The sequence below is a fragment of the Molossus molossus genome, unplaced genomic scaffold, assembly GCF_014108415.1.
Source record: "Molossus molossus isolate mMolMol1 unplaced genomic scaffold, mMolMol1.p scaffold_m16_p_18, whole genome shotgun sequence".
Taxonomy (NCBI): domain Eukaryota; kingdom Metazoa; phylum Chordata; class Mammalia; order Chiroptera; family Molossidae; genus Molossus; species Molossus molossus.
Window position 1 is genome coordinate 64,253,776 of NW_023425353.1, and position 121,884 is coordinate 64,375,659.

At 52.7% G+C, this 121,884-nt stretch overlaps 9 protein-coding genes and 1 pseudogene across 23 annotated transcripts; 3 read left to right on the forward strand and 7 right to left on the reverse strand.

Moving 5' to 3' along the window:
- Positions 1 to 1,507: 1,507 nt before the first annotated feature.
- Positions 1,508 to 10,199, forward strand: APEH (acylaminoacyl-peptide hydrolase). Its single transcript, XM_036266777.1, has 22 exons — positions 1,508 to 1,563; positions 1,639 to 1,771; positions 2,270 to 2,396; positions 2,793 to 2,886; positions 2,984 to 3,059; positions 3,148 to 3,311; positions 3,478 to 3,615; positions 3,702 to 3,793; positions 3,871 to 3,911; positions 3,996 to 4,117; positions 4,620 to 4,680; positions 5,728 to 5,825; positions 6,478 to 6,529; positions 7,313 to 7,401; positions 7,845 to 7,983; positions 8,462 to 8,545; positions 8,624 to 8,704; positions 9,070 to 9,158; positions 9,268 to 9,458; positions 9,559 to 9,661; positions 9,746 to 9,852; positions 9,939 to 10,199. Exons 1-22 carry the CDS (start codon positions 1,552 to 1,554, stop codon positions 10,042 to 10,044), a joined length of 2,199 nt encoding a protein of 732 aa, XP_036122670.1. The 5' UTR covers positions 1,508 to 1,551; the 3' UTR covers positions 10,045 to 10,199.
- A 420-nt stretch (positions 10,200 to 10,619) lies between these two features.
- Positions 10,620 to 15,226, reverse strand: MST1 (macrophage stimulating 1). The gene is made up of 18 exons (XM_036266318.1): positions 15,175 to 15,226; positions 14,372 to 14,519; positions 14,180 to 14,292; positions 13,984 to 14,098; positions 13,766 to 13,902; positions 13,566 to 13,686; positions 13,299 to 13,417; positions 12,966 to 13,134; positions 12,705 to 12,835; positions 12,516 to 12,618; positions 12,261 to 12,397; positions 12,136 to 12,171; positions 11,929 to 12,049; positions 11,684 to 11,761; positions 11,393 to 11,539; positions 11,206 to 11,312; positions 10,968 to 11,107; positions 10,620 to 10,844 (listed from the first exon to the last, which is right to left on the reverse strand). The coding sequence occupies exons 1-18, from the start codon at positions 15,224 to 15,226 to the stop codon at positions 10,683 to 10,685; spliced, it is 2,136 nt and encodes a 711-aa protein (XP_036122211.1). The 3' UTR covers positions 10,620 to 10,682.
- A 472-nt stretch (positions 15,227 to 15,698) lies between these two features.
- On the forward strand, positions 15,699 to 44,583 carry RNF123 (ring finger protein 123). Of its 9 annotated transcripts, none has more exons than XM_036266771.1 (39): positions 15,699 to 15,761; positions 18,146 to 18,263; positions 18,539 to 18,623; positions 21,966 to 22,045; positions 22,185 to 22,279; positions 22,667 to 22,721; positions 22,832 to 22,917; positions 23,113 to 23,199; positions 23,403 to 23,470; positions 23,619 to 23,744; positions 24,107 to 24,221; positions 24,304 to 24,408; positions 24,802 to 24,927; positions 25,055 to 25,147; positions 25,217 to 25,290; positions 26,046 to 26,163; positions 26,309 to 26,439; positions 26,559 to 26,652; positions 26,812 to 26,883; positions 27,080 to 27,200; positions 27,795 to 27,896; positions 29,065 to 29,171; positions 29,426 to 29,624; positions 29,945 to 30,090; positions 30,371 to 30,454; positions 31,128 to 31,235; positions 36,483 to 36,660; positions 37,270 to 37,344; positions 37,471 to 37,558; positions 37,642 to 37,729; positions 37,816 to 37,900; positions 39,143 to 39,282; positions 39,387 to 39,575; positions 39,668 to 39,743; positions 39,960 to 40,044; positions 43,547 to 43,689; positions 43,840 to 43,934; positions 44,064 to 44,149; positions 44,243 to 44,581. In XM_036266771.1, the coding sequence occupies exons 2-39, from the start codon at positions 18,182 to 18,184 to the stop codon at positions 44,361 to 44,363; spliced, it is 4,008 nt and encodes a 1,335-aa protein (XP_036122664.1). In that variant the 5' UTR covers positions 15,699 to 15,761; positions 18,146 to 18,181; the 3' UTR covers positions 44,364 to 44,581. The 9 variants fall into 9 exon arrangements, with proteins under 9 accessions (XP_036122664.1, XP_036122665.1, XP_036122666.1 ...); XM_036266772.1 differs by having other exon boundaries at positions 15,710 to 15,743; XM_036266773.1 differs by having other exon boundaries at positions 15,750 to 15,879; positions 26,309 to 26,408; positions 26,591 to 26,652; positions 44,243 to 44,583.
- Positions 41,323 to 42,840, reverse strand: AMIGO3 (adhesion molecule with Ig like domain 3). The gene has a single exon (XM_036267432.1). It carries the CDS (start codon positions 42,838 to 42,840, stop codon positions 41,323 to 41,325), a length of 1,518 nt encoding a protein of 505 aa, XP_036123325.1.
- GMPPB (GDP-mannose pyrophosphorylase B) lies at positions 44,553 to 46,958 on the reverse strand. The gene is made up of 9 exons (XM_036266779.1): positions 46,614 to 46,958; positions 46,415 to 46,495; positions 46,273 to 46,321; positions 45,995 to 46,137; positions 45,632 to 45,790; positions 45,472 to 45,550; positions 45,270 to 45,397; positions 45,004 to 45,186; positions 44,553 to 44,918 (listed from the first exon to the last, which is right to left on the reverse strand). The coding sequence occupies exons 1-9, from the start codon at positions 46,740 to 46,742 to the stop codon at positions 44,787 to 44,789; spliced, it is 1,083 nt and encodes a 360-aa protein (XP_036122672.1). The 5' UTR covers positions 46,743 to 46,958; the 3' UTR covers positions 44,553 to 44,786.
- A 1,728-nt stretch (positions 46,959 to 48,686) lies between these two features.
- Positions 48,687 to 97,407, reverse strand: IP6K1 (inositol hexakisphosphate kinase 1). Of its 5 annotated transcripts, none has more exons than XM_036266345.1 (6): positions 71,252 to 71,368; positions 70,855 to 71,074; positions 59,927 to 60,137; positions 54,879 to 55,060; positions 51,472 to 51,647; positions 48,687 to 50,954 (listed from the first exon to the last, which is right to left on the reverse strand). In XM_036266345.1, exons 4-6 carry the CDS (start codon positions 54,997 to 54,999, stop codon positions 50,421 to 50,423), a joined length of 831 nt encoding a protein of 276 aa, XP_036122238.1. In that variant the 5' UTR covers positions 55,000 to 55,060; positions 59,927 to 60,137; positions 70,855 to 71,074; positions 71,252 to 71,368; the 3' UTR covers positions 48,687 to 50,420. The 5 variants fall into 5 exon arrangements, with proteins under 5 accessions (XP_036122238.1, XP_036122234.1, XP_036122235.1 ...); XM_036266341.1 differs by lacking the exon at positions 70,855 to 71,074 and adding an exon at positions 97,322 to 97,407 and having other exon boundaries at positions 50,215 to 50,954; positions 71,252 to 71,602; XM_036266342.1 differs by lacking the exon at positions 70,855 to 71,074 and adding an exon at positions 93,653 to 93,699 and having other exon boundaries at positions 50,215 to 50,954; positions 71,252 to 71,602.
- Positions 66,951 to 67,837, reverse strand: LOC118632998 (annotated as a pseudogene).
- A 2,732-nt stretch (positions 97,408 to 100,139) lies between the features above and the next one.
- CDHR4 (cadherin related family member 4) lies at positions 100,140 to 108,224 on the reverse strand. Its single transcript, XM_036266319.1, is given in 23 exon segments — positions 100,140 to 100,238; positions 100,241 to 100,276; positions 100,474 to 100,561; positions 100,661 to 100,717; positions 101,207 to 101,349; positions 101,579 to 101,796; positions 101,882 to 102,032; positions 102,267 to 102,406; positions 102,487 to 102,690; positions 102,972 to 103,065; positions 103,314 to 103,467; positions 103,545 to 103,680; positions 103,683 to 103,727; positions 104,003 to 104,058; positions 104,060 to 104,125; positions 104,289 to 104,416; positions 105,058 to 105,168; positions 105,635 to 105,699; positions 105,702 to 105,722; positions 105,799 to 105,961; positions 106,086 to 106,270; positions 106,625 to 106,701; positions 108,220 to 108,224. Coding segments are annotated over 23 exon segments (2,442 nt in total).
- Positions 108,225 to 109,771: 1,547 nt separating this feature from the next.
- Positions 109,772 to 111,467, forward strand: INKA1 (inka box actin regulator 1). The gene is made up of 2 exons (XM_036267343.1): positions 109,772 to 109,867; positions 110,637 to 111,467. Exons 1-2 carry the CDS (start codon positions 109,817 to 109,819, stop codon positions 111,429 to 111,431), a joined length of 846 nt encoding a protein of 281 aa, XP_036123236.1. The 5' UTR covers positions 109,772 to 109,816; the 3' UTR covers positions 111,432 to 111,467.
- Positions 111,468 to 111,657: 190 nt separating this feature from the next.
- Positions 111,658 to 120,285, reverse strand: UBA7 (ubiquitin like modifier activating enzyme 7). Of its 3 annotated transcripts, none has more exons than XM_036267341.1 (24): positions 120,079 to 120,285; positions 119,825 to 119,993; positions 119,597 to 119,731; positions 119,393 to 119,499; positions 118,989 to 119,079; positions 118,772 to 118,907; positions 118,475 to 118,572; positions 118,237 to 118,383; positions 117,695 to 117,865; positions 117,412 to 117,519; positions 117,179 to 117,259; positions 116,944 to 117,099; positions 116,688 to 116,850; positions 116,410 to 116,609; positions 116,252 to 116,316; positions 115,977 to 116,160; positions 115,829 to 115,903; positions 115,421 to 115,592; positions 114,817 to 114,899; positions 114,463 to 114,555; positions 114,183 to 114,374; positions 112,492 to 112,584; positions 112,319 to 112,419; positions 111,658 to 111,865 (listed from the first exon to the last, which is right to left on the reverse strand). In XM_036267341.1, exons 1-24 carry the CDS (start codon positions 120,132 to 120,134, stop codon positions 111,733 to 111,735), a joined length of 3,009 nt encoding a protein of 1,002 aa, XP_036123234.1. In that variant the 5' UTR covers positions 120,135 to 120,285; the 3' UTR covers positions 111,658 to 111,732. The 3 variants fall into 3 exon arrangements, with proteins under 3 accessions (XP_036123234.1, XP_036123233.1, XP_036123235.1); XM_036267340.1 differs by having other exon boundaries at positions 116,688 to 116,853; XM_036267342.1 differs by having other exon boundaries at positions 116,688 to 116,853; positions 119,597 to 119,713; positions 119,953 to 119,993; positions 120,079 to 120,112.
- Positions 120,286 to 121,884: the final 1,599 nt, after the last annotated feature.

The window sequence follows — 121,884 nt, forward strand, 5'->3', positions numbered from 1 at the left end:
AAGGAAGTTAGAAGGTGCAGTACCTCCCATTTATTTCCACACGTTCACTTCAGGTACTTAGATGGCCATCCTCCAATGCCCAGCCTCAAGAGAGCTGCACCATGGGTTTATAGCCAGTCCACACTGCACATGCCCTGAAGGACAGGCACCATGTTCCCAGCTTACCCATTATCAACAACACACCCTAGTTTCCAACCCAGGCCACTCTTCCTGCTCCCAGTTCTGGCCTTCACATCTTGCACACACTGGTTACTCACAAATGCAAGTGGCCTCAGAAAGTGAAGACTATTTTTACTTAATTAGTCCACAATGTGGTTGATGGGGAAGGAGAAGCTCCTGGCCAGACAGGTGGGATCTCAGTCAAAGGCCAGGTGGGGCACAGGGAGCCAGGGCCCTGAGGTGTGGAAGACCAGCCAGGCTCAGGTATAAGAAGAGGACATCCCTACTGGCCCAACTGCTGCTCAGCCTCTCCTGTCCTCCTTTACCATCATAGCCCACTCAGTCCTGTGCTGAAGGAGCCTTCCTGCCCAGGTTCTTCTTTCCGCAGGAAGCTCTCTGGTTCTGGGTGGAGCTGGACACCACCAGGCCCTCTGCACCCAAGAGCTTGAGGTGAGGCCTGGGAAGGCAGGAAGAGGCCAAGCTGCTCAGGATCCCTAGCAAGGTGCCACTGAGCAGGGTGGATGAGGGCTGAAGGTACAGATAGCTCTTGGGATTGGCCTGGTAGCTGATAACCCCAGGCGACACCCCGCCCCACCCCCCACCCCGCTCAGCAACCCGCCCTTTGCCCCACACCCCGGCGCTTTCCGCGCTCACCGGCTGCAGATCTTGGTCTGTCTGCCTGCGAGCCCCGCCCCACCTAGGTCAGGGCCTGGCACCGTCTGGTGAAGGTTTGCCCGTACCGTACCTAGAGGCACCCGACAGTCAGCCCCAGAGCAGCGGGAGATTCCTGCTGGGGCAGGCTTCGCGGCCGCCCGGGCTCCCCAGGCCGCGCCCCTCACCCGCGCCCTTCCAGTGACCTGACGCTCACGCTCAGCCCTGCCCCTCGCGCAGCTTAGGGCCCATGCCGCCCCGCTTAGCTTCTTTCGCCTCACAGCCTGGTCCGCATTCAGGCCTCATCCCCTTCTCACTTGGGCGCTGTCGTCCCCACCGGCCTCGTCCCAGCCTGGAGACCCTCTCCTGTATCGTTCCCACCGTGCCACCCCCTCTGCTCGGAGATCCTATTCCTTCTCCTCCAGTAACAGCCCCGCGGCTTGGCCCCCGACCCCACCTCTCACCAGCCCAGCGCGCCCCTAAAATGCCTGCTCCTCTCCTCGAGGTCCCCGCCCCCCACCTAGGACATCCCCGGAGTCCGAAGCACCGGCGACTTTTCCTGGGGCCCGTTGAGGCCACGCCCCTCCACCAACGGTCCCCGCCCACTCACCGGAGGCCCCGCCCCTCCTACCAGGAAGCCAGGCTGCGTGGATTTCGGAGGGTCGCTCCGGGCTCCGCCCTCCGAAGCCTCACTTCCGGGCGCCAGCCCGCCCCGCCTCGCCCCGGCGGCCGACAGCGACCATGGAGCGTCAGGTGAGGGCTCGGCCCGCGGTTCCCGTGGTCCTTGCAGCCCGGGCCGTGCCTGACCCTGGTGTGTCCCCCGCGCAGGTGCTGCTCAGCGAGCCCGAGGAGGCGGCGGCGCTGTACCGGGCCCTTAGCCGTCAGCCCGCGCTGAGCGCCGCCTGCCTGGGCCCGGAGGTCACCACGCAGTACGGGGGCCAGTACCGGACGGTGCACACTGGTGTGTGTATGGAGGGGAATCGCTGGGGGCCTACCCAGGTGGAGAGGTGGGGGGTGTGCAGGACTCGCTACTTGACAGTGCACACGAGTGTGTGGGGGTGAAAGGGTGCACCCCTCCAGAGGTCCCTGCGCAGGGTGTATGATGGGGCTGTTCGTGCATTATGGGACAGTGCCCGTGGGTGCATGAGTTGAGGGTGTGGGAGTAGAATTCAGACCTGGGTGCAGGGTGTGGGCCTTGTGGGGCACGTTCCCATCTCCCTATCTCAGATGTGCCAGGATGCCCTCATGGTTCTGGGGGGTGCTGGGAGCAGTAGCAGTTTCTCTGTGAGACGCCATTATCAGCCCTGGCTCTGGAGGCCTAGACTTGAATTGTGACTTAGTGTTTTCCGTCCTGCACCCAGAAGTCTGGAGACAGATTGAGGGAGGTGGGCCGGGCCTTCCTGGGGGTAGAGGGCAGGGGGATCCTGTGCAAGTTGACCAATTTCATGCCTGTTCTCAGAGTGGACCCAGAGGGACCTGGAACGCATGGAGAACATCCGATTCTGCCGCCAGTACCTGGTGTTCCATGATGGGGACTCAGTGGTGTTTGCGGGGCCTGCAGGCAACAGTGTGGAGACCCGGGGGGAGTAAGTTTGAGGGAGGAGGCTTGTGGGCAAGGCCACAGCCATCTGCAAGGCTTTTATGAGTGCCCACCATGTGCCTGTGTGTGGGTAGGGCCCAGAAGCGAGGCCGGGGGAGCTCATATGGTCTCGAGTGGCACCGCCGGATAAGCACTGGAGGTTTGTCCCAGACTTGGGCCTGGAGTAGAGTTCATGGAGGCTCGGGCTGGGGAGAGTAGATCCTGTGCCCCAGGGAGGAGAGGCAAGGCCAGCTGCCATGGTGGGGCTAGAAGGGCTGCAGGGGTGGATGTGGGGCCAGAGCCTCAAGAATCCTGTCTAAGAGGCTGTGGCCAGTAAGGGGACAAGATGGGGCTATCGTTGGGTGAGAGATGATTCTCACCTGCTACTTCATGTTTTCCTCAGACTGCTGAGCAGAGAGTCTCCTTCAGGTGCCATGAAGGCTGTGCTGCGCAAGACTGGGAGTGCAGGCCTGGGGGAGGAGAAGCAGTTCCTGGAGGTGTGTCTGCATGGGACTAGGCGGTGGGCAGCGGGGACTCAACCTACACATAAGGCTCTGTTGGGCTGCAGGCAGCCTAATGCCCAGATGTTCTCAGGTCTGGGAGAAGAACTGGAAGCTCAAGAGCTTCAACCTGTCAGCGCTGGAGAGACATGGGCCTGTATACGAGGATGGTGAGGCAGCTTGCTGGTGAGCAGGCAGGGTGGACAGAAGGGGCAGCCATAGCCCAGGGCTCCCTCTGATTGGCCCTCCCTCACCCAGACTGCTTTGGCTGCCTGTCCTGGTCGCACTCGGAGACACACTTGTTGTATGTGGCAGAGAAGAAGCGCCCCAAGGCTGAGTCCTTCTTTCAGACCAAAGCCTTGGACATCAGTGGCAGTGATGATGAGATGGCTAGGCCGAAGAAGCCAGACCAGGCCATCAAGGTGCTCAGGGCCATGGCCAATCCATGAAGGCCCTGCAGGGCAGCCCTGGGGCTCAGCGTGCTCCCTGCCCACACTGCGCCTTTCAGAACTGGGGAGACGCTAACTTCTAGGGGGCCGGGAAGGCTCTCGCCAGACAGACTGGGTATTGAGTATCTTGTGTTCTCAGGGGGATCAGTTTGTGTTTTATGAAGATTGGGGAGAAAACATGGTTTCCAAAAGCACTCCGGTGCTGTGCGTGCTGGATATCGAGAGTGGCAACATTTCTGTGCTCGAGGGAGTTCCTGAGAGTGTGTCCCCTGGACAGGTTAGTGCTGACTCTGCCTACATACATCTGGAATCTGGGGGCCCTGCTTGAGCTACTCCCCTTGTTCACACCTGCCTTGTTCACAGGCATTCTGGGCCCCTGGAGACACAGGCGTGGTGTTCGTAGGCTGGCAGCATGAGCCCTTTCGGCTGGGCGTCCGCTTCTGCACCAATCGCAGGTGAGGAAGTTGGGCAAGGCAGGGAGCCTTGAAGCTCAGGCGGGCCTTGAAGCTGAGTGTCTCTCTTGTGGTTTCAGATCAGCCCTGTACTATGTGGATCTCACAGGAGGGAATTGTGGTAAGTGCTGGTGCCCACCTGTGCTTTACTGACACCCACTGGCCCTGCCAGCCTGCATGATGCTCACATTTCTGTCTGGTCCAGAGCTTTTGTCGTGTGATTCTATGGCTGTCTCTTCTCCCCGGCTGAGTCCAGACCAGTGTCGCATCGTCTACCTGCAGTACCCATCTCTGGTTCCCCATCATCAGTGTAGCCAACTGTGCCTGGTGAGCTGGAGGTGGGCAGGGGGAAGTATGCAAGAGGATGGGATGGTGGGTGAGAGCTGAGCCCCTCAGTGGACCTCCTGTTCTGGGTGTAGTGATGGTGTGAGTTCCGCCTGTCCTGTCAAGGCAGGGCCTGGAGGCCAAGAATGCTGGGGGCTTTGCCCTGTTGAGACTCACTATCTTGAGAACATCCTCTGTCTATAAGAATGCTCCTCCCTTTGCTTCTCAGTTGTACATGGCAGGCTCTGTAAGGGGCTGGGATATAGTGGGCAATTAGTTACAGAGTCTTGGTTACAGGGTTCTTGCCCAGAAGAGCACTGGGCCCCTAGTGAAAGTCAGAGGCCTTTCCAGACATCTGGCCCAGGTCACCAGAAAGGAGATACATTAGGCTCATATCAGATCTCCCCCTTCCCAGGGTTATCCGAGAAGAGGACTGGTACCGAACTCTGTGCCCTGAGGGCACTGCCAGCCCCCTGGTGGGCCTAACCACTGTGTTCCCTTGCAGTATGACTGGTACACCAAGGTCACCTCAGTGGTGGTGGATGTAGTGGCTCGGCAGCTGGGAGGTAAGGGGCGCATGGCTGGGTGGGTCAGTGGAGTGTGCAGCTGTTTCCCTGCCATCTGTAATCCCTGTGCAGGGCCAGCCATCTCAGCTTTTCTTTCCTGGGTTCCTCTGAAGTCTCCCTCCCTGCTGGCCAGCCTCATGTCCGGCCTCCATGGGAGCAGGGCCATCACCACAGGAAGGGTTCTGGTAGAGGTAGTCAGCTGGCCCAAAGCAGAGATCAGAGCAGCCCAAGCTGGCCGAGGGTTTGGAGAATTTCATTCCCATGCTGCAGCTCCTCGTTAGATTTCTTGGAGGTTTCCAGTGGCTGTCTAAAGCCACTGCTCCTTTAGGGGGTCTCAGACCCTGTACTAGGTTGAAATGTCCTAGCAGAGAGGCTCTGAGCCCAGGCATGCTGCTTTATCCCATTCCCAACCCCACCTAGCATCAGTCCAGTGCAAGCTCTGGAGTTCGCAGGGTGTCTGGGAGGGTGGCTCTGGGCCAACAGGTTCTGGTCACAGTCTCATGCTCACAGCTCTGCTTGGGATCCTGGAGCATCTCAAAAATTTGAGAGGTGAGAGTGTCTTTTCTCAGGCTGCCTGGTCAATTCCAGGAATCCAGTGGACAGGGGGCGGCCTTTCTCTTCCCTTTGGGCTACAGGGACGTGGCAGTGGGGACCCGGTCTGAAGCCCAGCTCTGCCCCATAAATGTCCTGACCTCTCTGAGCTTCTGTTTCTCTATGTGTGGAGAGGGTGGCATCTCCACCTTCTTTGTGGAATGGCAGCGAGGGATAAATGAGTGATGATAACAAAGAGCAGGATTTGTTCAGGCCCCTGTGCCATACACGTGTTCACCTGGTGCATTTCCTCTGAGCACCTGCAGTTTCTCTAGAAGCCTTCGAGCTCAGCCTCTCTTAGGCCTTCAGAGACTTCGGCCCCCTCTTCAGGCTGCTCCTCATTGTCTGTGGTGCCTTCATGTGTCGTGGGTGAATTCCCCAGGAGCCCAACCCGTCTTGCCCACCCTCCACACCTCCACTCCTGGATGCGGCCCCACAGCCCTCCTATCTTTGCAGAGAACTTCTCTGGGATCTACTGCAGCCTTCTGCCTCTGGGATGCTGGTCAGCTGACAGCCAGAGAGTGGTTTTTGACTCTGCTCAGCGCAGCCGGCAGGTAAGGGACCCTGACTGTTGAGAGGGCCCTGGGCCTAGGGCATAGCATATGCACCCTGCTGGGTGGAACATCCAGCTACGAGGTCTCACCGGTCCCTTAAGGCCCTGCCTGCCCTTGTCCTGGATTCACTTTCCCTTGAGGGCTATGGCTGCCCTGGTGGACTCAGATGCCATCCTTGGCCACGGTATCCTGTAGTGTCCACAAGAGATCCCTTGGCCTTCTTTCTTGACGGATAGCTGCAGCCGCCTCCTCCAGGCACTTCCAGCTCGGGACAAGGGGGCTGGCACTGGAGTGGGGCCCTAAACACTACACTGGCCATGACAGAACTGGGGCAGAGGCCTTCTTCCAGGGATTGGGTGGGGACACCCACAGTGTGCCAGGCTCCTTTTGGGTGTGATATGTGGTCCTCATTCTGGCTCATAGGGGCTTGAAGACATTCCTTAAACTGCCCAGGATCACTCAGCAAGTTGTGAATGGAGCTAGGATTTGAACCCAGTCCCTCAGGCCACTCCCTACTGTACTGAGAAGCCATCACCATAGTTGCTCACAGCCCTGGCCTGGCCCAGGGGTCCCTAAAAGGGTAGAGAGGAAGTGGGGACAGGACCCACAGGGCTCCTGGATATGATGCTACACGTGGCCTCCTTTGTTTCAGGACCTGTTTGCTGTGGACACCCAGATGGGCACTGTGGCCTCCCTGACAGCTGGTGAGTGGGGCTGCTGAGCAGGCCAGCCAGGCCAGGGGTGGGACTGGGGCTTGAGCTTGTGGGGCAGGGTTGGCACTCTCAGTCAGTGTACCACTGAGTGTCCTAAAGCCTTTACTGACAGTGTCATGAGGACACTGCCTGTGCAGACCCCTTACCCAGCCAAAAGCCTGCCTCCCTGCTCCCTTCCGCTCTGTATCTCCTGGCCCTGCCTCAGCTTGGCCCCCACCACTGCTCCTTACACCTGCAAAGCTCCCTCCTGCTCAGGTGTGCCAGGGTCATCCTTCCCCTTCCCTTTACCTTAGGCACAGGCAACTCTGCCACCCAGGGTCCTCATCTTCCTCTTAAACCAGGCCTGGTTATCTGCCCCTAAAATGTCTTTTGAGTCCTTCTCCTGCCCTGACTATACTCACACCTCAAAGCTACCAAAGCATCGTTCCCAAACTGCATCTCACCATACAGGCCCTGTTTAAGAATCTCCTTGGACACCACTGCCCAGAACCAGTACTGCCACCCCCCACTGGCTTCCGGCGCCTGGCTGCCACCGCTGCAGGCTGCAGTCAAGTGGTGATAGATGTGGCCTGGTGGTCTGGTGTGTCCCCAGCTCTAGCAGTCCCCAGGCACAGCTAGTGTCTGCTGGATTCACAACAGACAGCAGAAGGCTCACTCAGGACTGTGTGCACTTGGGTGTCTGTCCCATTGTGGGCATCCCTTTGCTTCTCAGGGCAGAAGGGGTACCTTGCTGTAGCGCCTCCTGCCTGGTGCTTAGTGGCATCTGTCTTCCAGGGGGGTTAGGTGGGAGCTGGAAACTGCTCACAATGGACCGGGACCTCATGGTGGCACAGTTCTCCACGCCGAACCTACCCCCAAGCCTGGTGAGTGTTGGTGGTCCCCAGGTCAGGAGCAGGGCTTCTGTGCAGGCAGAGCTCCCCAGGTTGGAGAACTGGCACCAGAGTCTGTCTGTGGCTGGTCAGCATGAGAGGCCAAGATGTGGGCCCAACCCAGCATGGTCTGTGAGGGTATGGCACCCATGGGAAGGAACTACCAGGCTAGGTGTGCTCTGAAAGAATAGGGTGTCTGGGAACGTGCCCAGTCCTCTGGCTTAACAGAGCATAAGAGAGCAGAGCCTAGAAGCTGAGGAGGGGGTGTGTGTATGAGTACCTCTGTGTACACCAGCACACAGTGGGAGTTCATGCCATACCCTGTGGAGGGGTAGAAGGCCCAGTGTTGTGAAAGCTGCCCACCTCCCAGCCTGGGCAGAGGAGGAAGGGCAGGGAGGCAACCAGGCCCCCTGTGATACATTCTTTCCCCTTGGCAGAAAGTTGGGTTCCTGCCTCCTAAGGGGAAGGAACAGTCAGTGGTATGGGTGTCCCTGGAGGAGGCTGAACTCATTCCCGACATCTCCTGGAGCATCCGGGTGCTACAGCCACCCCCAGAGCAAGAGAATATGCAGTATGGTGAGCCAGGGGTGAGGGACGCCTTCTCCAAGTTCCCCAGCACTCCTGCGTCCCCTTTCTTGCCTCCTGCGTCACATTGTGGGGTTTCTTGGGATTATCTCCAAGAGGGTTTTTTCTTCCTCTTGTGGACAGTCATGGGGAGTATAGTGTCCGGGCATCTGGGTACCTGCTCTGGGTATCAGAGCATAGAGTCACCAGGCCAAGTCATCTGTGGTGGGGAGACCAAGGCACAAAGAAAATAGGCCCTATATGCAGCCTGTGACTGCATCTCACCCAGAATGCTGTCCTTGCAGCGGGGGTTCCCCGACCAGGGCAGGAGCGGGAGCATCCTGGGGTCTGTGTGTTGCTGTGTGTGCTGCCTTGGCCAGATCCCTGTTCTAGAGGTCAGCTCCAGACCTGCAGCTATAGCTGAGGCCTTGGCTAGGGCAGCCCCTGGGCAGTAGCACTGGCTCTGCTGACTGCTGCTCTCTCCCTGCAGCTGGCCTTGACTTTGAAGCGATTCTTCTGCAGCCCAGTGACCCTCCAGATAAGACCCAGGTGCCCATGGTGGTCATGCCCCACGGTAGGCATCTGGCCTGAGAACCCCTGCCCTCTCACCAACCCTCCTAGCTGGCTCTCACCCTCTGCTCCCTGTCTGCAGGGGGCCCCCATTCATCCTTTGTCACAGCCTGGATGCTGTTCCCAGCTATGCTTTGCAAGATGGGCTTTGCAGTATTACTAGGTGAGTAAACAGGGCCCCGCAGCTCTGGTAGGGCTGTGGGAGTAGTGGGGTGGGCCTGGTTTGTACAAACACCTCAGGTGCCACCCTAGTCTCCAAGCATCTGTAGCCTGGACCTGGTAACCACTACCAGGAGCTGCCTGGCCCAGCCATGGCTCCATGGCGTGGTGGTAAGAAAGACTAACTTGTGACTCCCATGGAAAGGAGGCTGTGGTTACTGGGGCAGCAGCCTCAAATCTCTTAGCCCCTCCCCCTTGACAGTCTTTGTGCAGCTGGCCCCGAGGCCTACTTCACAAATGGGTATAAAGGTGTCCAGGAGGTTGGGAATGTTACTTGACCATCCTGTCTGGTCCCTTCCTGGCCTCCAGTGAACTATCGTGGCTCCACGGGCTTTGGCCAGGACAGCATCCTCTCCCTCCCTGGCAATGTGGGCCACCAAGATGTGAAGGACGTCCAGGTAGCAGGGCTGGGGATTTGACTTCTGGACAGGCTGGAGGGTGGGGTTGGGTGTGGCTCCATCAGCTGGGCAGGTGGCTGGTTGCAGTGCTCTCTGCCCCACCCTGTAGTTTGCAGTAGAGCAGGTGCTCCAAGAGGAACACTTTGACAAAGGCCGAGTGGCCCTTATGGGTGGTTCCCACGGTGGCTTCCTCTCCTGCCACCTGATTGGTCAGTACCCGGAGACATACGGTGCCTGTGTGGCGCGGAACCCTGTGATCAACATTGCCTCCATGTTGGGCTCCACTGACATCCCTGACTGGTAGGTGTGCCCTTCTCCCTGCCCTCCCCCCATGCAGCCCCCACCCCCATGGAGCCGCCCAGGCCCCAGAGCTCCAGGGACTGAGCTCAGTCTCTTGCAGGTGCGTGGTGGAGGCTGGCTTCCCCTACAGCAATGATTGCCTGCCAGATTTCAGCATGTGGGCTGAGATGCTAAACAAGTCACCCATCAAATACACCCCTCAGGTACACAGTCTTCCCCCTGCCCCGTGTGCCGCCAATCCTTCCAGTGCCTGGGGCCCTGCTCACCATCACTCCTCACGTACCCAGGTGAAGACGCCACTATTACTGATGCTGGGCCAGAAGGACCGGCGTGTGCCCTTCAAGCAGGGCATAGAGTATTACCGTGCCCTCAAGACTCGGAATGTGCCTGTTCGGTAAGTGCAGGACAGCCCTGTCAGCTGGTGGGCAGGTGAGCAGGGAGGACCCTCCAACTTCAAACATTACTGCTCAACCCTTACAGGCTCCTGCTGTATCCCAAAAGCACCCATGCATTATCAGAGGTGGAGGTGGAGTCAGACAGCTTCATGAATGCTGTGCTCTGGCTGCGCACACACTTAGGCAGCTGAAGCCCTGCCTCTGCGCAAGCTGGTTGGCAGATGCGACATGTGGCTCTTGGAGAGCCCCAGGGTCTGGCAGAGCAGCCAGAGGCTCTCTGGGCTCTGGACTCCATGGATGGGTGAGCCGAGAAATGTGGGCTAGATGGTTATAATAAATGAAGACAGAGTCTGGTTCCTGCTGGTACTTTGTGCCCAGCTATGCCTAATCCCAGCCCCACCCTTAGGGTTCAGAGACAGTAGGCCCTGGGTGTAGTAGCCATAGGACCTTATCTACCTCCAGTGTGAGCAGAGAGGACAGTGAGGGATTCAGTCGTTGCTTGTCCTGACCAACTGGGACTCCACCAGGCTGGCTCCCTCTGCTGCACCCTTGTCTGTTAGAAACTGCCCTACACCACCCTTCTCCCAGCAGTCTATGTATAGGACTAGTGAGGTCCTGCTGTTCCACAGCACCCACAGGCCAAGGCAGCCTAAGGTTGCTCAGCCCAGGGTGCGCAGGACTCGAACCCCCCAGGCCCTAGCGAGGAGTTGCCAGTTCATTCCCTAGAAGCAGAGATTGAGAAGCACCCTGCACAGGTGTAGAAGAAAGATGACTTTATGTCTGACTGGAAGCTTCATTCTTCCCAAGGTACATGGGATTGAGGCCGGGCCTAGCCCAACTGTATGACCTTGTTAATCCAGTTCACAAACACAGAGATACGCATGAAGATGGCTGGCCAGCGGGGCCGTGCACACACTCGGTTGGGAATTATAATTCCCTCCAGGACCCAGCAGTCATGGGTAAAGCAGGCAAGTGGGCCCCCGTAGTCACCCTAGTAGGTAGGAAAACTGGTGAGGGGCCTGGGCCATGGCAGAGACCAGTCCCCTGGGGATGAAGTAGTACACGCTCAGCTTCCCACACATTGCCCTGGCTGGCCAGGAGCCCTGCAACTGACCTCACAGGCACCCACAGGGACCAACAGTCCCTTAGTGCACATCTCACTCTCGAGTACACGTCCTTGGTACTTAATGTTGCATTCCTTGTGGGAGATGACACTCAGCGAAGCCACATTGAGGACCGTGTTGTTCCCTGTGCCTATAGTGAAGGGAACGGGAAGAAGGGAGGGCCCTTGGGTAGGATCCAGGGCTGGCTTCCTGATCTGGGGCAGTCCCTGATCTGCACTATGCTCTTACCTTGGGTCTCACCCCAGCCTGCAATCTCACACTTGGTCTCTGGAGGCACCACATACTGCTCAGGGGGCAAGCAGATCACCGCCACACGCTGGTTCAGGGTTACTGGTCTTCAGCAGAAATGAGGGCACTCAGGGCCTGAGGCCACAGGGCCCAGCCCCACCGTATACCTTCTAGACTTGTTACACACCTTTCCAGCTTGAGCAGAATAAGCTGGGAGTCTGAGGGCCCACACATCATTTTGGCCACTGGGACCTGCTGCAGGCCTGGCTCCGTAGGCTGCGGGTTCTGGAACATGGTGCCCAACCATACTTCGTAGCCCATGAGAGGCTCGTGGCTGGTAGAGAAGTTCTGCTCAGTCATGACTTATAGTCTGCTGCCCCAAGGCTCACCGGTTGGCTTGCCTGGGGAAGGTGGCTAAGGGGAAGATAAAGGCAGTGTGGTGGCATGGGGTGGGTCCCCAAACCCAAGGGAGGCTCACCAGGAGAAGAAGCACTGCCGGGCAGTCAGTACCCATTGCTCGTTCACTAGGGACCCCCCACAGAAGTGCTGGCCCTGCCTGGAGGAGTGGGGATTACAGGGAACAGTGAGTCCCTGGCACACAGGATGGACCTGCCATCTCTTGGCTAGGACCTCTGAGGCCAGGGACAGGTTCCCACCCTCTGCTGGCATGAACAGAGAACAGCTTCAGCCTCTCTTTTGGGGAGACAGGCTGTTGTGCCTCACCTGTTGCGCAAGCTGACTGTCCAGGGTGAGTTCCCAGGCTGGCCCCCCACCACACGCAGCTTAGAGGTATGCTGGTCCTCACGAGTCACCCTCTTGCCACACTTCTCAAACAGCACCTGGTCTAGGAGACAGAATGTACCTGATGAAACCCCCATGGTATGCAGATGGAGGCAAAGTGCCCCCTACCCACACCTGGCCTGTCTGTACCTGGGGGCTCCAGGATGGATGGTGGCTGGTCATCATCTGAAAGGGGACGTTCACCCAGTTTAGAAAGCCAACCTTAGACTGTGGAGATTGGGGGCGGGCCCCGGGGTAGTGTCACCAGCGCTCACCACAGCGCCGCAGGGCACAGTAGTCGAATGGAGTTCCTGGGTCCATCGTGTAGCACCAGGGCCCGTGAATATCCCCATCTGGGTTCCGGCAGAAGTTGTTCTCCAGATGCGCATGGGGGGCAGAGGTAGGCGTGAATCTAGGCAAGATGGGGAACAAATTCATGGCAGGGTAATCCCAAATCCCCGCCGGGCTCCAGTTTGAAAGGCCGAGGCATGTGGTTTTAGGATTGGGGCCTGATGTGCCGACCAACTCACTGTGATTTATGGGGCGTCTCTGCAGACCAGAGCTGGCATGGGATGCCCTTGCGGGTCTTGCTGACGGAGCCGCGGTAGTGCTCCCCGGTGCCGTAGTAGCAGCCTGCAGCAGGTGGGCGGGTGCTGCTGTCAGCCGGTTCTTGCCCCAGCCCTGCGGCTAGGAGCCTCCAGCCCCAGCTCGGGCCTTACCCTCCGGTCGCACGTCGTCGGTGCAACGCCGGATCTGGTAGCAAAAGGCCATCCGCATGCCAGGCCGTGATGTGAAGCACCAGGGTGCCTCCGAGCCGTCGGGGTTTCGGCAGAAGTTCTCTCGAAGGTCCCTGGACAGGTGCATCACTCAGTGCAGGTGGGTCCCAGACCCTAACTCCACCCCAGACCCCGCCCTCCTCCAAGCCCCGCCCTGGATCTCGGGCAGAAGTACGTCCCAGCGACCGTGGCCTGCCACCTCACTTGCACGGGTATTTCTCGGGCACAAAGCGATGCTGATGCGGGCTCTGCGTGTCCCAACGCTGGCAGGGCACGCCCGCGGCGGTGGTGTTGGCCATGCCCCGGTAGCCCTCGCCCTTCCCGCGGAAGCAATTGAGCGTCTTGGCTTCTTGGCGCGGCTGTGCCTCGGGCCCTTGGATGGACGGAGGTCGGAACCGAGCCAGAGCTGAGATCGGGACTGGGACTGAGGCCGAGCCCCATTTCCACGGGTTCCTTACCAGGTCATACCGGGCCCCTCCCCTTTCCCAACTAGGCCACGCCCCCACGTTTCCCAAGTGCCTCAGATCGGGGTCCTACCACAGCTGGGGATGTCGCAGAACTCTCGCTCCACCTGCCGGTCGGTGGTATAGCACCAGGGCCGCTCCGAGCCGTCAGGATTCCGGCAGTAGTTGTCGTCCAGGTGTTTGTCAAGGAACCTGATGGCCGTAACTGGGCGTGAACGAGACCCTGGAACTCAGGCCGTGTCTGGCCCTGTCCTACTGCCTTGTTATCAGGCCGCGCCCCTGGAGTCTCGGGCCCTCCATTAACCTTGGCCCTCGAGGAGCCGAGCCCGCCCGCACGTACTTGCCCGGTTCAAAGCGGTGCGGGTGCGGGTGCTGCAGGTCCCAGCGCTGACACTCACGTCCAGACTCGGTGCGGTCCACTGACCCGCGGTAATCCTCGCCATTGCACCAAATGCAAGAGGCTGGAGACACGGGGCAGTAGGTTTATGGATGGGTGTGGGCATGCTTCTTCCGCCCCAGACTCAACCTGGAGCTGCTTACCTTCCCGGCAGGACTTGATGCCACAGCTCTGAAAGCGCACATTAGGATCTGTCGTGTAGCACCACGGACCTCTGGAGTCCCCGTCGGGGTTGCGGCAGAAGTTCTCCTCCAACCCATTCTGGTGTGTGGGTGTGTACCTGGGTGCAGAGAGCTGCAATATGGTGCATGCTGGGGACAGGTGTCCAGCGGCAGAGACAGAGAGGAGGTGCCCATCTCACTTGTGGTCATTGGGCAGCCTGTGGCTCCAGCGCTGGCAGGTTAAGCCATCCATGGTGAGGGCCTTGGTGCCCCGGTACTTGACCCCATTGTCCATGATGCAGGTCCGCACGTAGTCTGGGAGCAATAGACCCATGTCAACAAGGTCTGAGGCCCCAGCTCTGCTATCCCAGGCCACCCTTCTCCGAAGCCATTCACCTTTCTTTTGGAAGAGATGGCAGCGCCCTGAACGCTGCAGCCATGTGTGGGGTGAGTACTGGGTCCATGGCAGCAGCTGGCAACCATGGCTGCTCACATTGTAGTGGAAGGCCCTGGGAGGAGAAGGCTCAGGGTCACCCAGTACCCAGGTTCTTCTGCCCCCAGTCTTATCCACATCCTGTGGCCACTCACCTGCAGTCCAGGAGGGGTCCACAATGTCCTGCACACTCCTCCGCATCTGCCACATCCTCTTGCCAAGGCCCGGGCCCCACTGCATGTAGCTGGTGTTGCAGCTCCGTACCCCAGAGAACTTGGAAGTCATTTAAAGGTGAGCGCTGCCCTGCAGGGTGAGCATGCATGTCAGTTCACGTGTATCAGCACATCCACACTTTGTTCATTCAGGAGATCAAAGCTACAAGGCTCTGGAATGGACTCTGTGGACACATTCAATGTCAGACCCCTATACAGGGTGGGAGAAACAGGCCCAGACATGGTAGTTATCACCTGTACCATTGTTTCGTGGGCAAGGCACCAGGCTCAGATGTAAAACATACATTCTATGAGAGCAGTTGGAAGTGGTGCTTGCCCGATGGAACTTGTTTCATCTCATCTCTCAGCTAAGAATGCCAGGCCCAGAGCTGTCATACTACCCAGGCATTCGGACTCCAAATCTGGTCTCTCACCAGCACGAGGGCATATGCTAGGTTAGAGGGATAGATCAGGCTGGTGAGGAATAACTACCTGCATGGGTGCATCTCTTCTGTCCCAACACTGCCTCAGTGCTAAAGCAGACATTCTAATGCAGGCTTGAATAGGCAGTGTGTATCTGTATTCCGGGGGCCACCCAGCTCTGTGCAAGGAGCCAAGGTCACTCAGTGCTCCTTGCCCAGTAGGAAAGTGAGCTCCTGGCTTGAAGAGCAGGTTGGGCCTGGGGCTGACCTCTTCCTGAAGGCAGATGGGGATCAGTGGGGGGAAGGTGTTCAGAGCACACTCACCAGGGGCCCACGAGCACTGCATCAGAAGGAGCAGGAGTGGAAGCCACTCCATCCTCCTAGCTGGAGGCTGTACTGTGACCCTGCACAGCCCCATCCAGGAAATTGTGAAACCTGTCCCTTCGGGATTGGGTGGCTCTGGCTCCACACCCCCACTCCAGGCCTGCTGGGGCCTGACCTGAGACCCAGTTACAGGCATGGGGGTGGGGCCAGGCCTCAAGCCCCCTGGGTGAGGGGCAAGGGCCCTCATTCTGGCACAGCTAGATCCTGAGAGGCCTCCCTATGTAGTGGGCAGGTGTTGGAAAGGCTCAGTGGGGACCCTCTGCAGCCTAGGCTGCTCTTAAGGGAAGGGCAGTAGAGACACTGGTTTGTGCCAGGGGCCTGGGTTGCAGCCCCTAGGCAATGATATTAAACCTTTCTGAGCCTGTTTTCCCCTGGAAAGTGGGGAATGTTCCCTGCCCCAGCCACAAAGCCGCCCGCCCCTTTTGCTAACTTATCGGCCCCAGCTGTAGGCAAATGGGTCCACACCCCTGACAGCAGAGCCCAGAGAGGACACCCTTGCCCCACCAGAGGTGCCATCCCAGGGAAAAGTGAGCGAGGCCACCAGTCTGGCCTGAAGGGAGGTGGGGGTAACAGGTAGCAAGGACCTAGCAGGAGCAGCCTTTCAGAAGTCCTCAGGAGACATCTGGGCCGGGCCTTCAAGTAAGGGTAGGATTGGGATAGGTGGCCTGGGGCTCCGGGTTAGGACATTAATGTCGTGTTCCTACATGACTCGGCTAGCAGCGCCTCCTGCGCGGGCAGGGGTCGGAGGCAGTTGGGCAATCATCGGTGGTCGAGCAAAGGAGAAGCCGGGAATAACCCGGCTGGAGGTGGCAGAAGGGGCCCTCTGGCGGAGGCCAGTCGCTGGCCGATGCGCGTGCGCGGCGGGCGCTTAGTTTGACCCCGGACGGGCGCCGTAGCCGAGAGGCTGGGCGGATGTTGTGAGCCGCGGCGGAGGCTGGGGGTGAGTGAGGGGTGGCCGGGCTCTGAGCCTGGCGAGTCCCCCGGCTCCTCTCCCGGCCGCCGGCCGGTCCAGTGCGAGAGTGCTTGCCGCGCGGGGGTCTGAGCCTGTGGTGCGGGGCTCTGGGCTGGAGCTGGCCTGAAGGATCCTCCGGATCTTGGGGCCCAGCGGAGGCGACTTGGGGGAGACGTGCACTGCCCTCCGCGCCCTTGGGCTCCGAGATGGGGTCGGTTCTGTTACGAGCCCGGATCTCTCGGCGGGGCGGGGCAGGATCGACTTGGCAGGGAGCCCCCAAGCAGAGTGAAGGCCCGCCGCTCACTTGGGTCACCTGGGTCCTCAGCACCGGACACCCAGAGTGGATGTCTGGAAGGTTTGCTGATCAGATGAGCGACCACGTCTAATCTGCCCTACACTTCCTCTGATGTGAGAGGGGCAGCGGTCACGGACGCCCGTGGAGGGCCCGCGGTGGGCCCCAGCGCGAGGCAGGCGCCTTCCCGAGGGCCAGATGTGGTTCGGACGGGAATGGGCAAGGGTGTGTGATGGGAGCAGAGGACCTGTTTGGGGTGAGATAAGAGACTGGGCTGCAGAGAACCCAGTGCTGTCTGAGGCAGTGCTAGAGGGCCGGGCTCTAGCCCAGTGCTGGCTAACAGAACTCTGCGATGGTGGAAGTGTTCGGTTCTTTTCAGTGTGTAGTACAGTAACCACCCACATGTGGCCTCTGAATCCTTGAAAGCTGACTGATGTAACTGAGAAATTGAATTTTAAAAATTTTAAATTCAATTGAGCCTGGCCGGTGTGGCTCAGTGGTTGAACCGTGACCCGTGCACCAAGTGGTCGCTAGTTCATTTCTTGGTCAGGGCACGTGCCCAGGTTGTGGGCCCAATCCCCAGTGGGGGGCATGCAGGAGGCAGCCAATTGATGCTTCTATCTCTCTCCTCCTCCCTTCTTCTCTAAAGTAAATAAAGAAAAACAATTTAAAAATTATTATTATTATTATTATTTATTTTTATCCTCACCTGAGGACATTTTTGCACTTATCTTCAGATAGAGGAGGAAGGAGAGAGGGAGGAAGAGAGAGAGAAACATTGATGTGAGAGAGACACATCACTGGTTGCCACCCACACGACCCCAGCCGGGGACAGGGACAAACTGCAACCGAGGTACATGCCCTTAGTGGGAACCGAACCCGGGACTCTCTGGTCCATGGGCCGACGCTCTAATCGCTGAGCCAAACCAGCCCGGGCTAACTTGAATTCAAATTTGAATAGCCACATGTGGCTATTGGCTGCTGTGTTAGACAGGCAGTGAGGCTGGCACCAGCGACTTTGTAGCTTTCAAAGCAGTTGTAGCAACACCCGGGTGAGGGATGGCCAGCCGTGGAAAGACCAACAGGGTCTGCAATGAGGACTGGGGAGTGGTGCTCTGATGGGGTAGGGGGCAGTGTGTGTGAGTGGGAACAATAAAACCAGCAGGACTTTGGACAAGAAAAGGAAGGATCCTGGCCTTGGGTGTCAGCAGGACTGAAGATGGCACCAAGCCCTGCATGGTGGACTACACTTGGGGGCATGTGGTGAAGGGTATAGCATATCTTCTGGATGTGAGCTGGACCCAGTGTGGCTTATGACTGAGAAGGATAGAGGGGCTCTGCTCCTAGGCCTCCTCACTTTGGACACTGGTCTGATTTTTCCCAAGGTTGAGGCATCTAGTTTGGTTCAACAAACATATATCTGGCCCCTGGTCTGTGGGGCCCTGTGCTGAGCACTGGGACATGGTGGGGACCTGTCACATGGGGTCTACATCCCTCCCTGTGTAGGAAGGTGGGAGCCCCTGCTTTCCTTCGCCTTGTGTTGGTACGTGTTGAGTATGCATGCACCTGGCCTCGCCTGCTCCTCAGCCTCCCTGCCACCGTAGGACTGAGATCAGTGTGGGAGCCCTTGGCCCGCTTCAAATAGACAACCTCTGCCTCTGGCTTAGCCCCCAGGACCACTGGCTGCCCACAAGAGATGAAGAATGGCATCCAAGGGGGCTGGAATGTCCTTCTCCCGCAAGAGCTATGGGCTGACCTCAGACACTGAGAAATCCAGGGTCACAGGTAAGGGCTGACCGGGCTGGGAAGCGGCTCCTTGTGTTGAGGGAAGAGAAGAGACAAAGGCAGCAAAGTCCCAGGTCCAGTGAGCCTCTTTGGCCTTGCTGCAGCCCTTGTACCTGTCAGCCAGCTCCTCTCCACCAGCCGCCGTGGAGCAGTGCACCCAACATGACGCTCTTCGGACCCCTGTGGATGGCCTAGGACCAGGAGCCTCTGGGGCCAGCAGAGCTGAGAGTTGCACTGACCATGTGACCCTTCTCTCCCCTCTGACCTGTGACCAGGCATTGTGCACGAAAAGCTACTGAATGACTACCTGCACCGCGTCTTTTCCTCTCCTGACCATGCACCCACCGCAGCCACCAGCAGGTATGGCCTGGTGGGCGGCCCTCCTCCCTCTGCAGGACCAGACCAGAGGCTGGAGGCCGTGTTTTGGGGAAGGGGGCCTAGGCTCTGAGTAGGCTGGCTTGGGTTTCCTCACTGCTGCTCCTGGCTGTGAGGCCTTTGGCCAGTGCCATCTGGACTCCACTTCTTCCTCTCCCCTGGCGGTCGTAGTACCTTCCTTTCGAGGGCACTGTGGGAGTCAGAGGGGCGGTGCACGGTCAGCACTCAGTGGAACCCCAACTCCATAGTCAGCATCTGATCCCGTGCACGTCTACCCGCATCCACCCTGGCCCTCTGTAGCCTCGGCCTGACTCTAGAAAGTACAGATCTCACCAGCCCTTTTTCCTTGCAAATTGAATGCACTTAAGTTTAATCCATATCAAAGTTACAAGTGTGTTTTAGCAGAAACTTAGGAGAAGAAAGAGCACCAGTCATCTCACTATTCTAACATGACTATTTGGGCAGGATTTCTTTATCTTACAATCTGCGTAGTTTGGATTATGCTGTGTAGAAATTTTCCTCACCCCAGGATAGTTTTTCATTTATTTTCAGATTGAGTGGGAGGGAGGGAGAGAGAGAAGGAGGAGAGAGAGAGAGACAGACAGACAGACAGACAGACAGACATTGACTGGTTGCCTCCCGCACGACCCTGACCAGGGCCAGGACCAAACCACAACTGAGGTACATGCCCTTGACCAGAATCAAACCTGCGACTCGTTGGTCCATGGGCCAACACTAACTGCTGAGCCAAACTGGCCAGGGCTGTATAGAAATTTTTTTTCTTTATTGATTTTAGAGAGAGAAGAAGAGAGAGGGAGAGAGAGAGAGAAACATCGATGTGAGAGAGTATCAACTGGCCGCCTCCTGCACGCCCCCACTGGGGATCAGGCCCACAACCTGGGCATGTGCCCTGACCAAGAATTGAACCAGGACCTCTTGGTGCATGGGTCAGTACTCATCCACTGGGCTACACTGGCCAGGCTGTATAGAAATTTTTTTTTAACTTAAAAAATTTTGTTACCATCAGTCCTTTTTTAAAAACAGTTTTATTGAGGAATAATTGACATACAATAAATCACATGTATTTAAAGTGAGTTTTAATTGCAGACAACCTATGAAACCATTACTACCATCAAGACAAAGGACATGCCCTGGCCGGTTTGGCTCAGCGGTTAGAGCGTCCGCCTGCGGTCCGGAGAGACCCGGGTTTGGTTCCCCCTAAGGGCATGTACCTCGGTTGCAGTTTGTCCCCGGCCCTGGTCGGTTGTGCGGGTGGCAGCCACTCGATGTGTCCCTTTCACGTCGATGTTTCCCTCTCTCTCTCTCTTCCGTTCTCTCCCTCCCACTCTATCTGTGCAAAAAATGGAAAAATGTCCTCGGGTGAGGATTAAAAAAAAAAAAGACAAAGGACATATCCCTCACCTCCAAAAGTATTTAGAAGTTTAAATCTTATTTTGTCATCAAATGGTATCCCCTGAGTGCTTTTCTACATTGCAGATTGGTCCTAGTGGGCGCCTTTGAGAGCCAGGCTCGGCCCTTAGCCATGCCCTGGTATGGAGGGACGTTTGCTTTTGTAGACAATGCTGTGCGGATGCCCCGGCTTGGAATCGTGTGGCTTAGAGTGTTTAAACTGCAGTCACTTTGAAGGTTGTTGCTAAATTACTTCATGTAAATTCTGCCTCGTTCCTGAGAGGCCTGGGTTCCCTGTCACTCAGCCTCTTGCCAGCCTGGACTCTTCTGTCTTTCACAGTCTGCTCTCTGGCAGACACAAAAGGCAGCGCTGTAGCCTGTTCCATTCAAATGGCTGTGGTGGCCAAGGGTCCTACTTCTGGAGGGCTGCTGCTCACCTCCACTCCAGCGCGGTCCCGGCCTGTTCCCAGGGCCATATGATCTCTACTTCATGTGATACCAGAAATGATCCTGCTGCCACTGATGCCGTGGCTGCCAGGAGGGAGAGCAGGTGGCAGGGCCATCAGTCAGTGGCTGTGCGGATGGAAAACCCGGGGCTGGGACCTGGGCAGTCCAGAAAGGGCAGGCAGTGCTGGGGTGGGCCAGATGGGCAGTGCTCGGTCACTTAGAGAGGCTGAGTCTCAGGTTGCCTGCCCACAGCTGCTCTGGAGAGCAGGCCAAGAGCAGAGCAGCCCTCCCACGTGTGGGCCAGCAAGAACTGTTGAGGAAGCCGCCTTTACCCCTGAACCACTGGGGTATTCAGAGATGAGACTGGCTGCAGCCTTCAACCCTACTGTCTGAGCACCCCGTTGTATGGCCGCCACCAGATAATACGGAGATCACCTTCGTGTGTCTCTACCTCCTGCAGCTCAGGGTCAGTAGTAGCTCACAGCCGGAGAGGAGCATGTGGTCCCTGAGACTGAGTTGAAGCTACCGTAGAGAATGGGAGCTTTGGCCCATCTACATCCCCTTCCAGACCCTACTCTAGGCAGATGAATGGGGTAGGAGCTGGTATTAGGGTAGAAGGACAGGTGCTGGCAGTCTGTGGCCAGGATCCAGATGGGCATTGGGCCTCTCCTATGCCTGGAACCTGCTGGTTTCCACCACCCCATTTCCTGCTATTCTTAGCAGCTGAACTCAGGGCAGAGCTGACCAGCATGAGACAGAGCCCTTTGTCCTCTGAGCACGTGAGCTGGGAGGATGAGGGGGCTACTCAGACAGATTTTCCCAGGCCCTTTGGCTGGGGCGGGTGGCAGAGAGGCGGCCCATGTGCTCTACTGGCCGGTACAGGTTGGGACAGGACAGAGCCAGCCAGCAGCACAGAGGCCGAGCCCTTCTTCCTGCCAGCACATGTCTGATTCAATACACAGATTTCCCTGGCTGGGTAGTGGGGAGACCGGAAGGTTGCCCCCGAAGGAGCCACAGGGCCGGGGTCAAGGGCTGGACTAGCTGTCCTGGGTACTGTCTACGTTGAGGGTCAGCATTTCTCCCAGCGTCCCTTCCCCAGGCATAACCCGCATAGCCACCATCGAGGGCGGTGTGGGCTGTACGAGGAACACGCACTATTCCCTGGAGCCCTCACGGCGTCTCTGACAGGCGGTGTTGCTCCGTCTACAGATGAGGGAATTAAGGCTTTGAGAGGACTCTTTATAACAATCCTGAGGTGCACCAGATTGGACTAGTCATAGTTTTTAGTTTAGCAGATACTCTAGTCTTCTGACCCCAGCATGCCAGAATCTAGGACTAGGCACAGCCCTTTTTCGGGAGTCTAGGCAGCCACCCTCTGAAGCTCAGGGGACGGGGATCAGGAGAGGGATTTAGGTCCTCTGGCTGGTTTGATGGACTTTTGGGCCCCTCACAGCCTCTTGCTCTCCCCAGGAAACCCCTGAACTTCCAGAACCTGCCAGAACATCTGGACCAGCTGTTACAAGTGGACAGTGAGGAAGAAGAGAGCCAGGGTATGTGACCGCTTCTGGAATGGGGTTGGGGGAGCCAGGGTGGACCTGGCGGGCCCTGGGGCTGCCCTGGTGAGCTCAGTGCAGCCTCTGCACTCCGTCAGACCCTGTGCCGACCCTGCACCCACCCCTCCTCTTTCAGGACAGGTGGAAGGGCGGCTTGGCCCCTCCACTGTGGTCCTGGACCACACAGGTGGCTTCGAAGGGCTTCTTCTGGTGGATGATGACCTTCTGGGGGTGAGTGAGGGCAAGGCATGGGACCCCGGGTCTAAGCCCCTTTTGACAGAGCCCTGAGCTCCTCCCAGTTGACCCTGGTGTCGCTGCCTTCCTTGGTGCTCCACAGCTACAAACTCCTCCCACTGTGGTCCATGGAGTCCTTAGCCCCCAAACCCTCCTGATATACCCCTGAAACCTTCTTGGAAGTACTCCAACCCCAAGCTCTTCCGAACGTCGCTGTGAGCCCCTCCCATCATGCTCCTGGCCCAGAATCCCTGCTGACACGGGCCTGGCTCCCCCACCTGCAACAGGCCCACACCCCAAGGGGGCGAGTTAGGGATGGGGCATTCCCTCTCAGGAAGGCACCTTTGCCTGGCAGGAGGCTCACCACCCCTGCTCTTCACCCAGGTGATCGGACACAGCAACTTTGGTACCATCCGCTCTACCACGTGCGTGTACAAAGGTGAGGCCATGCTCCACCTGGCTCAGGGAGTCGGGAGGAAGTTGGAGGACCCGGCCTGAGGTGGGAGGCAGTCTTTATTTGCTTGGTGGGCCTGACTTGGCTTTTTCCAGGGAAATGGCTCTACGAGGTACTCATCTCCTCCCAGGGGCTCATGCAGATCGGCTGGTGCACCATCAACTGCCGCTTCAATCAGGAGGTACATGTAGGAGGGCCCTCCCAGGAGACCTTCACCCAGTGGCCCTCTGGGAATGTGTCCCACCCCACCCCAGGGCAACCCAACCCCAAACAGCTTCCTCCTTCCCTTAGAGCCATGTGGGTCCCAGGTTGGTGGCTGGTGGCTCTGGCCCTGCCCCTGCCCAGCTCCCTGGGTCTCACAGACCTTCCTCCCTAGGAGGGGGTTGGAGACACGCACAATTCCTATGCCTATGACGGCAACCGGGTGCGCAAGTGGAACGTGACCACGACGAACTACGGCAAGGTGAGGGCTGAGCCTGTGGCCCACCTGCCCATGTCCTTTTCCAGTTTGTCAGGAGCCACTGGGCATCTGTGAGGGACTGTAGAGCACCAAGGAGGGGACAGGGACTCAGGTCTTTTCGGGGTGGCAGTGGAGATGTAGCCCAAGGGGCAGAGTGGGCAGGCTGCCAGGCTTCTGCGCGTCTGTAAGGCCTCCTTCCCTGGCAGGCATGGGCAGCGGGGGACATCGTGAGCTGTCTGATCGACCTGGACGATGGCACTTTGTCCTTCTGCCTGTGAGTCTCCCGCCTCTCTCCATAGACCTGGCCTTGGGGACCTCCCCAGGCTGCCCTCAGCTTCCCGGTCCCAGGAGGGGGAGCCTAAGGGTGGACAGCCCCAACAGGGGCCTTCGCACTGCCTCACGGGCCCTCCCTTCTGTTCCAGCAATGGCATGTCACTGGGCACTGCCTTTGAGAACTTATCCAGGGGCCCGGGCATGGCCTACTTCCCAGCCATCAGCCTCTCCTTCAAGGAGTCCGTGGCCTTCAACTTTGGCAGCCGTCCTCTGCGATATCCTTTGGGAAGAAGGCTGGGGGGCTGCTTGGAACGCCTTGGGGAAACTGAGAGGGCTCTCTGCCCAGGAGCTCGTGGGCTGGGGTGGGCCCTGCAGCCTCTAGGAGTGAGTAGGGTGCAGCTTTGGGGGGTGGGGGACAGTTCTATAGTGGCCTTCGGTGGATACCACCTCATCTCAGTTGAACAGACGAAGAGCACGAAGTAGCAAAAGGAGTGTCATGCTGCGGAGAGAAAGTGGGAGAGTGTCCGCCTGCACAGCCTGCCCTGGAGCCCAGGCCCCTCCTTAGGGTCTCAGTGGTGGTTGGTGGCAGGTGTGTCTGAGCCACAGATGCGGTGGTGCTGGCTTAACTCTGTGTCACCTACCCAGTGGCGGGCTACCGGCCCTTGCAGGACCCGCCGCGTGCTGACCTGGTGCAGGCACAGAGGTTGCTGGGCTACTTCCGGGCAGTGCTCAGCGTGGAGCTGGACCCGGCGGTGAGCCAGGGTCTGGGCTGGGGGAGCTGGGGACCTTCTGTCGCTCTCTGCGCCTCACAGCCCTCTCTGCCCCCGCGTACAGGAGGGGCGGCTGGTGGAGAAGGAGAGCTCGGAGTGGCAGCTTCAGGGCCAGCCCACCGTCCTGCTCACGCTGGCCCACATCTTCCATCGCTTTGCACCGCTCCTGGTGAGGGGACCTTCAGGAGGGGAAGAGGCGCTTGTGTAGGGGCTGGGATGCCAAGGTGCGTGAGGTCTGCCCTTCACCTGGCAGGGGCCCCGTGTGACCGGAGCCCTCAGACCTCAAGGGTGTCACCCAGCAGAGGAAGAGATGCTTCCAGCTAAGGGCCTCAGGGGATGTCCCAGAAAGAAGGTTGACATGACAGGCCAGGGGAACTGCATTGGCAAAGCCCCAGAAGGGCCCTATGTCTCAGTCAGACCCCGGAAGGTGCATCTGTGTCTTGGGGTTACTTAAGGGGGCCCCAGGGTCCATCTGTGCCTGTGGCCTTGGCCACATGCCATGGCACGGGTGCCCTGAGTAGGTGGAAGGCCACCACCTCACCAGTGCCCGCCCTCGGAGCAGCGTAAGGTGTACCTGGTGGAGTCTGTGCTCACGAGCTTCCTGCTGGGCGTCATGGAGGCGGGCACCCCCACACAGGCGCAGGCTGTGGTGCGCCAGGTTCTGGACCTCCTGTGGCTCTTCATGGAGGTGAGGCTCCTGAGCGCGGGCCTCAGGCCCGGATGTTGGGCTCCACTGGGATGGAGGGTCTCGGAAATGGCTGGCTGGGAGCCTGCCCTCGGCCTGGTAGGTGTGCAGCCTGGCATCTCTCCCGCAGGACTACGAGGTTCACGACTGCCTCAAACAGTTGATGATGTCCCTGCTGCGGCTGTACCGGTTCTCACCCATCGTCCCCGACCTAAGCCTGCAGGTGGGCACTCATGCCGCTGCCCTGAGCCCCTGGGCCTCGCTGCCCGCTCTGAGCACTCCCTCCCCACAGACCCACTACCTGCGGCTCACCATCGCCATCCTGAGGCATGAGAAGTCCCGCAAGTTTCTGCTTAGCAACGTCCTGTATCCTTCCCTTGCTGCCTGCCAGGCCAGATGCATGTCCTCTGCAGTCAGCAGAGGCCAGGGAGGACAGTGTGCCCCTGGCCAGGGTCCTCGGAGGCACAGGAGGACCAGGGCCACCCAGTATGTAGGTCCTTGTTGCAGGACAAGCCCTCCAGGCACCTTCTCTACAAAGCAGGGAGGACAGGGCAAAGGCCCAGGCTGGCTGGCCAGCCCAATCCGGGGTCTCCAGATGGCTGCAGATTCTTGGGCTACATGGAGGTGGGGGGTGCCACCAGGGTCTGCCCCTTCAGCCAAGGCACTGCACTTTTATCCACGCTCTAGGTCGGGTTCCCTGAGATCCAGAAGTCAGCTCTTCCCACTTCCCCGGAATGTCAAGGACGTGCGAATAGAATAGGAGGGAGAGTGGAGCTTAGGCCGCTGGCTGGGAAGCCTGTGCTAGTAACCGTCTTCTCTCTGCAGGAGGCAGAAACAAAGCCAGGCTCCAGAGAGGCCACCAGGTCCTCTCCAGCCTGTCCCACAGTCATCTGTCCCTGTGACAGGCCTTGACTACGTACTTGCTGGGGACTGTGCTTGGGTTTGACAGCCACAACCCTTCTGTGCTCTCAGAGACAGGCACAGAGCAGCAATGCCCCTGAGGGGTGGGCGACGGGTGGGCACGTCGGAGGTGGGCAAGTTTTGGCAGGGCTTCCCAGGAGGACTCATGAGGGGTGGGGGGCACCCTTGGGTGAGCAGAGTTCTGCCTTGACGAGCACCAGCTTCGACGTGCTCCGGTCCGCAGTCTTCTTTCACATCAAGAGCCCACTGCGTGTGGAGGAGGCCGGCCTGCAGGAGCTCATCCCTACCACCTGGTGGCCCCACCGCTCCGGCAGGGAGGTAGGCAGACTGGGAGGGTGGCAGGGTCAGAGCGAGGGCCTGCCCAGGGTATGTGAGCCCAGAGCATCAGCAGTGGGGCCCTCCCTCAGCCCTGGTCAGCTCGGGCGGTGGGCAAGCCCTGCTGTCCTCCTCCCTGCCTGTCTAGGGCAAAGACAGTAAGGAGGTGCAGGATGAGACCGCCGAGGAGCGGCTGCGGAGGCGTGCCTATGAGCGGGGCTGCCAAAGACTCAAGAAGCGCATTGAAGGTCTGGCCTGCCTGGCCTGGGTGGGCTGCGGGTGTGTGCACATGTGGACTTGGGGGCGCTCGGTAGTGGCCCTGTTCTGGCTGGGCTTAGGGTCCCTGTTGGTGGAACCTCATCCAAGCCTGCACCCCCTCCTATCCCTGGAAATGTGAGGCCTCAGTGTTCTGTTCCCCACCCTCACCCAGTGGTGGAAGAACTGCAGGTCCAGATCCTGAAGCTGCTGCTGAACAATAAAGATGACAATGGGGTGAGTGACTCCCAGTCACCTGTGTGGGTCCCTGGCCGGGAGGGTGGGGCTGACTCAGGTTCCCATGGCAGGGTCCAGGCTCAGGCACCGCATTGAGCTAGTCCCGTCTGGGGCCAGCATCCTCAGCTCACCACAGCTTCACATTTCCTTGCCCTGAAGGGTGAAGCTTCCAGGTACATCTTCCTGACCAAGTTTCGAAAGTTTCTGCAGGAGAACGCCAACGGCCGAGGGGTAGGTGTCCGCCAGGCCAGCCCGCCGTGGCCGCTGGCTGTGGGGCAGGGTCTGCACCCTGGGCTTCTGCCTCCTTCCTGCCTAGCCCTGGTGCTCTGCCCTCCCTGACAGCCCAAGGTCCTGGGGCAGGCCTTGGATGAGGAGTGGGCTAGCTCTGGGCTGGAACAGCTACATGTCTTACTCCCTGTGCCCACAGAACATACCCCTGCTCTGCCCCCCTGAGTACATGGTCTGCTTCTTGCACCGGCTGATCTCTGCCCTGCGCTACTACTGGGATGAGTACAAGGCTTCCAACCCCCGCACCTCCTTCAGTGAGGGTGAGTGGGTGGGGCCAGGGCCTCTAGTCAGAAGCTGGGCATAGCCAGGCACGCACAAGCCCTAGTGTTGGTGTGGGGTGCTGAGCTGCGAATGGGGGTGGGGGCAGCTGTCCCAGGCCTCCTGCCCAGTTGAGTCCTACCCCAACGACAGGAGTGCTGAGCCCGTTTACGCTAACTGTCCTCACAGGCTCCTTTTCTCAGTCCCCGCCGGCCCAGCACTCTGTGCAGTCCTTCGTAGGGGATGCCTTGGCCGGGTTCTGAGGTGCGAGGGCCTGTGTTTGTATGGTACACAGTCCTCAAGGGTCACGGGAAGCCTCATGTGCCCTGCCTTGGGGGATACCCCACAGAGCTGGGCTGGGCTCTCATTTTCCCCTGAGCAACCCACATCTAAGAATGTCCCTTCATCCCAGGTTGGACAGCTGCTGGCACTGACCTGAGATGGGAGGGGGCAGGAGAGACCACACTGTTTGCCTGGGTGGGTAGGTGGCCAACACCAAGGATCCCCTCTGTGCTAGGCCAGAATAGAGGGGCAACCTCTGGGAGGGGCTTCCTGCTGAGTTCTGACTGCTGGCCTGAATTCCCGACTTCTCGCAGAGGCCTACGTCCCACCCCAGGTCTTCTATAATGGCAAGGTGGACTACTTCGACCAGCAGCGCCTTGGAGGCCTCCTCTCACACCTTCGAAAGACCCTCAAAGGTGAATGTGGGCCTGTGGGCAGGGACAGGTCAGGGCTGGGTGGAGGACAGTCTGCTCCAGCTCTGTGCGAGTGCTGAGCTAGCCTGTGTCCACTAGAGGGCGCCCGAGTATCGACCTGCTCCGGCTGCCTCTTGTCTTGGGTCCAGCTATCCCTTTCCTTGAGCACCCACCCCGGGGACATCTGGGAGCCCTGTAATTAAGTGGGGGCATGTGTGCTGACAGAGTGGGGACCATGGGATCTTGGCAAGGTCACTGGGGCGGGAGGGTTGTTTGTACAATTGCTGCCTGAGCCCAACGGCGGCCAGGGGCTGAGAGCACCGCGCCGGCAAAGGCAAGGACGCCAGAAACGACCCAGCGTAGCCGGAGACAGGCAGCAGCTGGTGGCCACAGAGGGAAGGCAGGGCAGGGAGCAGTGGGCATGAGGCCAAGGACTCGAAGACAGAGGCCGGGCGCCTTGCCGGCTACAGGGCAGGTTGTAGGCTCACTGCCGGGCAGGGAGTAAGGTCCGGGCTGCGTCGTAAGATGCTCCATCTGGCTGCTGTGGTGCTGAGAATGGGGTGTGAGGGCCAAGGAAGGAGACGGGGTGGCCAGCTGTCTAGGAAACAGGAGATGTGGGGAGGGCATGGGTGAAGAGGAGGAGACCAGGATGACCCCAGGCTTCTTGCAGAGGCTGTGGGGATGGGGCACCATCAGGAAGAGGGGCTGCGGGAGGAGGCTGAGGTGACAGGTTCAGTGTGTTTGAGGTGCCTGGGGACATCGCCAGGACCAAGGCCTGGTCTGGAGGCAGAGCTGGTACAGTCAGCTGTCAGCATACAGGTGGCAGCGAGCCTGCGGTGAGGCCGGGACCCCGAGTGTGCGGAGTGGGGTGAGCCGAGGCTTCGGCAGCCCTGCATCGCCTTCTGCCTGCAGGGCAGGAGGAGGAAGTGATGGGGCAGTCAGAGAAGGGGGGGGAGCTCAGAAAGCCAGGTCCCAGAGACAAAGACAGAGGGACTGACAAGAGGTGTGATGGGGGTGCCTCCTGCTGCCAAGCCTCTACGAGACAGAGGTCCCAGGGATGCAGAGTACAGGGGTGAGGCGCAGGCACGGTGGTGAAGGGGGCCCTGCCAGAGCTGCCCAGCCAGCGGTGCTCTCCCTGTCCTCACCGCTCCCCTCCTGCCGGGCCTCCTAGATGAGCTTGCCTCCAAGGCCAACATCCTAATCGACCCGCTGGAGCTCCAGGCGGCCACCATGGACGACCTGGACGAGGATGAGGAGCCATCCCCAGCTGCCGCCCAGGTGCCGCGGTAGGGGCAGGCAGGGGGCTTCATGTCGGACTGTCCCTCTCTCGTTCTCTCATAAGGACAGGGCCGTCCCCCCTCCATGCAGGCAAGGAGCTTCTCAGGGGCAGGTGCCCTTGCTGTACGTGGAGACACGAGCCTTCCCTTCCCTTCCCTTCCTTTCCCTTCCTCGGCCCCATGAACCAAGGGAGCTCAGAGTGGGCCCGAGTCCTGGGGAGCTGAGTGGTGTCTGGCCTCCTCTCTCCACCACAGCGCCCCATGCAGGCCCTGGCCATTGGGGGTGCGCTGCCCCTGCCCCGGCCCAGCTGGCTCAGCTCTCCAACCCTGGGCCGAGCCAACCGCTTCCTCAGCACAGCAGCTGTGAGCCTGATGACCCCACGGCGGCCTCTGAGCACCTCGGAGAAAGTGAAGGTCCGCACGCTGAGTGCAGAGCAGAGGACCCGGGAGGACAGTAAGTGTCAGGCAGGGACAGGCATAGCATTGAAGGGTCCTCCTATCATGGGCAAAGCCAGGATACACTCCCCTCCCTCCCTCCTCTGGCCTGACAGTCTCTCAGGGCGTGAGAAGTAGTTCCGAGTAGGAAACCGATGCGCTGATGTAGGACCCGGCGCTGCAGGACCTGGCCCTGCCCCTCCCCGTGCTCTCCCTGTAGTCCTTCCTTGGGCCCAGAAAGGGGAGAGGGCTCCCTTCTGCTGCGAGGCCCAGCCTGGCTAGCAGGCTTAGGAGACAACCAGAGTGGCCCCACCCTGACCTTGCGCTTCCTCTCCGCAGTTGAGGGCAGCCACTGGAACGAGGGCCTGCTGCTGGGGCGGCCCCCCGAGGAGCCTGAGCAGCCCCTCACCGAGAACTCCCTGCTGGAGGTCCTGGACGGGGCCGTCATGATGTACAACCTCAGTGTCCACCAGCAGCTGGGCAAGGTCTCACCAGTGGTCCAAGTGCATGGCATGCGGTTCTGCATGTTGGGTGCATGTGTGTGCGTGTGTATGTGCGCCCACACATGCAGGGGTCTCCGGGGGTGCCTGCACATGAGTGCATGCTGCTGCAAGATCCTGCCAGTGCTGCTTAGTCATTTGGGGGTGGGGGGCTGTCCTGGGCCTAAGGTTGGGAGCTTGCCAAGGCTAGGGTCCAGGCTGGGTCTGGAGGAACCTGGGTGAGCTGCCAAGGGTCACCATAGACGGGTGGCATCCAACGCTCTAGATGGTGGGTGTGTCCGACGACGTCAACGAATACGCCATGGCTCTGAGGAACACAGAAGACAAGCTCCGCCGGTGCCCAAAGCGGGTAAGGCCTGGTCAGGCAGGTGGGGCAGAGGGGCAGCTTGCCCACTTGGGATCCCAGGGCAGTCCACAGAGGAAATCAGCCTGGCCTGGCCCTGCCTCTGGGGGTGACCTCAGCAGTTTTTCTTGTCCCCACCCCCGCCCTAACCATAGCAGGTCAGTGAGGGGAGCTGGCACTAGGGCTGGGCATGGTCTGAGTCCCATCAACCAGCAATGGCCTGTGCCAAGGTGCCCCCACCCCTGGCCGGCTAAGTGCTCAGCACACCCACTCTCCTCATCAATTATGGATTCAACCCTGAGTGCTTCCTGCACCACTTGCAGAGTCAGCAGGAAGCGAGTCCTGGCTCCCCACTCCCCAAACCCCTCCCAGGAGCAGGGCCGAATATACCCAGGCTGGGCTGCCCTGGCAGGCCGCCTACCCCCAGCTGTCTGCAGGTCGAGCCCCGGGCTGTCCTAGCCAGGGGCGCACAGACCCCCAGCTGCATTTCCCTTCCGGGCATGACCACGCCCGGTCAGAGGCCTGCTCAGGCTTGCTGCGGGTCCGAGGCAGCAGACGGTTTTGAAGAGAGGAGCTGGGTTTACCCAGCCCTTTGCCTGCCCCAGGCCCCTGTGGGGCCCCTGCGAGGCTGCCTGGATGTGGGGCCATGTCCTGATTGTCCTTTATCCTTGGGTGGCAGAGGAAGGACATCCTTGAGGAGTTGACCAAGAGCCAGAAAGTTTTCTCAGAAAAGCTGGACCACCTCAGTCGCCGTCTTGCCTGGGTCCACGCCACCGTCTACTCCCAGGTGAGCGGGTGTGGCTTTGCTGTGACTGCTGCCCGACCCCGGCTCACTGACTAGGCACAGGTTGGGCAGGGTTGTGCCAGCCCCTCGATGCCCCTGCTTCCCTGGGCCTCTGGCACACGGGTACTCCCTCCCCACCCTCCTCCTTTGTCCCCATGCCACATCCCCTGGACCCCTCATGGCCCATGAACTTGAGTAGATGCCATTTTTGACACCCCACCTCCGGTCCCCCTCCAGCTCTGACACTCAGGTTGAAGAATCTGTCCCTGCCCTCTCAGGTTCCCGGGCCCCTCCCTCGCGGTGTACCTGGGGCTCTGGCCGCACCCTCGCTCTCTGCACCTCTTTCTCTCAGACTCGCTTCCTGCCCTAGAAGCAGGCCACCGGCTTGTTCTCTGCCCAGTCACTCACTCACTCTTCAGTAACGTGCCCAGAGCCTAGAGTGCCAGGTGCCATCCTGACACTGGGGACACTCAGTGGTGAATCAGAAAGACTAGGCTGTGCCCTCCCGAACAGTCAGCCTTGAGGCACGGACACAGGGCAAGCTCCCTCTGCCCAGGCTTTGACCCCGTTTTCTCTCCGTCCTGGTCCTGGCACCTCTCGCCACTGGTGAGTGCCCTGCGACATGCCCGGGTGCCCCGTCAGCTCCGTCACCTTTGGGGGCAGGTCCCTCCCCATAACCTGGGGATCAAGGCCCTCGGTGTCCCCATCTCTACCTTGCCATCGCTACTGACTTGCTCCCCTGGTGGCTCCTCCCCCACCTTTCAGCTGTCCCTTCTCTGCTGCAGACCTTGCCTTCAAGCCCTATGACGGTGATCACGGGGACACCCCCCCCCCCCCCCCCCGCCAGATTTCACCAGATTTCCCGCCTGTCTACCTCCCAGGCAGTCTGGCCTCTCCCACACCCTCTCGGGAGCCTGCCTTCCCATTTGTATACCTTCTTCTTTTGAAATTGTGGTAAAATACACATAACATAAAATGTTCCATCTTTACTATTTTCTATAGTTGTGAAATACAACATATCACTTACCTTCTTAATTATTTTCAGTGCCCAGTTCAGTAGTGGAAGTATCTTCACGTTGTAGACCACTCTCCAGAACCTGCGTCTTTCCAGACTGAAACTTACCCTCACCGATTCCTCGCCCCTCCCCACAGACCCTGGCACCACCGCCCTACTTTCTGTCTATGGACTTGATTCCTCATTTAAGTGGACTCATCCGCAGTATTCGTCTTTTTGTCACTGGCTTACTCGCCTCAGCATAAGGCGAGTCACCCATGTTGAAGCTGTGTCAGTATTTCCTTCCTTTTAAGGCTGAATAATAGCCCATTGTGTAAATACTACAGACCACACTTTGTTTATCCGTTCATCCATTGATGGACTTTTGGGTTGCTTCCACCTTTTGGCTGTCGTCAGTAATGCTGCTACAGACATGGTGTACAAGTATCTCTTCAAGGTTCCGTTTTCAGTTCGTTGGGGTATATGCTCAGATGCAGGATTGCTGGATCGTATGATAATTCTATTTTAGAATTTCTGAGGAACTGCTGTACTGTTTTCCACGGCGGCTGTGTTGTCTTACGTTTCCTCCAGCAGGGCACAAGCATTCCAATGTCTTTCCATCCTTGCCAACCTTTGTTACTCTTTTTTATTTTTATTTTTTATAGTGGTCATTCTGATCTTTGTGCAGTGATGTGTCACTGTGGTTTTGATTTGTATTTCTGTAATGATTAGTGATGTAGAGCATCTTTTCATGTGCTTACTGGCCATCTGTGTGTCTCCTTTGGAGAAATCTCTATGCAGGTCCATCTGCCCATCTTTAAATTAGGTCGTTTGCATTGTTGATTTGTAGGAGTTCTTTATACATTCTTGATATTGACCTTTTATCAGATTATGATTCACAAATATTTTCTCCCATTCTGCGGGGCTACCTTTTCACTCTTGATGTGTCCTTGATGTGTCTTGATGCGTGGTTTTTCATTTTAATTAGTTCAACTCGTATGTGTTTTTTCTTGCCTGTGCTTTTGTTGTCATAGGCAAGAAGTCATTGTGAAATACAGGCCGTGAAGGTTTCCCTGTGGTTTTTTCTAAGAGTTTTATATTTTTTACTCTAAAGTTTAAGTCTTTGATCCATTTTGAGTTAGTTTTTGTGTATGATGTGAGGTAATGATCCAACTTCACTCTTTTGCATGTGAATATCCAGTGTCCCAGCATTTATTGAAACAACTGCCCTTTCCCCCATTGAGTGGCCTTGGCACACTTCTCAAAAATTGTTTGGGGGGAAAATATGTATATATACACACAGGTTTTTTCTGGGCTTTCTATTCTGTCCCATTGATCTATATGTCTGGTCTGTCTTTATGTTTTGATTGTTGTAGCTTTGCTATAATTGAATCAGGAAGTGTGAGATCTCCAGCTTTGTTCTATTTCAAGATCATTTTGGCCCTGGCCGGTTTGGCTCAGCGGTTAGAGCATCGGCCTGCGGTCCAGAGAGACCCGGGTTTGGTTCCCGCTAAGGGCACGTACCTCGATTGCAGTTCGTCCCTGGCCCTGGTTGGGTCGTGAGGGTGGCAACCACTCAATGTGTCTCTTTCACGTCTATGTTTCTCTCTCTCCCCCTCCCACTCTGTCTGAAAAAAAGAAAAAAAAAAGAAAAATGTCCTCGGGAGAGGATTAAAAAAAAAAGATCATTTTGGCTATTTGGTGTCCCTTGAGATTCCATATTAATTTTAGAGTAGATTTTTCTGTTTCTGCAAAAAAAAAAAGACATTAGGATATTGATAGGAATTGCATTAAATTTGTAGATTTTGGGGGGTAGTATGGGTATCTTAATAATATTATCTCCTAGTCCATGAACATGGGATATCCTGCCACTTATTTGTGCCTTAAAATTTTGTTTCAGTGCCCTGGCCTGTTTGGCTCAGCGGTTGGAGCATCGGCCTACAGACCAGAGAGTCCCGGGTTCGGGTCCCACTAGGGGCACATACCAAAAAAGAAAAACAATTTTTTTTCCAGCTACCTTGACTGGTTTGGCTCAGCAGTTGGAGCATCGGCCCTCAGACCAAAAAGTCAGGTTCGATTCTGGTCAAGGGCATGTACCTCAGTTGCCAGAGGCAACCAATTGATGTGTCTTTCTCACATTGATGTTTCTCTCTCTCTCTCTCTCCCTCCCTCCCTCCCACTCTATCTGAAGATAAATGGAAAAATATCTTCTCCCTCCCTCCCTCCCACTCTATCTGAAGATAAATGGAAAAATATCTTCAGGTGAGGATTTTTTAAAAATTTCTTTTCCAGCAACACTTTGTAATTCTCAGTGTATAAGTCTTTTGCCCCCCCTTGGTTAAATTTACATCTACTTCATTTTTTAAATGCTAATATAAGTGGAATTATTATTATTATTTTTTAATCCTCACCTGAGGACAATTTTTGCATTTACCTTCAGACAGAGCAGGAAGGAAAGAGGGAGGAAGAGAGAGAGAGAAACATTGATGTGAGAGAGAAACACCAAGTGGCTGCCACCCACATGACCCCAACTGGGGCTGAGGACAAACTGCAACCAAGGTACGTGCCCTTAGTGGGAACCGAACCCGGGTCTGTCTGGTCTGCGGGCTGACGTTCTAACCGCTGAGCCAAGCTGGCCAGGGCTGGAATTATTTTCTTGATTTCCTTTTTGGATCATTTATTGCTAGTATACAGAAACACAACTGACTTTTTGTGTTGATTTTGTGTCCTGCAAATTTCCTGAATTAATTTACTAATTCTAACAGGACTTGCGTGTGTGCGTGTGTGCGTGTGTATGTGTGGGGGGGGATCTTTAGGGTTTTCTACAGGTAAGACCATGTCATCTGCAAGCAGAGATCATTTTATTCCCTCCTTCCCAGGTTGGGTACCTTTGACTTCTTGTTCTTGGCAGATCGCGCAGGCTAGAGCTTCCGTGCTGCGGTGAATGGAGGCGGTGAAAACAGGCTCCTTGCGTTTTTCTTGCTCTTCCAGGAAAAGCTCTCAGTCTGTGACCGTTGAGTATGATGCTCACTGTGGCTTGTCATAGCCCTTGTCATGCCGAAGTGGCTTTCTGCTCCTGCAGCTTCAGAGCTCACCCTCCTGCTCCTTTGCCCTCACCTTCTCCCGTCAGGGAAGGGAAACGCCCGTGACGCCCTCCCTACTCTGCACCCTTTGTGGCGCCCACTCCGCCCTCCTGCTGTCTCAGTGCCTCGCCTTCCTTACTCTTGGCCCGGCACAGGCTCCCCATTGCTCTGAGAGAGTCTTGCAAGGTCTCTCTAGAGCTTCCACCCCTTTGCAGATGCACCTCGCATCGGTGCCGTTGTCATCACCTTGGGCCTCTGGCTCACTGCCACCCGGGCACAGGCCCACCCTCTGACGTCTGCTTACATCTCCTGGCTTCTCAGGCTGAAGGCACATCAGAGATCTGTATAGTCCGGGTGCTCCGGCTCTTCCCCAAGAGATGTGGGTGCTCTGGGTCTGGGCTGGGACCCGGGTCCTCATTCTGGTCCCGTCTGTGGGATCCTGACACACTGGCTGGGAACTATACTGTGGGGAATGGGGCCCTTGCAGGTTTTGTCCACTTTCTGATGCCTCTGTCCCATCAGCAGTCCCGCTGCCTCCTGACTTCCCACACCTTCCCCTTTGAGCTCTAGACCACATTCCCACCTCGGCGCCACCTCCGGGCTGCCAGGCACCTGTGCTCCACAGGTACTGAGCCGCGTCCCTTGCCCTGCACCCTACTTCTCCAGCTCTTGTGGCCTCCGTGGAGGCTCTATCACCCCCAGAAATGTGTACCTCATTCTTGGCGTGCCCATCCCCTCAACCCACAGCCCATTGGTGCACCCCATTCCTGCCCATCCAGTTCCTTTGACTGCTCTCGGGCCTGGATGAGGCTGTAGCTTCCTCACTGCCCTGTGCCCACTTGCCCCTGCAACCCCTTCTGCTCTGGGCAGTGCTCCAGAGACCTCTGGTCACACGGCCCTCTCACGTAAAACCTTCTGTCCCTTTAAAAAAAAAGCAAACCATACTCTGGTTTCTCTTCAGATCACATAAATCTTTTGCCTTTTAACAAAAAAGCAAACCAGAGTTTTCCAGGCTGGGGGCGCCCTCGTCCTTGCCTGAGCCACTGCTCAGCTTTCTGGGATCAGTGCTCGGTTCTCATGTCACAGTCTGGAGAGGCCTTTCCTGGTTGCCAGCCTGGGCCATGCCCCAGACCCTTGCCACGAACAGCCCTGCAGCCCTGTGTGCCTCCGCAGGAGAAGATGCTGGACATATACTGGCTGCTGCGCGTCTGTCTGCGGACCATCGAGCACGGCGACCGCACGGGTCCTCTGTTCGCCTTCATGCCCGAGTTCTACCTGAGCGTGGCCATCAACAGCTACAGCGCCCTCAAGAATTACTTCGGCCCTGTGCACAGCATGGAGGAGCTCCCAGGTGAGGGGCCATTCAGGCTGGGAGGGGGCAGAAAAGGGCCTCTGGTGAGAGTCCTAGGAGTCCTGTTCTGGGCCGTCAGCCCCCGCGGCCCTCCCCGCTGCTGGGGGGGCAGACACAACAGCTCCCCGCTTTCACTTCCTGCCTGCCGCCCTGGCACTGCCATAGGGTGTGGCGGCTGTGCAGGAGCCCCAGCCTTATGCGGACCCCTGGTTCCAGGCTGGGCTGGGTGGTTTATGTCCTGGCCAGGCGGTGGGCTCCCAGGCTCCGGGCCTGCCCCTGCCCCACCTCGGACCTAGGTGCACGCTTTGTCCTCAGAGGTAGAATTGTGGGTGCCCAGGGGGCTCTGACTGCTGAGCCATCGAGTATGTGTGCTTAGATGGGTTTGGGCCGGGTCAGAACTCTTACCAGGATCCCCCCACAACAAGCCCGTGCCTTAGCCTTTCACCAGCTGTCAGCGAATGCTGCGCCTGAGATCCCAGGTGCCAGCTTGGGCCCAGACTGACCCTGGGAGCCAGCTCTGGAGCCCACTGCCCAAGCCCACCCCTGCCAAGGGGTGTGCTGCCTCTTCAGCCCTTTCTCCCAGCCAACAGTTCTACTCCCCACCTGCAGGCTATGAAGAGACCCTGACCCGCCTGGCTGCCATCCTTGCCAAACACTTTGCAGACACACGTATCGTGGGCACTGGTGAGGTGCTCTACAGAGGGCTCTGGGGGTGGGGATGGGAGCGCATCTCTGGCTGGCCAGATGGGCATGAGGCGTGGAGCCAGGGCTCGCGCCAGGCACCTGCTGAGGCCTGGCCTGTCTCCGCAGACATCCGAGACTCGCTGATGCAGGCCCTGGCCAGCTATGTCTGCTACCCGCACTCCCTGCGGGCTGTGGAGCGGATCCCCGAGGAGCAGTGAGTGGGGCTGAGGGTGGAGCATGCACCCCGCCCTCCACAGCATGCTCAGCCTCACCTGTCTGCCACCCTTGCCCTTGCAGGCGCGTTGCCATGGTGAGGAGCCTCCTGGCTCCCTACGAACAGCGGCCCTGGGCCCAGACCAACTGGATCCTGGTGCGGCTCTGGAAGGTAAGCCCGCCGAGAGGGGAGGTGGCTATGGCTGGCTGGAATGAGGGTTGCCCTGCCCCACTGACCTCCACTGACCCTACCCCCAGGGCTGTGGGTTCGGCTACCGCTATACACGGCTGCCACACCTGCTGAAAATCAAACCCGAGGATGCCAATTTGCCCAGCCTCCAGAGTGAGTATCCAGGTCGGGCAGGCAGTGGCTTTTGCCCACTGCTCTTGGGTTCTCAGACTTTTGACTTCTTCCAACCCCTCTCTGGGACTTGTGTTGGGACCAAACTCCCTGTCTGTCCTCTGGGGCGTCTATTCCCCTTCGTCCTCCTAGCCCATGGATACTCTGGGACCACTCGGCCTTGCTCCCCAGACCCACTTGTACCCTTTGGGCCTGAAGGTCTGCATGGGTCACAGTGGGAAGGGGCAGTGTTTTCCCAGGCTGCTGACAGCTTATGCGGGGCGAGGACCCCGCTCCCTCACCTCCATCCTTGCCCCAGCACCATGTCCTGCCCCTTCTTTGCCATCCGCTTGGATACCTGCGTCCAGGAGTTACACACTGGGGGTTAGACGGCTCCAGAGGGTGTGCACGGGGCTCCCTGGAGGAAGGGACATTTGGCTGGAAGCAGAGGCTGTGCTCTCTCCTGGGGCCGTGGCCTAGCAAAGCCCTGACCTGAGGACCTTGCCAGTCCAGCCCCGGGCCTTGGGCGGTCCAGCTTACAGTCTGCCTGCTGCACACTGTGCTCACCCCACTCGGTGGCTCTCCTTGGCCCACCTGGTGTGATTCTGCCTCTGTGAGCAGTGTTTTGGTCTGAAGGGTGTCCCCAGAGGCTGAGTGCCTTGTGCAAAGTCACATAGCAAAGTCCTTGTCGGTCGCCTTGGTCCTGCCTCGGGGTGGAACTGAGCTGCCGTGGAGAGGAGAGCGGCGGGGCCGAGAGCGGCGGGCCGGTGTGCGTCCTGCGGCTGCGGGGACTATTGATTTGCATGGGGGAGGCGGAGGTCTGCCCGCGCTGCAGCAAGGGCTCCAGTTACTGCTGCCTGTCAGCCTAGACTTGGCACCCACCACCTCGGCCATGTGCCAAGGCCATGCCAAGGGCGGCAGAGGACAGGAGAGGACGGCAGGGCTCAGGGGAGGCTCTTGGAGAAACTGGCCTTGATGCGAGTGAGGAGGGGTCTGGGTTTCCCTGAATGGCTGTGACAGAACTTGGGGCCCAGGCTGGGGCAGGGGGCTGCTCCAGGCCCAGGGAGGGTGCTGTGGAGCCTGTGGCTTGCTCAGCAGAGGGAGGAGGCAGATTTAGCCCTGTCCCTCTGCCTGCGTGACCTGAGCGTTCCCAGAGCCATCTTTCAGTCCTTACACCAACGGCCCAGCGAGTGAGGATGGAGGTGGACGGGCTGGGCCCTGACCAGATCCCTGATGCCCCTGCAGAGCCCTGTCCCTCCCTCCTGCTGCAGCAGCACATGGCAGACCTGCTGCGCCAGGATCCGGACGTGGCACCCAGCTTCCTCAACAGTGTCCTCAACCAGCTCAACTGGGCCTTCTCGGAGTTCATCGGCATGATCCAGGAGGTGGGGCGCGGCGGGACCTGGGTCAGGGTGTTGCAGAGGTTGAGGCATGATCGGTGGTGGGGCCAGGCTGCTGACTACTGCCTGCCCACCTGCTGGTGGCTCAGATCCAGCAGGCTGTTGAGCGCCTGGAGAGGAACTTTGTGGACACCCGGCAGCTCAAGGTATGTGCCACCTGCTTTGACCTCTCGGTCAGCCTGCTGCGTGTCTTGGAGATGACCATCACACTGGTGCCCGAGATATTCCTTGACTGGACTCAGCCTACCTCTGAGATGCTGCTGCGGCGTCTTGCACAGGTGTGTCCATCAGGGCAAGGAGAGTGGGCGGGACCCCGGGGACACCCCAGTGGTGAGCCGACCCAGCCACCAACAGACTGCTGCCCTCACAGCTGCTGAACCAGGTGCTGAACCGGGTGACGGCTGAGAGGAACCTGTTTGACCGTGTGGTCACCCTGTGGCTGCCTGGTGAGGACCTAGCTGTCCCGCACTCCACACACTAGGCCTGGGCCTGTGCCAGGAGCAGTGATGCCTGCTTCTCCGTTCCGTCCCAGGACAGCCAGGCTTGGCGGCCCACCCTAGTGCACCGCTCTGGGGAAGGCGAGGGTGGCACCAGCCGGGGTGGCCAGGAGCCCCTGCAGTGGGAGGGTGTGGGCAGCTCATCCGCCTCTTGCCCTCCCTTAGGCCTGGAGAGCGTGGACCACTACCCTATTCTGGTGGCAGTGACAGGCATCCTGGTGCGGCTCCTGGTACATGGCCCTGCCTCAGGGTGAGTGTTGACTGCCCCTGGGAGCTGGGCATGTCTGAAGGGGCCGGGGCTAAGCAGGGCCTCCCTGGAGCTCTGCTTTCTCCTCTCTAAAATGGACTCAGGGTCCGGTTGTGAGGCCGAGGAAGGGCACAAGGCCTGAAATGCCTCAGGAGGTGGCGGTGGCGGTGGCGGTGGCAGCAGCTGCGTAGAAGAATCAGGGGCTCCAGCAGAACAGGGTGCCTCGGCCCCTGGTCAGCCTCAGGCAGGGCCAGGGGAACCACGCCTGGGGTGGGGTGGGGTGGCGTCCTGTGATGTCCAGGACAGCACCGCTGAGATCAGACTGACACCACACTGCTGCCTGCGTCTGCGAAGGCGCCAGCAACGAGCATGTCCTGCCTTTATTAAGAATCTCTGTGACAATCAGATTCAGGCCACTCAGGGGGCCCCATCTCAGCCCCCACACAGGTGGGATTCCTGGCTCCCCTTCCCTGCCTCCCTGCCGTGGGGAAGGTAAGATCTGCATGAAGCCAGGGCGCTGCCTGTGCCATTAGGCTGAGACCAGTGCCAGCCCTTAAGAGGTTTCTACCCTCTAGGGACAGTCCCAGCTCTGCCCTCCCATCTTGGCCATCACTTAGCAGGCTTTTTACTCTGAAAAGCTGGGGGTGAAGGGCTGCCGTGCCCTTTCCTACTGTCCTGTGAGCCCGTGGGAGAGGCCCTGGCCAGAGGGGAGCAGGGCCACCCTGGGTGTGGCCTAGGCCAGGCTCCCCAGGGGTCGCTTGAGGAGCCTGCCTGCCTCATGCCTGCCCAGCAGCCTGTTGGTTTGTGAAGCGGAAGTTGGTTGGATGTTGGTGCATAGAGTCCGATTTCAGCAGAGGAGGGCTTGTTCCTTCCACTGCCCTGGGGGTGGAGGCCAGGTCTTCCTCTGGAGCCCTCCCCTTTGCCCTGGAGCCCACTCCCTTGCCATCCCCTTGGGGAGGGGAAGTGGTTTGTCTCAGTTCTTCACCACCACTCCAGGATAGCTGCCTTGGCCCCTGAGGGCGACCTGGGGCTCTGGGGTCGTCCAGATTGACCTCAGTTCCAATCCTCATTTCCCCAGGAAAGGGGGTACAGGCAGGCCCTGTGCTGAGGCGAGGCAGGAGAACACTGGGGGCCCCAATCCCTCCACCATTGAGTGGGGCCACTGCGGCGTAGGTGGAGGACCTCGCCAGTGCTTCCCACCGTCGTCTGGTAGTACTCTGTGCAGCGGGGAGCGGGGCAAGCAGCAGGCAGGCAGTGGCCTGGGTGGGAGCCCTGGGCAGCTTAGGTCGTCACCATCAGCCCCTCAGAGGCTGTGGAGCTAGTAGACTCGGAGCCAGCCTTGAACCGCAGGCCCATGGGGTTGTAGAGGTCAAAGTCCTCAGCCACTGCCAGCTGCACACGACCATTGAGGCCCCTTCTGCCCGGCTCCAAAAAGACCACATGCTTGTGGACACTGGCCTTGCGGCTGGGGGCGTCAGGCGGCGTGGTGCTGAGCACCGAGGACTGAGCACTCAGCTCCTGGAGTGGGCTGGCCGCTCGGTGCCGGCAGCAGCAGGTGCAGTGGTGGCAGCGGCGACAGCCAGGGCAAGGTGGCGCGAACAGGTAGAGCAGCACCAGCACCAGGCCCACAGCGCAGCCCAGCAGTGTGGTGTAGCCGGTGTTGAAAGCCTCGGGCTCGGGGTGCGGGAAGTGCACGCTCACGTTGTACTCGTGCGTTTGGTTGTGATGCAGGCGGGGCCCAGTGGCCAGGCACACAAAGATGCCCCGATGCCATGGCTTCACCTCACCAATGGCCAAGCTGCCATCAGGCAGCACTAAAATGCTGCCGTTGCGGGATCCTGGCGCCACCAGCAGCTCCTGCTGCGGGGACACCCAGACAGTGCGCAGGGCGGGGGCACTGGTGTTGCAGTGTAGCCTCAGGGACTGACCCACCTGCACCTGCAGCTGCTCTTCAGGCCGCTGCTCCAGGCCCTGAGCCAGGGCAGCCGAGCAGTTCTCGAACAGGCGGCTGTGCTCAAAGATGCGCACGCGGGAGGTGGGTACCTTGAAAGCCTGGCACATGTACTCCCGCGCAAAATCGCTCACAGCGTTTAGTCCCCTCTGGTGCCAGTGCTGCAGCAGGTGGTAGAGGCGGCAGTCGCAAGGCAACGGGTTGTTGTGCAAGTAAAGGCCGTTCTTGAGAAAGGCCGGCAGTGCAGCCAGGTCAGGTACGGGGATGTGACCCAGGCGGTTGGAGGACAGATCCAGAGTAAGGAGGGGGGTTGCGCCCAGACCGTGCAGGTGGTCGAAAGAGAAGGACGCGAGCTCGTTGCAGCCCAGGTAGAGCTGGCGGAGCGCGCCCAGGCCCTGGAAGGCGAGCCGGTCCAGGTGGGCGAGGCGGTTGTTGAACAGCAGCAGTATCTCGAGCGCCCCCAGCCCGGCCAGGTCGTGGCGGCCAAGCGCGCGCAGCGCGTTCGATGACAAATCGAGCAGACACAGGCCGCTGGCGTTGGTGAAGACTCCGCGCCCCAGTGCCTCCAGCTTGTTGTGACCTAGACGCAGGACCCGCAGCTGGGAGAGGGGCGTTAGCCAGCCGGGACGCAGGCGCTGGAGCACGTTGTGGCTCAGGTCGAGTTCAGCAGTAGCCGCAGGTAACGCAGCCGGCACGTCCGGCAACTCGAGGCCCGAGCAGCTCAGCAGGTCGGCGGCGCAAACACATTTGTTGGGGCAGTTATGGGGTGCCAGGGGGAAGACCTCGGAGTCGTCCGATCCGACACGCAGCGTGCACAGCAGTGCGCCCAGCAGCACCAGCCAAGTCATGGCGGGGACAACCTGGGTTGGGACCCCAGGGCTCTGCGTGGGGCGCAGCTCCAGGACTCACCCCTTCTGCTCTGGCTCAACGTGTGTGGTGGTGGGTGGCCGGTGGCCGGTGGCCGGTGGCCGGGGTGGCCGGATGCGAGCTCCACCCCGCACGGCCAGCCGCGCCCGCTCCACTCAGCGCTCCCTTCTCGGGTTCCCCAGCTCTCCAAGTGTTTGCCTGGACACTCAGCTTCTAAATACTCTCGGGGTGGCGATTACTCAGGGGCGGAGCCGCGGGCTCCCATTGGCTCCTTCGGAGGGGGCGGGGCAACCGCAACCCCAGCGATCAAGGGCTCCCCGCGTGGCCGCCAGTCTGGCCCCAATGCCCCAGCCTGCGCTTGGTCGGCAGGTTCCTGGGGCGCCCACCTCCCTGAAACAATAGCAGGGAAGCCTGAGCAGACCGCCTGTAAGCTGCTAATGCTGTTTCCTTTGAAGTATTAGTGTATGTTAGGGGGCAGGTGGACCTGCACTGTCTTCTGGTGGCAACCCTGAGCCCCCTTAAACTGGTATCTGGACTCTGTGGGTCCTTACTGGGATCTAGGACTTTTGGGGGAGGGTGAGCAGGGATGGGGTGGGCTGGATTGTCACCCCACCCCCACCTCTCCCATAGATACTGCTCTCAGACAGGCCTTAGCTTCCTGGCTAATCTCGCACCCTCTCCCACCAGGACAGAGAAAGCCACATCAGTGCTCTTGGCCGATCCCTGCTTCCAGCTCCGCTCTATACGCTATCTTCTGGGTCATCCAGAGCCCCCGGCCCCTGGCACTGCCCTGCCTGCCCCTGACCGGAAGCGCTTTTCCCTACAGAGCTGTGAGTTGGTTGGCCAGGGTGGTCAGGAAAGAGGGATTTAGGGCTGGGCCAGGTCAGGAGTCTCAAAAAGAGCAAGTCTCCAGGCTGGGGGTACTCAAGAGGCACTGGGTTCTAGGGACACATTTGGCCTGACACCTCTTACCACCCCAGACACAGATTACATCAGTGCCGAGGAGCTGGCCCAGGTGGAACAGATGCTGGCACACCTGACCTCTGCATCTGCCCAGGCAGCAGCTGCCTCCCTGGTGAGTGGGGCCACCACACACAGGCCCATACCCATCACCCAATGCAGACTGTGCACAATGCCTACACATAGTGTAGTGTCCGCTTGTCTGGGCAACTAACTCCAACCTGCCTTGCACTGTTTGTTGCAGCCCACCAGTGAGGAGGATCTCTGCCCCATCTGCTACGCTCACCCCATCTCTGCTGTGTTCCAGCCCTGTGGCCACAAGTCCTGCAAGTAAGTGGGCTCCATGGGTGCAGGAAGTGGGGCAGAGCAGGGTGGGGGGAGCAGCAGGGATACACAGGCCACCCTCGTCCCCTCGTGTTGTAGAGCCTGCATCAACCAGCACCTGATGAACAACAAGGATTGCTTCTTCTGCAAAGCCACCATTGTGTCGGTAGAGGACTGGGACAAGGCAGCCAATGCGAGCGCCACTTCCTCAGCCGCCTAGGTCTGCCTACTCCACACAGCAGGAGCCTCTGCCTTTGAATCCAGACCCAGGCTGGGCCCTATTTATGAGCTCCCCTTGCCAGCCCCACACCCCGCACCACCACGTCCAGCCTCCTCGCTTGTGTGTAACCTCATTGGTGGGAGCCCAGCCATGCCCTAATTGTGCCTGAGCTTGACTTTCAGTCAGGGCCACAGTGAGCATTAAATTATTATTCCATACAGCCCTGGCCCCACCCTTCTTGAGAGAGTGGGCTTTACGGGGTGTGATCCTGCCAGATTATGTCCACAGGAGAAGGCAGGTGTCCAGCAGCTTCAGCCTTGTCCAAGCTTCCCCAGACAGACAGCGAGTGCAGGGCCTTCTGACATATCCAGCCGCTTCTCCCCTTGCCAGTAATGGGGGCTCAGCCAGCCCCACAACAGCCCCTCACATGATGATTCGAGGTTCTGGCACAGACTCGCCAATGGATTTGTGGGGCAGTACGCTGGCCCCATTGAGGTAGAGCTCGTCGTTAACGATGACATCCTCACCCAGCACTGTCACGTTCTCCATTCGAACCTTGGGGGGAAGGAAAGGCAGGCCTTGTCAGTGAGGCAGGTACATTCCCTGCCCCCTCCCTACTTGGCCCGGCCCAGATGCTCACCCACTGGCCCACGCGGCAGCGCCAGCCCACAATGCAGGACTCGAGCCAGGAGTGGGAGCGGATGTGGGCATCTCGTAGCACCGTGCACCGTCGGATGCACACACCGTCCTCCACCACCACACCAGGACCCAGGCTCACGTTGGGGCCAATGCTGCAGTTCTGGCCAATGCGGGCACTTGGATCCTGAGGACAGCGGGGGAAACATAAGTGGGCCATTTGTCCCCCAACACTGAGGGGGTTAATGATGGGCTGGACAAGGGTCTCACCACCAGCACGTTGCCCACGATGCCAGGGCCTGAGCACAGCTGGTCAGGCTGCTTCTGCCGCAGTGACTGTAAGAAGAGGCACATGCCGGTGAGGAAATCCTTGGGCTGCCCAATGTCCATCCAAAAGCCTGTAGGGAGGGGATGCATCAGGGGGCTCAGCCTCACCACAGGCCACCCCCACCCTGTGGCCTTCCTGCCTCACCCTGCAGCTCCATGGCGTACAGCTGCCCCTCCTTGGCCATGACAGGGAAGACTTCCTTCTCAATGGACGTAGGCTGCAGCTGTGGGAGTGGGGGCTCATGAGCAGGGTCACTGTGGTGGCCTCCCCTCCCCCAGCCCACCCAAGAGCAGCTTCTACACACCTGAATGCGCCGCAGCACAGCAGGGCTCAGGATGTACATGCCTGCGTTGATCTTGTTTGACACAAACACCTGCGGCTTCTCCACGAAACGATGAATGCGGCCTGTGTCAGCCTCACACACCACCACACCGTACTTAGAGGGTTCCTCCACTTTAGTCACCTGAATGCAGGGGGACCTCAGGCCTAGTCCAGTGTTCCTGAACCTTGATTTTCATACTGTCCTAAATCTCAGGGGCTGTACCCCAAATGCTTGACTGCACAGCGCCACACCCACAATGGAAGGGCTAGGCAGGCCAAGGCCGGAGGGGGAATGAGGAGGCTGGACGGGGCAGGTGGGAGTGCCGAAGAAAGACCTGGTCCTTACCAAAATGGAGCCCTCCTGGCCATGGTGCCGGTGGAACTGCACCATGGCTTGGAAAGGGAAATCGCAGATCACGTCACTGTTGAGGACGAAGAAAGGGTCTGCAGTCTCACAGAGCAGGTCACGGGCCAGAGCCAGGGGCCCAGCTGGGGAAGGGGAATAGGTCACCATTTTCCTGGGGATGGAGGGATCTGAGCCAGGCTCAGCAGGGCCCATTCAGGCTGGATCTTACCCCTTTCCTAGCCCTAAACCCTCCCCAAGGGGCATTCCTATCTGCTGACCTGTTCCCAAAGGCTCCTCTTCATGGGACATGGAGATTCTGATTCCTAGCTGGAAGGGAGAAGTCCGGGTCAGGTTTATCCCACCAGAAAGGGAGGCTGAACGTGGACCGACGGAAGGGGCAAGAGTCGACTCAAACCTCACCCTCTGCTCCTGCGCCTTCATTTCCTTCTCCAGCACCTGGGACATATAGCTCACGGCCAGAATCACATGGTCCACACCTGCCTGTCGGACAGAACAGCGCCGGCCACAGGCAGACTTAGCCAGAGGCATGGGCATCCCCCACCCCAACTCGCTGGCCGACCCATGTCGTGCCACGTCCTACCACGACCCCAGGCCTTACCGCGGCCAGTGCCTCCACCTGGTGCAGCAAGATGGGCTTATTGCAGAAGTCCACCAGTGGCTTCGGGATGCTGAGCGTCAGAGGCCGCAGGCGGGTCCCATAGCCGCCCACCAAGATCAGTGCCTTCATCGCGCCTGCGGGCGGGCGGGCGGCCGGAGCCACTCCCGGGCTCCGAGGTCTCGTGGCCCGCCTGGCTGACCCCTGCGCTCACCCCAGCCCCGTTCTTCACCTGCCAGACCGACCAACTCCGGATCTGTCTCGTCCACCCAGGACGCCCTGACGCCGATATCCGGGCGGTCACCAGCCAGGATGCGACGCGGGACGGAGGGCCGCTGGCCCCAAACTCAGGACGGCCGGCTCTGGCCGTGACGTGGGCCGGGGCAGGCCAATGGGCTGCCGTGTACGTGGCACGGCCGCTGGCGTCGAAGCGCCGGGGCGCACGTAGCCAATGAGAGCTCGAGCGCGCCCGGCTGCCATGGGGACCGCGACGGGCCGCGGGTCAGCTGGTTATTGGCGGATCTAAAGGCGGAACTGGCGCCAAGGGCGAGGCTGCCTCCGCTCCGGTGCCTGCGGAACCCGCCGCCGTCCCGCCGCTTCCGGCCTTCCCGAGCGGCAAGGGAGGCGGAGACGAGGCCGGGGCCACGGAGGGGCTGGCGCTGGTCTCCTGGAAGCTGCGGATCTTCACAAAGACGCAGACACGTCTGAATTTCTAGCGGCTTTATTTTGACGTACACGACCTTAGACACAAGCGGGGCGGGCAGCGCTAGGTGGACAGAAAGGGACGGCTCGCCCCAAGGTCTGAGTACACCCTCCCCTGCACGCAACGTCCCCAAACCACGCAACTGGGCTGGGACGTGGCCTGAGCCACGTGTCCTGTCCCGGCGCGGGCTTGGGCGGCCGACGGGAAAGTGGGGCAGGAGAGCGGTTCCCAGAGGCGAAGCCTTACAGTTCTGGGAGAAGCAAAGGGTTCTCCCATGGTTCGCCAATCTTTTCTCCTCATTAAACCATTTTTTAAATCGGCACAGAGAAAACCAAATTGAACAGAATTGAAGTTCAAAGCAGTCTGCATCTAGGGGGCGTGCACGTGACCAGGTGAGCGAGCAGCAGCTATTGAACTAGCCTAGGCCATTGGCCCCCTTAGGGAATCCCCACGCCCACTGCACAGGCCCCAATGTGAGGGAGGGGTGGGGTCCCTGGCAAATTGCTATACTGGTCCCCTTTCTCTTTTAAGCACCACCCAATCCCACCCCCCAGGGGCTAGTGTCACTTGGCCCAAGGAAGCACTATGGACAGGGGTCACTTGAGTGCCCCAACCTTGATCCCACGTTGCACTTTGGTCCCAAGTTGGGGCTGGGAAGGCAGGGCCTGGCAGGCACAGGGCTCTGGCAGAGCAGTGAGAAAGTGGTGGCAGAGAGCATATACACACACATGCCCACCACCCGCCAGATAACAGGGCTGGGTCTCCAAGTGTCAAAAGTGCTGAAAAGAGGGGACCCACCCTGGGAGAGAAGCAGCAAATCCCAGGCCCTCTGCTCTTTTTAGTGCCAGGAAAACACTAAATATAAGTGGGTACAGCCTCCTGCTATGAAGAGCAGAAGGGGGTGGCATCTCCTCCCAAAATATACGAACTCGGGCGGCACAGCACACCTCCAGGCTGGACAGGTTCCATCAAAGGCATCCCAAGTGGCCTCTGGCTCAGCCTCTGCCTTGAGAGGAAATGACTGTTGACACTAACGAAGAGCTACTGCCCCTATGGCTGAAGCCACACCATGGTTCACCAGAGAAGACGGTCGTTACTGACCGGAAACAGGCAAGCTCTCCCTCCTCGCCCCAAGGAATGGGAACCTGCCCACCACTGGCACCAGGGTTAGAGGACTGAGAGATGGGATCCATCAAGGAGCCCATTTAAGATGTGCACGGCTGGCCCCAGCTGGTTTAGCTCAGTCGTCGACCCGTGGACCAGAGCTGCAGGTTCAATTCCAGTCAAGGGCATGTACCTTGGTTGCAGCTCAATCCCCGGCCTTGGTTGGGGTTGTGCAGGAGGCAGCCAATCGATGTGTCTTTCTCACACCAATGTTTCTCTCTCTCCCTCCCTCTTACCCTATCTGAAAATAAATGGAAAAATATCCCCAGGTGAGGATTTTTTTTAGAAGTGTGAGGCTGCATCTAAGGACCAGGAAATTACCTATCAGTTACCAAGGCCTCCCACAGACACCAACTAGCAAACTTACCTTTAATGCCCAAATAGGGACATGCCCAAAGTCACAATGACAGTGGCCCTAGGCTCAGAGGTGAGGGCACTAACCTTGGCAATGGTTAGGTGACTGCAGTGTCACCTCCTGGCCACAGTGTTGAGAGGTGGCAGGCCTCTGTGCCATTAAAGGCTGGCAGCACAAACTAAAACCATGGGGAAGGAAGGGGTCACTCCTCAGGCCTTCACTGTACCACTGTCAGTACTGAGTGCTGAAGGGCCACACTCCAGGGCCACAGAGAGGGTACTGGGCCAACAGGTAATGCCTCCTACAGTGGACTTTGCTACCAGCTCTTTGTAAAAAGGCAGCACCTGCTGAAGAAGGGCACAGGGGCAGAAGCTCGCCTCAGACACGGGACAGTATTTTGCTGAGGAAAGCACGCAGGGAATCAGTATTTACTAATGAACAAGGCTACTCCCCAGGGGGAAATCCAGAGAGACAGGGCTGGCATATGGACAAAAAGATAGACTGATGGACTCCAGGACTGAGAAGACAAAACTCTCATTAGCAGAACCTGGGCACCTGCACCCAGGGCGCAGACAATCCCTAATGTGCAGACAAGCGTAAAGTTCTCTCTATAAGCCTGGAGCTTCCCACAGTGGGCTGCTGCGTTGGGCCTGGCCTGGGGAAAGGTGAGACCCTGAGCAGACCACAGCCCCTGCGCCCTGGGAGGAGCAGCCCATCCAGAGGCAGCACAGCTGCTCAAACCAGAGGAAGAGGACTCCCACCCACAGCACAGGAACTGCAAATACTGTCTTGGCCAGAGTCACCAGAGTCCCTGAGGCCTGCTGGGACAATGACTCTCCTCAGCAAATACAGCAGGGCCCCCTCACTGGGGCAAGAGGGGGTGGACTCCTTAGGCATGGGATCTTAGTGGGAAGGGCTGGCTGGGGTGTGTAGGCAGGAAGAGGAGCAGGTTCAAGTGCCACAGAGTTCCTGGGAATCCCAGGGCCTGCTGTACTCTGCCATAAGCTGACTTCAGCCCAGCTTCATGAATCTAGCCTCATGCCAAGAACAAAACTGAGAAGGATGGGTCCAGTTGTGTGCACTGGCCTTGTGTGCCCTGCAGACATCAGTCAAGGAGCAGCTGACACCCCTAACACTAGAATGTGTCCCCCTAGAAATGGGCACCCAATCCCTCTACTTCTGAGGAACAAGGGATGAGTGGACATGAAGGGGCCCTGCACGAGCCCAGAGCTTCACCCCACAATCAGCAGGGCCCTGCAGCCACAGAACCCAAAAAATCTAGGCAAGAGAAACAATGTCCAAGGGCACCCTGTCCCTGCTGCCAAGCCCACCGGGGGCACCTCTTCTAAGTCAGCCTGGACATAGTCACAGCTGCAGAGCTAAGGAGCCTGGCTGAGAGGACGTGTGTTCTGCTCCCCTTCTCTTTATATATATGGAGTCCAGGCTACAGCTAAAAACATTTCTTTTAGTTTATACCCAAGAGAAATATAACCCTTTAAAAGCAAGTCTGTGTCCTCACGGCGAGTTCAGATCAATGGTCCCTGCCTGCGGGTGGAGAGGAAGGGGTTCTGAGGGCCCAGAACTGGGCCTACTGGTTCTCGTCCCGCATCTGTTCCATGATGCTGATGAGGTTCTCCAGGCCAAACACATAGCCTCGGTCCGGCCCGTCATGCACGGTGGGGTCATCCCGAAAGCCCTTGAACGTGCTGTGTGCAAAGTCGATCATGCGGACATCCACCTTGGGTGGAGAGGAGGAGCTCGCCTCAGGACTGGTGCTGCTGGGGCTGGTGCTAGGGCCACAGGGTGATGCCACCTCAGGCAGCCCTGTGTCCAGGTGCTTGAGACGCACGTCGGAGCGGCGGTCCAGCGAGGACTCAGCCCAGCACTCCTTGCCATCATAGATGATAAGCAGGGAACTGGAGTAGAAGCGGTAGGAGGCCTGCCGCTCCAAAACCATTTTCAGGCCCTGCAGTTTGCTCAGGATGGGCTCAAAAAGGTCACGTCGCAGGTCCAAGCCGTTGTGCAGGTACTGATAGAGGGCGTTGCGGAAGCCTTCAATGGAGAGCCCACGGCCATAGTACTTGTTCCTGCAGAGGTAATGCCCTGTGTCCAGCTGGTACACCTGAAATCCCAGGAGACAGACAAGGGTGAGTGCCAGGTTGTCTGATGACCTCAGAGTGCCCTGGGCAAGCACTGTCTGGAAAGTACTTCTGACTGGCCTGAGCTTTTCTGCTAACCCTATGTAACTGAGGTGGGCAGGCCGGTTCACCCCAAGTCTTCCTGCAGTAAAGTCAGGAGAGAGGAGACCGTGATGCAGGCCCTCTGCCCTCACCTGTGAAGTCCTTTTCCAAGTTTCCCTGCAACCCAGCTGGACTCAAACTAGAAATACCTTACTGACCGGTAAGAGTCCTACTTGCCCTAATGTCGAGGCAACAGGCTCTCACAGCAGCTCTGTACCCGGAGCCCAGACCTAAGTCACCAGACAAGGACAAGAGAGCTCAAGGAACATACAAGGATGCACTCAGCACCCTGTGGGGCTCACCCTCTCGGAGGAGATTCTGGACCAACGTGGACAACGAGAACACTTGGCATGGGTAGCAGGCAGGGACAGGGGCAACCTAAAACATGCTGGCCCTCACCTGCATGCCACAGACCCTGACACCCAGCGTAGCTGACGTGCTCTGCTCGCACTTCCTCATCTGCCGGGCCGCCTTCTCGGCCGACGCATCGTCACCATGCTGCCGGGTGCCCATCTTCAGGTCCAGCACACAAGGGTACTTGAAGTGGTGCACCACGTTCTCCAGCAGGAGGAACTCTGGCCGCAGTCAAGGAGGATGACCACCACGCTCACCTTCAGCCACACCAGGAATGCACAGCGAGTTTTTCTCAGCTAATGTCATTTATATTCACCTCACAAACTCTCAAATGTGGATTCCACACCACTGCCTTATTTCTTTACAAAATTTTTTTACTGTGGTAAAATGCACATAACATAAAATTTGCTGTTTTAAGTTTGTTTTGTTTTGCTAATCCTCACCCGAGGATATCTTTTCCATTGCTTTTTAGGAAGAGTGGAAGAGAGGGAGGGAGGGGGAGAGAGACATCGATGTCAGAGAGACACATCAATGTGTTACCTCCCACTCATGCTCCAACTGGGCCAGGGAATCAAACCCGCAACCCAAGTATGTGCTCTTGACAGGGAATCGAACCCACAACCCCCTGGCCTGCAGACCAATGCTCTAATTGCTGAGCCACACCAGCCAGGGCCATTTTAAATACTTTGCAGTTCAGTGGCATTAAACAGATTCACATTATTGTGCAACCATCACCATCATCATCTCTAGAACTTCATCTTCCCAAACTGAAACCATCCCTTTCCCCCTTTAGCCCACAGTAACCACTATTCTTTCTGTCTCTATGAATATGCCTATTCTAGGTGCTTAATATATGTGGAGTCCTAGAATAGCTGTCCTTCTGTGTCTGGCTCTACCATTTAGCAAAAGGTTCCTCCATATTGTAGTGTAACAAAATTCCATCCTTTTTATGGCCGAATAATATTCCACCTCATGTAAATACCACATCTGTTGAAGTCATCATTTTTTTGTTCTTTAGACGTGTCTTGCAGGGATGTACAAACTAAAGATTCTGGCAGATTCATATACATCCCTGCACCGTCAGTAAGCTAGGGCGCTCCAGCCACAGCCCCACCCAGGCCTACGAAATAAAAAAGATGTCTTTGTAGAACTATGTAAAAATGAGAAATCAGATTTAACATTCCCAAATAGGAATCTGTAGAAAAAGCTGGTTTAAATTTCTATCTTGCCATTTTCTAACTTCATGTCAAACCAGTGAACTACATATTTAAAACTTATCCCTTAATACTTCTAGGACCTTCTCCTCAAAACCACTCTATGGTCCTGGCCACCTGTCATTTATATCCATGTTTTCATCTAAATCTACTGTCTGCAACAATCTTTGTATTTTTTTAATCCTCACCCACAGATATGCTTTTTATTGATTTTAGAGAGAGAAGAAGGAAAAAAGAAACACCAATGTCAGCAAAAAACATTGACTGGTTGCCTCCCATACACGCTCCAACTGGTATCAAACCCGCAACCAAGGTATGTGTCCTGACCAAGAATCAAACCTGCAACCTTTCAGTGGATGGGATGACACTCCAGCCAACTAAGCCACATGGCCAAGGCTGTTGGCAACAATCTTGGATAAAGGTATAGGCTCTTTTTATATCTGCCAAATGTCATTGGGACCCACAGCCTGGACCTCACTTCCATATCTGGGGATGACGACACAATCATACAGCCTCAGCAGATAAGACACTAAGTATCACTCTGATGATGAACATTTTAACACTTCCTAATTCTTTAAAGAATAACTTACAGCCCTGGCCCATTTGGCTCAGCAGTTAGAGTATTGGCCCGTGGACCAAAGAGCCACGGGTTCAATTCCAGTCAAGGGCACATACCTCGATTGCGGTTCAGGCCCTGGCCCTGGTCTGGGTCATGCGAGAGTCAACCAGTTGATGTGTCTCTTTCACATCAATGTTTCTCTCTCCCTCCCACTTTCTGAAGATAAATAAAAAAAATGTCTTTGGGTGAGGATTAAAAAAAAAAGAATGACTTACAGAAAACCATTAAATTTGGCCTTTAATTAATCTATCACCTGCTATAATCTATAAATAAGTGACAATAAATCCTAAAGAAGGCTACAGAAATATCTCAGTGCCTGAGAGCATGGACTCCTGAATCCTGCTCTGGCCACTCACTGGCTCTGGACACAACACTTACCGCGCCCCTGTGCTTGCATTTCTTCCTCTAAAGATGGGAGTCCAGCAGGACCTCCCTCGGAGACCATCCTGAAAACTGAGTAAATACGTATGACGTGCTCGGCACATTTCCCCTCGGTGTCTCAGTAAGATCAGTCATTCACTGTCTACTGCTGCAAAACCCTAAGTGATGATAAGGGGTCCCACTTCATAATTAACACTTTTTATCTTTAACATCATAAAAGTATTTTACATTGTACAGCTTTGGTGTTTATCTTTAGACAAAAAGCAAAACCAAAAACCACTAAAATCAAACCTATTAATTTTTAATTATTATCTTTTGGGAGGGAAGAAATACACATGTGCATGTCTATGTGCCCACACACACACACACACACCTGATTCTAGACATGCATTGATAAATATGGCAGCTACTAGCCAAATTTGGTGATTTAAATTTTAATTAGTTAAAATAAATATAAGCCCTGGCTTGTTTGGCTCAACCGTTAGAGCATCTGCCCACGGTCCAGAGGGACCTGGGTTCAGTTCCCGCTAAGGGCAAGTACCTCAGTTGCAGTTTGTCCCCAGCCCCTGTTGGGGTCATGTGGGTGGCAGCCAGTTGATGTCTCTCTCTCTCACATCCCCCTCTCCCTCTTGCTCTATCTGAAGATGAAGGCAAAAATATCCTCGGGTGAAGATAAAAAAAATTTTAAAGTTAAAAAATGAATAAATAAATAAATTTAAAATTCGGTAACTCGCCCTGGCCAGTTTGGCTCAGCCATTGGAGTGTCGGCCTGAGGACCAATAAGTTGTAGGTTCAATTCCAGCCAGGGGCACATACCTCGGTTGCAGTTTGTCCGGCCCTGGTTGGGTCGTGCAGGAGGCAGCCACTCGATGTGTCCCTTCACATCGATGTTTCTCTCTCTCTCTGTGTTTCTTCCTCTCTCTCCCTCCCACTCTATCTGAACAAAAATGGAAAAGTGTCCTCGGGTGAGGATTAAAGAGAAAAAAAAAAAATCAGTAACTCAATTCACAGCAACCAGGCTTTGATACTGCACTCACCACACTGGCAAAAAGCACAGGTACAGAATTCTTCCACCATCACACAGAGGTCTACTGGGCAGCACCTTTCCAGAGCAAGTTTAAGATTCAGTCTTAGCCCCAAAAGGCAGAAAAAAACACACACTATGTGGATAAAAGGAGGAAGAAGAGAAAGAAAAGCCTATGAAAAAGCAGAGAACAAAGGAGCAGTAACAAGGATACTGTAGAGCTTTCGGTCCTTGGACTCAGAGCGCATGCGGCTCAGCTGTTGCTTGTGGCAGCGCAGGCTCCAGGGGTTGTGGCTGATCTTCTCAGAGCTCAGACCACTGTTGCCATCTAGCATCTGGAAAGGGACGTCTGAAGGGCTGTGTAGCTCCACCTTCGGACTCTTTGCCTCCTGGGAGCTAAGGAGAAAAACACACACACACGTCACCCTCTGGGTCTCAGTGCACAGGGTGGAAGAGGCCTAATTTGCCACCCACAGACCCTGCTGGTGTGGCATGGGGGCCCAAGATGCATGAGCACATCAACGCAAGTAAATGGTTGTGAGTGATCTTCCTGTGTCTCTAAAAAAATGTGTGAGAGCCCTGGCTGGTATGGCTCAGCATTTAGGGCGTTGGCCTGTGGACCAAAGGGTTGCGGGTTCAATTCTGGTCAAGGGCACGTACTTTGGTTGTGGTTTGGTCCCCAGCCCTGGTCTGGGTAGTGTGGGAGGCAACCAGTCGATGTGCCTCTCTCATATATCAGTTTATCTCCCCACTCCCCCACCCCCACTCTATGTGAAGATAAATGGAAAAATATCCTTGGGCGAGGATTTAAAAAAAAAATGTCTGAGAAAGAATTCTTTGCATTAAACAATGTGATGACGATATCACTTCACATTCATTAGGAAGGCTATTATAAAAATAAAATGAACTGTTGAGGAGGTGAAGAAATGGGAACTCTCATACACTACTGGAGGGAATGTAAAATGGTGCAGCCACTGTGAAAAAGTTTGGCAGTTCCTCAAAAAGTTCAGCACAGAATTATCATACAACCCAACAACTCCACTCCTAGGTATATATCTGAAAGAACTGAAAACGAAACTCAAACCAACACTTGAATCAATGCTCATAGCAGTATTACAATAAACAAGAGCTGGAAACAACCTGAGTGTCCACCAGTGGATGGATGGGTAAATAAAACATGGTATATATCTATTTGTGGAATGGTACTGAGTATAAAAAGAAATAAAATTCTGATACACGGATGAACCCTGAAAATATTTTGCTAAGTAAAATAAGCCACACACAAAAGAATATGATTCCACTCACATGAGGTAACTCAAATTCAGAGGGACAGAAAGTAGAGGGCAGCTGCCAGGGGTTGGGGGGAAAGAATGGAGTTAGTTGTTTATACATATAGAGCTTCTTTTGAGGATGATGGACTAGTGGATGGTGGTGATGGCTACACAACAATGTGAATGTACTTAATGCCACTCAAATGTTTTTGGGAAAAGGTGAAAACAGTAAATTTTGTTATGTGTATTTTACCACAATGTAAAAAATTACAAAAATTGATGATCATGTGGTTCACACTTCATCCACACAGGGTGGAGCACAAGATGCCATGATCAAGGACCAGAATAATTATTCTTTCAGATGGGGTACAGAGTCCGTGACACCAACAACAGAATTGTTCTTTAAGATTGCCAGGAAGCAGAGGCTGACATTATGCTTCTGAACATGTGTCGGCCTCTGTCTCGGGCCTGGAAGAAGGAAGAAAACATCAAAGAAAAGAAGAGCAGGCCCCAAGGACCTGTGGTTCTCAGTGGACCAGGGTGCACCTGTGGAGAGAAAGGCATGAAGCCATCCAAATAAGAAAACTTTATTTCTATTTCATTTTATTTTTAAAGCAGGAGAGAGTGAAGAGAACTCAGAAAACGGAGAAAATCAGGAGAGAGCAAAGTGAACGCGGAAAATGAAAAGAATCGGGAGAGGGAGGAGAACGCAGGAAAGGGAGAGAACCGGGAGTAACTGAAGAGAACACAGAAAACAGAGAGAAAGAAAACTTTATTTCTAAAATAAGTCAAACCACAAAGGGACTTTGGTGAGAAGACGACTCCACCTGAAAACATCACAGCTCTGCCACAAGTTCATCTTTGCCAACAGCAAAGCCCTCAGGGAAGGAACCTGCAGGGCTGCTGTGTCGCACGGCCAAGCCAAGCACGGCCAAGCGGTGCCCTGGGAACGGCAGCGCAGCTGCAGCTCAGAGCAGAGGTGGCTGCTGCAGCGATGTCGATGTCACTGTCCCCTGCAGAGCTGCTGATGCTCCCCAGCAGGGTGGCACTGGCAGAGTCTGTGCTCCTTTAACTGGAAGTAGAGGAGCCATGCAGTGCCTTGCAGCATGACAAAGGTCCCATTTTCTTCTGCTGAGGGCACTGCTGAGGACATGCATGGGTGCCCTTTTGTGATCCACTTTAGGAACCAGCAAGACTGCCTGGCCAGTGTGTCTCAGTGGATTAAGTATCGTCCCATGTACTGAAAGGTCCCAGTTCAATTCCCAGTCAGGGCACATGCCCGGGTTGCGGGCTTGATCCCCGTAGGGAGCATGCAGGAGGCAGCCGATTGATGATTCTCTCTCTTTCTCCTTTCCTCTCTCTAAAAAAATTAATAAAAACAGCCCGGCCAGTGTGGTTGAGCATCGACCCATGCACCAAGAGGTCGCCTGTTTGATTCCCGGCCAGGGCATCAAGGAGGCGGCCAATCCATGTTCTCTTTCATCGATGTTTGTATCCCTCTCTCCCTCTCCCTTCCTCTTTCTCTAAAATCAATAAAGAAAAAAATAAGTCAATAAAAACATATTAGGAAAAACAATAAAAGAAACAGCAAGGTTGACTTACTTGCCAAGTAAAACCAAATTAGTTCTCTGCGCCTGGACAGGGCCCCTGTGGTACTTGGCATCACCCTTGGCTACAGCCCTGGCCCCAGGGAAGAAACAAGCTCCACTCCTGGGAATGACTTAGAGACTGCTAACAAGCCAAACAGAAGTATGGTCCCTGCGAGTACCAGCTCTCACCTTCAGAGGAGGGCCTTGAACCTGGACATGGGCAGACCTTGATGTGGTTCTATGTTCACTGGCTTGTGACCAGATGATGCATGAAATAACTTCCATAACTTCAGAGAAAAGAAAGCTCACTACTAAGAGCTGCCAAGAGAGGTATAAACTGCCAGCTATGGACTGGGGGAATAGTCCTTGTCACCTGAACGACCAAGCTTAGGTGCCACAATCATCAGTCATGAGGAAGCTGCTGGGGCATGGAAAGGAAGCCATGAAAGCTTCTGCAGGAGTCCATTATCCACAAAAAAGTTCACCATCTGAAGACCCTGCTTACTACAGAGCAGAGGTGAAGCCCTCTCCTGGCATCAGAGATGCAGACCTGACCACAGAGGACCCCCACCTAGGACACAGGAAGTGACACATCACACACACAGCCAGAGTCCCATGAGGTTCTGTGCTCTTCGATGTGTGTCCACTTCCATTAAAGGCAGAGAGGACACAGGAAGGCCCTGGGCCGCTGAGCTTCAGCAGCTGGGTGTGCAGCACATGTTGCTGAACTAATCTGATGTCAGAGATAAACTACATGCTGCCACATGTAAGAAAGTCCCATTCCAACTAAGTCAGGTCACAGGGCATCCTATTCACAGAAACTTATTTTTGAGTGACATTAAATATAAAGTAATTGAATCATACAATTTTGATTTCACTTTGTTTCAGGAAGCTCACATTATTTTTAGTTTACATTAGTTTTATTATTTTTGGTTGTTGGTGGTGGTGGGTTTTTTTAATACACTTCAGTGGTTTTTTCAGTATATTCACAAGATTGTAAAACATCACCACTATCTAATTTTTAGGACACTTTTTTCATCACCCCAAAATCAAATACTGTTACTATTAGCAATCACTTCCCATCCTCCCCTCCTCCTCAGTCTCTGGCATCCACTAACACGCTTTCTGTCTCTGTGGATTTACTTATTCTGAACATTTTATATAAACAATTACAGAACGTGGTTTCTGTGACTTGCCTCTTTCATTGAGCATAATGGTTTCAAGGTTCATACTTGTTGTAGTGTGTATCAGTACTCCATTCTTTTCTGTCGCTGAGTAATGTTCTATTGTATAGATATATCACATTTTATTAATGCATTCATCAATTGATGGACACTTGGGCTGTTTACACTTTTTTGGCTATTAGAACTAACGCTGCTATGAAGATTTATGTACAAGTTTTGTGTGCGTTATATTTCTTCAGTTCTCTTGGATACATACCTAGGAGTGGAATTGCTTTAGCTTTCTGAAGAACTAATTGTTTTCCAGAGTGGCTGCACTATTTTACATTTCCATCAGCATGTAGGAAAGTTCCACTTTCTCTACATTCTCAACAACATTTTCATTGTCTGTACTTGTTCACTGTTGTTGTTAATGCTCACCCGAGGATATTTTTCCATTTATTTTTAGAAAGAATGGGGGTGGGGGGAGCATCGATTGGTTGCCTCCTGTACGACCCTGACCAGGGCCAGGGATCAAATATGCAACTGAGGTACATGCCTTTGCCCTGGAATCGAACCCAAGATCCTTTGGTCCACAGGCCAACACTTAACTGCTGAGCAAAACCAGGCTAGGGCTTTTGTCTGTACTTTTGATTATTGCCCTCCTAGTGGGAGTTCACATTTTTTTGCACAAAAATAGCAAGAAACAATTCTTTATAGGCAATTTTCCTAATCTATAAGAAAAATCAATTTCCAATGCAATAAACAAAATTTTAAGCGCAGGGAAAGGGTTAGTAGCTGATATCAGAGTCACAGAGAGATCTGACACCCAAAGCCCATAAAAATATTAGTCTGGATGTCCTCTCATTGCCCTTGGGCTCTGACATCCTGCAGGTCAGAAAGAAGCTGCAACCTCACAGTGGACCGATACATCTTGACCTTCTGTCTTGGGGTGAGAGATACAACAAAGTTGAAGGGCACAGGGCATCCTTGCTTCCCAAGGGCCAAAAGAGCTTCATTCTCTCTCAACCAGCCACAGCCACACTCAGAAGTCCTCATTGGGGTGATGTGACACACAGGGGATAGGTCATACCTACATGGGTGACCCAAGAGCAGCAGCCACCTTCCCCTAACTTAGGCCTATTTCCCCATGGAAACATGTGCGAGGACTCTGGCCATGCCTGAGTGTTGATGCTGACAGGACCAGACGTGCACCTTCAGCCCTGATCACCAGCCCCTTACCTCTCAGAGGTCTCAAAGGACAGGCTGGCTTTCTCTTCCTTGTGGTCACTGCCACTGCCTGACCGATGCAGGCTCCGGCGGGAGTGTTTGCGCCGAGGTTGCTCCCGCTCTGGTGTGTCATCCTGCTCCACGGTCTCACTTTCCACATAAGGGTAGGCCACCAAGTTGATGTAACCATCACTGTCCCCCTCAAAACAGACAGACACCACGCCTGTTGAAAAAAAGGCAGCCAGTCAACAAATGTCTACACACACTGGGTCCATGCAGCACACAGACAGCTGTCACTGGCTGTCCCACAGCACACAAACATCACCTGCCCTGCAGAGACTAGACCAATGGAAGAACAATGACAGTAGACACCTTTCTAGAAGACAGCTTACCACTCAGCCCCACTCTGTCTGCAACGTACCTTTGATCTTGGGTGAATATGTAGTTATTCCCACTCTCTTACCTGGAGCTCTCACTTGCATCAAGGACTTCTGTACCACTCCGGAGAATGGTGTCCTTCCATGACAGCCACACCAGGTGCAAATCTAACCCTCTACTTATTTAAAGGCTCTGTGATGCTGCCATTTCCTGTGGCCTCCTCTAGACTGAGCCCTTCTGTCTCTAACAGTGTCACCTAGAGACATCCAGACTTCGCCCTCCAAGACAGTCCCAAAAGTATGCCTTCAGCCCACACTGAGCATGGCCCTAAGCTAACCTCCCCAGAGAGAATTTCTGCTCACCCAGCCAGCACTGCTAAGTTGCAATAGCTTTGTATTTTCCATGCTGCACTCATGCACATTTGTTGTGTCTGTTTTTATCAAATAGGTTGTCATTTCTCCTGAATTGTTACCAAACCAGTTAAAACACAATAACTAGAAACCTAACTCAAGGAAGGAGGGGTTTTTTGTGTTTTGGTCTTTAATAAAGGTCCAATCTGCCTTTGTCTAACTTCCACATATACCTTCCTGTCAGCTATATTTCTCCTAACTCATCATGTGAGAAACTGGCTCTATAATCTGAAAATTAATGAGAAGCATTTATGAATATGTCAATACACTAAACCAAGAATATCTTTCTCTTTGGCCCATTTCCTTCTCCACATGGGCACTGCTCCAATCCCTGGGCCTTTTTCAAAAAATTGTTACTGATTTTGAGAGAGAGAGAGAAGAAGGGAGAAGGAAAAAGAGAAACATCAACGTGAGAGCGGGAACATCAATCAGCTACCTCCTACACGCCCCCCACTGTGGATCCAGCCCACAACCCAGGCCTGTGCCCTGACCGGGAATTGAACCAGCAACCCTTCAGTACACAGGATGACACCCAACGAACTGAGCCACACTGGCCATGGCACCCTGGGCCCTTTTAGGAAAAAAATCCTTGAAACATCAAAATGAAATATTTCTTCCCCTCACTTTCCCATTATATTGCTTAAACATAGCCTCCCATTAGCAGACTTCAAATCTGTACTCTGGCTTTCTTACACAGCTGGCTGCCTCTCCTGCAGGTCTTCACTTTTGTAATTTCCTCTCTTTGTCTTCACCAGAGCCTCAATTCTGTTCAAACTTGAATGCCCCTGTGTACATTCTTCTGTCTCCTGGGCACATCCTCATGCTCAGATCTAGTGTCCTCCAGGCCTGCCCCACTGCTCCCAAGCTGGTTCCTACCCCGTTGTGGCTGATCCTTCTACGATCCTCTACATCTCCCAGTTCTTGGTTTACTCTTTACTGGAATACATTTTCAAGTCCTGAAACTTCCTAAGAAAGGATATTTTAGAATGTCAATTTTCTGAGTCTTTTGCAGGACTTTATTCTACTCTAACATTTATATGATTGATAGCTTGGCTGAAGAGAGAATTCTATGTTGTCTGCAAATAAAAATAGTTTTAGTTATTCCTTTCAAATTTGGATGTTTTTTATCATTTCATTTTCTTGCCAAAACGCACTGGTCAAAACCTCCAGTAAATGGCGACTACAAGTGGAGAGCACTGACACCGTTGTATTACTTTTGATACCGGAGGTGGGGAGAAGCAATTGTGTTTTTTTTATCCTCACCCAAGGACATTTTTCCATTTTTTGTTCAGATACAGTGGGAGGGAGAGAGAGAAACATCGATGTGAAAGGGACACATCGAGTGGCTGCTACCCACATTACCAACCAGGGCCGGGGGCAAACTGCAACCGAAGTACGTGCCCTTAGCGGGAACCGAACCTGGGTCTTTCCAGACCGCAGGCCAACGCTCTAACCACTCAGCCAAACCGGCCAGGGCCATATTATCCTTTTAATATACTATTGGGTTCAACCTGCTAAAATTTTGACATTTTTTACATCTGGGTTCTTGAGGAACATTTGTTTTTTGTAATGGACTTATAGAACGAGTTGGGATACATTCCCTCTTCAATTTTTTGCAAGAGTTTGTGTAGAAGTGGTAGTATTCCTTAAATATTTGGTAGATTTCACCAGTAAAGTTTTGTGGGTCTGGAGTATTCTTTGCTAGATTGCTTTAAACCCCAATTTCAGTTTGGTTAATAGATAGAACTACTTAGATTATCCATTTCTTCTTTAATTTTCAGTTTGTGTCTTTCAAGAAATTATCTAAGTTGCAGAATTTCTTGCCATAAAGTTGTTCATAATATTTTTCTTTCCTCACCCAAAGATATTTTTCCATTTCTCTTCAGATGGAATGGGTGGGAGAGAGAAAGAAAAAGAACATCGATGTGAGAGACACATCGACTGGTTGCCTCCTGCAAGACCCCAACCAGGGCCAGAAACCGAACCAAAACCAAGGTACATGCCCTTAACTGGAATCGAACCCACAACTGTTTGGTCTGCAGGCTGACACTGTAACTGCTGAGCGAAACTCACCAGGGCTCTATTTTTTTTTTTTTTAATCCTCACCCGAGGACATTTTTCGATATTTTGTTCAGATAGAGTGGGAGGGAGAGAGAGAAACATCGACATGAAAGGAACACATCGAGTGGTTGCCACCCACATGACCCAACCAGGACCGGGGACAAACTGCAACTGAGGTACGTGCCCTTAGCGGGAACTGAACCCGGGTCTCTCCAGACTCAGGCCAACGCTCTAACCACCGAGCCAAACCGGCCAGGGCTCTTTTTTTTTTTTTAAATCCTCACCTGAGAATATGTTTTTATTGACTTTAGAGAGAGAAGAAGGCAGAGGGAGAGAGAAACACCCATTGGTTGCCTCCCACACACACTCCTACCAGAGATTGAACTCACAACCTGGGTATATGCCCTAACCGGAAATCGAACCCATGACCTTTCACTATACAGAATGAACCACACTGGCCAGAGCCATAATATTCTTTTATCCTTTAAATAGTAAAATCTAGTGGTGCTACATCTATCATTTCTGATACTGGAAATTTATGTTTTCAGTTTTTCTTGATCAGTCAGTCTGGCTAGAGATTATCAATTTTATTGTTCTTCTCAAAGAATCAGCCTTTGGTTTTTGTTTCCTTTATTTTTCCTCATTTCCCTATTGAATTATCTTTTTCTTACTGATTTTCAGAAATTTATATATATAATGAAAAGAAGTGTGTGTGTGTATTCTTTTTCCTAAAACTAATCTTTGGGCCCTGGCCAGTTTTGCTCAGTGGTTAGAACATTGGCCTGCAGTCCAGAGAGATCCGGGTTCAGTTCCTGTTAAGGGCGCATACCTGGGTTGCAGTTTGTCCCCAGCCCTGGATGGGTCGTGCAGGTGGCGGCCACTCGATGCATCCCTTTCACGTCGATGTTTCTCTCTCTCCCCCCCCCCTCCCTCCCACTCTATCTGAACAAAAAATGGAAAAATGTCCTCGGGTGAGGATAAAAATAAATAAATAAATAATAAAATAAAACTAATCTTTGGTCAGTTATATGTGTTGTAAATATCTTCATCTCCTTATTTTCTTTAAAGGTATATATTTTTTTAATCCTCATCCGAGGATATTTTTCCATTTTTATTTTCAGACAGAGTGGGAGAGAGAGTGAGAGAAACATCAATGTGAGAGAGACACACTGACCAGGGCCGGGAACTGAACCACAACAAAGGTATGTGCCCTTGACCAGAATCAGACATGAGACCCTCGGGTCTGTGGGCCGATGCTCTAACCACTGAACCAAACTGGCCAGGGAGTTAAAGGTGTATTTTGATAAGTTTTAAGTTTTATATAGTCAATTGTATCCTTCTCTCCTTTTACAATTAGATCTTTTTTAAAAGAATACGCTTTTATTGATTTTTTAGAGAGAGAAGAGATAGAAACAGTAATAAGAGAGAAACATTAATCAGCTGCCTCCCACACACCCCTAACTGGGGATTGAGGCTGTAATCTGGGCACGTGCCCTGACCAGGAATCAAACCAGGACCTCTCAGTCCACGGGACGATGCTCAATCTACTGAGCCGCACCGGCCAGGCTAGCTCTTTTCCTTATGCCTTGCAGGGCCAACCAAAGCTATACTGGAAAGCTTTAATTCTCTGCAGGCACCTACAACTGAGTACCACTGGCAGACTCAGGACATTACAGCTGATCAGCGGAGAAATGCCTTTGTTGTGGTAGGGCAGGAAGAAGCTAGCTCCCTCCAAGAGTAGGTAAGGTTTAATTATTTTCAATTATAGGAACTTAATTTCTTCATAGCACTTATCACAATTTGTCATTGTTTTGTCTGTTTGTTTACTCTGTTTCTCACATTAGAATGTAAGCTCCTTGAAGGACCTTTCCTGTCCTTTACACTGTGGGGGTCGAGAGTGAGTCATCCCTAGATGTGCCTCTGTGGTATGCAGATTGTTCTGAGCTAAATACTACTTTAACCACGGGCCCAAGAGAAACTTCTGCACACACACAACCGACCCCCAACTACCTGGAAGAATTTGAATTAGAGGCCTTGCCCATAAGAGATTACAAAAAATAACTTCTTTTGACCTGTATCTATAGGGCAAGGAAAACTATTTACTAAAGGTCTGCTCTTCTTATCCTTCAATGACCTTATGAAGCCCCCGAGGCACTTTACTTCATCCATAGCTCAGAACGTCTTATATATATACCCATGTTCCATTTCCGTCTCTGAACCTCTGCTGCATGTGGGGATCTCTACTCTCTCATGTATGCAGGGTTCCCATATATATGTATGTATTCAATTTGATTATTTTCTTTTGTCTCATGTCTATTTGATTATTAGACCAGTCAGAAAAAACTTGAGTGTAGAGGAAAGTTTGTTCCTCCTCCACAACACTAATGAGCACAGGGCCTGGCATTTAGTAGATGCTCAATAAATAATTGATAAACGAATGAGGCAAAGTTCTGCATAAAGATACCGAAGCCTAGGACTACACATTCCGTTCTTTAACCAGTAGCACTTGACCGTAGCTGGGCATACTAATAAACAAAAACCCCTCTTCAAACCTGCTGCCAAAATTTAAAACTATTATTGGCATTTTTCCTTAACCTGATTGATTTTAAAAAACACCTGTGCTTCAGTCCAGCCACTATGGCTCAGTGGATTAAGCATAGTCCCATAGACTGAGAGATCCGGATCAACTACTGGTTGGGGCATGTGCCTGGGTTTCGGGCTCAATTCCCAGTAGGGAGCGTGCAGGAGGCAGCCAATCGAAGTTTCTCTCTCACATTGATGTTTCTGTCTCTCCCTTCCTCTCTTAAAAAAAAAAAAAAAAAATCAATGAAAAGAAAACAAAACACCTGTGCTTCTGCCAACAAAAAGATATGTGTGTATATATGTGTGGGTTAGTATAGATAACCTGTCTGCTGAAAGGGCCTAAAAGCAATGACATTCCAGGCACATCAGTGCATTTAGCACCAAGATCTCTGTTTTTCTAAATACTATTCCTACAATGAAAGGAAAAAGAACTCCTTGGAGAAATTATTGGTTCCTGAAGTGGGGAAGGAAAAATACAAGATGAGCCTGGAGTATCCTGTGGTAACTGGAAGAGCCAATAAAAGGGTCCAAATTTAGAATAATTTGAGGAGTAAAATATCCATAAGTCCATACTGAAAATAAATGGGTGAGAAGGGACAATCCTTCTTTACAGAAATGTAAATCCTTTTAATTAATAAAAAAGGAATGATGGAAATAGAAGTCCCTATTAGGCATGCAACATAGTGATAATTGTTGCAGTCAAGAACCACTGATGAATTCTAAACTTAGTGGGCTAAGGTACAATAAGCAGCAGGATCTTTAGAGTTTCAGAGTGTCATCCCTAAGATATTCATTAGTTAACAATGGGGAAAAAATAGCTTTACAGTGGAGAAGCCTGGCAGACACCACCTTAACCAAATGATCAAAGTTAAATCACCAGTAACATGACATATACCTCATGACATGATGAACTGAGGAGGAAATGGTCATTTCTATTGCCCAAAATATATCACCTCAATCTAATCAAGAGGAAATATCAGACAGACCCAAATTGAGGATCACTGTACAAAATGACTGCTAGTACTCTTCAAAAGTATCAAGGTCATGAAAGACAAAGAAAGACTGAGAAACTGTCTCAGACTAGAAGAGACTAAATATAATGTAAAACCCTGGACCAGAAAAACTGCCACTATTTGAATACAGTGTACAGATTAATAGTATTATATCAATGTTCACTTCCTGGTTTCATTATAAATTGTACTATAGTTTTCTATTTTTTTTTTTTACAAATATATTTTTTGACATTTTTGTATTTTATTTATTTATTTGAGAGAGACAGAGAAAGAGAGATGGAAACATCAATGAGAGAGAACATCCACTGGCTGCCTCCTGCATATCCCCCACAACTGGGGATTTGGCCCACAACCTGGGCATGTGCCCTGACTAGGAATTGAACCGGCGACCTCTTGGTGCATGGGTCGATGCTCAACCACTGAGCCACACCAGTTGGGCGTACTATAGTTTTCTTAATATGATGCTTTTATTGATACTCGACAACTGGCCTAAATAAAGACGTTGATTTTAGTATAAGTCACTTTACTAATAATAAGCATGAAACAGCACCATTCTTAAAATCTAAACCCTTTAAAATCAGATACTGAAATTCATTTCCAGAACTTGAAGGCAGTGTTAAAAGGAGCCAGGTTCTCACAGGCCCTCATCCACTTCTGCACATTGGCTTGCACTGTAACTGCAGCCTCCCTTCTGCTGGAGTAAAGACCACAGCACAACATTTGCCAGTGAGTTCATTCACAGTGAGCCAGGGGCTCTTCCCAAGAGCAGAGGTCATGGAGCACAGCAGCTTTTTCTTTACTGCTTCCCTCTTTTAGCTGAAAAATAGCTGTATCTACCCATCTATTTATGTAGGTTAAATTTACAGCATTATGCTTCTGGCTATACAGGGAAGACAAAAAACATGCAATGTTCCCTTCTCCTTCAATGGACACATCGTTTGGACAATGAACTTCATTTGAGTCTTTGGGACATTCTTCCAAATTAAAGGGGCTGTTTCTGAGTCTGCTCGCCTGAGCACCTGAGGTTTTCTGGCATGCTCTTGACTGTGGAAGGCATATGAACAGTGGACAGGACCCTGTAGTGGTCACAGAGCAGCTGGTGCAGGGAGAGGGGAGGAGGCAGGGTCTGCATTGATCATGTCTTTCAGTGCCCTGTAATACTTTCCAAGCACTGAATTTAAGTCCAATGCACTGGGCAATAAAGCAGTGGCTCATCAGTTTGGATGATGTTGGCTACATCCAAGTCTACATCTGGCATCTCAATCATCTTTGAAAGATCATCAATCATAACTTTCGATTCATACAGATGTTCTAAAATATCTCAGCAGAACTCAAGAGCTTGAAGAGATGGGTCAGACTCTTCTCCTGCATGGGGCGTCTGGTCCTACTGTGCACATTGGGGAGCCAGTACATGCAGGGGAACTCTCCATGTACAGATGTGCTGCCCAGTAATAGGGCTTGACCTGGTACATTGGCATCATGGGAACATTAGAGGAAGCTGGGTATATGGAAACTCTCTTATTTTTGCAACTTTTCTGTAATTTTAAATTTATTTCAAAATAAAAGGAAAAACCCTAAATTTATTTCAAAATAAAAGAAAAAACCTTTGAAATATATGAGTTGAACCAATAATATCTTCCATTTTCTTTGAATAAATTGGACTTCATTTGATTTTTTTTTTTTCTATTTATCAGATAGAATGGAAGGAAGGGAGGGAGGCAGAGAGAGAGAGAAACATCAGTGTGAGAGAGACAAATCAACTGGTTGCTTCCCGCATGACCCCGACCAGGGTGAGGGACGAACTGCAACTGAAGTATGTGCCCTTGACCAGAATCGAACTCATGACTTATTGGTCCGCAGACCTATGCTCTAACTGCTGAGCCAAATTGGCCAGGGCTTCATTTGACTTTCTTTTTTTTTTTTACATTTATCTTCAGATAGAGCAGGAAGGAGAGAGGGAGGCAGACAGAGAGAAACATCAATGTGAGAGAGACACATCAAGTGGCTGCCCCCCCAGAACCCCAACTGGGGGGGTCAAACTGCAACTGAGGTACGTGCCCTTGGCGGGAACCGAACCCAGAAGTCTGTGGTCCGTGGGCTAATGCTCTAACCACTGAGCCAAACTGGCCAGGGCTCATTTGACATTTTTCTTTTTTATCCTCACCCGAGGACATTTTTCCATTTTTTTGTTCAGATAGAGTGGGAGGGGGAGAGAGAGAGAGAGAGAAACATCAACGTGAAAGGGACACATCGAGTGGTTGCCACCTGCACGACCCAACCAGGGCTGGGGACAAACTGCAACCAAGGTACGTGCCCTTAGCGGGAACCAAACCCAGGTCTCTCTCTGGACCACAGGCTGACGCTCTAACCGCTGAGCCAAACTGGCCAGGGCTCATTTGACTTTTTAAAAGGAATAAATTTTAGTTTAATTAAGTTGTATTTTTGATAAAGTATACTTATTAGTTTCTAGTGAAAATGCCGCTGGAGGAAAGAAAATCAAGTAGGTACTAGGATTTGCTGTGGCTTTTAAAGACTTCTGTTTCCCAGTCTGAGAGAAGGTTGAGGAGAAAACTGAATCAGTGCTATGACTGAGACACCTTGAGGTTCCAACTTGTCCCAGTTCTGGAGGTTGTGACCTACAGAACATTTCTCTGGAGCTGGGCTCCACTCCCTTTACAGGGATTTTTTTCCTTAGCAGCAGCAGGACTCCACGTGCTTACAGGGCCTGTAGTTCTTGTTCTGGTTTTGGCGTATTTATAGCAAAAGGTTTGGCCATGGATGTATTGAGTGCGGACAGGTAAGTGGCTAAAGCTGCATTTATCAAGCATTCGCAACTTTTGTTTCTTAGCCATGTAGAGACGACAGTGCATTTGATTCTGGCTTCCCTCTTATTTTGCAGCCTTGGAATATTTATTCCTCTAAATTCAATATTCTCCTGATTCTATTTTGAAAACAACAGCAAATAAACCATCTGATTCAAAATTGCATAAAGGACTTGAATAGACACTTCTCTAGAGAATATATACAAATGGTCAATAAGCACATCAACATTAGTCATTAAGAAAATGCAAATCAAAACCACGATGAGATACCCACTAGGATAGCTATAATAATTTTTAAAAATGAAAAATAAGGGTTAGCAAGGATGTAGAGAAATAGGAACATTGCTGGTAAGAATATCAAATGGTAGAGCTGCTATAAAAAACAGTTCCTCAAAAAGTTAAGCGCAGAATTACCACAGCATCCAGCAATTCCACTCCCAGGTATATATCCAAAAGAGTGAAAAATGGGCTCAAACAGGTATCTGTACACTAATATTCACAGAAGCATTACCCACAATAGCCACAAGGTGGAAACAATCCAAGCATCCATTAACAGATGAGTGGATAAAGAAAATGTGGTATAGCCCTGGCCAGTTTGGCTCAGCGGTTAGAGCGTCGGCCTGCAGTCCGGAGAGACCTGGGTTCAGTTCCCGCTAAGGGCACGTACTTCGGTTGCAGTTTGTCCCCGGCCCTGGTTGGTCGTGCGGGTGGCAGCCACTCGATGTGTCCCTTCACGTCGATGTTTCTCTCTCTCTCTCTTCCTCTCTCTCCCTCCCACTCCATCTGTACAAAAAATGGAAAAATATCCTCGGGTGAGGATAAAAAAAAAAAAAAAAAGAAAATGTGGTATATATTTACAGTGGAACAGTATTCAGCCATAAGAAATGAAGTTCTCATACATGCTACAAGATGTCTGGACCTTGAAAACATCATGCTAAGTGAAATAAGCCAGACACAAAGGGACAAAAATTACATGGTCCCACTTAAAAAATAACTACAATAGGCAAATTTGTAGAGATAGAAAGGATATTAGAGGTTACCAGGGGTTTGGGTAAAGAGGAAATGGGGAGTTATTATTTAATGGGTACAGAGTTTTTGTCTCAGGTGATGAAAATAGTTCTGGAAATAGATAATGATAATGCTTATACAACACTATGAATATACTTAATGCCACTAAATTATATACTTAATAATGGCAAGTTTTCTAAATTGACAATTCCCAAGTAAAGAATGGTGTAAACATGACTGGATTCATGCAGCTTTAAAAAGCAGAACACAAAAAAATATAACTTATGCACTGGCCGTTTTGGCTCAGTGGTTAGAGTGTCTGCCCAGGGACCAAAGGGCCGCAGGTTCGATTCCCGGTCAAGGGCACGTGCCTGGATTGCAGGTTTGATCCGCAGCTCTGGTAAGGGTTGTGTGGAAGGCAACGGACTGATGTGTCTCTCTCACATCGATGTTTCTCTCCCTGCCTATATATAACTTACACAAGATGGGCAATCATAAAATTGTATAAACACACTGACAAAAATTAAGTTTTTAAATAAAGTGACTTAATTCTGGTATATATTCATGGGCTTCTATTCCATAAAATTAATTTACATTTTAAAACAGATTATTTTTCCTTCAAAAGTTAGGAGCTCCAGACCCCAGTCCTTCTGTAAATTTCTTACCATTGAGTCATTCCTGCAGCACAGACAGACACAGGCTCCACAGAACCACCTTGCCAGCTGTCTCCCGGCCTTAGCCTGGAAAGCATCCAATTCTTCCTCCTCTGGGACCAGAGAAGGGCTGCGCCCTTCTCTCCCAGACTGTCCCAGCAAAGGGGAAACCTTGACACCAGCACGGTCTTCACCAATGGGACTTAATGCTGTGAATCCTTCCTGGGTTTACCTATCAGTAAATTGATTTTTCAAGACTTAAAGACCTCACTGATGCTTTCAGGTAGAATTTTACATAACAAAGTGACTGAGCTGCTTTGAGACAACAGAAACCTACCATCACATCACAGAGCCAACAAAACAAGAAAAACTGAGCTGAGGGATTATAAACCCAAGGCCAGTGACTAACCTTTGTACTCAGGAGTGAACTCCTTCATTTCAGGAGGGAGGGACTCGTAGAAGCGCTGCTCCCTGGAGATGAGGGGCTTGCACACAGTGTGGTCATCGTAGCGCATCATGCTGCTGTGTCCGCCCACCTGGTGGATGAAGGGCTCCAGGAGGACTCCCCGGTCTCCGGACAGACTCGCGTTCTTGCCATACTGCCCCACTTCCATGGTTTGACAAACACACATTGCGTTGGGGGCCCGTTGCACACTGAGGGCAGAGGATGTAGCACATGGGCCACAAAAGGAGACCTAGGTCGAAGGTCCTGGTGAGCTGAAAGCCAATGGTCAGAATCTGTTCAGCTTATTCTTCTTTCCTAACAGAAAGGAAGAGGAAAAGAGGGACTCAAAATACCTGACAAGGTAGTTTCCCCAGCGTTCAGAGAGTGTCTGCTCCAGAAGTAACAGCAGGGACTCTGTTTGGTGTCCTGCTACGTGTGGTGGCCCCCAGCATGGTGTGTGAAAGGCAGTTGAATTTATCTTTATGATGCAATGTTGGTCTCCTCCATCTACCTTTTTATGAACAAAAGCCCACATTCTCTTCCCTTCCCAGTTCTCAGACGCCTTCTAAATTCTCTAAAGGATTTGATTTTAGAGCTAAAGTATGTTACAGCCATCAGGAAGGCAACTATCCCTATTCCCTTCACATTCAAAGAAAAGAGTTCAGGAAAAAAACAGAAGGCAACATGAACTCATTCTGTTCAAACTTCTCACAAAATCCAGTACTGGTAAGGGTCTCTCCCGGACTCAAAGGAAGGGGTTCTGTTTTTGTTTTGTTTTTTATCTTCATCCGAGGACATTTTTTCATTTTTTGTTCAGACAGAGTGGAAGGGAGAGAGAGGAAGAGGGAGGGAGGGAGAAAGAGAGAGAGAGAGAAAAACATCAACGTGAAAGGGACACATCGAGTGGCTGCCACCCACACGACCCAACCAGGGACAAACTGCAACGGAGATAACGTGCCCTTAGTGGGAACCGAACCCGGGTCTCTCTGGACCGCAAGCCGATGCTCTAACTGCTGAGCCAAACCAGCCAGGGCAAAGAAGGGGTTCTGAATGAGAAATCAGGTCACACTAGATTCCCAACTTTTCTGCTGAAGGTGCCAAGGACCAGGTGGTAAAAGTCATTCCCTGCTGAGTTACAGAATCATAAAAACATCTTTCTTTTCCCAAAGAAATTCAGGCTTCAGATTTCTTCTACATTAAATCTATGGCCATCTAGTTCAGACCATGTCTAGCACTACAGGGCCTCCCTTCCTGCTGACTTTATACCAACCAATGGGACAAGGAAAAGCTCTCTGTCTTCAAATACCCTCCTTGTAATGTCAATTTCCTCTCAAGAAAGTTCAAGGAGTGGGCACATTCCTTAGTACTGAATATATTTTTAAATTAGAAATATATTGGCAAGACTACATCTGAAAGTTCAAGACTAAAAAAATAAAATACAGTATTTGCAGAGCAATATGGTTTTACCTGCAAGAGACAAATAATTTTTTTCTGAACCTCATAATGATGAGCAGAATGAGCTATAACAAGAACAATGCTGTAAAACTGTCTTAATCCAAAACTGTCCAGGAACTATGTCCTATTTCACTACTATCAACAAAAATAAATTGTTCTCCACTCCCACTCCCCCAAACAGATCAGCTCAGCTTTTTTTGCTTAGCCATCTACTTCCTAGATTTCCTTTAAGATAAGGCTCTCTGCCCCCAGGGATGTTTTCCCAGACTCCAGTGTCTCCTAAAAGGAGTTTGATACACACCTCAAAGGTTCCTGTGCTGACTCTATAGCAATATATCACTACAGTGCCATCATTTACTTGTCTGTCACCACCACCAAACCACTCTCTCATCTCCATCCAGGATCCAAGGCAGTTTTTGAGCACAGTAAATACTCAAAAAAAAAAAGTTTGTTGGAATGAATTAAACAACTCCAGAAGAAGACCACAGTGAGCAAAAGCACAAAATGAAAATAAAAGGAATCTCATAGTGGCAAAAAAGACTAAATCCATGTCTTATAATTAGGGCACATAAATTATCTACTGGGTCACATAATTTTTTTTTTATCCTCACCCAAGGATATTTTTCCATTTTTAGTTCAGGTAGAGTGGGAGGGAGAGAGAGAGAGAAACATCGATGTGAAAGGGACACATCGAGTGGTTGCCACTCACAGGACCCAACCAGGGCCGGGGACAAACTGCAACCGAGGTACATGCCCTTAGCGGGAGCCGAATCCAGATCTCTCTGGACCACAGGCTGACGCTCTAACCGCTGAGCCAAACCCGCCAGGGCATGGGTCACATAATTTTAATCACAACATGATCTCGCCAAAACCCCAACCTTAATCTTGTTCAAAGTGTCTGTTTTGGCAAACTAAAGCCTAACTTGGTGTTATACCTCTCCCACCACCACCCATCCCCCACCTCCAAACTGATTCACACCCTATTGCAAACCACCAATAAATACAGACACAACACTGCAGCCACAGGGATTGTTAAACTGAGAGTCAAAGCATGTGATTTCTCAGTTCAAAATCCTGCAATCTCACCCAAAGCAGAAGTCCAACTCCCTTACCAGAACCTACAAAATCTGTATTCATCCCACCCTCTTTTCTCTCTGATATGATTTTCTATCCCTCTCCCCATTGCTTATTACTTCACTCTAGTTGCACTGACTAGACACATGGGCATATTTTGCTGCTCTATGGCCTTTGCACCAGCCATTCCCTCTGCCTGGACCATTCTTCCCCCGGATATCTACATGGCTAACTCACTCACTTCCTTCAAAAGTAGCAGCTCAAATGTCTCTTTGTCAACGAGATCTACCTAATCTCCCTAAATTTAAACTGCAAACCCACCTGGACTCTCCATCCCCCTTAATCTGCTCTACTTTTTCTCCCCATGGTTCATACCCTCTTCTAACATATTACATACTTTATCGATAATGTCTGTTGTTTATTTTTATTATAATGTCAACTTCATGAAGGAAAGACTGTCTGTTTAGGTCACTATATATTATCCTAAACGCCCACAGCAGTGTCTGGCACATGGTAGCAACACAATAAAAACGGCTGAATAAATGAATGTGTGTATATGATGTTCGTAACAGATGTGTAGTAGGATAAGTATATTACATGTGAAACTTTTCACATAAACTTTTTTTATGGAGGGTAAGTTCTTTGTTTGTTTTACTATTACGGACTAATCTAGGGCTACCAAAACCAGAACAAAGAGGTGGCTTTACAGAGAACAAAGCATATTGGCCACAGGACAGAATCCCAAATCAACAAATAAAAACAATGCAAAATTCTGCGTTTTGACTCTAAAAAGAGGAAAAATAGTTTTAAATGTACCTGGATAAGAACAGTAACAACAGGACTTCCGGTCAAGATGGTGGGTAGGTAAATGAGGTATCTGTCCTCCCACAACCACATCAAAGTTACAACTAAACTATAGAACCATCATTCAAAACCGCCTGACATCGAGCTGAATGGAAGTCCTACAACTACGGAATTAAAGCAGCAGCCACATCGAGACTGGTAGGAGGGGCGGAGGGGACGGGCTGGTCCCACACCCACGTGTGGTGGATAAAAATCAGGAGGACACCTCGGCTGGGAAGGTCCTCCCTGAGGGCTGAGGGGTCCCTGCCCCACACCAGGCACCCCGCTCAGGGTTCCAGTGCCAGGAAGAGAATCCCCATAACTTCTGGCTGGAAAAAACAGCGGGAACTGAGGCTCAGGGAGGCTGAAGCGGCTGGAGCCCCAGGCAGCTCCTTAAAGGGCCCGCACACGGATTTATCGGACTCTCTCCCTCTAAGCTTGGAGGAGAGGCAGCTCCAGGGGCACCAGAGACATACAGGGAAGAACTGGGCTGTTTGGCAATGGAGTGAGGGCTAGAGAGGGGGCTTTCTCCGGGACAAACGTGCTGTCAGAGGCCTTTGTTCCGCCTTTCCTTCACGAGGCCAGCAGACAGCCGCCATATCTGGGACCCCAGCAACCTGGCTCACACTGGTGGCCCCGCCCCACCCAACTTTCAGGCCCACCCAAGCTGTTGCCAGTTGCTTTACCATAAGATTGGCCTGTCTTGGATCCTGCTTCAGGTTTTCCTAAATTCTTTCAAGCAGCATCTGGTCTCAGCTAGCCCCATACCTCTCGTTAAGTAATACACAGAAACAAACACACGGAGGCAGCCAAAATGAGGAGACAAAGAAATAGGTTCCAGATGAAAGAACAGAAAAAAATCTCCTGGAAAAGAACTAAGCAAAATGGAGATAAGCAACCTAACTGAGTTCAAAATACTGCTTATAAGGATGCTCAATAAACTTAGTGAGAAAAAGTAAAAATAAAAATAAAAAAATAAAAATAAAAACCTAAGTGAACTTAGTGAGGGCCTCAAGAGCATAAAAAAAGACCAGTCAGCTCTGGCCGGTTTGGCTCAGCAGTTAGAGCGTCGGCCTGTGGTCCGGAGAGACCCGGGTTCGGTTCCCGCTAAGGGCACAACCTCTGTCCCCGGCCCTGGTTGGTCGTGCGGGTGGCAGCCACTCGATGTGTCCCTTCACGTCGATGTTTCTCTCTCTCTCTCCCTTCCTCTCTCTCCCTCCCACTCTATCTGTACAAAATATGGAAAAATATCCTCAGGTGAGGATAAAAAAATAAATAAAAATTTAAAAAAAAGACCAGTCAGAATGAAGGAGGCACTCACTGAATTAAAGAATTTACACAGATTCAATAGTAGAGTAGGTAAAACCAAGAAGTAAACCATCGATTTGGAATATAAGGAAGCAAAAAACACCCAATCAGAACAGCAAAAAGAAAAAAAAATACAAAAAAATGAGGGCAGTGTAAGGAGCCTCTGGGACAACTTCAAGCATGCCAACATTCGCATCTTGGGGGTGCCAGAAGGAGAAGAGAGAGAACAAGAAATCGAAAACCTATTTGAAACAATAACGGCAGAAAAATTTCCTAATTTGGTGAAGGAAACAGACATACAAGTCCAGGAAGCACAGAGAGTCCCAAACAAGATGAACCCTAAGAGGCCCACACCAAGACACATCATCATCAAAATGCAAAAGGTTCAAAACAAAGAGAAAATCTTAAAAGCAGCAAGAGAAAAGCAGTTGGTTACCTACAAGGGAGTTCCCATAAGACTGTCAGCTGATTTCTCAAAAGAAACTTTGCAGGCCAGAAGAGAGTGGCAAGAAATATTCAGAGTGAAGAAAAGCAAGAACCTACAACCAAGATTACTCTATCCTTGCCCTGGCCGGTTTGGTTCAGCGGTTAGAGCGTCGGCCTACAGTCCAGAGAGATTCCCACTAAGGGCGCGAACCTCGGCTGCTGTTTGTCCCCGGCCCTGGTTGGTCATGCAGGTGGCAGCCACTCGATGTGTCCCTTTCACGTCGATGTTTCTCTCTCTCTTCTTCTCTCTCCCTCCCACTCTATCTGAACAAAAAATGGAAAAATGTCCTTGGGTGAGGATTAAAAAATAATAATAAAAATAAAGATTACTCTATCCTGCAAAGCTGTCATTTAGAATCGATGGCCACATAAAGAGTTTCCCAGACAAGAAAAAGTTAAAGGAGTTCATCACCACCAAACCATTATTATATGAAATGTTGAAGAGTCTTTTTGAAGAAAAAGATAAAATATATGAACGAACAAAATGGCAATGAATACATATCTATCGACAATGGAATCTACAAACAAAATGAACAGGCAGAACAGAAACATTCTCATCGATACAGAGAACATTTTGTTGGTTGCCAGATGGGAGGTGGGTTGGGGGAATGGGTGAAAAGGTGAAGGGATTAAGAACAAATTCATTGCTAGACTGACAAACCTCAAAGAGAAGGTGGAAAGAAATAAATCAAAGAACTTATATGCATAACCAATGGACACAGACAACAGTGTGGGAAAAGGCAGGAGGGGGGTGGGAGTGGGGAGGAGGGGGTCAATGGGGGAAAAATGAGGAACATCTGTAATACATTCAACAATAAAGATAAAAAAGAAAAGAACAAAAAAAAAATGAAAAAATGTCCTCGGGTGAGGATAAATAAGAAAAAAGAAAAAAAAAAACAGTAACAACAGAAACTAAACAAGATATGGAAAGAAAAGGAAGTTAGCCTATGAAGAGGATGATAGAACAGAAACAAAAGGGGCAATTAGGCAAACATACAGATAATCTCAATAATAAAGGATGAACCACATCATAAAATTCCAACCAAATTTAGAAAATTCAATATAAATGTGTTTGTTTTAATTCAACAACAGATAAGGCCTAGAAAGTGGCAATGAATAAAAGCCCTGGCAGAGAAAGAGAAACTGCAATCAGATACTGTAGTGAACAAGGTCAGGACTATTTTAAGAACTAGGAAGGCACCATCTCCACAGCAAGAGCAAGACAATACCTGGTCACCAAGTTCCTTAGCCCAGCAGGCTCAGACACACACTCAAAATGCAGATCAGCAGACATGCACTCTAAGAAGTCTGGTTAGAATTCCAAATTCTGTGGCCAACCTATTCTTACAGCCTCAGATTAACCACTTGAGTTTGATATGCAATCTTTTTATAAAGAGAAGCATCCTTGGTACCTTCACATTCCATAGGTATATTTGTAAAATTTTCTCAAATTTATGTAAAAAGTGGTTTATAAATCCAATATTTCTACCTCTTGTAAAGTTAAACATATCCACTCAAGCACTAAAAGCATAATGACAAAGTATCATGCCCTTTAAAAATCATATAAAATTTATTTAGTTTTTTAAAAATTAAATTTAAACTTAGCAAGTCAGGAATGCTAAGTAAAATTCTGGCAATAATGTATCTTTAGTTTGTTTTTTACTCTCTGATATAATCCAAGGTCAAGATAGCAAAATTACTCAACTAAAAAGAACACAATGGACTGATAAGTCATTCTAATAGAAAAGAACACTACACAAAGCTTGGGTTGTATAGCTCTGGACTTCATGAAAACTAATTTCTAACTAACTTCAGAAATAATAAGCTAATACAGACTGACAGGCAAACGATACCGAAATACCATTAAATTCATGGACACACAAAAAACTATAGCAGAAAACTAACATGAAAGTTTGTTTCTTTTCTAAAGCATATAACCAAGGGAAACTAATGCCTCTTGAAGTCAAATCCATTCTTGCTTTTACATTATGAGACTGTAAGCATTGATACAGATTAGGTATGGTCAGGAGGGTACAAGAGAACAATCCTCCTTTTCCCACCTCCTAGATTGTTTCAAGCAGATGCTCACAAACCTCTCCTTTGAGGAGGGAAACAGAAAAAATGTTTTCAATGTAAGTAAGGCTGCCAACCTGAGCCTGCCCTTCCAATGTACCAGGGACTGGCACATCCCTCACCTAGAAACCAGAAGTGTGTACAGAGGCCTAGGGCAATCTGGGAGGTTTGAAACAAGGAGAAAAAGAAAAGGCTAAAAGGCTTACAGGTATCTATTTTGTTGTCTGTCCTCAGAGAAGAGATAAAAAATTGTTTAGACTCCTGGGTCCTACCCCAGGATCAAGGGACACAGTGGCATCCTTCTGAGAACACCAGGCTGAGAGCAGAGAGAGCAAGGAGGAATGGAAACTTGGCAGGAGGCCTGAGATGTGCCAGCCCATCAAGAAACAGCCAGAACAGAATTAATTTAGGACAGAGAAAAGCTAGAATCCAATGAACCCCCTTCTTGTTTTTATTGGACTTGTAAAGATTAAAAACTTGTGCTTCCCCATACACACACACAAAGATCCTTTTGAAAATATCTATCTCGACTGTGCTGAAATTAATGGGGAAAAGGGGGATTGAGGGCAGAATTTTAAACACAGGTCCCAAGTAATACAGGGGAAATCAAAATGAGAAGACCAAAACAAAGGTGCCCTGTCCGTCTTACCTAAAACACTGATCATGATTCGAATGGGATTGTTCTTAACAAGAAGCCACAGGATGCCCGGCCAGTGTGGCTCAGTGGTTGAGCATCGACCCATGCACCAAGAGGTCGCCTGTTCCATTGCCAGTCAGGGCACATGCCCGCGTTGTGGGCCTGATCCCCAGTGGGGGGTATGCAGGAGGCGGCCAGTCGATGTTCTCTCTCATTGGTGTTTCTATCTCTCTCCCTCTCCCTCCCACTCTATCTGAAGATAAATGGGAAAAAAAGTATCCTCAGGTGTGGATTTAAAAAAAAGATAACTGTCTAAAATGCTAAAATATGGAATGAGGAATATCCTAGATTTCATGTCTCATATTGCCCATCCCAGTGAAGACCCAAAACTGAAGAGAGAAGCTTCTGCACAACTGAAAGAAAGATGCAAAGGGAGAGTACCAGGCCTGTTCTCCCAATTGAGGTTTCTGACATGACCGGTGGCTCTAGTTCCTTTTCTTCACTTCCCCCTGACGCAGCTCTACTGAAAGAGAAGCTGAGCTCAGTGGGGGAGCTGACAGGACTGAGGCCCAGGAGAGCACACCCTAAGGTGACTGAGAAACTGCTGTAGATACCTCCCTATATAGGATTTTCCCTCATCATAATTTTTACATAAAGGCTGCTCTATTTCAGAACAGAAACAAAGAAGCAATAATTTCAATTAGCTGTAACTCTGGGTTTATAACTCCCATTACAATTCTGCTACCTTGTGCCAGTGACTGCTATTAAAGAGGTCTACAATGTGCAAATAAAATCTCATACACCTAGGAGAGGTGAAGTTAAACTCTAGTCACAGTACTGAGCTCTTTAGATTACTTGGAGGCCTCATTTAGAACCCCACCTCACCATTAAAGATGAGTATTAGCTAAAAACATGAAGAAGGGTCTCCAGAGTAAGGAATTATAGAACCATAAAGTAGCTCCTTTCCTGTGGTGTCTCAACGATATCACAAAACCGCTAGAATTCCCAAGGGGTTTTAAATCACAATTCTGTACTATTTAACTATTTTAATTTTTTTATTGATTTTTTTTTCTTTTTTTGGTACGTGCCCCTAGCGGGAACCAAACCCGGGACTCTCTGGTCCGCAGGCCGATGCTCCAACCACTGAGCCAAACCAGCCAGGGCTGATTTTTTTTTTTAAAAAGAGCAGGAGGGAGAGAGAGATAGAAACATCAATATGAGAGAGAAACATCGATCGGCTGCCTCCTACATGCCCCCCACGGGGATTAAGCCCGAAACCTGGGCATCAAACCGGGACCTCTAAATCCATGGGATGATGCTCAATCCACTGGGCCACACCAGCCAGGCAACTATTTTAAAAGAAGCACCAAGAGGCAACAACACCTAAAAATCAGATATGGCTACCACCCCAGGATTCTTCCTTTGATGGTAAAAATCACACACTTAAAACGTCTTGATACTATACTACTCCGCAGATTATCTGAAAATACAACCAAAGATCAAATTCCTCAGACATGAACATTGGATTGTGTTCAGCTGTAGTTGGGGAATATAATGAAGTGTCCACTGTAAAATACAGCTCCACTAAGTTTTGCTCTTTAGGGATAACCTACTGCTCCACATAGGGGCCGAGACCAGTTCAAATTCTCTCTTCCAAAGCCCATGTTCTTGGTCTCCTCTGTTCCTGCCCTCTTGGGAGACCTTTCCTCCTCCAGGGCCACACAACATAATTATTTATATAGTCAGACATTCAGAAAACAATGCAAGGAGACTTCAGGCTGTCCCTTCATTTAGCACCACATACCACACACAATGACATATTGGAACATCCATCGTGTAGATCAAGATTTTATTAGAGGGTACCCAGAAGCAGATGAGCAACATGCAGTTAATAGTGAATGTGGGAAGCCTGTGACAAAAGAGGTAAACACCCTGTTTAATGTCTCACAAACCACAACAGAGTTTAATTGCTTCAAGCAGATTAGATTATAACGATGTTTTCCCCTCCAGTGGAACACCAGAATTACCACATTTAAGCACCTTTAAACAATAGAAAAACACTTGTACCTACTTCATAGACAACCCCTTAGTTCCAGATAGATGGGGACTAACTTTCACCCACACAAACCCATCAACAAGTTCCCAACTTAGAAAAGTGTAGTGTGATTGATGTCTTCAAAGAAGTACCATTTCTTAACAGCGGCTGACAAATCTCGCTTTCTCAGCTTCCTTTCCTGGGCCCTCATGTGACATAAGGAATTGAAAAGCCTGAACATGTAGAGTTCTCAGGATTCTGGGAGTCAGAAACGAGGTGAAAATAAATGAATGAATGAATAAGTAAATAGATAGGCAGACAGGTAGCTAAACAGAGGAACTCAACCTGGAAGCATCAATCCCACAATTGGCAAGTTGTATCCCCTTCCATGCACCCAATTCACCTGTTTTCCCTGTCAATAAGTTAGATTTGAGACTATTTGTCCTGTGTACTTTTTGAGGTGAGGTAATATGTTATAAAATACTTTTAAAGTATATACTATACTGATGTAGCTAAAGCAATGCTAAAATGTTATAGCTTTAAAAGTATTAGATGAATTAATGACCTATGGTTCTCCTTAAGAAGCTAGAAAAAGACCAAAGTAAGTATAGGGGAGGAGATAATAAAGATGCAAGTAGAATGCCATAAAATAAAATAAAAGAGAAAATGAACAAAGCCAAAAGTAGGCCTTCTGAAAAAAAAACAATAAAACTGATAAAACCTCTAAAGAAACTGATCAACAAAAAGGGACACACAACCTTGGAGCATCATCCTGTGCACCAAAAGGTTGTGGGTTCAATCTCCAGTCAAGGTGAGTACAGGAGGCAACTGATCAATGTTTCTCTCTCACATTGATGTTTCTCTCTCTCTCTGAAATAAATAAAAAAATATATATATCCTAAGGCAAAGATTATAAAAAAATTTTTTTTTTAAAGAGAAACACAAATTACCACCACTATCAGAGAAAAAAAGGGGAGGAGGGGGACTCTGGCCAGTTTAGCTCAGCAGTTAGAGCACCAGCCCCCAGACCATTGAGTCACGGGTTCAGTTCCAGTTAAGGGCACATACCTTGGTTGTGGTTCATCCCCAGCCCTGGTCAGGTCGTGCAGGAGGCAACCAGTTGGTGTGGCTCTATTATGTCAATGTTTCTCTCTGTCTCTCTCTCTCTCCCCCTCCCTTGCTCCCACTCTATCTAATGATAAATAGAAAAATATCCTCGGATGAAGAATAAAAAATAGCCCTGGCCAGTTTGGCTCAGCGGTTAGAGCGTCGGCCTGCAGTCCTGAGAGACCCGGGTTCGGTTCCCGCTAAAGGCGCGTACCTCGGTTGCAGTTTGTCCCCTGCCCTGGTTGGTTGTGCGGGTGGCAGCCACTCGATGTGTTCCTTTCACATCGATGTTTCTCTCTCTCTCTCGGTTCCTCTCTCTCCCTCCCACTCTACCTGAACAAAAATGGAAAAATGTCCTCGGGTGATGATAAAAAAAAAAAGAATAAAAAATAAATAAAAGTCTGCTAATGTTACTGCCTAGCCCATGTGGCTCAGTGGTTGAGCCTTGACCCATGCACCAGGAGGTCGCCGGTTCGATTCCTGGTCAGGACACATGCTCAGGTTGTGGGCCCGATCCCCAGTGGGGGGTATGGAGGAGGCGGCCAATCAATGTTCTCTCTCATTGATGTTTCTATCTCTCTCTCCTTCTTCCTTCCTTCCTCTCTCTCTTAATTATTTTTCCTTTATTGACTTTAGAGAGAGACAGGCTGAAATGGTTTCCAAGGGATTTTTTTTTTTAATCCTCACCTGAGGACATTTTTCTATATTTTGTTCAGATACAGTTGGAGGGAGAGAGAGAGAAACATCAACGTGAAAGGGACACATCGAGTGGTTGCCACCCACACAACCCAACCAGGGCCGGGGACAAACTGCAACTGAGGTACGTGTCCTTAACGGGAACCGAACCCAGGTCTCTCCGAACCGCAGGCCAACGCTCTAACCGCTGAGCCAAACCGGCCAGGGTGATTTCCAAGGGATTTAAGAGAATAATACTTGTTTTTATTTTTCCTCCTTTTGGGAGCCAGATATTTAAGGAAGAAATTTGTATCAGGGCACTGGCTAACTGCAGAGATAACAGAACAGAAACTTCAATGACCCCATACAACAAGGAATAAACATTTCCAAAATTAGTTCAGAAAAGTCACAAATAGAAGGATCTAGCAATCAATGAGCTTTTAAAAACCAGCAACACGTGAGCAGTGGGAGAATTATGAGTTCTACAGTTACCAGACACAATACTCAAATGTCCAGTTTTAACAAAAAACTACAAAACATACAAAGAAAATCAATGCCCATTTACAGGAACAAGAGACTCTCACCTAAAATAAATAAATAAATCCCATAAGGAAGATGTTAAATCAACTGTCTTAAATATATTCAATGAGTTAAAGGAAATCAGGAAAATGATATACGAACAAAATGAAAATTTCAATAAACAACAAATTATAAAAAGGAACCAAACAAATTGTGAAACTGAAAAGTACTATAAGTGAATAAAAAAAAATCACTACAGAGGTTCAACAACAGATCTGAGCACACATAAGGAGTATTAGTGAACCTTAAGGTATAGCAACTGAAATTATTCAGCCTGAGATGCAAAAAATAAAAACGATAAGGAAAAGTAAGGAGTCTGAGGGACCCATGGGATGCCACCAAATGTAACAATATATGCTTATAGAAATTCCAGAAAGAGAAGAGAGCAAAGAGGGCAGAAAAAAAATACTTAAACAATGGCCAAAACCTTTCCAAACCTGAGAAAAGACATGCATATGTATGTCCAAGAAATACATTGCCTCAGAAAAGGGCAACAAAAGAAAAAAATAAACAAATGGGACTACAACAAATTAAAAGGCTTTCACACAGAAAAGGAAACCATCAACAAAACAAAAAGATAACCTACTGAATAGCAGATGTGTGCCTAAGATACATCAGATAAAGGGTTAAAATCTAGAATATATAAAAAATTCATATAATTTACACCAACCCACCCACCCCCAAACAATCCAATTAAAAATTGGGCAGAGCAGCCCTGGCCAGTTTGGCTGAGTGGTTACAGTGTCAGCCTGCGACCCGGAGGGTCTTGGGTTTGATTCCAGTCAAGGCCACATACCTGGATTGCAGGTTTGATCCCAGGCCCCTGTCAGGGTTGTGCGGGAGGCAACCAATTGATGTTTCTCTTTCTCTCCCTCTCTCCCTCCCTTCCACTCTCTAAAAATCAATGGAAAAATATCCTTGGGCGAGGAGTAAAAACAAAAAAAGGGCAGAGGACCTGAACAGACACTTCTCCAGAGGATATACAGATGGCCAAAAGACATACGAAAAGATGCTCACCATTACTAATTATCAGAGAAACGCACATTAAAACCACAATGAGATATCAGCTCACACTTGTAAGAATGGCTAGTATCAATAAATCAACAAATAAGTGTTGGTGAGGATGTGCAGAAAAGGGAACCCTTGTGCACTATTGGTGGGATTACAAATTGGTGCAGCCACTTTAGAAAAACCGAATGGAGGTTCCTCAAAAATTGAAAGTAGAACTACCATATAACCCAGTAATCCCACTTCTGGGTATTTATCCAAAACACTAATTTGAAAAGATATATACAGCTCTACATTCATCGCAGCATTGTTTACAATAGCCCAGATATAGAAGCAACCTAGGTGTCCATCAATAAAATGACTGGATAAAGATGTGGTACATATATCCAATGGAATATTACTTGGTCATAAAAAATAACGGAAGCTGCCCTGGACAGTTTGGCTCAGCGGCTGGAGCTCAGCCTGTGGGCCAGAGAATCCCAGGTTTGGTTCCCGCTAGGAGCACATACCAAAAAAAAATAAAATAAAATAAAAATAAATAAATAACGGAAGCTTACCATTTGTGACAATATGGATGGATCCAGAGGGTATTTATTATGCCAAGTGAAATAAGCCAGACAAAGACAAAATACCATATAATTTCACTTATATGTGGAATCCAAAAATCAAAATAAACAAACAAAACAGAAACAAATTCATAGATACAGAGACTAATGGCTGTCAGAATGGAGGAGGGTTGAGGGTCTGGGTGAAAAAGGTGAAGGGATTAAAAGTACAAATTGGCAGTTAGAAAACAGTCACAGGGATGTGAAGTACAGCACAGGGAATATAGTCAATATCGTAATAACTATGCATGGTATCAGGTTGACACTACACTTACTATTTTATTTATTTTTTTATCCTCACCCGAGGACATTTTTCCATTTTTTGTTCAGATAGAGTGGGAGGGAGAGAGAGAGAGAGAAAGAAACATCAACGTGAAAGGGACACATCGAGTGGTTGCCACCCGCACGACCCAACCGGGGCCAGGGACAAACTGCAACCGAGGTACGTGCCCTTGGCGGGCACTGAACCCGAGTCTCTCTGGACCACAGGCCAATGCTCTAACCGCTGAGCAAAATCAGCCAGGGCGACACTAGACTTATTGAGGGGATCACTTTATAAGTATAAAAATATTAGTCAATGTCATAATAACTATGCATGGTATCAGGTTGACACTAGACTTATTGAGGGGATCACTTTATAAGTATAAAAATATCTACTCACACCCAGGGGGTGTGGCTCAGTGGTTGAGCATTGATCCATGCACCAAGAGGTTGCAGTTCGATTCCGGGTCAGGGCACATGCCCAGGTTGTGGGTCAGATCTCCAGGGTGGGGCATGTAGGAGGCGGCCAATCTATGTTCTCTTTCATCAATGTTTCTTTCTCTCCCTCTCCCTTCCTCTCTAAAAATCAATAAAGAAAAAAAAATTTTTTTTTTGGTACATGCCCCTAGCGGGAACCGAACCTGGGACTCTGGTCCGCAGGACGACGCTCCAACCGCTGAGCCAAACCGCTAGGGCAAGAAAAAAAATTATTTTAAAAAGAGGCTTCTCTATCTGGTTCCAGTATGCTCCTCTCACCTGGCCCAGCTACCCAGTTAGCTCCCCAAAGTGCCAGCCATTGCTGGGCGCCTGACTCTCACAATGCACTGTGATCAGCAGCACCCAGTGGCCAGCAGCTTCCTCTGACACCTCACTCAAGTAGTATGGCAGAATGCTTCCAGCAAGACATCTCTTGGTAAATGGTGCTCTCCAACATCCTAGAAGGTAGAGTTCCAAGTTCCGGAGAATAAATTTCCAGGATGATCTGCCAATGTGGCACCACAATAACTTTCTCTACCATTCAGTTAGGCAAACCACCCTCTCTTCCAACAAGATACAGACCTCGGCTCTGGGAAGGTGTCTTCCTTGAGCACTCTGCATCAGCCCTAAAGGTAGTAATGTTCCCATTTATGCTGTTACTATAGAGTTCTCCCCATTTATTACTAGCCAATCCTCTGTTATAGTTAATAATTCTTTCTATTAAACTTTACCTATTCAAATTACTGTGTGGTTTGTTTCTGCAAATGTAAAACGAATGTACTACCTGTCTCATAGGGCTGTTAAAAAAGAAATTCCTGGGGGGAGAGGGTTGGGGAGGTTTGAGCAAAACGTTTAAAAAAGAGGAGGAACTCACCCTGGCTGGTTTGGCTCAACGGTTAGAGCGTCGGCCTGCTGTCCAGAGAGACTGGGGTTCGGTTCCCGCTAAGGGCACGTACCTCGGTTGCAGTTTGTCCCCAGCCCTGGTTGGTCATGCGAGTGGCAGCCACTAGATGTGTCCCTTTCACATCGATGTTTCTCTCTCTCTCTTCCTCTCTCTCCCTCCCACTCTATCTGAACAAAAAATTAAAAAATGTCCTCAGGTGAGGCTAAAAAAAAAAGAGGAGGAACTCATGGAGATGGACAATACTGTGGTGATTGTGGGGTGGAGGGGGTGTGGAGGTGGAAGAGGGTATAGGGGGGATAAATGGTATAAAAATTTTTTTTAAAGAAATTCCTTCTCTCATTCACTTAGTTATTCAGGAGAAAAACATGCAGAACAGGAAATAAAGATTCCAATCGAGTAAAAGGAATACTATATATTGGTTCTCTATCCCCTCAAAACTTAAACTATAGCCCTGCCAGTCTGGCTCGATGATTAGAGCATCAACCCTGGATCAAAGGGTCTCGAGTTCAATTCCTGGTCAAGGACACGTACCTGGGCTGCAGGTTGATCCCTAGCCCTGGTAAGGGTCGAGCGGGAAGCAACCAATCGATTTCTTTCTCACACTGCTATTTCTGTCTGTCTCTCTCTCCCCCCCCCAACCCCATCTTCCCTCCCTTCCACACCATAAAAAAATTAATGGAAAAATATCGTCAGGTGAGGATTAACCGAACAAAAACAAAAACAAAAAAACTTTAACTACAAATAAAATATAGACACTTAAAATTTTTAATAAAATACCCTTTAAAGCAGCAATAAAGAATTTTCTCACTTCAACAAATTCCACCTAAAATGTTCATTCATTTAAATCTCTACCTTACCTTCCATCCAAAAAGTAACATTTTAATAGCTCCATAAGAATCTTTTTTTTTTTTTTTTTTAATCCTCACCCAAGGATACTTTTCCACTGATTTCTAGAGAGTAGAAGGGAGGGAGGGAGGGAGAAACATCAATGTAAGAGAGACATTGATTGGTTGCCTCCCAAACGACTCCAACCATGGCCAGGTATCGAACATGCAACCCAGATACATGCCCTTGACCGGAATCAAACTCGACCCTTTGGTCCATGGGCTGACACTCTAACTGCTGAGCCAAACTGGCCAGGGCAGAATGTATTTAATTCTTGAGAGATTTGGAAAACTTTTTTTTTTTTATCCTCACCCGAGGACATTTTTTCCATTTTTCGTACAGATAGAGTGGGAGGGAGAGAGAGGAAGAGGAAGAGAGAGAGAGAGAGAAACAGAGAAACATCGATGTGAAAGGGACATATCAAGTGGCTGCCCCCCGCACAACCAACCAGGGCCGGGGACAAACTGCAACCGAGGTATGCACCCTTAGCGGGAACCGAACCCCAATCTCTCTGGACCGCAGGCCCACGCTCTAACCGCTGAGCCAAACCAGCCAGGGCAGATTTGGAAAACTTTAAAAAAGAATTCTGATAACCAAGTGCTTGACCACAAAGAACCCAGCAGTCACTGAACATTGGTCCAAAAAGTCAACAATGAAATAATGCACTATGCCAAACAGAGCTATGAATAGGCAAGGTGTGAAAATGACTTTTAATGGGAAGGGGGACTTAAGGGATGAATAGTTATCACCTTTAAAAGCATTACTTGCTGCCAGGTCAGAGCACATGCCCAGGCTGTGGGCCAAATCCCCAGTGGGAGGCATGCAGGTGGCAGCCAATCAATGTTCTCTCTCATTGATGTTTCTATCTCTCTCTCCCTCTCCTTCTCTCTCTAAAATCAATAAAGAAAAAATAAAAGTATTGTTTCCTGCTCCCAGAAATTAAAATCTAGAATATTAGCAAGGACACTCTGGTTGGTGCCAGTTTACAAATATCACACATGGAAGGAAGATCATCCGACAAGAAAGCCCCAAGCTTTAAAAAGTTACATGTGAATTAAAATTAATAATTTTAAGTCCCAAAATATGTTCCACATGGCCAAAACAGTCTAATGAGGCGGTACCCATCATGATAACTAGGCCTGGATACTACAAAGGCACAAATCACCTAGGCCAGGCTCCATAGAGAGAAGAAAAATGAATTTTGTGAACCCTATGAATAGCCAAGAAGCCTCCCAGCCAATGTCAATTAACAGAATTCTAGAAACATGATAAGTACAGAAGTAAATGTTAAAGCAAAAAGACCCTTCAATCCAGAAGCTTGTGTTTACTTGTAATAGTTACTGGTTATTTCAATTTCCAACCCTGATGGAGTATCCATTAGTTCTTGATTCAATATGGGTAGTTCTGGAGATGTGGCAAAATGGAAATGAAGCTTGAAGCTCAGGACGATGAGGGAAGAATAACAACAAAACTGGCTCTGAGCCCATGGGACTGCTCTTCAACTTTTCCTGAAACAGTGTCCCCTCTGATACAGTCTGGGAGTCAGAACAATTCTACTCTTAGATATTGGTTCAAAGAGAAATGAAAACATTTGTACACACAAGACTTGTCCAAGAACATTTACTGCATCTTTATTCATAGCCAAATACTAAAAACAACCCAAATGCCCATCAGCAAATTGTATAGCCATAAAACAGAATACTACTCAGCAGTAAAAAAAAGCAAACAACAAAGTGGATGAACCTTGAAAAAGAAGCCGGATACAAAAGACTACATAATCAGTTCTCATTACTTATAGTAGTGATAGTCTATAAAGTTACTGTGAACACCAAGTTAGCAAATACTAACCCACTGCTCCTAGGGGAAATACAGGGTTAAGTTTCTGTGTGCCTCTGGTCACATTTTTGTCAACCAATCAATACATAACCTTCCAGAATTACCAATGTACAATACATGACCTCTTATGTGCATTTCTGTTTTAAAATATTTTATTTTATGTCATCAGCTCATTAATGCTAAACTCACAGCCAAGAGCCCTATAACTCATGCCTGAACAAACTTAGCTAACATATATTTTCTTTATAAGGCACATCTTGTGCTTGGTAAGAATCGACAGCATTTCAACAATGTATTTGGGAGCCATTTTAGGCAGCAAATTCACCAACAAAAGCACAACAATATACCCTGGCCAGTTTTCTCAGTGGTTAGAGCATTGGCCTATGGACCAGAGAGTCGTGTGTTCGATTCCAGTCAAACACACGTACCTTGGTTGCAGTTCATCTCTGGCCCTGGTTGGGGTCGTGTGGGAGGCAACCAGTCGATGTATCTCTCTCACATTGATGTTTCTCTCTCTCTCCCCCTACCTCCCACTCTATATGAAGATAGAAAAATATCCTCAGGTGAGAATTAAAAAAAAAAAAAAAAAAAGCACAACAATATGAAAAACTATGGCACTTACTACATCACTAAAAGGACACTTGTTTAGAGTATCAGGGCTGAAACAAGAAAGCGGAGTGTCACCTTGTCCCACCTCCGCTGAGAACATGCACATCAGGCAATTCAAAATTTTTACCACTTTGGCCCTGGCTGGTTTGGCTCAGCGGTTAGAGTATCCACCCATGGACCCAAGTGTTTCAGGTTCCAATCTGGTCAAGGGCACGTTGTATCTGGGTTGCAGGTTCGATCCCCAGCCTTGGTTGGGTTCATTGGGGTCATTCAGGAGGCAACCAATCGATGTCTCTCTCCCATCAATGTTTCTCTCTCTCTCTCTCTCCCTCCCTCCCTTCCACTCTCTAAAAATCAATGGAAAAGTATCCTTAGGTAAAGATTAATCAAAAATAAAAATAAAATTTTCTTACCATTTCGGGTCAGCAAATGGTTTTCTTTGACCAGTGAAATGGCTCAGATTTTCTTAATTCATTACCAAATTTAAAATTCAGGAAATTTCATATAAACATCCATATTTCTGGTTTTCTTTCCAAAAAAAAAAAAAAAAAGTCACAAGATCTGGTAACACAACTGGCTAGAACTGAGCAACAGTGACCCTTTAGACAGGGTCTGTGCTAGTTAGTTCACCCAAGTCCCCACCACTCCCTACTGCCCTTACACCCTGCTTCTCTAATTTACTGCCAGATGGCCCCTGGTGCAAGTGCTTCATTTACCAACCCAGATGTTTATAATGTATCATTGACTGCAAAAAGGTACAAATCAGGATGTATAACAATCTCATTTTTGTAAAAATTATAAAACAGAAAAAAAGGTTGTTATACACTAAAAAACTAACAGTAGTCCTGGCCAGTCTGGCTCAGTGGTTAGAGCGTTGGCCTGCAGTCCAGAGAGACCTGGGTTCGGTTCCCGCTAAGGGCATGTACCTCGGATGCAGTTTGTCCCTGGCCCTGGTTGGGTTGTATGGGTGGCAATCACTTGATGTGTCCCTTTCACGTCGATGTTTCTCTCTCTCTCTCCTTCCCACTCTATCTGAACAAAATATTGAAAAATGTCCTCGGGTGAGGATTAAAAAGAAAAAAAAAAAACTAACAGTAAAGTTCTGGGTGATCCTTTATTTTTATTTCTTCTTGCTACTCATCTATTATATTTTTTTAAACTAGTGAATATATGTCACTTATGTAAAAGTAATATATATGTGTATACACACACACACACACACGCACACACGTTTTGGGTTTTTTTTTTTAATCCTCACCCTAGGATATTTTTCCATTGATTTTTAGAGTAGAAGGGAGGGAGGGAGGGAGGGACATCAATGTGACAGAGACACATCGACTGGTTGCCTCCCACACAATTCCGACCAGGGCTGAGGATCGAACCTGCAACCAGGTACGTGCCCTTGATCAGGAATCAAATCATGGACCCCTCAGTCAGAAGACCAACGCTCTACCTGCTGAGCCAAACCATCCAGCCAAGGCTATATATGTTTTTATAACTGTCTTGAGATATAATTAATTCACATATCATACAATTCACCCTTCTAAAGTGTCCAATTTAATGGATTTTAGTACATTTGCAAATATGTGCAACCATCACTACAATTTTATTTTTTATTTTTAAACTGGTTTTTTTTTGTACGTGCCCCTCATGGAAACCGAACCCGGGACACTCTGGTGTGCAGGCCGACGCTCCAACTGCTGAGCCAAACCAGCCAGGGCCCATCACTACAATTTTAAAACATACTCATCCCCTCAAAAAGAAATCCCATACCCTTTAGCTACCATTCCCCTATCCTCTCACAACCCCCAAGCCCTAAACAATACTAGTCTACTTCCTATCTCTAAAATTTGCCTACGCTGGACATTTCATATAAATAGAATCATATAATATGTGATCTTGTGTGTTTGGTGTCTTTCACTTAAGCATGATTTTTCCCAGGTTCATCCATGCATGTGTCAGTACCGCATTCTTTTCTTTCTTTTTTCTTTTTTTTTTTTTTATTGTCCTCACCCAAGGACATTTTTCCATTTTTTGTTCAGGTAGAGTAGGAGGGGGAGAGAGGAACAGAAGGAGAGAGAAACATCGACGTGAAGGGACACATCGAGTGGCTGCCACCCGCACGACTGACCAGAGCCGGGGACAAACTGCAACCGAGGTACATGCCCTTAGCGGGAACCGAACCCGGGTCTCTCAGGACCGCAGGCGGACGCTCTAACCGCTGAGCCAAACCGGCCAGGGCAGTACCGCATTCTTTTCTTTCTTTTTTTTTTTAATCCTCCCCTGAGGATATTTTTCTATTTATCATTAGATAGAGTAGGAAGGAGGAAAGGAGAGAGAGAAGGGGAGAGAAACATCAGTGTGAGAGAGACACATTGACTGGCTGCCTCCCACATGACCCAACCAGGGCCAGAGACTAACCGCAACTGAGGTACATACCCTTGACTGGAATCGAACCCACAAATCATTGATCTGTAGGCTGAAGCTCTAACCACTGAGCCAAACCAGCCAGGGCTACATTCTTTTCTTAGTACTAAATAATATTCCATTTTATGCATATACCACATTTCATTTATCCATTATCAATTGATAGACATTTAGGTTGTTTCTCCCTTTGGCTCTATGAATAATGCTGCTATGAACATTCATGTACAAGTTTTTGTGTGGACATAGGTTTTCATTTCTCTTGAGGAATAATTAGGAGTGGGATTGCTGGATCATATAGTAACTCTATGTTCAAAGAACTGTCGAGCTGTTTTCCAAAGTGGCTACATCATTTTACATTCTCACCAGCTGTATACAAGGGCTCTGATCTGATTTGTCCACACCTTCACCAACACTTGTCATTATCTGACTTTTTAATTACAGATTAAGTTGTTTATAAGTGTTCATTCAATAACATGCCCAGATTTTTATGGACTTCAAGGTGCTCTTCTTCACTGATACCGATTTTGTTGTTGTTGTTGTTAATCCTCACCAAGGGTATTTTTTCCATTGATTTTTAGAGAGAGTGAAAGGGACAGAGCGAGGGGAGGAGGGAGAGAGGGAGTGAGAAAGAGAGAAAAGAACATCGATAGAGAGAGGCATATCAATTGGCTGCCTCCCACATATGACCGGACCCGGGCAGGAGACTGAACCTGCAACCCAGGCACGTGCCCTTGACTGGGAATCAAATCCAAGACCCTTCAGTGGGCAGGCCAACACACTGCCCACTAAGCCACGCTGGCCAGGGCATCAAATTTTAAACTTGAAAAAAGTCCAGTCCTAGACCAGCTCACCACCCTGCCTACCTTCAATAATAATGAGAGGACAAAGGAAGCAAGCTACACCCCCTACCCACAAATAAAACTTTACAGATGAGATCAGAAGCAGAGTTTCTAAGCACTAAACCAAAGTCCCTAACAGGGATCCAGGACTAAAGTGAACATGTGTTCCCATCAAATTGTATTTGTAATGTCTCCTACATAAATGTAACTTCAAACTATAGCAACATGAGAGTCTTGATCACCTTTCATAAAAGAACCAAGATGTTTTAGGTTTTCTCATTCAGAATCCATTGTTCAAATCCTGCTGTAGTAGAGGAAGAGAAATTAAATCTGATTTAAAATTAGGGCAATTGCAGACCCACTGGTACAAGCATACCAAATGACTAATTGCTCCCTCGCCCTAAACCAAAAACAGAGTGCACTGTGCAGCCTTTCCCCAGCTCTGCCCATCACTGCTCCGTATAAGACTAAGGGCAGCAGTGGGAGGAGAGCAAGCAGCAAATACTAATGACACGTTCACAAGAGCCCAAGGTGGCAGTGCGATCAAGCCCCAACCAAGAAAAGGATCTAAGAATCTCAGCACCCTGGGCCATGCTCTCCCAACACATTTTCAAAACTGGCATCTTAAGAAGGGGGTGGGTCACACAGCCACTTCTGAGATGCAGAATTACTGTTTTCAGGCCTCAGTTCTGCACGTTAAGCAAGTTCTGCCTCTGTTCTGCAGCACTGAGTATGGGCCTCCATAGGCACTAGAGTCAACGTGTGCTACCCTTTTAGGCAAGATAAGGAATGGAGCTCCATGGCCACCAAACCTCCATTTCTACTTGCCCATTCCCTCCACTCTGTTTAATTACAGAAAGTATTTCCAACTCAAGACAAATTTAGCACATTTCTGTAAATATTTAGTCCTCATCTACTATATGCAGGTGCACAATGACACAAAAATGCAGTCTCTGTAGAAAAGGGGTTAAGTCAGCCAGGCTGGTGTGGCTCAGTGGTTGAGTATTGACCCATGCACCAAGAGGTCACCGGTTCGATTCTGGGTCAGGGCACATGCCCAGGTTGTGGACCAAGTCCCCAGTGGGGGATATGCAGGAGGCAGCCAAATGATGTTCTCTCTCACTGATGTTTCCATCTCTCTCTCCCTCTCCCTTCCTCTCTCTATAGAATCAATTAAAAAAAAAAAAATTTAGCCCTGGCCAATTTGGCTCAGCAATTAGAGCATCAGTCTGCAGTCCAGAGAGACCCCGGTTCGGTTCCCGCTAAGGGCACATACTTCGGTTGCAGTTTATCCCCAGCCCTGGTTGGGTCGTGCGGGAGTTGGCCACTCAATGTGTCCCTTTCACGTCGATGTTTCTCTTTCTCTCTTTCTCTCTCTCTCTCTCCCTCTCTCCCTCTCTCCCTCCTTCCCTCCCTCCCTCTCACTCTATCTGAACAAAAAATGGAAAAATGTCCTCGGGTGAGGATAAAAAAAAAAAAATTTTTTTTAAAGAAAAGAGGTTAAGTAGTATCAGAGAAAACAAAAAATTATTTTTAAAAGAACAAATACTACCTTGTTTTTGTATAAGGGCAATAATGCTACTGCACTTCAGAGGGAGTGGAGTATCCCCAGGGGCTGGAATGTTTGGGGAGTGTTTCATAAAGGTAGGAAGGACCAGAGCTGTGTTCTGGAGAAAGGAGAAGTGAAACTGAAGGAAAAGGGTACTCCAAAAGAGGCAAAACCCACTGGATTCAGCTGGTGATTTGTGTAGAGAAATAACTAGTGTGTGTAGAATGTTCAGTAAATCATTTGGTTAGTGGGGATTAAATAGGATAAGCCCTAGGAGGTAGCTGAGGCCAGCTGGCCAGCAGCACCTTAACTGCCATATTAGGACATCAGGTCTCATCCCACAAACTTGTAGCAGTTTCTAACTTCAGTGCAGAATCTCCACAGTCTGTGAAGGGTGTCTGTTGCTCATAAGAGTTAAAAATGCTAACATTTATACCTCAGTTGCAGTTTGTCCCAGGCCCCTGTTGTGGTCGTGTGGGTGGCAGCCAGTCGATGTGTCTCTCTTGTGTCAATGTTTCTCAAAACGCTGACATTTACAGGTGAATTACATAAAGACAAAGAAGTTTAAGTGGACAGAGGATCCGCTATTACAACAACATTCTTACTTATTTGCACTTAAAAATGCCTGGCACAAAGTGCTCCTATTAGCTACCTTTGGGTAACACCATGCTGAATCAAGCACCATCTACTACTCATAAATATGCATGAGATTGTATAAGTATTAAACAAAAGCATTAAAACAAGTTATTGGATATTCTATAATGTCCTTGGGGCAGCAGTTCTAACATAAGGTTACACCATGGATGGACTTTAATGGGACTTTGAACCCCTAAAATTGTATGCAAAAGTTAGTGTTGAGAACTTACTAAGGAGTCTGTTACCTTCTACATCTCAGAGAGATCTTAAACAGGCTAGGAGCCTAACTTGGGCTTATTTTAGCAGAAACCAGCAAGAATTTAACCATGTGGCTGCCTTACATTCCTAAAGGAAGCTTTAAATCAAAGGTTTGGGGGAGTTGGTTAGCTTGGGACAATTCTGAGAAGCTTCTAATATTTTAATATCTCCCTCCTTTCTCATCAAGAACTGCCCAAGGAACTGGTCCCACCATGGTCAAAACTCATTCAGGATTCAAAAAATAGCCAGAGGGAAAGTACTGAAATAAAGACTACTCAACTTCCCTCTCTTCTCACAAGTAAGGCACCAGCAACAGGCCACCAGCCTTCTCTGGTTTCAGCATCTGTTCTCCAAAGGATCTCCTGACCAGGAGATGGTTTCTTTCAAAATTAAACATTCTGAAGGTGACAAGATCCTGACCCAAGTGCTCCAAGGATTGTTGCTTGACTTCTTAGTGGTTTCATGCAAGCTTTTTATATGACCACACACAAGGAGCCTGTGCGGAGAAGCCAAGGGACCACAGGGAAAGAGAAATGTGTTTTAAAGCACTGAGAACTCTTCTGGCTCTGGGTCTTTAACCCTCCCAACCTCGCAGGAAGAGGGCCTGCCAGTGCGTTTTCATTGGACTAGACACATTTAGTATGTTAAAAGTTAATTTGGCAGTTCCATACCATCCACAGTGACCCAAAAAAAAGTTTCATCTCTTTTTCTGATTCTAACACATTCCTACATTTTCTTTGTCGCATTACACTGACAGAGTATCTCTTTAGTAGGTAAAATAAACCAAGTGATCACCATAATACTCACTTTCTCCGAGAGCAAAAAGACCTTACCACAACTCCAAAAAGTGGTGGTCGAGAACCAAAGAAACTATGTCCCAAAATATAATTCGGGCATCATGGACATTCAACCAGGCCCGTTAGGAAGAAGCAAACAGTGAGCTCCGAGGAGCACGGGAGGCAGGCGCCGGGCAGAAGGGCCTTCGCCCTTCCAGAATCACAGGGCCGTGACACCGGCCTGCCTGGTTTGCGGGGCTTTCGCCTGTTTCGTCTAGTCTTAGCCTCAAGCCGTCTGAAAATCACTCGCAGGACAAACATCTAAGAAAGATACGGGTATTTCTCGCCCAGGCGCAACACAACGCCCCGGAGAGCATCCGGCTGGCCCTGGACACGGGTCGGCGCTGCGGATCAGCGGAGCCCAGGGCTTCGGTCAGAGAAGCTAGTTTCCCGCTACCCCGCGGGCCGTCCCTCGAGCGCGGGGCTCTCAAACCTCCACCGGAGGCCGTCCCCCCGATCTCGGCGCCAGCATCTGGGAGGCTCCACGAGCGGCCGGTCAGCACGCTCGAGCGATGTTCAAGTGATGCTCCGTCGATATCACAGCCCTGCGCGCGCCTGCTCCAACCCCGCGCCCGCTGCTGCCCGCCCCGCGGCCGTCAGGCCGGTCTATCGTCCCAGGTCCTGTCACTCACCGGCCCGGCCCGGGCAGCGGGCGCCCACGGCTCCCCACGGGAGCTGGGCCCCCTGGGCCTCCAGGTTTCGGCCCGCCCCTGGCAGGCAGCGCAGGCTGCTGAGCCCCGCAGCAGCGGCCCCGCACCGGCCGCTCGGTCCAGCTCCCAGCGCTGCCCACTGGGTACGGATCAACAACAAGATGGCGGCCAGCCGAGGGGGCGGGGGCCGGGCGTCATAGTAACCAAGGAGGCAAAGAACCCGCCCCCGGTCGAGACGGTCCCCAATTAACAACCTCTTTGCCCGACGCCCGGGGAGTACTTCCCACTGACAGGTCGCCCTGCCTGTCAATCAGAACCAGCCTCTCGGGGCCAGAGCAGAACGCTTTGGCACGTGACTGTGACGGCACGGGTTGGCGCATGCGTGCCTTTCCCGGAGCTGCTGGCGGCAGAGCTTTTGCGGGTGACTCCGAGGCCGTAGCGCCCTTGGCGTCTCTACGTGCGCGAACCTCCGGTGCGGACCGGGCAGCGTCTTCTTACACACATTTAGGGAATTGCCCGCACATTTAGGGAATGTCTGTGGTATGGTTTCGTTGCCACCCACCCGGGAAGGGAGGGGTTGCCGTCCCCCTCTCCGTTCACTGGTGAGGAAACTGAGGTGCAGAGGGGAAAGCGGGACCAAGGTCACGCCACCTCTGGAAGTGGAGGCACCTGGTCTCCTACCTCCTCCTACTGGCTCCAGGGTTTAACGCCCTCTTCCCAGCGGCTTTCCCAGCTTTGGGCCTCACCGGCCTCGAGGCGCAGCCATCTGTGCTGCCCGAGCAGTCCCTGGCCTGTTGCCCACGTGTGTCCTGTCGAGGGTTCCGTTCCCAGCACAACCCCTGGCACACAACGGGCACTTTCCTTTCCTACCCTACAGTATCTTGAGTCCCTATGACAACATATTTTCCCTGCACTGTCGTGATGTGCCTCCGAGGCCAACTATGAGTCCTGGAAAGATGGCTATCCCTGGTCTCCCACACGGAGCACCTAACCCTGGCCTTGGCTTCAGGGTTAGGAGCCCACGTCAAGCGTCAGGACTAGCTAGTCTCTGAGCCTCCGTTGCACCATCTGTAAAATGAGGATAACGGTCTGGCTCTTTAGAGATGAAGATTTAATGCACCCTTAGAGCAGAGAAAGTGCTCGAGAAAAGTCTGCCTGCAACCGCTTCCAACAGCAGCCTGCTCTCATGTTTCTGTCCCCAGGCCAGCTCTAACACCCTCACTCTTTTTTTTTTTTAATCCTCACCAGAGGATATTTTTCCATTTTTGTTCAGATAGAGTGAGAGGGAGAGAGAGAAACATCCATGTGAGAGAGACACATCAACTAGTTGCCTCCTGCACAACCCCAACCAGGGCCAGGGACTAGAGGCAGCCGAGATACGTGCCTTTGACGGGAATCAAACCCAGACTCATTGGTCTGCGGGGCAACGCTCTAACTGCTGAGCCAAACCGTGAAGTGTGTTTTTCCCACAGAAGGCACTCAGCTTCTTCCCCCACCTGGGACATCATAACTGGCTCAAGAAGGGAGGTCTTCCAGTCGCGAGAGGAGTCAGGTCCACAGACTTGGCAGAAGGGAGGAGATTGAGAGAACCTGGGGATACCACAGTAAAGAAAGCCTCCACCAGATAGCAGGTCCTTCTGGAGCTGGCAGTATCCCGGGACCTGATGCCAGGCTGGGCATGGGAAATTGGCTAGCACTGCACCTGGCGGAACCTGCCCTTCTGAAGATTACTGTAGGCCACCTGGCTATGTTCAGCAGCTCGGCTCAGCACAGGGAGGACTGAGGGCCAAGGAACAAGAAGAAACATCAGGAAAAAATGGTAACAGCCCCTCAGAAGAGGGCTACCATCAATCCCTCCATGGCTATCCATGCTACAGCATTCTAAAGTCTGCACCAACCCACTCCTCAGTGCAAAAGCTCCAGATCCTTCCCAAGAAAACCTCCACACACAGTGGACAAACTGTCCCAAGTCTCCTCCTCTCAGTGAAAAAAGGAAGCTTCCCGGGCCCTCTCCATCTGCCAGAGCCTCTGAGGGGACAGGCCCCCACAGTCACCAACAAGACCAACAGACTCTTACTTCTGTAGAGCATTAATCACTGTCATCAGAGCATTGTACAGTGCCTTCTTAAAACTAACCTTACTACTCCCTAGAGTGTTCCCACAAGGTAGGGAGTTCTCCAAGTAAGAACAAGGAAGCACAGATCTCGGAGCTTCTCCCCCGTGTGGGTTACAAGGCTGGAACTTCTCTGTTCGTAATTTTGTTTATTATTGAATCAACTTGAATCAACTTGAAAACACAGCCCATAATCATGTGAAGAAGAAATTCCCACAAAGTGAAACAGCTTCTTGGCCTCAGAGCCAGCGCCAGGCTCCCGTGCTCATGTTGAACAGGTAATCTCTGCCTGTACCTGAGCTCAGATGGTCAGGAGATAGAGGGGGCATGCTGGCCTCAGCAGAACTACCTCCCTCCCCTAAGGGTAGGACCCTTGGTGTGACACCCCCTTCTGCTTGATCCAGCCTGTCCCCTCCTTTCTCATAAAGTCCTTTGAGGTCTGGCTCAAATGCACAGGAAGCCTCCTTGATTCCCCAAAACTGGACACCAGCTCCCCTAAGCCCAGTGCCTGATTACTCTGCCATAATTCATTGGAGACAGTGAAGTATCTGGAGGCCTCTCCCCTCACCACCTTTCCCCCATGACCACCATGAGCAGGGACCAAACCAGCTCTGAGTCATTTCCAGATCCCACAGGTGTTGGGCAAACATTGGCTGAAAGGTGAGTGGGGGTGAAAACAGATCCCATTCAGGGAAAGAGTAGGCGGTGGATGCCTGGTGGTAGGAGGAGATATTGAGATGGGAAAAGGAGAGAAGGTGGGTCCAAGAGGAGAATAGTTGGAAAGAGGGGGACTCATGGGAGTCCTGTGCTCTGCCATCAAAATGCTGAGGGGGGAAATAAGAGAGCACAATGAGTTGAGCCCTGTCCATGGGGTCGGGAGCCCACCTGCCTCCTGCATCCTGATGGTGCTGGGGTGGGCGCTCCCACAGGGGTAGCCATCCATGAGAAGGGGGGCAAGTTTGGCAGGAGTATTCTAAAGCAGCCTCTATGCCCCACTACACAGGATGGGGGATTGACATACCAGGCTCCTGATGCTGCTGGGTGCCTGGGGTGTCTCCATCCTTGGTGCCTCCATGAACGCCTCAGTAGACCCTTCAGTCCCCTGGATACTGGGGCAAAGCAAAAGCAGGAGTTCAGGATGAGACTCTGGGCCAGCCTGAGTTTAAGTAATGGACTTCCAGGCATAGAGGTATGCCAAGGACACTGACCTGTTTAGCAGCAGAGCCTGGGCTGGTTTACTTGGTGCCTGTAGCCCCTGGGCCGATCTAAAATGCCAGCAGGAAGGACCACATGCGAGGGCAGCAGACATGCTGCCTCCAGGAACCAGCAGCATCCATCTACCCCTCTGTGTTTGGGGTGGCCAGTGCCTGTATACAATGTCCACTTTGTTACCCCCACCATCTCCTGGGTTCAGTTCTGTGCCCACAAGGAATTCAGGGTCAGGTTTCAAGTGGAGGGCAGGAGTAAGGAGTAGGGTAAATACCCATTGCGTGACACAGTTGGAGTATCAAGCCCTGGGCCTTATCCACACCATCCCATTCCAAGCCTGGGCTCTGCTAACGATGGAGACAGCTTCCTTCTAGTGTCTTCTGCCTGTAACCTGGCAACTTCTGGAGGGAGGGCAGCACTCCTTAATATCAATTTGTCTACTCATCAGCATGGACATTGTTATCAAATCTTGGCTGAAACCATCTCTCACATTGAGTTCCATTAGTGGGCTGGGGGCGGCAGGAGCACCGGGATAAGCACCCTACCCCCAGAGAAGCCTGCGGAAGAGCCAGCCCAGAGCCAAGAGGAGAAGGGCACTGGTCACTGTCAGCACCACCACAAACCAGGGCTCTGGTTTCCAGAAAGCTTCCATGTCTGTCACAAGCAGGGGTGTCATCATTGCAGGCACCTGAAATAGGAGCCACAGCCTCACCACTGCCCTGCCGAAATGCCCTGATCATCCAGCCTTCAAAACCCTCAAGGGCTTGGCCACCCACACCCCAGATTTGCTCTCTTGTATTGCTCTTTGCACTCAACAGTTCCCCCTGGAATGCATTCCCCCATGCTCCACCTGGAAAACTGGGTCTCCTCACTCTCCAACATCCTCTCCCCACTCAAGGGCCCGAGGACCCCCTCACTGTGGCTCTATGGGTGCTGGTGGCCGCTGTGCTGGCCGTCCAGGGAACTAGATGCACAATGATAGTAGCTGTGGTGCTGAGGTGGGGGATGGAGGGACCTGCATTGGCCACACAGATCAACAGTTCATAGGTATGGGGCTGCTCTGGCCAGGTGGGCCCCAACATGAGGTCGTGCACTAAGACAGCTCCTTGCAGGCTGAATCGGCTCTGACTGTTCCCTGAAAGCAGAGTGGCAGAAGAAGGGGACCATTGCTGGACTTGCCTGCTCCTCTTCCACATCCTGGCAGCCTCCATGGTCCTTACCTCCCACGATGCTATAGGAGAAGGCTAGGCGCTGTGGTTCCTGAGGGATCTGACATGACACCTTGGTCACCTCCATCCTACGGCCTGGGGAAGTGTAGATGGTGAGTTCCTGGAATGGGGGCTCACACTCGGGGGCATGGTCATTCACATCCTGCAGGAAGGTAGCCAGGTTACCCACTCCCAAATTCCCAAGCCAGACTTCAGCCTCCTCCCACCACAGCTAGAGCCTAGATATCAGACAACAGGCTACAAAGCTTTCCACATGAGGCTCTGCCTCCCTCCAGCCAACCAATGAAAGAAACTGAGGCACTGAGTGAAAACTCAGAATGCCAGAGGGAGATCTGAGCTCTTTTCAATTCTTTCCAAGGGCTCAGGGCTCAGTTACCTCAACCTCAATGGTAATGGTGCAGGAGCCTGAGCGGTGGCGACTAGGGTCCTTGTCTTGACTATGGTCATTCACTAGAACAGTGAACTTGTACAACCTCAGCTGTTCATAGTCCAAAGGCCCCAGGAGGTGAACCTCTCCTAGAAGGGGTCATCATATCCTCAGCCTGCAGAGTCAACTCTGGCTTCACCTCTCCATCCCAGCCCTGGGGAGGAAGTACCGCTGAGAAGGTGCACAGAAAAGGTGGCAGATCCGCCAGAGATGTAGTACTCAGTGTTGTCATGTGGGTAATCCATGGCCATGCCCACCACAGAGCCCAGCAGGGTGCAGGGTCTTGCATTCTCACAAACCCGGAATGTGCGAGGAACACAGGCTAGGGAGAACTTGTTGACAGGTATCACCAACACCAGTACTGGCACCTGGGCTGGAGGCCATTAGGCAGTCAAGGAGCTGTCCTGGGGTGCCCAGCCCTGCCCTAAGGGTCTGAGGAGGGAGAGATGTCCCTGCCCTTGGGGGGTCTAAGGAGGGAGAGGGTCTGGTGGGAGGGAGGGTCTAGGAGAGGAGAGACACGCTCCACCCTAAGGGTCCACATTGGGGACGAACAGCCCTACCGGTTTTTGAGAGAAGAGAGATGACCCTGTCCTGAGGATGGGGGGAGGGGAACAGAACAGCGCTGTCCTGCTGTCCAGGCCTGGGTATGGTCACTCACTGGTCAGGGGCTGACCTCATCGAGCACCAGGATGGAGGCTGTGTGCTGAAAGCAGGCCCCAGGGCTGTCACAGTCCAGTGCAGCATTCACCTGGCCAGAGGGGCCAGAGAGTAGGGCCCGCGCACCGCCTAGGAGAGCCTTGAGCCACACTGAGCTGCCTGGGGTCCCGGCATCCACATATCACCAACCTACCCTGACCCCTTGTTTGCCAGACTTCAAAGCAGATAGGCTCCACCACCATCTCCTTCACCCCAATGGTGTGGGTCTGACAGACCCTTGTCTCCCCCTCCCCACCCCCAACCACCCTGCATGTGGGTCTGGGAACCCGCGCGGGGCACCTCCAGAACCCTGTCGCTAAGGCAGAAGCTGGACAGGCCAGGAGGGCAGTGGAACCGCAGCTGGTGGTCGAGGGTGGAGCCGGGAGAATCCGGGTCAGCGCAAGTGAAGGTGCTCAGCACGGAGCCCACAGGCGCGGCCTCAGGGATTTGGGTCCTGGGAGCAGAGGGCGGCAGGGCGGGAGAGCGGTGGCCGGCGCCCCAGGGGTCCAGGTAAGGCTCGGGGATGCTCCCACCAGTAGCGCTGGGAGACGGCGCGGGGGCCAGCGGCCGGCCGGAGTCACGTTCACGGTGAGATGGAGCTCGTCGCCGGCCCACGGCTGGAGCCGCTCGAAGGCCTTCCCCTGCAGCGGAGTGATCGCTGCGCCCCGGCCCCCACCAAGTCCAGGGGCGCAGTGGGCCGCACCACGCCATCCGCTGGATCGGGTGGGAGGGTGGGGGATGCAGAGCTCGCCCCGCCCCATCTCAGTCCGGTTCCCAGCTTCTCACCGATCCCCTGGTGGGGAAGGCGCTGAGCCGGGCTACCCCTCCTCCAAGGCTCGCCTTTAACGCGGGCCGGGCCCCCCAAAGCGACCTGGCCCCAGTTTCTCTGCCTCGGCTCCAACCTCAGTTCTCAGGAAGGCAAGGAGGTACTTCGAATAACATCTGGACCACCCGCGGAGGCATCCTGTACCCCCCTCCACACCCCTGACCACGTCGCGGGGAGAAGAGCAGGCAGGGCACAGGCAAGAGGATTTCATAACGTACCCTGGACCCGAACCACCTTACTCCCGGGGACTAGGTCTTCGGGGATGGTGATATTCCGGTTCTGCTCCCTAAACCAAAGGGGGGCACTAACTCCTACCAGTCTCGCCCCCCCACCACACACAAGACCCTCATCTCCAGCGCAGCGCCTAAGCCCCTCCTCTGGGACAGACACTACAGCAGCCCCCACCTTGGCCTACCCTACTTCCTGGGGCTAGGCCCTGCCTCCCCCACTGTCCCAGGGTAGAGGAGTCTTCCTGGAAGGCGACCTGGCTGGAGGGAGCAGGCAAAACTTTCACCATCAGCGTCCCACTGCAGCTTCGGCTTGGTCCACAGTTCGCCAGGACCTGAAGCTGGAAGATCTGCACCAGCACAGGAAGGGACCCACCGTGTGCCTCACCTGCATGTCTGTGCCCGCCTTCTCCTCAGATAGGCAGATGCCCTTGAGGAACTCCACAAGGAGCCCCAACATTCGCTCCTCCCCAAAATGTGTCATTCTGATGACAAATATTCTTTTGAGTCCCATTCTTGGGCCATTAATCCTTCTATCAGAACATGAACAGCCCCCAAAAGAGTAATACTTGAGTCATTCATGATTTGACTTAGCACCTTAGAGTTGCTAAGAGCCAGTCACTAAGATTTAGAAGTTTTAAAGAAGGAACTTCTCTAACCTCTTTCAGACTGCACTGGCCACTTTACCCAAAACTTTCTCTTATGTGACTGCTCTGAACATTCTCCTTTCTGTTTGAGGCACCATGAGCTCCCAGAGCTGGGGGGCCCTCTTCTTTCTGGAATCCAGAGCCCAGCACTGAACCAGGCCAGGATGGGGGACTGATGGCATGGGGCAGCAGGGGCAGATGGCATGGGCAGCAGGGGCAGATGTGGGCTGTGTCTGGAAGAGGCAGCATAGTGGAGGAGGCCCAGGAGACCAAGAACAAGCACATTTCCAGGAGGTGGTGGCTCTCTCCATTGTATGCTCAATCCATGGATATCCCCAACTCACCTTTTCTGCCTGGCCTTTGAGGCCCTGGGGTGGTGCCCACAGCCAACCCTGCCTATTGATGGAGAAAGGTCCAGGGAAATACGGAGGGTCCTGGGTACTGGTGATGTTCATCTAACAGGACAGAGATGCTGGAGTGCCCATCCCCAGGCCCCAGTGCCCCAAGCATCCCTGTTAAAATCCCCAACAGACCAGCAGGTACCTCCCCACACCCAACTCTCCCATACCCCAACACTGACACCCTAGCCTGGGTCCCATTGGCCCTGATCTTTAATCCTTTCTGTTTTTAAACCATTTAATTTGTTGTTGTTGTTGTTGTTTTTTAACTACACTTATTGCATTACAAAAGTGATACAGAATTGTCATGGAGAATTCAGAACACACAGGAGAACTTGAAAGAATTCAGCTCCTGAGAGGTTCTTGTAGGAACAGTGGCTCTCTCCAAGAACATGTATCATGCAGAGGCTCAGCCGAACACTAAAGGGTCCCTCTGTAGGCAATACTTGATCAGGCAGGGGCTGGGCCTGGTCTCTCCATGTTTCCTCTATTCTGCCCGCCACTGCCCATGTGCTGGACTCACTTGGGCTCCCTGGAGTTCCAGGCCTAGTAGCAGCAAAGTATACAGCCGGGCCCCTAGTGTGACTGTGGCACCTTGATGACCCCCCCAGCTGGCCAAAGGGAAAGTCAGGGAGGCTGTGTTCAGGCCATGCCTGCCCACCCCCTGCCTGCTGCCCCTGGCCTCACCTGGGCTGACAAATCAGCCAGTACACTGGATATGGTCAGGATCCTGTTGCACATCCACAGAGAGTGGTCCCTCCACTGTTTGATCGCCACATGTTAACCGCAGCTGGAGCTCATAGTGGTTCACTGCCAGGGCATCCAGCCGGGCTGAGCTGCTCAAGGTCAACTGTGGCAGGTGGGCAGTGCAGTATGAGGCCTAGGCTCTCCTTCCCCCTGCATCACCTCTGGCTTTATGAATTTAGGGTCTGCCCTTGATTCCCCCCGGCCCCCAGCTGTGCCCATTACCCTACCTGAACCACATCGATCCTCTTCCACCTGGTCAGGCTGGGTGGGTTGAAGAAGGTGGTAGGTGGCTGCACATAAAGCAACTTCAGGGTGGGTACGTAAGAAGAGCAGTTCAAGGAAAAAGACTGAAGGACAGTGCCAGGCCCCTGGCCCTCGGAGACATTTATGAGCCAGGGCAGGCAGTGGAGGTCTGTGAAGAAGAAACGATCAGGCTGGAGGGCCCCATGCACAAGGAACCACACACACGGACATAATTCTGCCCTTTTGCCACAGGTCCTGGCCACATCTTCAGGACAAGCAGCCAAAGCCCTCCTTTTCCCCTACATCCAACCATAGGTCAGCTCATTTCACAGACTGGGAGTGAGGACCTGGTGGAGGAAGAAGCCAAGAGAGGAATGAGGGTCAGGGTTCAGATCTTTGCCCTTTCCTGGCTCTCCCCAAGCCTCTGCCCTCCGTGGTAGCTTATCTGAGAAGGCTCAGGACTCCATTCCACTGTGGAGTAAGTGGGTGAGAACTGGGGCTCCCCCCCCCACCAGCTCCTCACCAGAGACCAGCAGGGCAAGAAGTGCCAGGGGCCTGAACAGCATTAGTGTCCTAAAGATGCAGACAGCAGAGGAGACTCTGGAAAACCAGACGTGTTTGTCAGGCGCACCTGTTGCCAGGTGAGTTGCTCAAACACACTGGGTAGGCGGGACTCCTCCTGGGCCTCCCAACTTGCAGCCCCACCCATCCCCAGTGACTGAGCGCTAGACTCCAAACAGGCATCCAGAGGCCTGTAAAACCCCATTTTTTCATTGCTCCCAATGATTTCCTCCATTCATTACTACAAGCCAAAAGAGATGTGAAGGGAAAAGAATCAAGCTTCAGATGGGGAAACTGAGACTCAGGGAAGTCTTGGTCATGCAGTCCTTGGAGACAGAGCAAAACAATACCCAGGGAAATTGGGCCCAGGACTTGCTACCCCACAGAGTCTGCCCACCCCATTAGAACATTATCTGCATACAAAATCTGAACCCAACCACCAACAAAATCTCTCAAAAGTTGTTTACCTCCATCAAACAAAGGAATCCTTGGTGACAGAAATCAAATAGTGGTTATCTTAGGGGATATTGACTGGAGGGAACACAAAGTGGCCTCCTGGAGTCGCTGGAGATATTCTATATCTTGATCTGTGTGACAGTTGCACAGTGTCCACAGATTTTAATATTTATTGAGCTGTACCTTTGAGAGTTGTCCATTTGAGTCCGGCTGGTGTGGCTCAGTGGCTGAGCATCAACCCATGTACCAAGAGGTCGCCAGTTCAGTTCCTGGTCAGGGCACATACCCAGGATGTGGGCCCGATCCCCAGTGGGGGGATACAGGAGGCAGCCAGTCAGTGTTCTCTCTCATTGATGTTTCTCTCTCTCTAAAATCAATAAAGAAAAAAAAATTTTTTAAGTTGTACATTTGATGTAGTTATGTCAGTTCTTAAAAACATGTCTACATTTGCTCTCTCCAGTCCTTACTTCTCAATCTCTCTTCTACTCACTACAGTCAAGCCTGTTCTTCTTTCCATGAAACTGCCCTGGTTGGGGTCCTCAGAGATTTGCATACTGCTGAGTCCAGCAGTTCTTTCTCCACTCTCACCTCCTCCGCAGCATTTGATGCTTGCTCCCGTGCCTCCTAAGTGCCCACACTTTGTTTTCTCCTACCTTCCTAGCTGCTCCTGCTTAGCTCCTTTGCTGGTTCTCTTTCATCTTCCCTACCTCCACCCGGTGGGGTGTTTCAGGGCACAGTCCTGACTTCTGAACCCACCTTTGCCATCACACCCAGGCACATGGCCTCAAGTACCATCCAGTCACTCTGCCTCCCAGATCCAAGGCTTCAGTGCTGATCTCTCTCCCAAACTCCAGTCACACACCCAGTGGCTGACCTTGCATCTCCCCTTGTCTAACAGACATCTCAAGGGTAACATGTCCACAAATGATCATTCGATTTTTCTCCCCAAACCCTCTCTTCTCCAGTCTTTCCTGGATCAATTTGTGGCAATTCCATCCAACCAGATCTTCAGGTCAGACATCTAGGAGTCATGCTTGATGCTCTCTGTCCCTACTCATATTCATGCATCACCACGGCTTGATTTTTAGCTCCTAAACATACCCCATAGTGACCCCCTTTTGCCCATTAGCTGCACAGGGCCCAGACTCTCCCCTCCCATGTTGGACATGCTGGATGAGGGCAGGAGCCTCCATTCTGATTACAGAGTGGTTCTCCCAAAACAGCTGGGATTACCTAAACAGGAGCCAGCCCAGGTCATTCCCTGCTCAAAAGCCCTCAGTACTCCTCATCACACCAAGAACAAAACCTCCTATTTTTTTAAAAAAATTTTTCTTTATTGATTTTTAGAGAGAGAAGAAGGGAGAGGGAGAGAGAGAGGAGCATGGATGAGAGAGAATATCGATTAGCCTCCTCCTGCCCCCCAGTGGAGATCCGGCCCACAACCTGGGCATGTGCCTTGACCAGAAATCCAACCCGAGATCTCTTGATGCATGGGTCGTCGCTCAACCACTGAGCCACACTGCCAGGCAAAAGCCTCCTATTTCTAAGGCTGCCAGGAGCCTGGTTTTGCTGACTTCTTCACTCCCCCAACTACCACCATCATAGACAATCTGGGCCTTCTTTATGTTAAGGCCTGTCCACCTCCTGTCTTCTCAGGGCCTTACCTGGCTTTCTCTGCCTAGAATGTGCCTCTTAATCTCCCCATGATGGCTCATCCCATACAGAATGCCACTATCTCTGAGACTCCTCTCTCCCAAGTTAGCCCCTCGCTCTCATTGCCGGTATTTTTCTGTCTACTGACTGGTCGGTCGGTCCCCAGTTGGACAGTATCCTTGAACCCAGCCTGAAATCATGGAGCGCCTCAGGGCGCGGGCTCTGATCCCTGCCGGAGAACGCTGCCCTAACCCACAGCCCTCGGTCTCCGCTTGCTGGCGCGGGCGGAGGGGATGCAGACTTCGCTGCAGGGACCGCCGCTGACCGCGCTCCCCACTAGAGGGCGGCCCGGCCTGGCTTGGCTCAGAGCGGGCTGGAGAGGGCGGGCGCTGGGCCTCGCTTGAGGTCCCTCCCCTGTGCTGCAGTGACGTCCCTGGCTCCTGGAGTCCTCAGAGGGGCCGGACCCTCCCATCACTTCCAGGGATTGTCCAGGCCCGCTCCAGGAGCGGGTTCAGTGGGTCGGGCCCCGAAACCCGGCGACTGGGGGCGCTCTGCCCGCACATGGACGCAGCCGGGGAACCCGAGCGCTCAAGGGGTTCCTGAGGGAGGGAACGCAGTTCTGTCCTGGTAAAAATGGGGAAACTGAGGCTACTGTGGGGAAGCACTTGTTCTGGGTCACGCAGCAAACCAGAGTTAGCTCAACCGCCCGCGGCGTCGGGGTACCCCGGGCTTCTAGCGGCGGTCCCGCCCCTCTGCCCAGGGCTGTAGCCAAGTAGGTAGGGGGCGTGGGGCTCATCCACCCGCGGGCCCGGGGGGCGGGGTCACTTCAGCCCCGCCCCGGCCCCATTGGCTGCGGCGCCAGGGGCGGGGCGCGGCTGCCAGATGTTGGGGTGGCGGCGGCGGGAGCTACCGAGGGCGAGGAGCGAGGAGCGGCTGCGCTGGGCAGAGGGCGAGGGCGCCGCTGGCCGGCCCGCCCGGCCCTGTCCGCGCTCCCGCTGGAGTTCGCGGAGGAACTGGCAGGCCTGGCGGGGGCTCCGGCACGGGCATGCACAGCACTCGGCTTGACAGCTTCCTGGGCCAGCTCCGCTGGGAACTGGTGAGGCTTCAAAGCGGTGTGACTCTTAAGGACGTGTGTGGGGTGCACGGCTGCCATCGGCCCGATAGACACACGGGTGGGGGGCTGTCCCGAGTGCCCGTCCAAGGCGGGATGGGGGCGGAGCGGCCCAGACGGCCCAGATGGCCTGCGTCGGGTTTCGGACGGTTGGGAGCTGCGCTGGGCATCAAGTAACAGCCGCCCAGCTGGCCTTGCTGCCGGGACTGCAGAGGGAGCTGGGGGGAGGGGGATGGAGAAACTTCTTTTGGGATGGAACAGTGGGGCTTCAAGAGACTAAAGAGGTGCTGGCGCTGCTGTGGATGCCCCCTATCCCAGGTTGGCCTGAACCTCCTTCCTTTACCCCCTCTCCCACCTGGCAAGTGCGCTATCCTCTTCTGAACGACGCTGTGGGCTTTGGGGAGCTGAATCCCTCTTCCTCAGGAGGCACGGGATGCTCCACCCCATCCCCCAGCCCCGGGCAGGACCTACTTCCCGATTCAGGCCCGCAACGCTGCCTCCCGCCCTGTGGCGGGTGCGGACTTGCCCAGCTCTGCGTGCTGCAGCCTGCCAGACTGCCACCAGGTCGGCTTACGGGAGCCACACGAGCTTCGTGTGCCAGCGCCCCCATGCCCTGTGCTCGCTAGAGGCCCTGCTGCCCAGGCCTGCAGGCCTGTCCGGCCCTCCTGGGCCTTCTGTTCTGGGATTGGCCTAGCCAGGCAGGGAGGGGTGACAAGCACTGCCGCTCCAACTTCTGCCCTCTCTTCCTCCACAGCCCTGTGGCCGGGACACAGGCTCACCCCCAATGCCTGGCCCCCTTCCACCACCCCCCAAACCCGGCCCAGGAGTCCACCACCGGCTCAGGGCCGCAGATGCCTTGGAAGAGGACTCTGTCTGCTGTGTGGAGGAAGAGGAGGAAGAAGGTGTGGTGACAGGAGACAGGGGTGTAGCCTTGGAGGGCCCTAGGGAGCATACCTTGGACTGGGACTCTGGCTTCTCTGAGGTGTCAGGCAGCACATGGAGAGAGGAAGAGCTGCCTGTGCTCCAGCATCCAGCGCCCCCAGCATGGCGCCCCCACAGACAGCGCCTCTCAGCCAGTGGCATTCCCCCGTCCAGCGGAGCCCCTGTGGCCAGGGCACCACCTGCCCACCGACCCCGGCCCAAGTCCACCCCAGATGCCTGCCTGGAGCATTGGCGGGGCCTGGAAGCTGAAGACTGGACAGCAGCCCTGCTGAGCAGAGGTCGAAGTCGCCAGCCCCTGGTGCTGGGGGACAACTGCTTTGCTGACTTGGTGCACAACTGGATGGAGCTGCCTGAGGCAGCAGGTGAGGGGGACAGTGGGGGTGGGCCCCGTGCCCGTGCAAGGCCCCCCCAGTTCCTGCTTGGCCTCTCGGAGCAGCTGCGGCGCCAGCTGGCCAGGGCCCGCCGGGCAGCCATGGCAGGAAAGCGACTGTCATGCCCACCTCGAGCAGAACCCGAACTGCCTGCAGATGTCTCACGCTTTGCAGCCCTCATGAGCTGCCGCAGCCGCCAGCCCATCATCTGTAATGATGTTGTCAGCTACCTCTGACCCTGCCCTCCAGCCTGGGACAATAAAGGCCTTTCTCTGGACTGTCCTTGGTTCCATACGCCTGAGTCTGGAAGGCAGCTCCAGCCCTTTGAGGCCCAGCCCAGGCACTGAATCTAAAGAGCCTTTTCCCTCCCTCCAGGGGTTCCTGTGTGCCCTTGTCACACCGTGTGTGCGCATTACTGCCCATTATTTCATCGTCCAGCCTCTCCATTCATTCATACCTTCCTTCAACAAGCATTTATTGAGCACCTATTGGAGGCTCTGATGCAGAGCTCTGCAGGGGTGGTGGGCTGCTGCCTTGTCACAGCTGGTAATGTAGGGGTGGAAAGGTAGTGTCGTCATCCTCACCCTCACAGCTGAGCTCCAGTACCAGCACTCGCTGCCCAGGCTCAGGTACTTGCCGTTGTGTCACCTGTCTCACCAATTCTGTCACCCTGGTGGCGTGCAGGGGCAGGGGGGATCGGGTATTTCAGCAGTGGCAGGAGAGAGTGACCATGGACTAGGGGGTGCTGATGGGCCATAAGGAGCCTGAGCCAGGAGCAGGAGCAACTCAAGACAGGAAACATCTGAAACTATTTTCAGAGCGGCTGGTGGGGCGGGCAGGAGGCAGGAAATGGCTAGTCCCCTGGGAGTGGGCTATGAAGGGGGGCCCTGAGCAGGCTGTGGAGGAGCTGGTGGGCTGGCCAAGCAGGCAGCCCCTGGAGGCCTCTCCCCAGGCTCTGGGCCCTCACCCCACCTCCGGCCCATTTGCTGACTCCATTTGGCAAAAGAGCTTCAGGAAGGTGTGAGGGGCCCAAATGGGGCTGGGAAGAGGAAAGGCTTCGTGTTCCCTACCTCCAACCTCCAGGGACTGAACAAAGCCTGGCTAAAGCCAGGTGTGGGCTCACCTGAGGGGCAGGCGCCTGGCCCTCTCTTCAGGTGACCATCCTGCCGAGTAGAGCAGGGCCGTGTCTTGCAGCAGCATCTTCACCCTCAGCCCATGTTGTTCCTAGAGAGACAGGTCAGGTGCCAGCTAGGCCAGGTGGGGCCAGGCCTGGGGGTGGGAAGGAAAAAGGCACACCTGGAGATGGGCCAGGAGTGATTCCAGGGTCCTCTCGGGCTGCCCAGCAGGCACCTCCAGGCGGTCCCAGCAGGTCCAGGTCAGGTGATGGAACTGGGGAGTGGTGGGGAGGAGTGAGAAGCTTCCAACAAACACCCTCTCCCTACCCCAGTTACCAGCAGCTGATGGCCCCTTTCCTAGAGGAGGAGCTGGACTAGAGGCAGGAAGCAGAAGCCAGGGGGTGGGGGTGGAAGGTGGGATCTGGGCCCAGAGTCTCAGCACCCTCCCAGCCCATGCTGGGGCCAGCACAGGAAATGGAGCAGGGGGCCCCCACACAGGGAAACAAGCGATCCATCACACAGGCTGGTTGTGTGTAGGAGAGGGGGAGGGTGGTGCTTCCTGAGGAAGTGGGAGAGGGCCCCTGGGCCGAAGTCTCTAATAAAGCAGCTTATCCCTCAAATGTGAGTCTGGGAGCTGGGGAAGGGGGTGTACATCCTGTCCCCTCATCCTGTACTGCCAGTGCCTTGGATCACTCGGGCACAAAGGGCTAAGAGACACAGTGACCATTGGAACCCTACTGGCCTGGAGACCCCAGCAGGGACACAAGTCCAGAGAGGTCTCCTCTTCCTGTCCCTTCTTTCCTTCCCTATTTCAAGAGTCTTGGGGTTCTAGTGCCCAGAGGTGAGAGCAGAAGGGTGGCAGGCAGCCAGGGACTAGGACATGAGATCCTTCCCCCCGCCCCGGAACATATAGTGGGGTCAAGCTGAGACAGGACCAGAGGTGAATTGGGGGGGAATCCTCCCTCCTCCCCCTCTACCATGCACAAAGGCAGCCTGTCTGCTAACTAGAGGCGGGGCCCCTCACAAAGGGGCTCTGTATGCTGGGCCCTGAGGGACCCCAGGGCTCCTCAGCAAAAGCCCAGAGCTAGCCCATGACCTCTCCTTTCTCCCTGGTGAGGACATTCTCTCCAGCCCCTCTTCTGTGCCCCCAGGAAAAGCTAACTACTCCAGAGCCTGGGCACACAGCCAGGGCCATTCACAGCCCTGCACTCGAAGGAACATATGCACACAAGCCCAGGAACACCCACACGTGTACTCTCATGCACACCCATGATAGCCCACATTGAAGAAGAGCCCTGCACTCCCATCTGGTACACAGATGTGTAAGCATGCTCCCTCCATGCCCACACAACACAGGGCCAGGGGTGGCCAGGGATGCCCAGGCTCCGGCACACTCATACTGTGACATGAACACACACATCTGCACAGAGCTGCAGACCCCACACCCGGGGCAAAATGCTCAGTGCCCTTTAATTCACTTTGGCTGGGGCAGGCCAGCATCCCCACGCCATACAGGCTCAGGCTGATGTTAGACTCTGTTTGGGGCTAGGGCCCTAGTCCCCCTCCTCAGCCCCTCCCCCTCGGGGCACTCCTGGGAAGGAGGGGGCTGTGGGGGATGTCTGGCTCACTAATGAGTTAAAGCTGCAGCTCCCCCAGACCCAGGGCAGCAGAAGGTTGGGCGGTAGGGGTGGCTGATGGCTACTTCCTGTGTCTGACAGGTCCCAGCCTGGCTTTACAGCAGCAGCAAGGGGGCTGAAGGGAGGGAGTCTTAAGAATCTGGGTCTTGGTACAAGCCAGAAGCCAGAGTAGGGCCTGTGCGGGTAGGAGTGGGGAAAACCCAGGCTCGGTGGGAGTGGGGTGTCAAGGGCTCACCCTCTGGGTGGCTGGGGCACGGGGCACATAGCGGCTAAAGGAGTTTTCAGCGAGGTGCAGGTAGCTGTGGCGAAAGGCACTGAGGGGCCGTGGCCCGCTCACCACCTTAAATAGCTCCAGGCCCACCAGGCCCACCACAGCTGCCGTAGTGGTGGCAATGGCTGGGATAATCTGGCCCACGATTCGCTTGCTCTGCAAGGACAGGAGAGGGTTAGGACCAGGGTGTAGGGCCAGGACTTGACCCCCACCTCTACACTGGAGTCCCAAGGGGCAGGGTTACCTGGATGCGGCTGGCTGGTGGGATCCCATAGTTCTGAGCTCGCAGGCTTGCTGCGGCTGTCACAAAGTCCACATGGAAGTTGCTGTCATCATCCTATGAGGTTCAAGTCACAGTGGTGTTAGCACTGCCCGTGCCTCTCACTACGGCCGACTGTGTTCCACTGCACAGATCTTCCCACAGTTCTGTCCAGTGGATGCTCACATGCCCCACTTATCAGAAAAAGAAGGCGAGCTGCTCCTGGGGTCCTGCCGAGAGGACAACTCAGGCCAAGGGGCTCCAAAGCTACCTTCTTAGCTCTTGACCTTCCCCAACAATCTCCCCAGCCTAGCCCTTCACCCCTACTTGAGCTCTCACCTTCTCAAACCTCAGGGGCTCCAGTGGGGAGCCCTTACTCCAGTCTTGCAGGGCTTCGTTCAGTCTCTCCACCTGCTCAGGGCCTGTCAGGGAGGGAGGTGTCGGGACAGACCTTAGCCCCCATCTCCTGTACTCTTCCTGGAGCCTGGGGCCTCTTCCTGGTCTCTGCCAAGCCTATGGTCTCTCCCCTTTCAGGAAGCCCTCTGACTGATGTTACAATCTCCTCTCCCGCAGCCCCAGAACCCCCACCCTGTGGTATGTGTATGTCTGTGCATGTGTGCGTGTGTGTGTACATGTGTGTATGTGCGTGTGTGTGTGTGTGTGTGTGTACTATGTGACTGTCTCCTCACCTAGGGGCCATAGATATGTGCTCCCCAGGGCCCAATGGTTTGTGCTTTTTTGGCTAAAACTCTGTCGAGGGACGGGGATGGGGTGGGGGGTTGAGTAGGCAGCAGGGAGAGGGCCTACTGAGGGGGCAGAGGATGAGCCTGAGAGGTAGTGAGTTGGCTGCAGAGCCCCCAGGCCCTCTCTTTCTCCTACACAGGCTGAGGGTAGGGTCAAGCCTTTGGGTGGCAGCGTGGGAGTGGGCGGCCAGGGACCTCACCAAGCTCAGTGGAAGCCAGGTCACTGGAAAAGATGGAGTCCAGGTGTTGGGGGTCAGTCAGTGGCTGCAACTCCAACATGTTCCTGAGTGCAGGCTGGTCTCGTGAGCCAGGCAGCCCATGCATCTGGGCGTACAGGTTAGCCGCTGCCAGCACATAGAGCAGGTGCGTGTCCTGCAGTCAGACCAAGAGGTGGAGGCCGACGCACAGGTGTGACCGAGCGTGCAGGGTGCCCGGGGTGGGGTCACCGCCCATCTGTGGATGCGTTTGAGTGCCCGCCTCTGCTTCGCAAGTGGATACCCACGTGTGCCCAAACATGGCTTTATCTCTCAGCATCTGAGCAGAGGTGCCCACCTTTGCTCTCAGGGGCCACTTTGCTATCTCGGGGCTCACAAAGGGACCCCACTCACTTGACTGGCATCAAACTCCAAGGGCTGAGGACACTGTTTGGGATGCGACCAGAAAAGTGTTCCATCCTTAAGCACCTAAGGAAACGGAGGCTGCTGGGCTCAGTCTGGTCCCTCTGAGCCCTCAGCCTCCGGACCCCTAACCACCCACTTTATCAGGCGGGTAGCGCCTGAGCAGCTGCCTGATGCCGTAACGGAAGCAGAGCTGCCAGTGGCCAAGGGCCCACACTACACAGTCTTGCCAGTTCTGTGGACGATGTCTCAGGACGCCCACCACCACCTGCAGCAGGGGCAGCGACTGTGGCCTGTCACTGTCTGCCAGAGAAGTAAGTGCCCTGTGGAGAGGGGAGGAAGTTTTAGGCTAAGACTTGAAGACTCTGGTGTTAGGGACCCTGGATTCACATCCACCCCCGTTGGTGGCCTTACTGTTGGGAGCAGTTGATGGTCTTGGCAGACAGACAGAAGAGCCTCTCAAACTCATCCCGGGCCCACTGTTGGGGAGGAAGGAACCATAGGTGTCAGGTGGGGGCAGGTCTGCAGCTGAGGACTGCGCTGCGGGGCAGGGGTGTCCGGGGGCTTCCCACCTGCAAGGTGTGTGCAGCCGTGCTGGGGAAGTACCGCATGGTGCAGACAGGGTCGGGCGCATCCTCAGCAGCGGAGGCAGGGCCTCTGTAGCCCTCAGTCACATGCGGCACAAACACTGACGCACTGCCCCGCGTGCCCTGTGTGCCTGCTTCCAGCAGTGGCTTCAGATAGTGGGTGCAACGAGCAGCCGCATAGGACCCTGGCAAGGAGGCAGAGGGTCAAGGTGGGGCTGGCACGACCTTGGACAAGGGGCTGAATTCCAAAGTCCTGCACTCACGGGCCTGGAAACTGTCCACAGCGGCTACCACGCCGTCCACGCAGGAGAAGAAGTCGTCCCCATAGATGTGCTCTCCGGTGGGATCCAGAGGGTAGGTGAGTGGGGTCACCTTCAGGTCTGGGTTCAGGCGGCGAGCGGCCTCTGCAGCCACCTCTGCCTTGGGCTTCTGAGAAGAAAGCAAAAAGACGCTGGGTGAGGGGCAGGGGATATTGTAGGACAGTCCAGGACACGGGTGTTGGGAGGGGCAGAGACTCACACCAATGTCTCGAGGCCTGAAGAGGAATTGACGGCTGAGGTTGGAGCGCTCGACGTGGTCCATGTCGGCGACAGTCAGGCCCCCGTTGGCCCCGGCCCCCAGGCCCACTAGGGCAAAGCCTTTGAGCAGCTCGCAGCCGACAGCACCAGCACCCACCTGCAGGCAGGAGGAGCCTTAGCCACAGGGCCTGGCCTGGGCCTCCCACAAACACTCCCACCCTCACTGCACAGCTCACCAGGAGGTAGCGCTGGTGGCTCAGCGTCTCCTGAAAACCAGCCCCAAACACCGCGATTTGCCCATCGTAGCGGCAGCCTCTCTGGGGAACACAGGCACAGTCAGTGACGGCTGCTGGCCGGTGCTGCTTGTCCCTCCACTGGGCTTTCCAGGTCAGGACCGCAGGACCATTCCTCCTGTTTCTCCCCTCGTCCTGCGTCTGGACGAGTTGCGTACCCCACCCCAGGTTCTCACCGGTGCGCAGTCCTTAGGATTAGGAAGGAACTCCCCCTCTTCTGGGAGGCAATCGAGGGCGTCAAAATACAGCCACTGGTCCAGGGGCACGAACTTCCTGGAGACTGCCTAGAGACCAGCACCTTAGGGACCCCTGCCCCCTCCTAAGCCCTTGGATCTGGGCTGGGGGCTGCACCCAGGCTGGTGAAGCCTCCAGGGTCACTGTTGGGAGTTGGGCACTCTCTGGCGCCCACAGTGACCTCTGCATCCCTCCCAGCTCCACTCCGCCTGAGCCCGCACCCACCTTCAGCACTTCCTGGGCGGCCACTGCACCCAGCATGGCTGCCATGGGGCTCAAGACACCAGCACTACTCAGGGCAACCGTCCGCACGAGAGCTTCATCTAGCGGCTCTCCCTCTGCGCCCCTCAGTGGTTCCAGGGCCCGGGCCAGGTCCACCACCTTCTCGGCATCGGCCTGCAGGGCAGAACTCCGTAGGCACAGCAGCCCCAGCCTGAGCTCCAGCCCCCACTCCGGCCCTTCAGGCAGCCCCCCACCCTGCGCCACAGAGAAGGAAGAAGCGGCCTGAGTGGGAAGGCAGACAGGGCCGGGTGCGAGGCTGTGCAGCCCCGCCAGGGGACAAGGGCCCTGGAGGCTTCGCCCATCTGGGTGCAGCTTCCAGCCTGAGCTGAGGGCTAGGAGGTGGCAGGGCCCCAGGCTCTCCTTTATATGAGGGGGAAATTGCCTCTGAGGTTCAAACACGGCTTTGTAAGAGGGCCACTGTCGCCTCCCAGCAGCGGAGACTCCGATGAGACAGAGGCTGGGGGAGGGGCGGTGGGGGCACTCACCGGATCCCAGGGCTGTGGTGGGCGGCCACTGAGGTGCTGGAACTTGTGCAGTGCACGGAAGGCCTGGTGCAGGCAGCGGGCACGGCGACCTTCCTGGGGACTCTGGGCTACCACGTGGGGTCGGAGTAGGGCTGTATCCAGGGGGTCCTGCGGGGCACTAGGCTCGGGCACAAGTCCACAACACTGTGGACCCCTGAAGTCTCCCAAGTTCCCCCACCTCGGATGCACTGGCACTCACATGGCTCACAGTCTCGGGTTTCCTGACCTCAGTCACAGCTCCGCCACGTAAGTAACAGGAGAAACTTGTTGTGTCCCCAATCTCCAAGGTCCCGTCCTCTGGGAGATACTCAGCCTCATTAGTGTGACCTCTGACCCTGAGTAGTTCCCCAGACTCTGTCCTATCTTGCATCTGTGTCCCTGACTTTGCCCCGCCTGGAGGAGGGCAGAGGGAGAACCTATTCCCAAGGTTCAGGCTGCGTCTGTTCCCAGTGGGGGCTTGGGTGCCGAGCCTAGAACTGGAGTGGGGTTGGCTTACCTTGCACGCGGATGGGCCGGGGATCACAGCCGTTGAGCTCAGTCATGCCCTCGATGCCCGAGAAAGTCACCCAATCCCCGTCACGGAAGTAGCGGGCGTCAGCCTCTTTTCTCAGAGTGAGAATGCCAGGGGAGCCCTGGGTAAGAGATGGCTTGGCCTAGAGGTGCCCGTAGCTGCTTCCACAGGCTCTGCCTCCCCGCCCGCACCTAGCGCCCACCTGGGAGATGTGCTGGATGGCAGCTGTCAGGGGTTCTTCCTCTGCAAGGTCCTGAACAGTGAAGTCCTTGCCAAAGTCACAGAACAGCTGCCTGTGGGGGTGGCAGAGTCACTGAGACGGCTCAGTGGTCAACCACACGATTGTGGCGAAGGGAGACACTGGGGGCCAGAACCAGGAAAGCATGCTGGGAAGGGCTTGGTAGCTGGAGCCTGAGGGAACCGCTGGAGCGTGTCTCCAGGCTGGGGTGGAGGAAGCAGAGGGGTGGGACTGGAGCCCAGAATCAGAAGGGGATGCTGAGACAGGCCCCTGCTGGGTGCAGGGGCACGCGAGCAAGCCTGGAACCAGGGATAGCACTGGGACCGTGCTGTCTGTGATGTGGCAGGCTAGGCAGGCATCTCACTCACCCCACAAGGCCTCGGGTGCCAGCCACCAGAAAGCAGACGCCATGCTTGTGGCATAAGGTGCCCACCTTCAGCTGCTCCTCTAGGTTCGAGGCAGTCAGCACCACCACCTGGGTGGACCTCATGATCAGCAGGTCCAGAACCACTGCCCAGCCCACCCTGCAGCTAAGGGCTGGAGAAGGGGGCTGGGCTGGCCTGGGAGGGAACCTGGAAGTCCCGCAGCAGGTCCTCGGTGATGTCGCCTGTGTGGACGCAGACCTGGACAGCTTCGTTGAGCTTGGCCACACGTTCTCGAGATGCCTCAGCTCTGCTTCTTGCCAAGTCCTGCTCCGAGAGGAAAAACTGGAGAGAGACCCAGTCCAGCCTGAGCAAGGAGATGCCTCTTGGGCCCTAACCCCACCTGTTCTGTGAACCTATAGCCTCCAGGACACTTACCTGAGCAGCCAGGTCAGACCAGCAGGTGGGGTGGGGGTCATGCAGAGTGAGGCTGCCCACGCCCATCAGGACCAGGTTTTTGGCCACCTCAGCCCCCAGGCCCTGAAGCCCTGACAGCAGGACCTTACCCTCCTGAAGCCTCTGCATGGCTGGCAAGCCCAGCACATACCTATGGATGAGAAGTAAGAGGGCAGGCAAATTGGAGGTCAGCAGTCAGAAGGCCACCCCTCTCCCCTCCCTGCCTCTGGCCTCACAGCTGCCGAGAGTACAGCTCCTCATCCAGCGACTTGGGGGTGCCCAGGACATCCATCCTGAGGCCGGGGCTGGACAACAGGCTGCAGTGCTGACAGCAAGGGTCTCCGTGGGAGGCGGTGCCAGCAGAGCTCAGTGCCAGCTGTGGCTAGTGCAGCCACTGAGGCTAAGGGAATGGAGGACGCTGCTGGTCACAGCTTTCTGCTTGGCTCCTCTGTCATTTCAGGGAAAGCAAAAATGAAAGTGAAACTGGACTCTGATCTGGTTCCTGGTCCTGCCTCCAATCATACTGGACAGCCTAGCCCGGCAAAGATAAGCCTAGCAGCCTCAGAGCACAGGCACGGTCGGTCAGAATGCCTGGGTCTGTCCGGCCCTTGGGAGAGCAGGAAGGGGGCAGGCCGTGGGAGGGACGCATATGGGCTGGATGCAGTGGTCTCCCGTGGCTCCCTAGATGTCCCAAACCTCGGGCCTTTCTTCCCCGCAGGTGACCCTGCCTGAATGGGCTTCCTGCCCACAGAATGCAGAACAGGAATTCCCTGTTCTGAGGATTCACAGGCCTGCTTGTTGGCCACCACACAGGGACTTAGAGACCCTAGAGGTTGGAGCCAGTCCCGGCCCAGAGGCTGTGGGAGATTAAGAGGTTATGCCTCGCCCTGGCCGGTTTGGCTCAGCAGTTAGAGCGTCGGCCCACGGACCGGAGAGTCCTGGTTTCGGTGCACGCTAAGGGCACGTACCTCAGTTGCAGTTTGTCCACGGCCCTGGTTGGGGTGTGTGGGTGGCAACCACTCGATGTGTCTCTCTCACATTGATGTTTCCCTCTCTCTCTTCCCCACTCTCCCTCCTGCTCTATCTGAATATAAATGCAAAAATGTCCTGGGGTGAGGATAAAAAAAGGCCTGCCCCCTTCCTGCTCGCCCAAGGGCCAGCAGACCCAGGCATTCAGACCTGGGAGTGGGAGGCATGGGGCAGCCATAATCACATGTCTTTATTTTTCCCTTAAACTTTTATTTTGAAATAATTATAGACTCAAAGGAAGTTTCAAAAATAGTGCAGCAAGGCCCCGTGCAGCCATCACCTAAGACGCGTTGGTTTGCCATCCCAGGGCCTGAGACCGGCACGGGCCACGGCTCCTCAGAACTCCACACTGCTAAACCGTGTGCTGCCATGAATTCTTTTTAAAATTGGGATAAAATTCATAGGACATGAAAATAATCATTCAAAGTGTACAATTCAGTGAAATTTCATGTATTCACAATGTGCAACCACCCTCTCAAAACGTTTTTTATAACCCACTGAAGAACACCCCCACCACAGTAAACCATCACTACCCACCCTACCCCAACCCCCTGGCAAACACTTAACATTCTTTGTCTCTAGAGACTTGCCTATTCTGGACATTTCATATAACAGGATTCATACAGCCCTGGTCGGGTGGCCCAGTTGGTTGGAGCGCTGTCCTGTACACCAAAAGGGTACAGGCTTGATTCCCAGTCAGTGCACATACCTAGGTTTTGGGTTTGGTCCCTGGCTGGGGTGTGTACAAGAGGAAACTGACTGATGTTTCTCTCTCACATCGACATTTCTCTCTCCCTTCCTAATAAAAAACAAATCCTTGGGTGATGATTAAAAGAAAAGGAATCACACAGAATGTGAACTTTTTTTCACTTAGCACGCTTTTGAGGTTCAAATCGTAGCATATATCAGTACTTCATCCTTTTTTTTTATCCTCACCTGAGGACATTTTTTCATTTTTTGTTCAGATAGAGCGGGAGGGAGAGGGAGGAAGAGAGAGAGAGAGAGAGAGACAT

What these genes read in the sequence shown, in the direction of transcription:
- INKA1 (XM_036267343.1), top strand. Translation starts at nt 109,817, where the DNA reads ATGCACAGCACTCGGCTTGACAGCTTCCTGGGCCAGCTCCGCTGGGAA. An exon ending in GCCAGCTCCGCTGGGAACTG is followed by an intron (nt 109,868 to 110,636) that starts GTGAGGCTTCAA and finishes CTTCCTCCACAG; the next exon opens with CCCTGTGGCCGGGACACAGG.
- APEH (XM_036266777.1), top strand. An exon ending in AAGATGTGAAGGACGTCCAG is followed by an intron (nt 9,159 to 9,267) that starts GTAGCAGGGCTG and finishes CCCACCCTGTAG; the next exon opens with TTTGCAGTAGAGCAGGTGCT. An exon ending in TCCACTGACATCCCTGACTG is followed by an intron (nt 9,459 to 9,558) that starts GTAGGTGTGCCC and finishes AGTCTCTTGCAG; the next exon opens with GTGCGTGGTGGAGGCTGGCT.
- IP6K1 (XM_036266341.1), bottom strand. Translation starts at nt 71,474, where the DNA reads ATGTGTGTTTGTCAAACCATGGAAGTGGGGCAGTATGGCAAGAACGCG. An exon ending in GTTCACTCCTGAGTACAAAG is followed by an intron (nt 60,138 to 71,251) that starts GTTAGTCACTGG and finishes TTTTTTCAACAG; the next exon opens with GCGTGGTGTCTGTCTGTTTT. An exon ending in TCCTTTGAGACCTCTGAGAG is followed by an intron (nt 55,061 to 59,926) that starts GTAAGGGGCTGG and finishes TTTTCTCCTTAG; the next exon opens with CTCCCAGGAGGCAAAGAGTC.
- AMIGO3 (XM_036267432.1), bottom strand. Translation starts at nt 42,840, where the DNA reads ATGACTTGGCTGGTGCTGCTGGGCGCACTGCTGTGCACGCTGCGTGTC.
- GMPPB (XM_036266779.1), bottom strand. Translation starts at nt 46,742, where the DNA reads ATGAAGGCACTGATCTTGGTGGGCGGCTATGGGACCCGCCTGCGGCCT. An exon ending in GTACGCCATGGAGCTGCAGG is followed by an intron (nt 45,398 to 45,471) that starts GTGAGGCAGGAA and finishes CCCTCCCTACAG; the next exon opens with GCTTTTGGATGGACATTGGG. An exon ending in GCTGCCGCGTGGGCCAGTGG is followed by an intron (nt 44,919 to 45,003) that starts GTGAGCATCTGG and finishes CTTCCCCCCAAG; the next exon opens with GTTCGAATGGAGAACGTGAC.
- RNF123 (XM_036266771.1), top strand. Translation starts at nt 18,182, where the DNA reads ATGGCATCCAAGGGGGCTGGAATGTCCTTCTCCCGCAAGAGCTATGGG. An exon ending in TTTGGCAGCCGTCCTCTGCG is followed by an intron (nt 23,745 to 24,106) that starts ATATCCTTTGGG and finishes ACTCTGTGTCAC; the next exon opens with CTACCCAGTGGCGGGCTACC. An exon ending in CACACGTATCGTGGGCACTG is followed by an intron (nt 37,345 to 37,470) that starts GTGAGGTGCTCT and finishes CTGTCTCCGCAG; the next exon opens with ACATCCGAGACTCGCTGATG.
- UBA7 (XM_036267340.1), bottom strand. Translation starts at nt 120,134, where the DNA reads ATGGATGTCCTGGGCACCCCCAAGTCGCTGGATGAGGAGCTGTACTCT. An exon ending in GGTCTGACCTGGCTGCTCAG is followed by an intron (nt 119,732 to 119,824) that starts GTAAGTGTCCTG and finishes GTCTCTCTCCAG; the next exon opens with TTTTTCCTCTCGGAGCAGGA. An exon ending in TGGAGTTTGATGCCAGTCAA is followed by an intron (nt 115,593 to 115,828) that starts GTGAGTGGGGTC and finishes GTCTGACTGCAG; the next exon opens with GACACGCACCTGCTCTATGT.
- MST1 (XM_036266318.1), bottom strand. Translation starts at nt 15,226, where the DNA reads ATGGAGTGGCTTCCACTCCTGCTCCTTCTGATGCAGTGCTCGTGGGCC. An exon ending in GAGACGCCCCATAAATCACA is followed by an intron (nt 12,398 to 12,515) that starts GTGAGTTGGTCG and finishes CATCTTGCCTAG; the next exon opens with ATTCACGCCTACCTCTGCCC. An exon ending in TCCCTGTGGGTGCCTGTGAG is followed by an intron (nt 10,845 to 10,967) that starts GTCAGTTGCAGG and finishes CCTACCTACTAG; the next exon opens with GGTGACTACGGGGGCCCACT.